Source organism: Micropterus salmoides, unplaced genomic scaffold, assembly GCF_014851395.1.
Source record: "Micropterus salmoides isolate LMB-PRFRI ecotype aquatic unplaced genomic scaffold, ASM1485139v1 Ms_hic_scaffold_18, whole genome shotgun sequence".
NCBI classification, from domain to species: Eukaryota; Metazoa; Chordata; class Actinopteri; order Centrarchiformes; family Centrarchidae; genus Micropterus; species Micropterus salmoides.
Window position 1 is genome coordinate 7,073,019 of NW_024040928.1, and position 144,179 is coordinate 7,217,197.

The following is a 144,179-nucleotide window of genomic DNA, read 5'->3' on the forward strand; positions in this document are numbered from 1 at the left end:
CCGTTCACAGAGCCCTCTGCTCCCGCCGTCACACAGACCGCCGCAGCAACAACGGCAGAGGAAAACACAGCTGGAAGGTTTTCATACCGCTTATCTGTCTTTACATTCTGAGGAATGTTGAAACGTTTTAACTTAAAAAAGAGAAAGCTGTGTGGGTCGCTGGTGTGTGCGTCGCATTGAACATTACGTCGCGGCAGTTGTGTGTGCCGTCGCTATGATGACAAGCTACGTACTATCTCTGGGTACTATCTGCAATGGAAAACGGAGCAGGGTCGAGTAGTCGAGTCTATTGATTTGCGCTATGGGAGCATTTTTCGGCAAGGCAGCATAGATTGTCAGAACACCGGCAACAGTTCAACGTTGTAAAAGACGATGCAACTCCAACTCTGTTTGGCCCTGGAAATTCACATGCTTTATTGGTTGTGAATTATATTTAAAATAAACACGGCTGTGTAAGTTACACACTGTAACTTAACAGACTGTTCAAGCGGGGAGTTGTTGTAGGCTAACACAGCTAAAGTTATAGCTATAACGTTACACCTGATGTGAAAGCTACTGAGCAAACGTTCAAATTGTTTGGCCAATTTTTTAGGAAAATTGAGTTGAAATATGATGATTTTTGTAGTAGTTTACATGGAACAATGATGTTGTGTGGTTGTGGACTTGTGAGTAACTTGTACCATCTACTAGGTCGCAGTCTGAAGCGGCTTTGATTTGGATCACACTACCTTGTTTCTTACGACCCGCCCGTCTCAGCTTCTGATTGGTTAGTAGTCCTTACCTGGGAACTGTGCATGTGCAACTGCGCAAGCATAATACCACCTCTTTAGTCTCCACTGATTGCTTGGAAACCTCATGGGGACAAGAACACTAAAGGAAATCACTGTTCCCGGCCAATAGTCACCACAACCTGTCCTTTAACACTTTTTCTACTGACTAAACAAACAAAATGCATCGTGTTATTCAGTGAGCTATAGAAGTGCTGGCCGTACTTTTTAAACTGTGGACAGAGCCAGGCTAGCTGTTTCACCCTGCTTTCCGGTTATTTGCTGAGCTAACTGTCTCCTTGATCCAGCTTCATATTTTAAGGGCGTGTGGTAAAATCTTCTCATCTAAGGGAATAAGCGTATTTCCCAAAATGGTGAGCAAAAAAGATTGGTCTCCCTGTCCCCCTTTTTACCCTACAGATACAGGATGAAGTAGAAGAGGAGAAATAAGCTAAAAGAGTGTCACCTGGACCTAACATGAATGTAAAGCAACAAACAATCGAGCTGCACGGCTTGAAATCACTCAGAATAGCTGAGAGAACCTTCACTGTGAATGCTGCTGCCTTTTTTTTGTCAGCCAGTCCATGATAACGCATTGGATTGAGGCAAGAACCGGAAGGGTGACTTTCTCCTTTTCAGGAATCAAAAAAAAAAAGGTCTTGGACCCTCACTACCTGAGCAGCTCCCCTTCAAAGAAACTCAATTTTCACTTTAAAAGGCAGACTGATCTGCCACCCTTCTCTCTCCTTCCTTTTCTCCTCTGCTCCCCTCCTGTGTCCACCGAGTTGTTCCCCCAGCCTGGACGAAGGACGATTACACAAATCTGTCACCCAGGAAATCCCGACACTTTATTTCCTCTCAGACAAAGAGCTAGTGATGGGTGATGAGTTTGTAGCTGCTGGGGGATTTGACAGACTCTGGAGGAATAATAAAGCAATTTCAGCCTGCCAGGAAAGTCAGAGAAAGGAGAGGGAAAAACACACACGAGGAAGATATAAATCACCTGTGTGATAGCTACAGTTTTTTGGTGGAGAAATGAGACAGTTAAATTATATGAGTGGCTTGACCAGAGTGAGGCTGTGGTGGAGAAATTAAACAGTGGCCAAATAAAGATTTAGAAGGGTGGACATGAGAAAATACAGGTAATATGTGAGTGGTGGTTTAGGGGGGCTTTGACAGCCAGTGCTGGTGTTATTTTTATGTCCACACGCTGACACATCATGAAGTGAAAAAAGAATTTGATAGACAGTACATACAAAAATATTAGAATAGACAACAAAATGATGTATTATATTTTTTATAATGCACAAAATAATTATATATGCAAGTTGGAAGGTTAAATAGATATAATGTATACCAAATGTAACGTAACGTGTAATAAAGTATATAGATACACTATGAACTATTTTATTGCATTTTCAAAAAGGGTTTTCAAAGTAAAATATTTGCTTTATATTAGGTGATATTGAAATGTCATTAAGCATTAAGAATACAGTAGTGATTCAATTTCAGAATCAGGCGTTCAGTTGCATAATTATATGGTTTTCTTTATGGCCACTTTTTGCATCCATACAGGTGACCATACAGCGTTGAAAATTCAGAAAGACGATACAGACCCAGGTAGCACCATTTTAGTAAAAAAATACCTTTGGAAGTGGCCTAAAAATGATCCATTGTTAACTACTGTTTGTGAGTCAGAGGGCATACCTTTCTGTGGTATTTCTGATTCAGTCTTTGAAAAAAGAATGAACACATTATTAGTGTAAAAGTACGATTTTTTTATATAAAATTGTATTTTATCAGCTTTGAATTGTAGTGTGTTGTACACATTTTTGTATTCGATCATGGACTGCATAATGAGATATTTATTGAATTGTCTGAGAGGGAGAGATATACACTACCATAACCAAACACAAAATAAATACTGAACATATATTGTTTTTTTTATATAGCGCTTTTATCCAAAGAACTTTTTGCCGCTCATTCACCCATTCACACACTCACACACTGATGACAGTGAGCTATCATGCAGGGTGTTAGCCAACCATCAGGAGCAATTTGGTGTTGAGTGACTTGCCCAAGGACACTTGGCAAGCCGCAGCTGATCCCAATATATGTTGCATGTAGAATATATAACAACTAATGTTAGAGTTAAATATATATTTCAATATGTACAATGATAGTCATATATTTATGATAAAAAACATTTTCAAGAAGTAAAGGAAATAAATTTTTCATATTCCATATTATTTTAAGCTAGTGCTCACTCTGGAATTGCGTCTTGGCATATATTTCATACAGTGGAGGCAGCAGATGCGGTACATTGCTTCGCTGAATAAAACAAGTGAATCATTATGTATTTTTGCAGTTAGACAGTGAAAAAATTTTTTTTTCAGAAACAACATTTCTGACTACATCGCAAACATGGGGTGATTATCATATATCACTGTTTACAAAACAAAACAACATATCTCATTATAGTGCAGCTCTCACCACAGTCTGGCTGTATGCTGTAGGCAGCATCTAGCAAATGTAATTCCTTCCGTCAAAGTAGACAACAGACAACATTCATATTGTAAACCCACAGATACAGAGGTTTTTTAGAGATTCACAGTCTCATAGCGATATTTCACAATGACAGCAGCAACTACTATCAACCGCCCCTAAGCTTTTCATGTCGTTTCTTTCATGACATCCCATCCATCATTAACTGTCATTTTACGAAGTTCCAGCAGAAGTAGAGTGTTTTTCTTTCCCACTCATCAATCGACGTTAGAGAATTTTCAAGTTGAGCTCAAACTGCCCAAATTACCTGCTGCGTCGTGTGAAGGGCTATGTGGTGACAGCAGGCATGTTTGATTATATAAATTGTGCGCTCTTTATTATGGTAATGGATGCCTTTCAAAAACAGCACCTTGTAACCTTTGCACTCCAAGTGCATTAAATTCTTTTGAGATGCTGTTTTAATGGCAAAGCTGACTGCATAATCAACTGCAGGTTGACATTTAAAACATGAAAATTGCAAATTGGAGTGCCGTGTGTCCACTGGGTAAATGGTAGAAGTGGTGTTTGGTGGTGGCGGATGGGGCCAGCATCTGCTGAGAAATGATCTAAAGCTGCATCCCGGAGGCAGGATGCTTAAAGTGGCTGTCCCTTTTTTTAGACAGAAGCACTTTGGCTTGATTTGACAGTTCACAGCAACGAGAGGCAGAAAATGGGGAGAAAATAGAGAGTCCAACCTCTTATATATAAATATTATCTATAAAGTGATGCAGCTTCATGGATGGAGAACAGGCTGTGTCTTGATTTCTATGCAATGCAGGTTTGTACTTACAAATTGGAGGACACAGGGGGATAGAGCTGGTTTGATTAAGAGTGGTGCAGTGAGAAATACTCACACACACACACACATAAACAAACCCAACCTACAATCCCCTTCACACACATAGTCTCACTCTCACGATTCCACTCTGCTGCGCCTCACCACACAGTGCAGCGCTCTGGTTCAACAACTCCCTCTGTGGGGAGCGAGGGAGGCTGCTTCAGCCCAGCCAACCATTGGAAACTCATTATTACAGTACTAAGTGATGGATCATTTCCAAATGATCTCCACGTACACCTCAACAATTAAGCCACCAGCAAGGCAATTACAGATTGGCAATATAGCGGTGGGACACTGATATATTGCTAGGCTTTAACCTTTGGGCTAGCGGACAGATTACACTTATTAAGCCACAGCATTATTGGACCAATAAAAATCGTTGTGCAGCCATATCAGCCCATAACTGCAGAGTGGACATTCTTCTTGCTGTGCTTGTAGTGGCGCTGTTAAAAGAGGTGTTTGAGGGGAAAGCAGAGGAGAGGTCAGGCAAATTTCTGCTTGCTGATAACACTGAATTCATCCTTTATAATTCTGGCTACATTTTGCTTTCATTCATTATTTGTCATGATCTCAGACACATAAACTCACAACAAAGATTCATCTCTCATAATACTCTCACCATCAGTCGGCCATCAGCCCACCCCTTTGACCGACTGAAATATCTCAACAACAATTGGATGGATTACCGTGACAATGTGTACACACATTTATGTTCTCCACCGGATGAAATATAATTTAAGAGGTGGTATTATGGTTTTTGGCTTTTTCCCTCTCCTTTATTGAGTTATATATTTTTTTGTGCATGTACTAGGTTTGCAAAGTGAAAAAGCCAAAGTCCAGCCCAAAGAGAGTTCCCATCTCCCACAGAAAACTCTGCTCTGAACTGCCTGAAAAAACCCTTTCTTGTGATGTCACAAGTAAATACGTGTCATGAGCTGCACAGCTCTCCTCTCCCTTCCAAACACTAGCTACCCTCCAGGCAGTCAATGGACATAAAGTTGTTACTGTGATGTAGAGACAGAGCTCAGTTAAAACTTTACAGATGAAAGATACTTTTGTTACAGATTAATAACTCACCACTCTGAAACTCTTTCGCCAGTCTATGTTGCCAAGCTGGTCGGCAACATGTAGCCTACAGCTGAATCGAAGCTGTATACCATCTTTTTGCTGACCTGCCCTTCTCTGCTTCTGATTGGCTTGTAGTCCTGACCTAGGAACATGTGCAACAAAGTAAGTAAGTAAGTAAGTAAAAGTTTATTTCTATAGCACCTTTCACAGGTATAGGGCCACAAAGTGCTTCACAACAAAAACATTAATATCATAAAATACACACAATAAAAGCATAGACAGTACATGATCATATCAACCCACAAGTAGCTAATTGAAAGCCTGAACAAATAAATGTGTCTTTAGTCTGCATTTGAAGGCATCAACAGAATCAGAAGAGCGCATAGATGGTGGAAGGTCATTCCACAACCTAGGGGCAACAGCCTGAAAAGATCGGTCACCTCTAGTACGGTAGCGAGTGCGTGGAACCGTCAGCAGGTTCTGATCCACAGACCTCAGAGCACGCACAGGGGTATAACGCTGAATCAGGTCACTAATATAGGGTGGAGCCTGGCCATGTAAAGCTCTGAAAACTAAAACCAAAATTTTAAAATTTATCCTATAAGACACTGGTAGCCAATGAAGTTCTTTTAGGATTGGTGATATGTGAGACCTCCTATTAGTACGTGTTAAAATTCTGGCTGCAGAGTTTTGTACTAATTGCAGTCGAGACAGCTCCTTCTGGTTTAGGCATAAAAATAAACTATTACAATAGTCTAACCGCGACGACACAAAGGCGTGAATGATTAGCTCCAAATCATTTCTTGAAACTATATTTCTAAGTTTTGAGATTTTCCTTAATTGAAAGAAGCAGTTTCTCGTCAGCTGCTTGCAGTGCTGCACTAACGACATGTCTTTGTCCAGGACAACTCCCAAATTTCTAAGACTTTGCTTAGCAGACTGGCCTAAATCACCCAAGTATTGTTTAATTCCTGGAATTGCATCCTCAGGGGATCATTTAGAGACAAGATGTCTCACTCCATTGCTAAAACGAAGCCTTCAACACACAGGGTGAAAAGAGGAGCTGCAGCAAAGGGCAGTATGACAAAAAATAAGGTGTTTTTTGAAAATTAAACCATGTAAACCTGTTCTGGTACCACCCCTGAATAGGATTTGGAACCTGAAAATTAGCATAATACCACCTCTTTATGATCTTCTGGCTTTCCATCTAGCCTCATCTTCAGGTCAAAATTATAATTTGTCCAGTACTTTGTTGACATTCTCATCAGCCTCAGTGGTACTTTGTGTTTAGTACTCATTAGAAAGCATTAGCATGCTCACAAGCTAATCTAAGATAGTGAACATGATCATAAGAATGTTAGTCAAAAGGTACAAGACAGCGTACATACCAACTTTGGGGGAGGCATAAACTTCTCAAAGTCTCAAGGTGGATTTAAGCAACAAACATCCAATCACTGAGCTTAAAATTCTGTTACATGCACCGCTTATGGTGGAAGATGACATTGTTCAGAAAAATGAGTCAATATTGGATGAATTCAGCAACTTCTGTTCACAAATTCAGGTAAATTTTGAATTTGCTACAACTCTGAAAGTCTGGCTTCTTCTCCACGGCAACGGCAGCCGAGGCTCATTAGACCTGTCCGCCATGCCTGATTTCTTAGAAATAATAAAAATAAAACAGGTTTCTACAGGTAATTTTTCAGATTGTATGTTTAAAAAACTTCCCTTTGTGCTCATATTCAGCTTGAATCTCTTTTCTTGGATTTTAAAATTTGGTTCAGCCAGATTCTCTTGCCCCTTCCTAATGGTTACGAAATCCGCAAGACTGCGAGGTCCAGGGTTCCTACAGTTTTTCCATTTCAGAATTTCCAGACTATAAGATAATTCACTTTCTTCTTTCTTCAGGGTTAGGATTAGTTGTCGGTACATTTTTCAGACCCTATTTCTCATCTGAGTACAAATAGCTGGATGTTTATTATGTAAATAAATTGTTTTAAAATTCAACTGTTAACATATATGTTACGTTCTGACTATGCAATAATGTTGTCGAATAATTGCCAGAAGATTGTTGAATAAATACAACTATTTTATTGTTCCTCCCATATTTAAGAAAAGACAAAAAAATATGATAGTCTGTTTCTGATGACTACTGCACAGCTCATAAATGTTCAAACAACCTTAATATTTGGTTATATGTGATGCTATGTATATATGCAATTCACAGATATTGCCACATTTTCTTTTGACTTAATTTTGATGTTAGAATTTGGTACAGTTATAAGGCACTTGCGACAAAGTTGTTTTGCAGGCTGTCGCACCCCATACTGCTTGCCTTGCTTTCCATAATGCTTGCACTAGCCCAAGCTTTGTTGCACAGTGGTAAACTTTTTGGCTGTGCCACGAAAAATACTGCTTGTATGATCAATTTATTTTTGTGAAATTCTTCTTCTTCTCAATTGAATTTTATATATTAGAAAACAATGTAGGGGCAAATATTTTTCTATACTTTCTTTTCTTTTTTCCAGACTTATCCAGACCTGGAAATTTGTCAAATTAAATTCCATACTGCGTAGGAACCCTGGAGGTTTATGACTTACATTGATATATTATGCTGTCCATGCTACACTGAGCGGTGATCAGTCAGTCGTCCCCATGTCCCCTGACCCACCACATCACACACTATGTAGACACAAGGCCATGCCTCCCACAGTCATTGCTACCTCACTCCTCTGTTGCATTTTTTAAATGTGCTGGGTTGTAGGCATGGCTTCTCTTCTACTCTCCCTCTCCTGGCTCCCTGCACCGCTGCATCTACACGCTGGATCTCCATTAAGTAAAAATCCCGCCCTATCCACTCACCGGCCTCTCATCACGCCATCAACCTGCAGTATATCTCCTCTGGCTCTTCATCCACTCATCATCAGATTGCTGTTTCAACCTCCGTGTCAGTTACTCTCTACCAAAGCAACTCCCCCCAACTCTACTGTGAGCATTTTAGCATGCTGACATTAGCATTAGGCGGACTGCATCACTGTGCAAGTATAGAGCCGGTAACATGGCTGTGGCTTGCAACAAACTCTGCAAGCTGTTTACTTTCTTCCTTTTCTGAGAATGATCTTCTTCTAAACAATCAAAAGTCAGATTCATTTTACGTCTCCGCAGAAACAAATGTAGGCTGCCAAACCATTACTTGCAGTTTATCTACTGTGACACTAACTTGTGGGCTAGCTCACATAAAGCTATCGGCTGAAACTCGAGGTGACAAGATGATGGGAGAGAAATCAGTTTAAATTGGGTGGATGAGCAATGAATAGATGCACACACTGGAGGAAAAAAACAAAAGAACAGTGAGTGAGCAAGTTACGCGCTGCTGATAAAATGAAGAGAAACAGATTGAAAGAGAAAAGATGGAAATAAGTGAACAACTTTTTCCACAGTAATGAGGACAGATTAATTCAAAGCCACGTGCTGCCTCTAAGGTCCTTAATTAACTGTCTCTGTGTTGAGGCGAAGTTATGAGTTTGACAGCAGCTCCTTTCTCTTTCTTCTTTGTGGCCCTCCTCTTTTTCTTCCTACTGATATTTCATTAAAACACCCACATATGCCTGAAACATCTAGGAATATATAAAGAATGTAATATCTGAAATAGCTAGGGAAAAGGTGGGAATGTCAGTTCGTTACACTGAAAAAAAAAAAGACTATCTCTTGTTCTTAGTTGCATCATTGTGCAAAGTGTGTTTTACTTAGATAACATTCCAAGGTCTTTTATAGACTGGTAAGACTTTGTTCACAGCCAGAGGGAGAGATAATTTAAATATTTTTGCCATTTTGAAAGATAAGACATGCATTTGCTTGTAAAATTGTACATGTCTGAATTTTTAGGCATGCATTAACAATTTCTATATAATTATTCCAATCAATTTCTTCAGGCTGATCATTACAGTGTCCGTATGTTTAATATTCTGAAATTCAGGAATATGAATGCAGGAGAGCCGTATCTAAAGTGAAGAATAGACAAAATGAAACGTCTTTTTCAACAAAAATAGAACAGAAACAGAAAGGTCTTTTTATTGCAGGAATAGTTGAGGCCATGTAAAACCTTCCAAGACTAGATGTAGGCTCTTGTAGTTTCGATGCCATTCAGTTTTCTTCGCTTCTTCACTTACTCATGCAAGCTATCTTAAAATACTGTTCATTCAATCCCAATTTATAAACAGACATGTGGCTTCTTTTTGACGAGATAATTGCAGATTCTGATGTTTGAAAAGGGCCTATAAAAAAATGCAACAAAAGAACGGTACTTAATGTTTCATTTAAGAGAGACAATAATAAAGATGTATTTTTTTATACAATTTTTTTTTTTTTTACTCAAGTACAAGTAATGTTAACATCCATCACAGTGAGTTTGTTGTTCTACTCACCTTTCTGAATGGCATTCTGTGAATGGTATTATACTTCTGATGTGTATTGATTATTGAAGAACTGATTATAAGCATTATTAAGGCATGTTTTGAATAATGACGTGGAGACAGGACCAAGAAGAGGCGTCTTGTACAGAAATGATTCGGGGCTTATTACTGTGGGATCGCTGTGACAGTTTTTAACAGACTGACTTTAATGAACTGCCAAAGTTTTTTTTAACTGCTTTTGACATTGTATTTGTGGAAAATGCACACTGATATGCACACATGGTTACCAAATGATTTGCATAAATATATACATGGCTTATACAGATCAATTATGGGATTGCTTCTTACACAGATTTTGTGATTGACAGATTATATATTATAGATTGCTATAATAAAATCCTGCGGTTGGTTTGTTCACTACACTAGACCACCCTTTTGTTCTCGCTGCAATGGTTTGGTCTGCACCACAGTGAAGCAGCTTTCACATCAACGCAAATGAACGACACTAACTGGGCAAGAGTGGCAGTGGCCCTATTAAGGGGGTACTAAAGAAGTGGAATCAATGACAATACAAAAAGGCCACAGAGTCCATGCTGGTGCTGTTTGCTGAGATGAGAACCTCTTGGCAGTGGTGGGGGCCGCAATCAAGACACACAAACACACTTTATTCAAAATATTCAACTAAACAAAAAAAAATGCATGTTCAGTCAGGCAGATTGGGTCCAAAGTGTGCTCCTTCAAACTGTGGGCCAACTGTCCATTAGCTGTAAGCAAGCTAGCAACAGACACACGGACCGTATAAGGGCCTGTATGTTTGTTCAACTCTGACTGAGCTCAGAACTCTCCAGATATTCCAGTTCTTCCACTCTGTATGCGTCTACCCGAGTCTTTCCATTGGCTCTGTGAGCAATTGCTATCTAAAATTTGCATTGTGTTCTGTCTGAACACAGTCATTTACCAGACCTCTCACCAAACTAAGCTGGCTTTTGCATTGTATAGACGTGACAGCTAACAGGAGATTGTCACTTACTTATGCCTACAACAAGAAGGCAACTACATAGTTGTTATCAGTAAATGCACTTTAAAATGTCATGTTCATTGTTTTTGTAATGTTAAGGATATAAACAATTTGACATGCGTGACCTAAATTTGTAAATTTTACACAACAAAACCTACCTGGCTTTATATCAAGTTTGAATAGTAGCAGAGAATTCACTACCTACCCAAGGTCCTGCTCTAAGTAAGTCCACATATACTGAAAAGGCTTTTAAGCTTACCAGAATGACTAATGTTTTTCTTATGGTTTAGAAAACTTCAGAAACAGAAATGTGAAACGCACTGAGGAGGCTGTATTTTGTATCTCTTGTTGTTTCCATTATGTCTGTGTTAGTCATGCAGGACTGCTCCAACAGAAAGAAATCAGGTGGCAGCAGGAAAGATAAAGCACAGGAAGTACAATACAGGTGAATAATCAGGAATGGCTGTGTATGTGTGCACTAACTAACTACATCATACGTGCACACATGCAATACAGGAAGCTTTTTATTCACGTAGCATTGCAGACACATCTGTAACATCAGTGTGCAGATGAGAGGAGATGATTATTTTAATTCCGATTTTTAGCTATGCTAACAGCATGGCCCCAGGGATTGCAAAAATGTTCGTCGCTTGATCGTCCGGTGTGGTCCAGACTGCATTATCTCAACAAATACTTTACTGGATACTGGCATTAGCCTCAGCTGTACTTTGTGTTTAGTGCTAATTAGCAAATGTTAGCATGCAACATGCGAAACTAACACACCACTATTCCTAAGTAAAGACTGGTCAACTTTCCATAGGCTATGTAACAGAAGAATTAAATGCACTCTTACTAGATTAATGCTTCACAAACTTGTACTGTGCGTAGCTTTCAGGCAACTTCAAGCAGGTCCTTCCACTTCAGTGTGTGAGTGTAGAACGCCTGGCAGGTGCAGCTACTGTTTACCTTCACCAAAGGTTCCCTCTTGATTACGTCCACATGGCTCGATTCCTTTGGTCTGGCTGGGCAGCTGTCATCAACAAAATTACCCTTGACCACAACCTTATTAGTCACAGGGATGCTCAAAGCACAAGATACAAGGGTTGTCATGTTGAGGGCACTGGTATGCATCAACAAAACTGCCCACTTTGCGACAGGATCACTTGTAGTTGTATTTCCATCACGTATAACAATATTACATTGATGATCCAAAGTGCTAATAGACAGCACTCTTAAGTGGCTAATGGGAGCCACAAACTCAGCCACTGTGTTAGCACGTACTTGTAAACAGCTATGTACTCCTTTTCCACAAAATCAAAAACATCTTTTAATTCTTGAACACATTTAGCTGAGGACGAAAAGTGGCAGAATAAACTACGTTATTAATGTCACAGTTAAAATATGGACCATGCATTTGGCTTTGACTATTGCAGCATTTTGTCCTTTAGCTTTTAAAGTATTCAGAGATTTGTTCTAGACCCAGCTTGCTCTCCTAGAGCCTCAAAAGTCCAGCAATTAGCTGATCCCACCCAGCCTGCGTGTGTAACTCTCAGTCTTGGTGAAAAATAACTTTGTGGTTCCATGGTTTGATGCTGCAGAAGCAATAGAGAAACATGGGAGAGAATCTGGTCTTTCTTCAACCGCTTCATATTTAACTGTTTCAAACATGTCTCCAAAGATGCCTGTGCAAACATGTCTGTAAGATGTGCTCTTTGTTCTTCCGCAGGCAAGTTACTTTGCTGACTCAGAATAGGGGAACATGACAGGAGAAAATTTAGAGCCACAGACGGCTGACCTGTATGATAAGCCATGCTGCATGTTATGGTAGACCCTGGTCTCCTCAGACACTTTGATTTTGTCCCTTTTGGCATCGTGCTGACATTTTAATGCAGGACATTTGCTATGATAACATTCCAGTTTGGGGACTGGTGGTCACCCTAGCTCAAAGCTCCGCTGTGCAGCCTCACAGTGCTGCCAGCATGCAAAGGTCTTCACACAGCTCACAATTAGTGAGAGCGTTGGTATTGTCGGACACTGTAGTTGCTGAATATCATTGCAAATACAAAAACAAAACACTAAACATTCTACAAACCTATGTAGTGGTAAAATAGAAATAAAAAGAATGAAGCATGGCTAATTTAGTTATATTATATTATATTAGTTATATTATATCATTCAACCATTACACTGAAATGGAGCTATTTAAAAGCTGTATTTTACTCTGATGCGAACACAGTAAATTCATATCAAGCTGTAATCACATAGTATTTAGTAGTAGTTTGTCGTTTCCCAAAATTGTGTTGCTTTTAAATCTGAGCCAGCACTACAGAACAAAACCAGCTTAACTATTTATTTAACGCCCCAGCTGAGCTGGAAATTACGGTAATAGTTTTGGTTAATCAAGATGTACAGCCATCACAGAAAAAGAACTGTTGCAAACACAGATAATGAGAGCTCCCTGTAGCCCTCTCTAGCTCCGTAGTGGAAGCCAAGCTATTGATTGCAGCTCGGTGGGAGAGCATTGATTTTTATCTCAGGGTGAGTGAGTGAGAGGACTGAATCCACTCAGCAGGGGGAGGGTTCAGCTTCAACAGCAAAGGGACAGTGGATGGGAAATAGGGTCAGGCTTGACTAAGTGAGTGAGTAAGCCACTTGCTTCCTGAATCATGTTGACCATAACACTACCTTTTAGACTCCTATAATCCTTGTCTAACGTATAATGATAATGGCAGCACCTCTTCCTGCAAACATTTTTATTATTCCAAGCGGCTTAGTTATATTTTTTTTACACATCGACATCCAGTCTCGTTGTGAATGGAATTTGATTATTCTTTGAGTCTGAGCATGAGTATTCTCCATGTTTGGGTTCAAATGTACTGATTTCCAAACTACCCTTACCAAATAGTGTTTATTTTTTGACTTTTCAAAAAAATATTCACATATGATTTGCATAGATGTATTTCACATGTCACATATTATCAAATGTAATACAACATAATATACAGTATTACATAGAAAAGAGCATATGGCTTATGATGTGAAAGCATTTCACATATAATGTCTGTAGTCAGATGTGGTTTTCAGGCATTTTACCTGTGAATATGATAAACAGTTTACAGATATATAAAATGCTGTAAATGTTTACTTAGATACATCACTGTATTAAGTGATGTTGTGACCTAAATGCTTAAATCGGCAAGTGTTCACAATTGAATTGTTAGCACACTGATCCAAGTAAAATGTTCACCATGTTTGGTATCTTATTTTTACAACAGCATATAAGGGCCATTGTAGGTAAAAAAAATTACAAAGCCGAAAGGAGAGGAATAATAGAGTCATTAAATTTGTCATAAAGTGGTAAATTCTTTCCCCATTCATTTATAATATTATATTTGACTGATGAAGACTGGACTATTGGGCGTGTTGGAGGTCAACGCTCTCTGAGTGGCCTCCTTGTTTTTGATGAAATGCCTATGCACAAGGTGTCATTTATATTTTGGAATGACACCCTATCAAAAGTTAAATGCTCTGTTTTGCTGTAATGCCGCTACAGGAGGGTCAGAGGTCAGGGAGGTCAGGGATAGTGTTTTTTTACATCTGAAGAGCCTCTTCCAGATCTTCTTACAACGCAGACATTTTTTTCTGTATGATGGGATTGTTCTTCTTGGCTGCACATATCTGACCCTTGTACTTGTCTAGTGGCAAAGTGAAAGGAGTCAGTCACCTATTTTTAGCTGGTTTACCTAGGGTGACCATATTCTTGTTTTCAAAAAAGGACAGTTGGGGCAGGAGACAGGTTGGGGCTGTGGGGGATTCAAGTAATTGGTGGCACCGTAGCAATGTGTACTGCAGAGGCTCTATTCACCTGGAGGTGTATAAATTTGTGTATTAGTATAATATTATAACATTAAGTAAAAAGTGTAATGTAGGTATAATACTAATATATTTATAGGTTAAACTTTATTTGCCTAATGTCTGCCTATAGATTGTTTATAGAAGGCCTATTTGTAACATTTCAACAGCTTATTGTGATTCAACAATTGATTCACAAATATGTGTTATGGTTGGATTTGGGCTAATGTTAGTGTATTCATTATAATTTCAGATAATAATATCCTATATAGCTTACCACTAGTATAATATTAATTTCAGTTTACAGCAGTGTCATTATGGTACTTTGTTCTCATTCATTAAATCTCTCCATGGTGGTTAGTCTCTGATATGTTAATGCTAAGTACTAACTTGTCAATAATCATAACCATTCATGCACAAGAAGGTCAACATTTCTAAAGTTTGCTGTAGCACCACATCAATGTTTTTTTAATGTTTTTGTTCCATCAAGGCGGTGATTGTTCAGTTACCGAAAAGTGACATTGATAAGCAACTTTAAGCACAGGCTTGGATAAAAAAAGCATGTGATCTTCTTCCTACTCTGTCTCCGCCGAGCAGAGGAATACTGGAAGCTCGTGAGAAGAGCCGGTGAGTACCGGCCTACTACAAGCATTGCGTATGGGCATTTTTCACACTGTTCAGGTGCCACGTGCCACTGTTGAAAAGCAATCTGCTGGTCTGTCTCTTGGCTGTTGCTGTGGTGCAGAAGGTAATGATTGAAATGTAGTTTAGACCAAGGGTGGCGTGCGAGAAGGTAGAATGGTAGGATCTAAAGAGAAAGGTAAAAGCAATGCAAAAACACACACAATGAATGCCGACTGTAGAAGGCAAAGGCCAAATCCTGGACATTTTGGGCGATTTAGAAATCCCAGCCGGACGCATTTTTTAGGTCTTAAATAGGACATCTACGGGAAAAAAAGACGTATTGTCACCAAGCGGGAAGCTTCTGTTCAGAAACCTGAGGCGAATGCGGTTAAACTTGCATTCTATAGAACGGCCAGCAGGCGGCGACTCTTCTGAAGTCCGATTCCATTAGAAATAATGGTAAACTGACCCTTCTTCTCAGCTGATTTATTACTTAGCGAACACTTTGAGTGAATGAGTTTATGGTCTCAATGGCTAGTTTCAAGTCTTCTTCAGTACAACATGATGTTCATTTAATATATTATTGTACCATTTAGAGGAAAATAGAAGATAAAGTAGAGTATGCTTCAAGGCGGGATTATCTGACGTTGACAAGTCGTTACCATGGCGACCTGTCAATCAGGCTAGAGGTACTCATACCCACGGCACTGTGTAAATTGAAATGAAAAAGCATATTAGGAGTCGGCTGTTCATTTTCTCTGGTGAGTATTAGGGCTGACCCCGAATAGTCGAAGATTCGATGCTTTGATGGGCGGAGCCTGATTCGACTGTCAATCTCACAGTCGAAGTTTCGCAGTGAAACAAGGATCATGCCATTTTAAGTTAATATACAGCTTATTACAATACACATTTCAACGTTTAATGCTGTAAATAAATATGTAAAAAGAATAAAAGTTTCAATAAATGTTTTTGAAGTGTGTGAATTAATCCAAAATTGTAACCTTAACTCTGGGGCGTCAGTGCTCATGTGTAAGTAATAATAATAATAATCCTTATTTGTAGAGCACTTTTCAAAAACAAGTTACAAAGTGCTTTAACAAGTCAGACAATAATACCCAAGAGACAATAATACAAAAAACAATACAAGATAAAAGCATGAAAACATTGAGACGAGACTAAAATACAGATAAATATAAAATTAGTATTATACAATAAAATAAAAGGGATAAAATAAAGTCAAATAAGATTGGGAAAGGCTCTCCTATAAAAGTATGTTTTAAGAAGGGACTTAAAAGAGTTCACTGACTCAGCCGAACTGATTTCCTCGGGCAGGCTGTTCCAGAGCCTCGGGGCCCTGACAGCAAACGCTCTGTCCCCTTTAGTTTTCAGTCGAGACTCTGGAACAGACAACAGACCTCTGCCCGAGGATCTCAAGGTACGTGCTGGTGCGTATGGGACTAAAAGTTCAGAAATATAACAAGGCGAGAGGCCATGAAGAGCTTTAAAAGTGATCAATAGAATTTTAAAGTCAATTCTAAAACATACTGGGAGCCAGTGTAATGAAGCTAAAATAGGAGTAATGTGGTCATATTTCTTTGTTCTGGTTAAAAGCCTGGCAGCTGAGTTCTGGACAGTCTGGAGTCGATCAGTAGATTTTTGGGTTAAACAGGTGAAAAGGCTGTTGCAATAATCCAGGCGTGATGAGATGAAAGCGTGTAAAATGGTCTCGGTGTCCTTAAAAGTTAACATAGATCGAATTTTAGCTATATTTCTAAGTTGATAAAAACATGATTGAACAAGCTTTGTGGTGTGCTGCTCGAAATTTAAATTACTATCAAACCAAACACCAAGGTTCTTTGACACAGGCTTAATGTGATTTACTAGGGAACCAGCAGATGGCAGTATTTGTTTTACCATCTGCTGGGACCCAATGACCAGAATTTCTGTTTTGTCTGAGTTCAGCTGGAGGAAATTATTTGACATCCATTTTTTAACTTCACAAAGGCAGTTGTTAAGTGAACTCAGCATTCCAGGGTCTGTGGATCTGACGGGCAAGTACATTTGTGTGTCATCAGCATAAATATGAAAAGAAATGCCATGTTTATGGATAATATGTCCAAGCGGAAGCAGATACAAGGAAAACAAAATGGGTCCTAAGACCGACCCCTGAGGCACACCATATTTAACTGGACAGAACGAAGAGACATAGTTGTTTACAGACACGCAAAACTTCCTATTTGACAGGTAGGATGAAAACCATTCTAGGGCAGTACCAGAGATCCCCACCCAGTGCCTCAGTCTGTCTAACATGATGTTGTGATCAATGGTGTCAAAAGCAGCGCTAAGGTCCAGGAGTACAAGGACTGAGCGCATGCCTTCATCAGCAGACAATTAAAGGTCATTGGTGACTTTAAGCAGGGCAGTCTCAGTGCTGTGGTACTTCCTGAAACCAGATTGAAACTTTTCAAATATTTTGTTATTTTCCAGTACAATGAGCAGCTGTTTGGACACAATTCTTTCTAGAATCTTTGCAATAAAAGGCAGTTTTGAAATTGGTCTAAAATTATGTGGGAGGGAGGGATCTAAACCAGGTTTCTTTAAAAGTGGGTTTACGCAAGCTGTTTTAAAATAATCAGGGACACAACCAGTAGATAGGGAGCTTTTGAAAACAGAGATCAAATGGGGCCCAACAGAATCTATTACTTTCAGTAAAGATTTTGTAGGTATTACATCAAGTGGGCTGGAGGACACTCTCATTTGTGTTACTGTTTTCAAAAGCTCAGACAAGTCGATGGGATAAAACTGGTTAAAACTCTCTTGTTGCTGGTGAGGAACCTCTGAGTAAGAGGCCGCTGGGGTAATAGAGGCTCTGATTGACACCACCTTATTGGTAAAATAAGATAAAAACAATTCACAGTCATCATTACTTCCAGCTGAGGCACAAGGAGGGGTTGGGTTTACCAGCTGATCCACAGTCTTAAACAGAAACCTGGGATTGTGTTTATGTGTAGTAATGAGTTCAGAAAAATAGTGTGTTCTCTCATCCTTAACCATGTTATTGTAGTTCATTAATAAATCCTTCAGACTGAGGTAATGGACTTGGAGACTGGATTTTTTCCATCTGCGCTCTGCTTTCCTGCATTCCCTTTTTAGGCTGCGAATGCTGTCATTTATCCAGGGTTGCTTACTAGCTTTAGACGTAGGCCTAACCTTTAGAGGAGCAGTAATATTTAGTGACGACAAGCAGATATGATTGAAGTGATTGACCAGATTATTGGTGTTGTAATCAGATCTTGGCTTTGGCTCTGAAAGAATGCGCAAAACTTTGAAACACTTTGTTCATTAAAGAAGCGAGAACACACGGAGCTTGGTGAGGCGGCATGAGTAACAGGCGAATCGCAGCTGAAAACAATACATCTGTGGTCAGATATGGTCATGTCCACTAATTCCACCAAGGAAATGCTGACACCCAGGGTAAAAACCAAGTCCAGTGTATGACCACGGTTATGTGTTTGCCCTTTGACATGTTGTTTGAAGTTAAAAGAAGTGGCCATATTTAAAAAGTTAGTTGCATTAACATTGTTGGGGTCATCAACATGAATATTAAAATCGCCACAAAGAACAATTCTGTCATAATTTAAAACCAGAGTAGATAAAAATTCAGGAAGTTCTGATAAAAATCCTCCAGGCAGTTTTGGGGGGCGATAAATTATAACAAATATGATAGGTTGCAGCCCTCCAACTTTAAGAGTGAGAACTTCAAAGGAGTTAAATTCATCACAGCGTACTTGATGACATTTAAAATGAGGAACCGTGACGTGCATGCAGTTGTCCGCCGCAGTAATGCACGGAAATTTATAGTGTAAGTTGAATGAAAAGAGAGCTTCTCAAGATTAAAGCGGAGCTAACGTGTGTAACACCCCCCCACCCTTGCTCGCAATCGCCGCTCGCAAAAAAACACACATGATTCGACAATCAGTCGAATATAGGCAGGACTTGATGATTCTGATTAGACTATGTAAATCCTTAGTCGGGGACAGCCCTAGTGAGTACATTTAGTTTTAAGCCTGTTGTTTGCTAGACAAAATTGTCAGCCCTTTTAAAATGTCAGTTAAGGTGAATTACAGATGCACCTAGCTAAGCAAGCTAACTAGCTCCACAAACGACCATTAGCTCCACTGTCTTATCCAAATATGTGAAAGCTAACCACTTCACTCACTGGAACATGCTTTGTCCATTAGGCACTGTGTTTGTATTTTTTCGGCGCTGTGTCCGCAATTTTCATAGCTTCCTTACACTCTATTATTCTCCCAGGAATATCCCAAGCACAGCAAAATAAGAAAATACAGGAAGAGGGCAGAGTCTCTACAGATATAGACACCGCCACACACTTCTAATGGGTCATAAGGAATGACTGAAGAGGATTTTTTTGTTTGAGTCTATATATTGATTTTTGGGAAAATCCTACTCATTCTCCCTATCTGTACACTTTCTGGCCTACTGCTCTTAATCAACACAAACAAGATAAAAAATAATAATGTACAATATATCATAAAGTAACATTGTTTTGGACCACATTTTCCTCTGAGAGATTGCCTATTTTCAATGTATCATCCAGAGTAAGAGATACATTTGTGAGTGAGCTGCCTCGATGGATGGATTGATGGAGGGAGTGAAGATAACCAAGAGAAATATTGTCTGATGACCCTGGAGTAGATAAGCCCAGCCCAGAGGCTATCAAATGATGACTTTCTGAGCTCCAAACCAACAGCCTGCATGCTGAAGTGTAGCTGGAGAGAGAGAGAGAGAGAGAGAGAGTAGGTAAATCATGAAGCAAAAAGAGAGGGCGGATGTCGATGGCAGCCAGCTAACTGGATTAGCATGTGTAATATTACCAGCAAAGGTTAATGTTTACAGATGCAGAGAGGCTAATGGAGGGCAGTTCTCCATAATAGAAAGAACAGGTCAATGGGACTGGTTAATTGTCAACCTAAATGGATTTAGATTTCAGACTGAGATATTTTGTAATGGATGTGACAGTCTCTCAAAGAGCATGACTAGTGAATATTAACATTAACAGCTGAAATAAACTAAAACTATATGCTTAATAGAAATCTGGACATGCCAAAGATAATGGTTCACCACCACCACTCCTGAGTATTTAAGTATTAAACAAACATTTAAAAAAACTTGCCAAATGATGTAGCGTAAACTAATAAAACTGTAACAAGTAACAAAGAGTTAATGTCTACTATGGTTGAAAGATATTGTGATTGCTGTTGTTTCTGTGGAAGAAATGGATGATGTGGCTAGGAAGCTACTACAGGCTACCTATTTTCCTCTTGGTGTGACTTATATTTGATGTCTCACGCACTGATGTAATGCTGCACTGCAACAAGTCGGATATTTAATTATTGAAGAACGATCAATATACTAGGGTCCATACAAGTTCATCACATATACAGGGTGGGCACTAAGCCAGGTCACAAGATCAGAACAAAACAAAGGGAAAAAAGAAAACCACCGAGGCAGTGGCTCACTACCTTCAACCCAAACAAAACATAATTAAGTCTATACAATTCCACGAGAAACTAGACAATTGTATCTGAAAACATATTCAAAGCTAACGACAAGCATGCTCCCCAAAAGCTCTACAAATATACATATGTGGCATTAGCATTTATTATGTTGCATTAATTGTACAGCACACAGAATCAACAATGACCCCCCCCCCACACACCAAATAAAAGCAAACATGTACCTTGTAACAGTGGTCCGCCAACTGATACACTACAGCCAGACGCCTCTCTGACACTGGCTCTCCGAAAGGAACAAAGAGAGAATGTGAATTCCGATTCAAGTCCATTTCACTCAAATCGTGGCATGAACAAGAAAAGAGATAAGGTATTGGATTCAGTCATGTCGTGGCATGATAGCAACCCGACGTGCAGTGTGCCAGCTCTTCATGTGGAGGACAAAGCATAACACCCAGCAGGTGCCTCTTATTTGCTAATCACTGTACTACCGGTCTGGCAAGACCAACTGCCGCGCAATGTCATTTCCACCCGGCTACACTAATAAGGTCTGTTACTTTTTACCACCGCCTGTTGTGTTCTGTGTCCGCTTTTGGATCTGCCAACAACCAACTGTAACAGAACAGTCTGGCCACAATGGAGGAAGCAGACACAGACAGAATATGCCAGGCTCTTGTCAACCAAGGCCTTCGTCATGGACAGAATGAGGGGATTCTGCATGAGGTAACAGAGACTGTACTCTCACTTTCTAGCCTGTTAATCAGTTTGGAGGACATTTGGACCAAATAGCCTCACATATGTCCTCAGCTACACCCATTGCCACTTCGCTAGAGTCTCCCTTACAACCCTTGCTAGCCCGTGAGCCTTACTTTCCCATTCCAGAGTGTTACGCTGGCAATTTAGGCTCCTGCGGTCAGTTGAAGTTGTTTGTAGTTGAATTGCTATGGGTCTTCGCTACACTTTTGTTTTTCATCAGTTTTCCGGCTTTACTGCCAAAACACGTGTTACCTATGACGGAAATACATTCATTGGAAAAGGAAGCTGTGGTTTTGGATTAAAGAGCAGTGGCCCTTAGACGGCCAGATCAGCCACACGAGGCAATGCGGCGGGTGCGGTGATCGCTCAGAGGAGAGGAAAGACAGCCAGGATAGGAGCCATGTTGGCGCAGCTTTGACTTAATTCTGCTCCTAAAGCTCTGGTCTGGACAAAATGGGACACATGTTGGCCAAGCAACGGAAATCAGAGACAGTTTTTACGGTCTTACAGTCTTTACAGAGACCTGCTCATCAACATCCCGGATCAAATACTTGGCGGGTGGGGCGTGTTCTGAGCTGTCAGAACACAAGTCTTCGACACGATTAGAGGAGATGGACTCTGTTTTCCCAAATGACATTTTATGTGAAGATGGAACCATATTATCATCTTTTTGCTGCTGTTTACATTACTTATTACATTTATTACATTGTTACATATTTACGTTATCTGGTGAATTCCTTTCCCTCCCTGCCAAAAGCTTCGGCTCATCAGTGAGTAAAGGGGTCCTGATGAACCATTCTCCCATTTCTACTTTCACCCCTTCCAAACGCATGATACTCAAGGCTTCTGTACTGTGTGCTAAAATCTCTGTTCCCATGCTAGCGCTGGTGGATTCAGGCCCAGATGATAACTTTATTGATTCCTCTGTGGTCAGTCAGCTGGGTCTCACGGTGGAGCTGTTACCATTGGCAAAGGATGTGAACAACTTGGATTGTAAACTTCTGGCACATATAACTCCTGAGACTGTTCCATTGGAACCCATCATCTCTGGTAATCACTGTGAGTCCATCAGGTTTCCTCACTCCCCTAGTTTGACCTGGCTTAAAGGTTCAGTGTGTAATTTTTCTGAGGATTTATTGACAGAAATGCAAGATCCATAACTACAGTGGGTACGGAAAGTATTCAGACCCCTTTAATTTTTTCACTCTTTGTTTCATTGCAGCCATTTTCCAAAAATCAAAAAAGTTCATTTTATTTCTCAGTAATGTACACTCAGCACCCCATCTTGACAGAAAAAAACAGAAATGTAGAAATTTTTGCAAATTTATTAAAAAAGAAAAACTGAAATATCACATGGTCATAAGTATTCAGACCCTTTGCCGTGACACTCATATTTAACTCAGGTGCTGTCTATTTCTTCTGATCATCCTTGAGATGGTGCTACACCTTCATTTGAGTCCAGCTGTGTTTGATTATACTGATTGGACTTGATCAGGAAAGCCACACACCTGTCTATATAAGACCTTACAGCTCACAGTGCATGTCAGAGCAAATGAGAATCATGAGGTCAAAGGAACTGCCTGAAGAGCTCAGAGACAGAATTGTGGCAAGGCACAGATCTGGCCAAGGTTACAAAAAAAATTTCTGCTGCACTTAAGGTTCCTAAGAGCACAGTGGCCTCCATAATCCTCAAATGGAAGACGTTTGGGACGACCAGAACCCTTCCTAGAGCTGGCCGTCCGGCCAAACTGAGCTATCGGGGGAGAAGAGCCTTGGTGAGAGAGGTAAAGAAGAACCCAAAGGTCACTGTGGCTGAGCTCCAGAGATGCAGTCGGGAGATGGGAGAAAGTTGTAGTAAGTCAACCATCACTGCAGCAATCCACCAGTCGGGGCTTTATGGCAGAGTGGCCCGACGGAAGCCTCTCCTCAGTGCAAGACACATGAAAGCCCGCATGGAGTTTGCTAAAAAACACCTGAAGGACTCTAAGATGGTGATAAATAAGATCCTCTGGTCTGATGAGACCAAGATAGAACTTTTTGGCCTTAATTCTAAGCGGTATGTGTGGAGAAAACCAGGCACTGCTCATCACCTGTCCAATACAGTCTCAACAGTGAAGCATGGTGGTGGCAGCATCATGCTGTGGGGGTGTTTTTCAGCTGCAGGGACAGGACGACTGGTTGCAATCGAGGGAAAGATGAATGCGGCCAAGTACAGGGATATCCTGGACGAAAACCTTTTCCAGAGTGCTCTGGACCTCAGACTGGGCCGAAGGTTGACCTTCCAACAAGACAATGACCCTAAGCACACCGCTAAAATAACGAAGGAGTGGCTTCACAACAACTCCGTGGCTGTTCTTGAATGGCCCAGCCAGAGCCCTGACTTAAACCCAATTGAGCATCTCTGGAGAGACCTGAAAATGGCTGTCCACCAACGTTTACCATCCAACCTGACAGAACTGGAGAGGATCTGCAAGGAGGAATGGCAGAGGATACCCAAATCCAGATGTGAAAAACTTGTTGCATCTTTCCCAAAACGACTCGTGGCTGTATTAGATCAAAAGGGTGCTTCTACTAAATACTGAGCAAAGGGTCTGAATACTTATGACCATGTGATATTTCAGTTTTTCTTTTTTAATAAATTTGCAAAAATTTCTACATTTCTGTTTTTTTCTGTCAAGATGGGGTGCTGAGTGTACATTACTGAGAAATAAAATGAACTTTTTAGATTTTTGGAAAATGGCTGCAATGAAACAAAGAGTGGAAAATTTAAAGGGGTCTGAATACTTTCCGTACCCACTGTATGTTTTCGGTGGTGTATAAAAGACCTTACATTATGAACCATTATATATAACCATAAACCATTAGGTTTTTTATTACCTTAGAATGAGCCATTTCTAGCTACATAACCGCAGGTGCCCCCTTCCATGGACGTCGCCATGTTGCGCCTCCATGTTGCGCCTCCATGTTTCTACAGTAACAACAACAACATTCTTCTTTTTCTTGTAGAATTCTGTCAGTATAGACGCTTATCACTATGTTGAATACATATGTTCGTAGAAAAAGAAGAAGTAATAATATACAGGGGGTTAAAAAATTTGCATTGAAGCAATTTTCTTTATCCATCAGATGGTGGGTGAGAAAATAAGGCATAATATGTAGATTACATATAATGGTGTTTAGTTAGCTCAATTGGTAAAGGGCAAGTCTTTCACCCAGAAGGTTGTGTATTCGATCCCAGAATTTTTTGCCCCCCTCTTCAACAAATTGATTATTATGGACTGTTTCACATGCTCACAATAAAGCATGTGCAACCTATGGACGCTTTTTCATTTCCCCAGTACCTCCAGGCAGAGGACATTTAGAGGAATCACATTTTCAGACAGCTCTTTCAGAGGTGTGTTAAGCAGGCTACAAACTTTTTTTAATGTCGTTCAGAATCAGGAGCGATAGATTAGACAGCTGGTTGCAATTTGCAACACTTAACCTTTAAACGTCATAACCCCCATACTGACTGGTCCAGTAATGCTATTAAGCTGAAGTATTTTTTGCCAGTTCCATGGTCTATTGTCTGCATTTAATCCCAGCCCTGGTACCCGAACCCTTCTGACTTGTCTCTAGTTCCCTCTGTTTATCATGACATAGTAGAGGTTTTCAGATAACAGAGAGGCCTGTCTCTACAACCTCACAACTGTTCCATAGATTTACTCCCTAGAGCCCCGTTACCATCCAGTACACTGCATAACAACTTGCGGCCTGAAAAAGATGCTATGAAGATGTACATACATGACTCCCCTGCACGAGGTTTGATCCATCCCTCTTCTTCCCCTGTGGTAGCAGGATTTCTTTGCTAAGAAAAAAGACACCACTCTACAACCATTTATAGAATTCGAGGCTCTACGACATAACTGTAAAAAACAAGTATTCAATCCCTCTGACTGACCCTTCCTTTGAACCATTACACCAAGCCACATATTTTTCTATTTTTCTATACTCTATTATTAGATACTTTTTTTGTTTCAGACCCTTGTAGATTGAGAGTTGCACCATCTACAGCATCACTGCATCCAATACAACGTTGCCAAAGCATATTAACACAAACTATACAATCACAATAAACAAAATAAACAGTAAACAATTATCAATAATATTCTCTCCAATGGACCTTTTTTTTTTTTTTTTTTTTACAGCCATTACAGCCCAGGGTGGGAATCTAGGAGGTGGGAACTCTTGTAGACTTAGAGTACAGAGAGATGTAACTAGTGAAAGGGTTAATCAGCATGAACTCGTTTGGCAAGAGCTAGAATGTAACACACTTTCATGAAAAATGACCCATTGGACCAAAAGTCCATTTGTCGGACAGCCCATTATCCCAAAAACAAACACCCATTGCGCTGAAGGACAAATACTACAAAAATACACACTCCCCCCTGCAGTTGTTTGTTCAGTGACTGCCAGCCCTGTTCATGGTGCTGAATCTGTTGGGGTTTTTGCTGACGCCAAAGTCCTTCTAGGCAAGTCCTGCTACTCGGCAGCCATCTTGGTAACTCCTCCTGGCAGCTATTCCAGACTAACAAGACCCCTATCTGACTGAACGGGGAGAGAGCCATAACTGCACTTCCACTGGTCACCTGCACATTAAAACCACATGTATAGAATCATCATTAAAATCTCATAAACATTGCTGAAAATGTTTGATGACTTTGCCCCAAAATAAGGTTTAAAAAGCGTTTTAAGCAGTTTTATTTGGTTGTCCATGTGTGTTCCCAGTATGCTACGCAGCCTGTGCAATCCACGGCTGAGGGTTAGTTGGTGTCGGTGAAGACTCGTCTGCTCCAGCCTACAAGACCGTCCACCAATCTGAAAGCTGTGTTTGGGGCCTGCTGCTTTAAAAGCCGTCATACTGCCACAAGAGAGCGCTGTCTCTCATTTAGTATTCTGCCTCTGTGCCGACCACTGTGTGTATTAAGCCTGTCTGGAAGTATATCGTGTGCTCGTTCCAGCAGCTATCACTTCCATTGATAGGCTTGCTTGTGTATGATCTGCTGCTAGCATCTTTTGTGTTAGCTGTGTTAGCTTAAGACCCTGTAACCTTGCTGCAGTAGTTATTACCTTACTGAAAGTCAGTAAGTGTTAATTTTTGTTAAGTGGCACACTTGAATTGATTGTGTTTAACCGTGTGTCTGTAGAGTTGGGCTAGGGTTCAGAGTAAATACTGATACCACTCTACATGGACAGGATATTTTCTTTGTTTAGCACATGAGGTTTAGGGGAGCTGTGCTCTCTATGTTCTGTTCTGAATCACCCATGAAAAGAGAGGTTTTGTTTTCATTAGGTTTCGAGTTAGTTTGTAATCCCTGTTTTGGAGGGATCTCTTTTTGTTATCTTGTGTTTATGTTTTTGTAGCACCCACTTGCCCAACTTTTGTTGTTAAACCTTGTACTAAACCCTCTTGTGAATAAAAAATTTTTCCACCATACCAAAAACATCTGGTTTATGTGGACTTGCCCTATAAAATGCCTCTGGGGATCAACTGTGGTAAAACTCTCATGATTCAGATGGAAATTTATCTTTGACTTTACAACCACAGCGGGGTTTTGGAAAAACGGGCCAACAAAACAATGGCAAGTCCCCAAGTGGACATTGCAAGCTCCTAAGCCGACCGTGCTAGCGCTAGTCATTCACAGTAGCTCCTGGAGCATCTCTAAATTGATCGACGAGGTAAAATGAAGCTCTCTGAGCTAACAAGCTTGCTCATAACTGTCAGCTATTTTGTGGTTAGCAGCGAAAATTCAGGTTTACCAAAGATAACCTCTACACAAAAAATTAGCTTGATTGATTTAAAAAAATGAATTTAGCCTTGTTGAGCTGATTGGGGTGGATCCATTGGAATAAATTGATTTTTGCTGTTTTAAATCCTGGTGTGTCCTTAATATCCTCACAAACCAGAAAACAAAATAGTGAAAACGGACCCAAATCATTAGGCTTTGTCCTTTGTTAACCTTGAACGCCTTTACTGAATTTAATGTACTCCATTCAATAGCTGTTGATTTATTTCACCCAACAATCAAAGTATTAACCAAACTATTGGACCAGAAGACCGACTGACGGCCAGTGCCACCCAAACAGTCAAAAATACCTTACACTACCACTAGTAACACTAATTATTAGAACATTGTACAATAATAATGTTATAAAGTAATCCACAGTGCCTCCATCCTCTCATGCCACACTATCATGCTCAATTATTTTGTGAACAGCCATTAACGCTAAACTTATATATTTTTTCATTCTCATCAAAGTGAGTATTGGGTGTGTAGTTTTATTTATTCATAGACTAAATTTCTTGGTCAAAAGTCTCTTTACTTTGAATATATGCAATTACTTTGGCTCTGAGGAAGTCCCTCCATTTCTCAGGCTGTGTGTGAACCAGGCTATTGTTGAACTTAATCAATGTGGCTCGTTGCTTTCAGGAAATGATGGGAGGGCAGTCAAGATGAATAGGCCTGACACACTCAATTTAGACCCCATCAGCAAATCGTAAATGTTAAGCAGGGAGAGAATTATTTCAGAGAACTTTCAAATACAAGTTGTTCATTAGGTGTTTCCAGGACATTTAACCTAAATAAAGAAAAAAAAAAGTAATCAGTTTTTCAAGCAAATGATATTAGGTTTTGTGGTACATTAATTTTTTGATTTTGTTACATTTTGTCTCTAATCTGCAATTAATTTGATTTTTTTTTTAGCTTTTCTTTGGACTGTTTCTTGCCAGAAAGTGAAGGAGGACTCTTGCTTTATGACTGTTTGGCTTAATTGTTCGTGGTAAACAACACCCAGAGAAACACCCAGATGTCTGTTTTATATCTTTCCACTTGAAAATTGGCCCTTGAGCTGTTGCTCAGTGAAGCATTTGAGTCTAAGATTGTGCTCTTCATTGTTGCTGGGTGTTTTCTCACTAAATCATTTATTAACAGTTATTAGAGATAAAATATTCTCACTGCTAAGTGAAAAGGAAAAATTACTTATACAGTATTATGCAAGGCAGAAGTTTACAGGCTTGCTTTTGGGAGAGTGAGATTTTCATTTGGCCCTTTTGGGTTAAGAAGTAAAATTCATCATGACTACAGAAACATGTTTCTCTTTTTGTCTCACAAAGGTCATGTATCATTTAGATAAGTGGTAGCCTATACACCTCTACTTAATTAATGGTTTCATGGTTATCCAAGTTTGATTAAAGGCTAACACTAATCCTTAGTAGTTACCAACAAACCAATAGGGAAAAATCACTGCTAAGCTATTAATAAATAGCTAAGTGTTAGTCTTTCTTGTTATTTGCCCATATATAACTGTATTAATAGATTTTTTTGTGGGGGGCTACCTTGGAACGATGAGCGCGGTGAGATCAATGAGAGTGAAACAAAACAGTAAAGTTGTGGGATTCAAAAACAAAACAATAAGCTGAAAGATGCTAAAACGCTCAAAAGTTATTCCCTCTACACCAGGCGTCGGCAAATAAGTCTGCCATCATGCCAAATGTTTTTCAAGCTGTTACATGGCGGGCCAGAACACTGTCAAATTATTTTAAATTCTTGGATACTCGTGTATGTTTACGTTGATTGATCCCATACTACAGATATTTTTTCTCCCTTGTTAAACAAATTGATTATAAAGACACTTTTGCACATGCTCACAATAAAGCATGTTCTGGAGTGTGTGTGCGCGTCCCGGTGTTTGATCCGCAATCACATGGGCGCTTATTTTCATTTCCCTGGGGAAATACAAGGGAATCTAATCACACGTTTACTGATGGCTTTTTCAGAGGTGTGTCATGCAAGTCTCTTCTCAATGTCCTTCAGAACTTTTCTTAAGTAAAAGCTCTCAATTAACGTGACATAAAGCATTGCTGCAAAAAACATTCTTGCGTTTTTATTTTGGATATTTGGGACAATTACTTAAGAGGAAGTGATTATGTGAGTACTTGTAGCTGTCATGACCGGGACCTATTTCATCAATGCCGACCACTGCTCTACACCTTTCTTTCTTTGCGTCTGAATGAATACTAAGTTCTTCTGCAGCATTGGAAGGAGATTTACTTAGCAGTTATGATTGGTTTGAAGTGTATATTAATATTTGGGGGAAACTTCAGTGATTATATAATTTTTCACTAGTATTCATGCCTATGTAATGGTAGCCAGCTAGGCTGTGCAGTGAGTTAACCTCACTCCACAACACCTTAAGAGAGGCTAGCGCTTGTGGCTTTTAGCCTCCTCGTTAGCATTTCTGCCTCCCACACCCGAGGTCGCAAGTTCGAGTCCAGACTGTGCAGTACAACCACGGGGTCGGTTTCCCCTACATTAGTGATAATCTTAGTTGTCAGCCCAGTTTATTGTGGTTGGCTGAAGTTAACATAGTCATAACATAGAGAGGCCACAGGAAGAGAAAAAGAAAGGAGGAAGGCAGCCAAGGGAAAGCTGGTTTTAAAACAGAAGCCAGTCAACACTGAAATATCAGGAAACCATTTCACACTGAATCTCAAAATATTTTTTTACCTTTTTATCTAATGTTGGACTGAAATATAGTTTTATAGACTTATTTTAGGTTTTATTTAACCTGCATCATAACCTACAGTAATGCCTACAGGCATATTAGATGTAAAATAGAAAAACTAATAATGCTTTTCAATGTGGTGATAAGTATAATAATACATGTGGAACATAATTTAGTTTATTTTTTAGTTTTAGTTTTTATTCAACTACAGAGACCTACAGAGTACAGCTCACTAGTGTGTATGTGTGTGTGTGTTAGGACATACTATTTTTATAGTGTAGTGTGCCAACACCAGGATGAGGACAGGCAAGAGCTGGCAAGAACAATCCTAATCCTATTAGGGAAAAAGACAAACATGTGGATGCAACTTTTTATCAGCTCATTGTTATAGCTCAATTTTTTTTATTAAATACCTCCTAATATACAATACACTGTGGCTGCTGCAATTTCATATTTAGTTTTAAGACTATATTTGAGGTTCATATATTAAATACACTGCACCTTGTATATAGTTCGAAATTACACTTGAAACCAAACAATAGGAAATTGTGTACACGGAGCGTGACAGCACAGGAAGGATGAAATTGCTTTTAGAAGCCTGGCATGGTGACTTAGACAGAGACAGAAAAAAGAAAAAGAAAGAGAAAAAGACACTGAAAAAAAATAAATAAAAAGACACCCATGACAGTAAACTGGTGAGTGAGCGACAGTGTGTGTATTTCCCACTGAGGCTCGGCGTCAGACAGCCGGAGCTGCTTGACGGATGGAGCTTTTAATTGACTCCGTCGACGTGGGACAAACGTCGGCCAATCATCAGAGGAGCTGATGCAAAACAACCGAGGGCTTTTGTTTCTAACAGAAGGGCCTCCATTAGACCAGATAATAGGCCAAGCTGTTGATATCTCTCTGCCCTCTATTGTGTCTACTCAAGTTATAGACACACTATCTCTCACACAGATCCAGATGATTTTCATTTGGCTCCCCTATAATTCCTCTTGATATGTCTGCTGCCAGAGTACGTCCTTTAAATTTGTCCCTTTTTTCTCATGCATTTCTAGTCATTTATCTACTAAAGGTCAACTGTACATTCAGTCACACAAAACACATTGTCAGACAACTTTGCATTGAAGAACAAGGCAAACTTGCCAGTCAAGTTAAAATGTTTCAACACAAAAGACAACATCATGCTCACAGGCGGAGAGCGACAGCTGTTTAATAGCTCTGGTGCATGATGAACAGGCCAAGTACAGTCTCTCAATCAGTGGCACACTACATGAACAACAGACAGAGCGGTCAGCACTAGCCAATATCAGGCATAGCCTATTCACACAAACACCAAGTCTGTTTAAAACTCCACAGGAAGTGACATCTTCATAACCAAAATGTAAATTATTAAAGACAAAATTATGTCTTTCCAACTGTTGCCTGCTCTGTCCACTGGTTTGGTCCACTTAACAATCCTCCAGAACAAATGATCCAAACAAAACTATATACATATCATTGTCCCTTTTTAAATTTTCATCCTCCTCTCCTTCATGGTGGCAAACCTGCCAACCACTTTGTCCTTGTCAATATTTATTTCCCACTCCACACAGAGCAAGCAGAGATTTGATAGTCTGGCCTCATCCATGCACAAATGCAAACAGGTCTTACTGAGTCGCAGACGGCTGAAACTTTGTTCGGCAGTGGTGCTGCTGATGGGAATGATTTTACAAATCCTGAAGAGAATGCTCAGATGTGGGTATGCTTGATCCATGTTGTTGACAATGAGAAATGACAGGACTGCATTGATGGTAAGATCCACGTCTAACTCAGGACACAATACATGAAAAATACTAAAACTCGTCCACTGCGTCATCTGGTGTGGGTATGTCTTCTGGGAAGAAACGTGCCACCTCAAGCATTTTCTCCTTAGCATCTGGGTGCTCAAATCACGTTGGGCAGAGTATTGTGAAAAGTTTGTTAAATCAACTTTCAAACTGCCCCACAAAAACACAAAAGCGCCGTCTGCTGTCCTGGATCTGGTCATCCTCTGTGTCCTTGTTGAAATGCCTCCTTCTCTTGCGAAACTTGTGCTCCGCAAACTCTGTTGTTGCGTCGCTTTCTCTGGCCATATTTTTTGCTGTCTTCTCCATTCTGTCAAAGGCCTCATCTGTGATCTTAGCCACAGTACTGTCAATGAGATCCACAGTGTTGTTGACATCCACTGACTCTTTCTGAAAAACCAAAACACCTACATGAATATAAACTTAAATGTGCTGAGTTTTGACAGCAGGCCGTCAGCGTCAGAGGCCGTCTTGGGTGTGCTGTTGTTGTGTTGTTGGATACGGTCAGAAGAGCTTTGAGAATTGTGGGGAGGCTCTGTACTACTGCTTCTGTGGCCTGCTTCCTGGAGTCCCATCTTATGTCGGAAAGGCTTTTCAGTGTCAGTTTGTCAACAGTTTTTTCCAGTTGCATGTTATCTTGCTCCTCTAGAATTTTAAACCTGGGAAGTCTTGAAGTGCACCGAAAAATTAATCTAATAAGTCTCCAAACTACACGCAGCATCCATAAGAATGAGATTAAGGTTGCGTGCGTAGCAGTGGACATAAAATACCTTGTCTGTGCAATTTTGCTTGACCCTGGCTTGTAGCCCAGTTAACTGCCCTCGTTCTGGCCTGCCCCCTCATATCACTTACATTGAGACCAAGGTCCTTTGTCAGCGAATTATGCAGAAGATCATAAAAGGACTCTGCACTGCCATCAGGTAACTCCTCAAATTGAATAAAGTGCTCACTGCCGCTGCCTGTTTTGGAAACATATCTCAGTGAAAGAGAAAACTGATCGATTCTCGTTAAATCAATGGTGGAGTCTGCAGTAACTGAGAAAAACTTCGCTGACGTTACCTCATAGAACATTTTGCCCAGTGTCTCTTATTTTTGGGACTGGTGACTAAGCTATGTCACTCGGCTGACCGGGAACTCTATTCTTTTGCGTCTTACTTATCATGGAGTCATCAACAGAGATGTTAGCATATTCCAGTGATTTCTGTAAGTCTTAAGCTGACACTCAAGGATTTTTCTTAACCTCACTGAGCATTCTGCGCTGTGCTAGTGAAGACATCTTTGCAGGATGGCCACTTCCACTAGCAACAGTGCTGAACTTTTTCCATTTATAGACAATTTGTCTTACCGTGGAATTATGAACATCAAGGTTTTAGAGATACTTTTATAACCCTTTCCAGCTTTGTACAAGTCAACAATTCTTAATCTTACGTTTTTCCATTACCAGTACCAGCTCAGGTCACCTCGCCTCACCTCTACTCTACTCGACTCGGTTTGGCCATGCTCCATTTTCCATTGCAGATATCACCCAGAGATAGTACCCAGAGATGGTGCCGCCAGCCACACCTGTCACTTGATTATTCAACATCACTGAGAATGTAAAGACAGATAAGCGGTATGAAAACCTTCCAGCTGTGTTTTCCTCTGCCGCTGTTGCAGCAGCGGTCTTTCAATATCTACACAATTGATTTCTCACCTCAAACTTCTCAGAAGTGGATTTAGTGATGAAATAACTAATGAAAATTGTAAAATATAAAACTTTCTTCTGCTGGCCTCTGTCAATCGCGAGCAATGATGATGCAGTGAATAGTGATGATTCTCTCTGACCAATCAGTAGTCTGCTGTGTTTTCAAGGTGCAGGTACAGGTAAAACTTTTCCGCAATGGAGAACCAAAAAAGTCGAGTCGAGCTGGTACTGTGCAGTGAAAAAGGGCTAGCCTAGGGGTTCACATACTTTTTTCACCCTGCACTGTAAATGTTTTCGTTTTTAAATTTTTAATTATTATATATGCATTATCCCAAAATACCAAATAGCCCAAATAATATAACAAATAGTAATCCAACATTATTACCTTTAAACAGCATCTAGAGCACAAGAGGATGGCACCAGCTTAGTGTTTCCCCCAAGTTGACTACTTTGGGTAGCAAATGGGCCACTGAGGTGTCTCCAGGTGAATTGATGACAACTTGTTACATTACAGAACGCTGAAATACAACCATTGTATTCTGTCGGGAGATGCAGGACAGCGAGGTAGACCAACTATGTTTCACTCTTTGGTTGGGTTATAATGTAAATATCCTTCCCTTTGTTTGTTTGCCTGCTTTATTTGACCTATTAATGTGTTAGAGTGGACGGTAGTGTTGCAATATAGGGTCATATGCGAGGATACAGATTTGCGACTTAAAAAGAATGTGGGACAGGGACATCAAGTTTGTGGGGTGGCTTCCTAAATACTAAATCGGAGAAACCACCGAGGTGTGTGTGTGTCTACATTTGTCTCTCTCTTGATGTGAGGACCATTCCCCTGTCCTTCATGGCGGTTTAATAACCATTTCATATAATTTCCCAGTGGATGTCAGGGTTTACATAACAGAGGACTCTACATAATGAGTTGAGTAAGTCTCTCCTGTCCTCAAGAGCCCTGACTCCTTTTTCTTTTTCTGTCTTGTAACAGGTCTAGTTTAGAAGTTGCTAGGCCTCCTTCTAGATCCTGTTTTTGGTCCGTGGTTATGTTGTGCAATTGCTTTTCTACAAAACTCCATGTTTATCTTCTATCATTGCTACCTGGTCTTACAAAAGCATGGTAGCTGATGCCCGTAGCAACACACCGAAGCTAGCAAACGATTTCTATAGTGTTATTCTTTGTGCTGAGGCCAGAGTGCAGCTGGCTTTCAATAACGATTCCAGCACATACTGTACCCAGTAGTGGAAATTCTGTGTGGACGCATGGGTTCCTGCTGACATTTTCTATAGGGGGAAATGGCTGGAATCTGTATTACAAGTGTGTTCATGAAACAAATATAATTTAATGCGCTTGAACGCACCACACAGACATCCAGCCACTGCCCATACAGCCAATGTTAATGCATGACATTGCGGGTCCCCGGAACCAGTTCCCAAAGTAGCATTTCTGTGACAGAACTGTCCTCTGACCCCTAGTAGCTCCAGAGGCGTGCGACCTTTGACATATATAACAAAACAGTTGCTTTGGATAAAAGCATAGGCTAAATGTAATGAGAACTGTCATGGCTAATGGCTACAGGTGTCCGGAAAGCTACAGTGAAGTTGACAGTTAGGTGTCCTGTGTCTCTGACACATTAAAATCCGGAAGTACACTGCTCGCTATTGACGCACCTTATTTTCCGCTGTGATTATGCTAATGTTAGATTGTAAACAAGATTTTTGTGTGTAAATCATAGAAATGCTTCTCTCTGTGTTGCGGCTGTGCTTCTACACAACCACAAGGTGCAAAATCATCAAACAGCAAAGCAGAGAGGCCACTCTGGAGACAGGGAAGATAACTAGGGTTGATGACAACGAGCGAGTAAAGGCCAATACTTAATCAATACACCTGTTCAACAAGCATAAACATGTAAACTTGTACAAAGGGTCTATAACATATAAAGTAGTGACTTTGCTGTAGGGCTGTCCCCAACTAAGGATTTACATAGTCGAATCAGAATCGTCAAGTCCTGCCTATTGTCGACTGATTAGAATTATATGTGTTTTTGTGATCCGAAGCAAAACTGAGGCTTATTGTTGACCATTTTTTCTCTCTCTCGCCTGCCATTCACCGGTCTTGTGCAGAGTTTTGAATGCATTCTGTGCTGCAGACAACTGTATGCACGTCGCGCTTCCTCGCGGGGTCTATTTCAAGTAGCCGGCTATTTAAAAACGATAAAAGATTCTTTGTGTGGTTCATCAACAGTGATAAATTATCTAAAAGTCCCGCGAGGTGCAGACAACTCGGCACAACACCAGTGAAGCTGGGGCTCCATCTCTTTAGCAAGTGTTCCTCCACTGCGACTACACACATACACCCTTTGCCTACACATGAGCACTGACAACCCAGGGTTAGAGTTACAATTTTGGATTTATTTACGCACTTTAAAAACATTGAAAGCTTTTTTCTTTTTACATGTTTGTTTATAGCATTAAACGTTGAAATGTGTATTGCAATAGGCTGTATATTAACTTATTGTCAGAAAACTGGTAGTAAAAAATGCAAAAACAGACATTGAGCACCCCCATATCGTCAAAAATGGCATGATCCTCGTTTCGCTGCGAAGCTTCGACTGTGAGATTGACAGCTGAATCAGGCTTCAGCCATCAAAGCATCCAGTCTTTGACTATTCGGGGTCAGCCCTAATTTGCTGTTGTAAACATTACTGTTCCTGCTCTAGAAACAAAATTTAGCTATATTTAAAGTATTCACTTCTTATCCTCTTCTGAATTTATTGACAATTCATGCGTTTATTGTTGTTCTTGGACAGGAGAGGAAAGCAGGAGAGGAGACTGCAAGAGAGCAGCAGAGCAGAGAATAGTAGGATAACATGTTTTTGGAAGCTGAGCATGCAGCGCTATCAAGAAAATAATTAGTAGATCTTAGCAATCTTCGTTATTTTCAGTAACTTTAGTAAGATATGTTGTATGTAGCTCTCAAGCTGTCATGATAATGAGTACAATCAATGAGTACAAGAATTTGTTTATTAAATAAATCTGTGAATGTAAACCCTCCTGGATCGTACTTGGGGTATGGTTCCCCACAAAACATGGCCGTTTCCACCACTGACTGTTCCACATGCTGTAGATTTACATATAGTACAGTAAAAACTGATTAATTAAAGTGCAATGCATTAACTGGTAGAATACTGTGCTAAACAAGTTTGTTAAGGTGTTGTGTTTATTTTGGAACTGTTTGGTGCTGGTTGTACGTGATTAATTTCAGACAACCTGTCTCACAAAAGAAAAATCTATAGTACTTCCCCTTTTCTGCTATTTCCTCCCTGAAAATGAGCACAGTCACTTAAACTGTGTTTAACACTGGGTAATGGAGCAAGGACTTGTTAGCCATTGGTCGTTATCAGTCTTATTGTATAGGCACTGCAGTATTTAATTCACAGATCACAGAGTTTTAGCATGATTGAAATCACATGAGTATTTGTCCTCTGGTGTTTCAGTGTTAATTTTTATGTTAGCCTCTGATTACAACAATTTCAGAGTCTCCCTTACTGATAGTCTAATAAATCACTGGAACATGTACCGCTGGAGTGCTTCAAGTAAAGGTAAATCTGGGAAAGAACTGGACATATTGGATATGACATTTAAATCAACGGTACAGAAGACCTTCAGGGTTTTTTGAGGAGAAATTACCAAAGGAGCAGAGAGAATTATTCTGCTAATAATGTGTAAATGTGAGTGAAACACAAGACATAGAAAAAAGATGTTCCACATCAATTAAGAATGTGCTAGTGCCAAGTGACAGCCACTGAAATGACTCTGTACAGAACTTGGAATCTCGATAAATGTCCAGAGCTTGTCTCTCTTAGCACTGACTGGATCTCTGAAACTCACTGCCTTTATTATTCCCCAATCAGAAACACATCAAAACACAAAAAACATCATGTTTTCAGAGATCATGACTAATTTACTATAGATCAAAGGCAGTGATTTAGCTTTAGCTACATTGCCGTGATACTGCGTTTTTATTAGTCTAATTATTACAATAAAAAGTGGAATTATGTTTAGAGGTGACTGTAGCATAGTTTCCTACTTATGATAATAATCACTGCTGTTAAGTCACGTATGACAATTAAAGCTAAAGAAATCCGATATTACCTAAATTGATCTTGTTGACACCTCTGTCTCCCCATTTTTTTTTTTTAGCTTTAACTTTATAATTTCACAGACTGACGGGAAAAATTTATGCCAGATCCTGAATGTCCAAATATATTTATTAAGGTATAGCGATTAAGATATTAATGTGATGTCATAATTAGGCAGATTATAGTGATAGCTGTTGGCCAGCACTCAACATTCTCATCTGTTGGTATTTTTGAACGTTGAAAGGATGCAATCATCATTAAGTTTTCAATGCGGTTCTCTCTCAACCAAAGCATCTTTGGTGAGCACATATACAAGATAAAAGCCAACTGTTTCATCATGGAGTTTAAATACAGCTTATAAAATTGAAAAATTAGAAGCCTTACAATAGTATTGAACCTCACTTGTTGTTAAGGACCAATGGGTGCAGGGAGGTTGTATTGACAGTTATGTTTTAAGGGGATTATTTTCGCATGAATGATGCACTCACTCAGGTAAATCCTACATGCATACATTTCTTTTTAAATTACGTGGTTCATTGTTTTTTTGTTAAATGTGCTTAGAAATTCTGATTTTGTATGTGCTAATAAATGTAGCACACCGATACAGTAATAGCTTTTTGACATTGCCCGGTCATAAATCGAACACAACAGAGAACAGAGCAGAGCAGAGGGAACATTTAAGCCAGCATTATGCAATCACCCTCACACAAGAGATGGTGCACAGTCAAGGAATTAGTCTCTCAAATTTATTTATTCATTTCCTTCAAAGAGGCAATTTAACGCATGACTTAATCCATCTTTGTGATGTCGCTGAAATGCCTGCTGCCCTGCGTGACACGAGCTGCATATTTGGGCCACAGATAAATACAGAGAGCCAGAAATATTGGATTGCTGCAAAACAGAGAAGAGGAGCAGCAGAGAGAAGAGGAGGAGGTGGGTCACAGATGCTAAGCCTGGCAATCTCTCTTTTCAATCTGCAGCCATATATTGCCCACTTTAAAGACAGACACATTTTATTCGCTCATGACCCACGTGTTAGTAAAAATATAAGTGAGTTTAAAACTCGACAGAAGAAGGGGAGAGATTGTCTTGTGGGTGCTCAACCTGCACTGATCCACTGAAGGGGTCTGATGGGCCAGACGGGCCAATCAGGCTGCCAGGATCAGAGGAATGTTCATAGCTTATCAGGCCCTGTTGTCATTGGGCCCCGTGGCACGGCTTGCTGTGAGCTGACTGTAATGGGCTGCTAGGACAACTTTGCTGGAAGGAGATTAGCTTGTTGCGGCACCCACGGAGAGGAAAAAGTAGCTCGGTTCGCGCAGACTGTAATGTGAACTGGTGAACCGAGCATCTGCGGGGTATTACATGAAGGTTAAATAAAAAACAGAAAATGCACAGGAGCCATCCTCCTCAGTTCAGCGGCAGAAATCTTATGGCCGCACATGCATGCACATAGGATTACATTCATCTGATAAGGAAAATGGGGCCAATAATTTCAGTTGGACTAGTTCATGAGAGTGAAACACACAAAATCCTTTGCCGCGTCATTTGTCATAATCATCATTCATACAGTGACTATGTTCATACAGATGATAACAGAGGTGATGATGACGATAATGGCGAGGGCTGTGATTGAAGTGATAAAACATTTCAGACTCCTGCTGGCTCATTAGCACATTCCATCAATCCTCCTCCTCCTCCAGTTGATCCAGGCAAAGTAAAAAACCTGATCTGGTGGATGACAGTGACAGCAGCTGCAACATTAAGTCAACAACAGCGAATGCGCTATGTGTTTACTAGCCGTCCCAAATTAAAACTCCCCACTGCCTCTGATCTCCCCTCCTCTCTCTCTGCTAACCATCGTTAGACAAGAGGGACAGTGTTGTTTTGCGAAAGTTTTGTCTGAACATCCTCCCTGTTAATGGGCAAATAAAATGTTTGTGCACTTCAAGCTCCCTGGGACTGCTTGTCTGATAAAGCCTGTTTCAAGACGCTGTTCGACTGCTTAGGTGACCCAATTATGCGCAGAGAACGTCTTGTGAATTAACTCAAGCACCATCTGCGACGACAGAACCAGTTTTATGAGTGCATGTAGGGAAAAGCCTCCATACTTTGTGTTTAATTATTTTCTGTGACATCCCCATTTTTACTACACCTACAGGAATGAGCTGTAAAGTTTTCATTGCTCTTTATTAGTAGATTTTTGTAGAGAATAAAAGTAGACATTGTCTTCAATTAGATGAGGCTATTAAAAGTCGTTACCTGACTCGCCAGATTCACTCAGCTTCACATCTCTCACTTCCATTACGCCACGAATGGTGCAATCTTGAAAGAAACAGGGCCTTTTGACAGTTGTGCGAGTCAAATGGGTTTTGAAAAGAATGAAATCATGTCAAATAAGAGAGGAGCATCAGTGAAGTTATCCTCCAGTTGTTTTAAATTCCAGCCGCATTACAAACGCTACAGTATAAAAAAGCACATTCATATCGACTGTCACAGAAATTTACATGCATCACAAATTGTGACAATTATTATAAAAACAACATTAAAAATCTGGAATGGCTCTCATGAAAATGTTATTAGTCATGCCTTTGCCCTAGAAAGCACTAAATCCTTTGGGATTTGGCATATTTTGCAAATTATATAATGTCCTAATAATAATGATGCTAATGCCCTCATTATGTTCTTATCATCTGCTTATGATGTGTTATAATCCCTTATCACCTCAAGCCAAGTGTTACTGATGTGTTCATTAGTTCCTCGCTTAATTCGACCTCGCAGACCAGACAGAATGAGGATCCATGAACTAAAATCACTGTATTAATAACTGATTGATCTGCTGCAGGTTTTTTTTTTTCTCCTGAGCCTCAAGGACAGTAGCAGCAGACAGCTTGTTTCTTTTTAACAGCTCTCTTTTCCTTAGATCTCTAATGAATTCTTGAGCTCTTTGTCATTGCTGCAGCCCTCTGTGAAAACCCCCTCACCACATCTTCCCAGCGGACCTGTAAAGTCAGCGGTGAGGAATGTGCACGGCAGCCAGGTTGCTTTCCTTTTCTCACTGCACAGTAAAAATTTAATGGAACCAAACATGCCATCCATCCATTTCAGCAACTGAGGAGCAAGCAAATTGCAATCACCCTGTCTGTGCCTGCTCTCTGAAGACACTGGAAGCTACAGCAAAACACACTTTCATCTTACCGTCATGACGCACAAAACAACACACAGGCTTCATAAAAACTGCGCTCCCTCATACACAACAGCTAACTATAACCTGATTTAATGTAGCTTGTGGTACATTGCCACCTGCCTCCTCTAAAATGTTGTACACATTGGACTGGATCACTCAGAGTTTCGATTCAAAAGACAGGAAAAACACATAATAGCGAGTCCTAATGCTTATGTAGCTGCTGTGAGCTGTGAAAGAAGGATTCAGTGCTCAGAAAAGAACACGCATTTTGACAGAAAACTTTGAGGCAATTTCATGTAACTCGTAGTAGACATGACTCAGGGGTCTGCAGTGAAATGTTAACGCCTCAGCTCACTCTGCATCCCATCTCCTGGTGCCTCCCTGTTCCACTGGAAAGACACACAGATGTTCATTTAGGATCACAGAGTTACATCTAGCTCTGTGCATGGAGAATATCACAGGAATCGGACACTGGCTTTTATAGCATGTGGACGGGTGGATTGATGCATTCTTCCGAAGCAACATTACACTCATGACTCTCCAAAGACTGATGGAAGTTTGTAATATATATTTCCTTCCACTAATGTCTCCCTTGACTGACTAAATGTCACAGGAGGAGAAGAATGAGGCTAGAACTACACTGAAGCACTTCCACAGGCACTCTTTCTTCAATTCTCTTCCAGCTGTATTAACAGCAGCACAGTTCAGTAACAGTGATGGGCTAAGTAAGCAGTTCTTAGAGTCGGCTGATTGCTTGTCGATCTATAGTGCTCCACGGGGGGGACTGGGTTCTCTCCCGGGAGAAAGATGGTTGTTTATGAAAATGTACGCAGAGCTTCTCCTTTGTTAGAATGTGCATTTAGTTGTCAGCTGCCAAAAGGAGAATGGTCAAACCCCATTAAAATGCAAAATATAGACATACACTGTGTCGTGAGAGTGGGTCAAGGGGAAAGCATTAGCGGTGAATGTAAAGCATTTTCCACAGTCCTCATCCATCATGTTCCACAAAGAGGGGATTCTCTGAGTGCATTCATTGCAAAAACTGTCGGGCAGACGGGTGAGCGGCACCCGGCAGGGCCGAACAAAGGCAGGGGGTAATACAAAAATAGAAGAATAAAAAAAAAATAATACACTATCTAAGCATTCCACCAACCACCAGGCTGCCTGCTAAGTCACATCATCTCTGATGCCTTTTCAATGTCACACTTCATGCTTTCACACATTCCTCACATTCTACAACCAGCGTTATGTCTGTCAAACATGCACGAGGTGGTGATTCAGTCGCTATGCACATCTGCTCACTTACATTGGCATCTACTGCATTGTTGTGAAAAAGCAATGTAATAAAAGGGGATCTTTGTAAATCACAGGTGATGCATTTAGCATCAAGTGTGAATATGAATGAAGCTGGAGAAGAGAACACCAAAGATTTATTATGCATCTATCCTGTGTCACTGTAGCTAACATGCACCTCCTCAAAAATGTAACTACATGTTCAGCTGCATGGTTAATCTGTAAAAAGTGTGATGGAGCAGCTTTTACTATATGTGTTTTAGTAATGTTCTCCTTTCTCCTCCATGTATTGTACAGTGTCAATGTACTTCAGTATTTTCATTGTACGCTACTTGAAACTCATACTCCACTACATTTCAGGGGGAAATATTGTACTTTTTCTTGTTTGAGAGTTACATTTAGGCTACTAGCAATTGCAGATCACCATTTTAAATACAAAACATACTGTTTGAAATATGATACACTTTTCACATTACAGCATACTTTTATCCATTGTAAATATAAGAATATTGATTACATCAGCTTTAAGCACATTGCACTGCCAATGCCTATGTACTTTTCTGAATGCAGGGGTATTTTTACTCTTAGGTACTGCTTCTGCGTAAGTAAAAGCTCTTTCACCATTGATTACCCAACATACGTGATCGATAAACATGACTGTATGAAGTGTATGTTGTAAAGATGATAATTTTAGCTTTTGAAAATTACAGCTGTGGTTTTGTTTTCAGTAGTTAGCTGTGGATCACAAAGTGCATTAAAGCACGTAAACACAATTACTGTGGGGTATAATCAAAGCACTGTATGCCCTGATGTATGACATGTGGATACTATAAAGGGAGGAAAACAGGGTAGAAATAAATTCACCTACGCCATCCACTGCGATTCAGAACTACTGTATAATACCAGTGCCACTGGAATGAGTGATGGAAATTGCATTTATTGTTCTTCAAACTTGTACAATGAGCCTTGGGAGAGCAGGAAATGGTGTTGGGTTTTGTCTCAGCTTGAAATATGTTTGCTCTTAGTTAACAATACTCTACAGAATCAGTCTTGAGTTCTATCAGAAAAGAAAAACCCATCTACATTATTTCTGACAACTGGCAACTTTGTAATAGCTTGATTGAATGGCACAACGCTGTTCATCTGATATCCCGCTGATCACAAGTGCTCATATGACCCCTGCTGCTATGATGGACTCCTGAGTTGGAGACCTTAAAACAGCCGGATTATTTAATATTCATGCGAGGGTTCAGATTTTAGACTTTATTGAAAATTGAAAGAGCTTGTGGAGCAGGAACCCATATTACATGGACTGTTATGGACGTGTGATATTGAGAGTATTATACTTACAGTAGCCATGATGTATGATTATGTCACACGTGCCAGAGCCTACTTTTGCTGTTTATGTGTTGATTTGAAGGGAAAGGCTCATCTCCATTTTGTTTGTGTCCTCACATCTGCTGCAGTCTCGAGCAGTCTCACTGTCTGCTCTTTCCCTCTCGCTGTTTTACTGTCTCTCTCAGAACACCTCAGAGGACTCGGTTGTTCCAATCAGAGAGTGAAGGAGTGCTGGATCCTAAAGCCCCAAACCTGATGGGATTTACAGTCTCAACACAATCACACTGTGCTGGGCCTGCTGCCTTAATAACACTCTTATTTTCCTCCCTTTCTGCTGTCTCTCTGCAACATCGGCTAATTCCAAAATATGTTCGGCCAGGATGAAGTATATTTGCGACAACAGCACGAATACCTCTGTAGGTATTGACTTTAAAGACAACATCAAATGCATGGATAGTCGGGCAAGCACAGCTCACACTCAACACATACATACTGCGTATCACACGCTCACACATTTCCTCCAATCCTCATCAGCCTCACAGCTGTGTGATTTGATAAAATTCTTGGCAGGACCCCGTGGCTGCCCTTTCCATCCGTGCTTAACACGGCGACCTACCGCACGTAACCAGGCAACGCTGCCTCTGATGAGATCTGAGGTCTGGACGTTGAGTTTCTCACAAGCTTAGAGATGAGGTGAACGTCACATCACGGATGTTTCTGTTTTGGTAATTGTAGAAGGTGCCCGCTGGGGATTGAGGCCCTTTGAGGTTCCAGAAACTGCCTGCATGGGCCCAATTGATTTTATCTCCTGTCCTTGTATTAGCACAGATGCACTTTTTTTACAGTTTTTGTCAAGTTTTTCAGAACTAAAGGGACGGTGTTGTTGCAGCTTTAAATGAATCCATGTGTTTGATTGTTTCTTTTGATTCTCTGTCTTTGATGTTGCGCAAACAGTCTGATTGGCCAAATGAATTCAGGTCCCAGTGATTCCCTTTTTCAAGCTGAACTTTCCACTCCTCTGATACTTCTGCCAAGTTTTCTTTCACCCATGGACAACAAGCTCCGCCCTCTCGTAATCTATATATTTTAAGAGCTTTACAGTTTTCCCATGTCGGTAAAGACGGAAAGGATTAGAAAGGAGATGGCAAGAGGGAAAATCCAGAAGAAAAAGATGGAGATTCAGACTGTTGGACAGAGGCAGATCATGCCAATTCCCCCTTAAATTTTAATACCTTTAAGCAATACATACACAGGGACGATGCAGGCAACATTTTTCAGTTTTAAAACTCTTACAATGAATTCAGCTAGATAGCAATGCCGTGCCAGCTGGAAGCATTAATCTTCTTTAGCTCAAGAATATTACTTCCGTATTAAAACATGAGTACATTTGAAATGTCAGCCTGTGGGAATTTGTCATATTTATAACTTTTTGCTTTTAAAAATTCTTTATTACTATTTTGTTATTTCATGCAAACGGTCCGAAGCCATAACTGACAATCCCTAAAGGAGATGTATTACAATGATAGGACAAATCAGCACAGTCATCTACAGTGGGCCCAGACAATCACAGTCCGTGACAGCATGTGGGTGGATGATCAGGCCGTGATGCGTTGTCTGCAGTGTGGGATGTGCTGTTATGACACCAGGGCATTACGGAGAGACACAAATTGCGAGTGACAAACTCTGCTCTCGACCTGGTGATGACTATGAGTGTGATGTCACATGCAGAGGTATTATTTGTTCTGCAGGACACTTCATTCTGAGTGTGTGTTTGTGTATGTGTGAGTTACTGCAAATACATGTTCATTCATATATAGAAGGAGGTCATTCACAGTGATCCAAACCTCAAATTTTCCAATTGCTTTGATTGCAAACTGACATTAAAACACACATCTGCTAAGAACAACACATAATGCAGGCATCTGTCAACACGCTGCTGTATTCACTTTTTAAAATTCATCAATTATATTAGTAGCTAAAGGGACATTTTGCACAAAAGAGTGGTCAACTCAGGACGCAGTGACGTTTGCTGCTGAATGCTCCACTGTTTTCACTGGCTAGTTGCTAACATTGTCAAAGAAACTTTAAACATTCAAGTTGCGGACTGTAAAACCACTGAGCTTAAAGACGCTTAAACACTCCATCCTACTAAGGGTGATAATTCTCTGTGGGTTATCACTACAGGCAACCCCTGTCATTTCCCCCCATTTCGCTACTTTTAAATCTAAAAGTAGATTTAAAACACTCCTTATAAGCAATTCCTGCTCTGGCTGGCATCCATCTTGAATACCATGGCTGTGCACAGGGAGCTCCCTCATTAACTTCTCTGGCTCATACTCTATTTTGGAAACAAACCCTCAACTTATTGCATTTCCCGCTGCTCAAACATGGATAATTGTGCTCTGAGTAAATGGCCTTAATTAATTCCCATTTAAATAATGCCACATTATAACAGTAGTTTGCAAAGTAACAGTAATATGATAATGTGTATTTTAAGAAGCCAAAAAGTTGGACAAAAATGTTATTCATTATGCATGCATTGTTAGGGTTGCCCAACAAATTGGCTCTGAATGCAAATGGACTTGCCTTGTCTGGTTTTTGTATGCCAACCAGAAATCGATGTTTCTCATGCTGTGATAGAGCAGCAAGTGCTGTTGAGGAGAGGCCAGACTAGTTAAGACTTGTTTCTGTGGCAAATTTCCCCATGATGCTATAAGACACAGTAGCTGTACAATAATCAGCACGTCCTTAATCCTGTGGCAATAGTAGGAGGGAGCTTAGGTGTGAAAAAAAAAAAAATAGTAGGAGAAATTTTAGGTGTGTAATTTTCCAACATCAGACCAGTATCTCCATGAATTCTACCAATGTTGAACAGTCATTTACACCCACACTTAGTGCCAATGTTCAGTCCCAGTGCCAGAAGTAGTGTAGTCAGTAGGGGTGCAAGACGGAAGGTAAGGCCGTGTAAATGTTGGGTATTGGACTTTCATGCAGGAGGCCACAGTTAATGGCACATCACTTCAATAAACATTTTTATTAACTCCAGCCTTTCTTATCCATATGTTGCTACATGCAGACATTGTAGAAAGCAAGTCCCTGACAAAATATTGGCATTTTGACCTTCTTATTTGAAGATTGCAAAATAGTGCTTGAAGCTTGGTGATGTAATGTGGTGGTTTGCAGGCACTGTTGGTTGTGGCCAGTTTTGTTTGTCGCAAAATTGATGTGAAGAGGAAAGTTTATGGTGGTTCTCACTTGGCCATATAAAATTGGAAGGTGTGATGCAGCTTTCTCTGTCTCAGTTCCCTTAAAGGTCAACACTGTCATACCAGTATGGAATTTGTCCGCAGCCCAAATGTGTGGGTCAAAATAGACTACTTTTAAAAGCACCTTGTGAATTATCTGTGTGAGTGAGCATCACAGCTGCATGGATTGCCATTAAGATTTCCCTCAAGGCAAGAACACAATTGACTTGCAACATCCCTTGTCGCTAGTATCGTACACGTTGTTCTTTGACACCTCAATACTAAGGAAGAAGACATCCAGTCCACACATGTGCTGAAGCATTTGTCCTGAAGGTACCTGTAAAATCCAGGTAAACCACTTTTAAGCACCCCTCTTAATTTAACACAGTTTGTGTCTGTGATCTGCCACAGCACTCAGCCTCATCAACCTGTACGCGTACTTTTAACACCGTTCTCCTTTTTCCGTTTGCAGATGTCCTCTGGGTGAATTATAAAACCAAATGAGGGCCAGAGGAGCACTCATTGAAATTCTATCCTCTTGATTGCAGCAGCCTGATGCACGAACGGAGTGCCTTAGAAATGAATGGGACTCAACTGTGTATTTGGTAAAAGAACTACCTCTCACTTACCTTTCAAGGCACACAGACACTTCTCCGTGTTCAAGGATTTGCTGACCTACATCCTCAAAGTCAAATTTGCACTTAGAAGCGCTATCAGGGTATTTGACACTTCTTTAAAAATTTACAGGTTTTGCAAAAAACCTTTCACCCCAGCTTCCTCTGTAAAATGGTCTTGCTCCAGGTTTTTGGCCCTGCCTCGGAGAGAGCCTCTGCAGGGCACTGGTTTACAGGAAGGAGTGACACAATCAATTTGCAGAGCAACTGACACAATCAGCGCCTACATAAATCATATCAGCACAGCCAGGCCCCCAGACGCCTGCTGAGGTGACAGTTTTATGGCTCAACTCGAGAATGCTACCTGCCAATCAGCAGGGAGTGACAGATACCAGAGAGCAGGTACTCCACACTGTCACACTGATAGCTCGGGTTGTGGGGATTATTTTCAAAATGAAAACTGTATTGCTTACCTGCTTAAACCTGCAATCAGACCATTGGATTACTACTGTACACGATCAGAATGATAAGGTGATGTCTTGATGTTTTCACGAGATTTTTATGAAATCAAACTCTGTTTTTGATACCATTTATGGTCTGCATTCTTTCAGCAACAGCCATTAAATGTATCTACATGTAACTACCTGTTTATCAAGGTAGTCACTGTTAGTGGCGAGGTCCACCATTCAAATTTCCTTCCAATGCATAAGTAGTTAACAGAAATTGTGAGGAATGTAGGTAATCTAACAGTACTGTTTGCGTTTATCTAATTGATATCAGCCCCACTGTTTATTGGTCACCATCCTACAGCCATCCTACAGCTATATCACAACTGTATTCAAGCCCCTGAAAACTTGGTTTCATGTCTTAACTATCTCGCTGCAACATAAAAAACGTACTACTCGATAACCAACACTCAAAATTAAAGTTCTGAAAAAAATCCAGTTATTTGTTAAAAGTTAAACAATGTAAAACCAATCTGCTTCATTAGGACTGTGTGGTTGTGGTTTGATCAGGTTTGATTGACAGTGATGACAATATAAGCAGAGAACCCACAATTATCATCAGGGTTTGATTCAAATGTTGCTGAATTCTGATTGGTGCCCACTTCAAACCAGTGAGAAGACCTCAGACAAAACAGAAAATTATTGTAATGGTAAGACGTTGATTGAGAAAATAGGTTACCAGGGCCTTTAAATTACTGCCAGTGCACATTGAACATTTCCTACTGCTGCTAGTTAAAATTAAAAACATTTAACTGGCAAATCACGGGGTGGCTTTTTGTGAACTTAATAACTTTAAGTTAACCATATGTCTATATATTGTTTAATTCCTGCAGTGTAACTTCTTGCAGGATGCTATAACAAGTGAATTAATTAATTAATGAATCATAACCATAAATTTAATTTTATAGTGTGTGTTATTTATTTATATTAATTATATTGTTAATATTTAGATTGTGGTGGACATCCTGCACCTTAACCCACTTATTCTCCTTGACTCTAGTCATCTGCAGGCAATCTCAGAAATTTAAATAGGCTAATGAGGGTGGTGGAGGTGGACTTTAAAATACTTGCCTGTGAATGTCTACCACTATAGGCTCTGCCTGCTATTCTGAGTGAATAACTGCGACAAGCCTCAGCACCCACTGGAACGACACATTTATGGCTTGCTTTCAGAACACTAGCCTTCACTCAGTGCCTTCAGTTCTGAGGACCAACTTGGAAGCACAAACCCTGATATAGTAATTATACTTCTACCTTGTGGAATTGCAGAAAATGCCCTCTTTATATAACTTGCCTAGAAAAAGCGGATCAACCCTTCACACTGGCGTCATTGAATTGCTGTTTATAGACAGACACATAACTGACATTTGAAGAATAATCAAAATGATGTATGTTGTGTTATTTTTAAGATAATGTGCATGAGATTCAGTAGTGGAGCGAGTATGTGGATCTTCCACTAGAAATATTCCATTACAAGCCTCACAGTCAAAATTTTATTGAAGGAAAAACAACAGAAGAATTAGAATTAAAAATGTACTTAGAGTATCAAAAGTAGAAGCGCTCATTAGGCAGAACTACTGCCTCTATTGAATTATCTGATTGTTATTACTTATGTATTATGAAATATACGTTAATTTGTAGTTAAAGGTGTAGCTAATCTGAACTAATTTTGATACTGCTGGGTTTATTCCGTAAAGCATAATTTTAAAAATGCATCAGATGTATTCTGTGTAAAATCGTAATGAAAAAGTCACCAGTGACTACAGCTGTACAAAGTGCTATATTTCCCTCCGAGAATGAGTGCAGTGAAGTATAACGTAGCAAATACCTACAAACTGTACTCAGTTACATTACCTGAGTGAATTTGCTTAGTTATGTCTCAGCACTGTTGAGAGTTGATTTCAGTGATTGCAAATTGGCATATTTTGAAGGATACGATGTGGTACAATTGCAAGTATTTATTCCATGCCAGCGGCTAACCGTTACAGCATCTAGCAGTATGATTACAAAATTTGTGGCGTAAGTAGCTAATTCCCGTCCAATCAACTATACAGCCAACGCATCAACTGGAGTGACAATTCTGCAGCAGTCCTTTGAGACACTAGCCTGCCAATCAACCTGCCCAGGTAATGTAGCTTTCCACCCCACCCCCCACTCCCCCCCACCATCTCCCCTCCCACACACACACACATCCTGCCAATCTATCATGACAGACAGGTTTCAAACATACTCCCTGTCACAGCAGAGGCAGCAGCATGGGTTAGATAGCAGCAGGAGTGAGAAAGGACTCAAACAATTGGGACGATTTCTTTGTTCTGAGTAGCACCCCGTGATGATTACAGTGTCTTACAAAATGGCTGAGAACCAGAGAGAAGCTGACCGGTCTGTCACATCTGTTTCATGCTGTGCTGTCACTGTAGGACCTTACTGCCAGATACCCTATGGAGAACGTTGTTAGCATAAACAAAATGCATTATTTATGTTCAAGCAGCCTCTGGGACATGTTCTCTTTGCTGTAGACAATAGCTGCTTTCTCATCCAAGTACTTTATGCAAACTATGATGTAACAAAATCGAAAGGTAGAAGGGGACGTGAATACTTCAATAATAATTGTTTGTTTGATGTGCAACAAAAAGCCTTTTTTGTCGTAGTATTTACAGTAAAGAATCGGACCATTACTTCCTAAAAGTACAACACATACTGAAACATATGTACTTTTCTTCACTTTGATCTGTCAAGGTGCATTTACATAGGACAGCTGGTTGGAGCAGGTCTGGAGGGCAACCAGGAGGCCGGTGACTAAGGCGGAAAGCCTCTGGAGGTTGCCGGTGAAGGTGGAAACCCTCTGGAGGCCAGCGGCAAAGGCGGCACCACTCAAGAGGCCAGTGATGAAGCTAAAATGCTGAATCTGAAACCAGCAGCTGGAGTACAGAGAAGAAGACCAGCAGCGGAAAAACAGAACTCCAAACCACGACAACTAGGGAACAGCCAGGTGAGCTGGTGGAGCCAAGGAAACAGGAGATTGCTGCAGCTCAGCAGGAACAAGAGATTGCCGCAGCTGAGCAGGAACAGGAAATTGCAGCAGCTGAGCAGGAACAAGAGATTGCCGCAGTTTAGCAGGAACAAGAGATTGCCGCAGCTGAGCAGGAACAGGAGATTGCTGCAGCTCAGCAGGAACAAGAGATTGCTGCAGCTGAGCAGGAACAGGAGATTGCCGCAGCTCAGCAGGAACAAGAGATTGCTGCAGCTCAGCAGGAACAAGAGATTGCTGCAGCTCAGCAGGAACAAGAGATTGCCGCAGCTGAGCAGGAACAGGAGATTGCTGCAGCTCAGCAGGAACAAGAGATTGCCGCAGCTGAGCAGGAACAAGAGATTGCCGCAGCTGAGCAGGAACAAGAGATTGCCGCAGCTGAGCAGGAACAGGAGATTGCCGCAGCCGAGCAGGAACAGGAGATTGCTGCAGCTCAGCAGGAACAAGAGATTGCTGCAGCTCAGCAGGAGCAGGAGATTGCCGCAGCTGAGCAGGAGCAGGAGATTGCCGCAGCTGAGCAGGAGCAGGAGATTGCCGCAGCTGAGCAGGAAAAGATGTGGCCTGAGGCTTGTGTTGGTAGACTGGCAAGTACAGGTAGGCCGTTTCTAATCACGTTATGTATGTGCATTTTTCAGTATCGCATAAGAAAAGGTTGAGGGAAACGGCAAAATTCAGAAAACAATCCTTAATTTTGCAGAAATGTTTTTACACTCACTTGAGGTGATTTTTGCCTTTCTCGAAAAAGAGTAAATGTGCTAAATGGGAGATGGAAACACTTTTGCCGAAAGAAGTTGTGATGTAGCAAACATGATCAGCTGTCGGTGTTTTGCCGGACATTCCCATAACGTACAAAGAGATGGCTACTAGCAACTTGCTAGCTTGAAACACATTTCAGAGGACCTCTCCGTTTGTCTAAGATCAATGGCCCTCAGTTCCATGTGACTGGTTTTGTTTCTGGTTTTGAATCCATACGTCTTGTTTATTACAGAAATGTGTAACGTCAACTACTGACGTAACTATGCTTGCCGTAGCCTGGTTAATTAGCTCCAAATCCGCTGATGGAAACGCACCTATTTTGCATTTACTTTTTCTTGTTTGCGACATTTAAAAAGTCCGCTTAAAATTTGCATGACACTTAGATGGAAACATGGCTACTGTGGTTGAAGAGAAAGACTCAGGAACAAACTGTGATATGATCTTTACACAATTTCTTTTATTACCTATATTAACACTAAATAAAATAGTTTATTTACTATTTTTGCAGAATTATGCAAGAAACATATATCTATGTGCTAATAAGTACGTTTAAAAACTGAAAAAAGTCAAAGGCAAATATAAATTAACTGTAAAATGTGCTCATTAACTTGATGTTATCTCCCTGCTTTAAAGCACAGAATAAATGAATGAATGAATTTAAAAAAGGCTTTAAAATTATGTTTTAGTAATGGCTTTACTAATGTCTTTATTTAATTTAATTTGTCTGCTCCTATACTACTGCACCTTTTATAAATGATCAATTAGTAAACCTGGCCAAACTTACATAATGCAGGAGTAAATAAATCCAGAGCTAGCATTAACTGATGACCAACATTTGAGGTTAAATTTAGCCTCTTACTAATTAATTTACAACCTATTAAGGTACAACTATTTAGTTATATAGTGCTGGAGAAATCCCAGTTTATACGTCTTTGGCAGACATATCAATTAAGGCCACTGTATGTCTGTAGGGTGCAATGATGTTAAACTGGCCCTGCAGGACTGTCTTTAATTGGAAAAGTAGCACGACTGTGTGAGCTTACTGGTGCACAGACAAAAGAGCAGTATTGGATGTGCACTAACATGAACATATTTGTTGTTCAGACAAGCAATGAAATACCATTTCATAACAATGAGATTTCAACAGGAATGTAATTTAACTGCAGGAATCGTAATATTATCAGGTGCAACGGGTGGAGAGAAGCATATACTTTCAGCAGAAAATGTAATTGTGACATCAGACATATACTTCAGAGCTTGTCTTCACCGGAAGCTTGATGGAAATATGGCATTTCTGTCTGTTTAATGTAATAATTTGAAGAATGTTACAGTCTCTTCATCTCTCCACATATATCTGATGTTTTTGGCAGCCACTATTTTTCAATATATAAAATTGCATGCTTCATGCTTTATTCGCTAAGCCTGTTTCTATCGCGCTTTGTTGCATTTTACTTTTATCGTTCCAATACCTATATCAGATAAGGAAATGCAGGTTGTTTTGGAAGCCAATGGTAGGAGTGAGGACTTCTGCTATACTGCACATGCTGTTGTATCTCCAGGTGTTTGAAGTGGAGAAGGACACATATGTGGTCTAATCTGAAGGTTAAGTATAAATATTTCTGTGCTATTTCTAATGCTAACATATGGCATGTCAGACATCTGGTGTGATTAGGACATCATAATAGGAAACACATTCTTGGAATAGATACTGTGATGCCTTACAATGCATCTTACTATAACTTTAAAGTGTTACAGAAACCTTTAAGAACACATTAATACTGCCCTATTTCGAAAACATCCCCAGAGAATAAACTCTATTAGCATAATAAATATGCTGATGACAAACGCTGCATGCCCATTTAAATGAATATCAGTATCTGACCCTACGACTGGACAGCAGGCTCTTCTGCCATTTCTTATCAGCATACTTCCACCCACCTCTCTTTCTATCTCATTGCCTTATCTTCCACTCTGAATGTGTCCTGACAGGAAGCAGGGCTGAGGTTAATACCTATAAATTGCTTTGCAGACACACTCAGGGGCCCATGGCTCTGTAATTAAAGCTTGTCCTGCATCAGATGAAGATATGAAAATATCATTATTACTTCTCAGATGAAAAGATATTAAAAAGCAGCGTCTTGCTTCCTTTTGGGCAGGAGCTCATTCGTCAGCAAGGGGAGGAAATAAACAGAGCCTAAATACATCTAAATAAGTCTTCAGATACTTTGATGGCTTGGGGAGTGCTTGGTTTATTTGGCAAACTAGATTTTAAAAATAATTATCAACATTAGTCTTTGCTGAAAAGTTCCAGATCTTCATATGAAGTGTCATTGTCGGATTATTCATGCCTCCAAAAACCAAAAATCCTTCACATTTGAGGTACATTTTAAATGTGACCAATGCTAACAAATAGAAAAGAAGGAGAATTTCTGTCACCGCTTTGGGACAGACAATAAAGCTATCTATCTATCTATCTATCTATCTATCTATTGCTTGCTAGTGTAGGCTAACATCACATCAGATTTATCCAGAATTAGTGTCCTAAAGGGTGGACCCTACTTAATGAGGTGTTCCAAAATCAGGCAGATTGTTTTAGTTAGATGTCTAAATTATATTTTACCTAATGGAGGCCATACAACCATCACTGTGCCAGCTAAATGGCTGATGAGTATTATCAGTTAACAACTAACAGCAAGTTAGATTGAGTAGATAAATACACTGCTCAAAAAAAGGGAACACTTCAGGAATATCAGCCTGTCCAGGAAGCATAAGCGATTGTGAATCAGTGTCACCTGTTTTGGTACAAATGAAAGAGAATTGGTGCACTTGGGAGGCAACAGCAAGACCCAACACCCCAAAAGGTAATGGTTTTGCAAGTGATGGCCACAGACAGTTGCTCTCTCATTATTCTTCCCGACTGATTACTTTCCAGTTTTGCATTTTGCTAGTGCCCTTATTGTCACTACTGGTAACCTGAGGCAGTGCCTGCAGCCCATTCAGGATGCACAGGTAGTCCAGATCCTCCAGGATGGCACATCCATACGACGACATTGCGAGCTGTTAGCTGATGAACACAGAGCATGCAGCAAGTGAATAGCCAGATTATTCCCCAGGAGTTAGTGGCAACCAGAACAGCTAAATGGAGAGTGAATGTTGGAGTTATGTTTATCAAGTGGCCAGAAGACAAAAAATAAACACTGTTAATCAGTGTCTGCTGAATATGTCAGTCTATTTTTGCTAACAATTTTTTTGCTAACATTGCTAACACGTTTTATCAGTTTAACAGATGATAATATATCATTGGGTTTACAGCTTGTTTCTGCAGCCCCAAGTGGACATTTTGGCAAGTTTGCATGCTCTTGAAATTGCTTAAATTGTGTAATCCATCACAGTGAACATCAAGTCTGAATCACATTTCCTCAGTTACATTATAGCTATGCAGTAATTTGGTGCAGATTTTTCAAATTAATCTGCATTAAACGTTAATTTTATATTGCCAAACTTATATACATACGTGTTCATGATAGATTACACATTTCTCTAGCAAGTCTCAAGAGTGTGACAGTTTATTACATTACAAAAGTGAATGGAAATCAATGGCTGTCTGGAACAGGAGGAAAAAACACATGAAAAACACAGCAAAATTCTATGCAAGTGTGTAGTTCTAACACTGGTATAGTCATTTTAACCTGAGCTATATCCTGTTACCAAAGAGGTGAGACTTGTTCCTGAAACATATTTTACTTGGACTTTTAACTCAGAGTGTGACTGACTCAGTTTTCTTCCTCCCCCTTGTACCAGACCTGACAGAAGACAAATGACGGCCCAATCGAAACCCATCCATCAGAAAATAGCAAACAACTGTTAACAGAAATGGTACATCTTTTAAATATGAATACCTTTGATTTATGCGCCTGTACTCCATGGATTAATATGATTACAGTTATTAAACCTGCAGGATAATGAGTTATGGAAATTCCCGCTCATGAAAGCTTCTGCAGACTGCCTATTAAACATCATTCATAATCAGCTCCTTAGTATACTGATAGGATAGATTGTACCCCCACACGCTGCCATACCAGATGGCTAATATTTGGCATGCAGCAATGGAGTGACAAGAGCTAAATTAGAGCACTGACATATTGACATTAATATTGGCATGAATAATTGCTAGAAAACCTATGGCTTAAAAAGATAATCAGAATAATCATATCGTACATGACACATGTTAAACAAGTCCATTTTTTCCCTGAAGCTTATATCATATGATCTACACCAGTTGTAAAACAAGCAAACAAAAAAACCTTACTGGATTATGTTTATGAAGTGCCACTGATTCTTGGCTTACCCATAAAAAGAGCCTGCAATGTATTTGCTAAATGGCTTGAACAGGCAAGAACACAATAACATTTCTAAGTAATTCAGAGTATGACAATATAACTGAAAATCACTATCTTCACACAAGACATGCAATTAAGTTATCAACGTTTTTTAGAATCATGGAGTATGGCCTAATGAGTTATTACAACCTCTTTTGTGTCTCATTTTAAGCCTCGGTAGCTGCACAGCTCTCTCTAGATTGCAAAATTGGTCAGTTGGGACACAACTGTGGTACAGACTGAGATGTCTCAACAACTATTGCATAGATTGCAATAGTTGTTTTTGTACCGAAATCCTTGTTCCCTACAAGATCAATTCTAATGAGTTTGGTGAACCCGTGACTTTTCACCACCACAACCAGGTTAAAATTTCAGTTTGCCCAACTCTTTAGTTTATGACTATGTACCTGCAAAGCTTAGTACATTATCATCAGCCTCAGCTGTACTTTGCGTTTCGCGCTAATTAGCAAACGCTAACAGCCATGCTGATGTTAACATCTGAAAGCACCACTGCAGACTAATATAACCACTAATGTGGCTTAGAGAATTTGTCGATATTAATCATACACACTTCAGACCAACTTTACAATCATCTGGGCATCTTACTATAATACATACAACCTTTTCTTTTCAGAAAAATACAAACCATGCTTTTTTATTTGAGTTTTAAATGTTATTGGTGACTGAAAATAGAAAACATCTGGTATAAATCAGAATACAGATATTTTTTGTAAAATAAAGGGATACAGGTACAGATAGTAGCTATGCCTAAGGATGCATGTATAGTGGAATGAATGCAGTAAATGGAGATCAATTTTTCTCAGTATTACTTGTGTGAACAGATCAACAATCCCTGTGTAAATGTGTAATCTGCAACAAGTCCTCCAACCTAAACCACAACATAGGTTGTTTATCCATGCCTCCCAATACCACACATACAGTATGAGTGTTTCCTGAGTGTTTTATATTTACAGATTAACACATGGATTTGCTGATCTGTTTATACAAATTATGTCATACTGATCTCCACAGCTATACATCACCTGATGCATTATTGTTATGAAATGTTAAACAACGACGCTCACATGTATACAACAGCCGACTATTTCTCATCATCTGAAAGATGAAAAATCTTTGTTATAACAGTTCTGTTTCCTCATCTGCATAGAGAAAGAAATAATGTTTGTTATTTTTAACTTGACATGCACAAAAATAGAGATGTTCTTGAAGACAAAACAATCATTTTGAACATCTACAGCTGCGCAAAAAGTGTGTCTCCATGTGGTGTCAGTGTGTATGCAAATACAACTTCATTAGTTTTGGAGATCAGGAGATTGAGGTGAGGGTACAATGTGTTATAATAGAATGGAAGGCAGATGACAGTCCTATTTCCTTTGAGACTTTCCTGTTCAGTGTCTTCTATTATATTAAACCAAATCAATTATCCCAATGGCAGCATGCTATAAAAGGAAGCTGGGTGGGCATTTTTAAACAGAGTAGGCTGGCTGCTCAAATCCAAACACGCCGTGTGCGATTACAGTGATGAGGGCATTGAAATCCTGTAATTGAGACATGCAACATTATGATTGCAAACTGATTGAATATAATTAGCCGTGGCTTTTACTTTGTTTGCTTGCTTCCTTTAATTAAAAGAATTTTCTTTTCCCTTCATCAGTGTAGATTCACATTATGCTGGGATGTTTGATAAGTGATTAGCCTGGTAAGACCCACTAAGATAATTAACCGTCCAATCGTCCAAAAGTGTGCTGCGCTTGCCAAGTGGCCTCCCCCCTTATAGCATCAGTGGCTATAGGCTGTAAATAACTCAGCAGTGTCCATGTTTAATCCATGACTAGTCAAGAATAATGCTGCAGTGTTCAGTCATCGTCACTCCAGGCTAATGTTAGTCCCTGATAAGCAGGTGTGAGATGAGCTCATCCAGGTTTATATTTCTCTGACAGGTTTATGATGAGCCATACCATAAATAGATGCTGTAGTTATTACACCTTTATGTGTGATTACAGTATATACTTCCTTCTAAACTGGGCTACAGAGCCGTGCCTTGACACATATCCTGCATTTCCACAGCTAGCTCCCTGCTTACCTGCTGTGAATATTAAGTCCATTCTCCTCTAGTGTCTCCGTGGGTGTGAGGCCTTGTCCTTGCAGAGCAGAGCACACTCCATCCCTGACAAGGGTTCCGCTTTTATCACCTGATGCTGTGAGAGCCAAATGAGAGTTTGGCCATGTTCAGCCATTTATCATCCGTGATCAGCGAGCAGCCACAGGGGCAGAAAGGACCTTGGCTGCGTGTACGCGCTCTCCTCCTGCCATTTGTTCTTAAAGTCGACCAGGGTTTAGTGTCACTGTGGTCTACTGCATACTCTGCAGGAAAAACAAACATCAACGTGGTGGCTTTGTTTATACACAGCGGGGCTTGTGTCTGGGGCTTCTGTGTCTGCACATATTGTATCTTGCACAAAATACTCGCTTCAAGGTAAAATAGATGATGGTGATGAATGTGGCAAATATGGTTAGAGGAGCAATAAACGGGGTGCTTATTTATTCATCCGTTCTGTTTGCCAGCTTTAGCACAAGGCGCTCAGCTGAGAAATGTCTGCAACTTATAATGAATTGAGGAATTTGTATACAGCAGAAAAAGTTATTAGCTGGTATGATTTGACAAACAACAGTGCTGTTGTGTAAGATGTTCAATAGCCGTAAATTAACCAGTTGAATCCACAGAGCACCAGTAACATTAGTTTTATTTGGAGTTTGATGAATGTGTGCAGAAAACCACCTCAAGCAGGCAGTGGTTGGTTTGTTGAGCTCGAACAAAGGGGAGGGAGGGAAGGTAAATTGGTTGCTTTCCCTCAAATTTTCCTAAAAATAAGAGGGTGTGTACCTATCTCCTTATTTGTGTTAACAAGAGGGTCGGTATTTCATTTTCCTTTCATCCACCTCGTTTTGCACTACCACCCAACTCCCTTTGTAATTGCTTGTTTGGATTCAGACATACTCTCAAACTGTATATTTTCACTGGCCTGGCTGGTCAAGGCGCCAGGGCAGGAGTAATTCTATATTCACTTATTCACAAGGGTCACACTTAATGCCCACTTTCACTGTTTCCTGAGTGTGCTCTGGAGGATATGCTGCTGTAGGTAAACAAGAAATGGTATGGAGAAATAGCATCTAAAATACAGCAATATTTTTAGCCATGCTAGTGGCTCTAGGGATGGCAATCTGAAATATCTCAACAACTATTAGATTTATTAGGTGCTAAATGCTCCACTGTGCTCGCCAGCTAGTTGCTAACTGTTTCTGTCTTCTGTTTGGTGCTGAGCAGGTAGCATACAGTGGGTTTTTAGGGCTGTGCGGCAGAACACAGCCGCATCTTGCAGAAAAAACGTCACTAGACAAAGTTGTGGGACGGACAGCTACACAACGAGCTGAAACTCAATATAAAGCTCTGTAAAGACGAGGGGAGTTGCAGATTACAGTAACAATTCTCTGAAGGTTCATGAATACGAGCGACCCCTTTCACATGGTCAGACTGTTTTCACGTTGTTGTTTGATATATTGTTATTAAACAAATATATATTATAATCTATCTAAAATGTATTGACATTTTGCTGTGAGACGCAATATGTTTAGCTTTTGCCATGTTGCACTGCATACTTATTTGAGATTAGTGCCATAAACTATAGACCTATTCTGAAGTGACCTTTTTCAAAGTCACGTTTTTCAACTTATTATTGTCTGTTTTCCTCCTGTCTGTAGAACTGGTGGAAATTGTATTATTTCTTAGTTTCTATCTCTCATAATTTAATTTGTATTTCTATTAGCAAAGCAAATTTCACTGAGAAATATGACACAGGCCTACATGATTATAAATTAGTAAATTAAATTTCCAACAGTAACATTTGTTCTCCGCGCAATAAATCTTGCAAAACTTGTTTTCCTAACTTTTAAATTGAATACCTACACCGGAGTCAACATGAAATCATTTATAAAAACTCTTTTCCCATGTACTATTTTAGCAGCTTACCCCTCTGCCTGTACCCTTTCAAATAAAAACAAAAGTCAGGTGATTTATTCCTGCTCCTTTTGTAATGCTTTCTTTTCTCCTACCTGTCTCGAGGAGAAAGGAGTGATGCAATAATCTGATATCAATATCTGTGCCACTGCGAAGACAGTGCTGCCCAGATAAGATGCTCACAAGTGTACAGAGGAGGGCTGTACTTTGGGGTAAGATATGCAGTACCGACAGATAAAGAGAAAAGCTGAATTGAAGTGGCTATTGCAAAAACATTGTATAGGTAGTAACTTCAGGATGACCTCAACTGATATAACGCTCTTTGTGTATGCATTATACATTATATAGAAAGACCATGGGAGTATTTTTGGTTGGCTTTGACTTATTATGTTTGTTGGTGTAAATAGCAATAGACCCCTTTTCATGAACGTCTGTCACACATATGTTGTGTAATTCCCACTCCCCTAAAACTGGCATAAAAAATGCCGTTTCTGTGTATATTCTTGGACTAGAGTGTGGAAGAATATACTTTGGACCAAATTTGCAATTAATTTCAGATGACATAGCCTTTTTATTCATGGGATGTTTCTATAATATACATTGTTATTATTACATGGGTTATAAGAAGAAGAAAAAAAAGCAGCAATGGCCAGCTCCATCATCTTTAATCTTTAATGAATGCAGGTAGGTATGTCAGTGCATAAAGCCAAAATAACCAGTCCTATATCATAGAAAGATTCCTCACACAATAACAAAAAAATAGAAGAAAGAAGCAAATTGATCCAATATGGAAAAACTGGCCTAACCCACAGACATGATAAAAATGAAAGTGTGAATGCTATACTGTATATTCAACCCAAATCATATGTAGCTTTTTTTGTATTTTCTTTCCCACCGCTCTCTTTCTCGTCCCTTCAGTTAATATGTAAATATTAAAGTGTGTTAATACAGTATGTTCTGTTTTGCTCCCCCGGCTCTGTGGGCCTTAGCTTTAGGTCCTCTCTCATGCTATTGGCTGGTATCTGTGTGTATCTGTGGACTGCAGCCAACCTCAGACCATCTGAGGGTTTATAAGGAGTGTGTATAAAGAGAATCTGTATTGTGAGATATCTGTGTCATGACTTATGCTGTGTTTACACTGAAAGCGAATCCAGCGTTTTGGGTGGCTTAATTACATACAAAGTCAATGCAAATTATTGCGAATTCGCTCCTGGCGGTGCAGAAGATGCGTTTCTTGCGGCATTTGCAGGTTGGCTCCAGTTCAAATAGTTCAACTTGAGCGAGAAATTCACATGACACTATGTTGCAAAAGCCTATCAGCGGTGAGACTGTCTGGACGTCCCAGACGGCTTCAGAGCATTGTTTGGAGAGGACCAGGCCGAGTGGGGGAGTGACCTGCCGCTGGCCGACGGAGAGCTGCTAAACTACTTGGCACCCAGAGTTCTGTTGGACCATGTCCCCATACATACAAATGCTTGTTTTCCAAATGGAGTTCAGATCGATCAGGGCTATGCTATGCTAATTTATTTCATAGTGAAATGAATAAACCTTGAATCAAGAAATGGACACATATTTTCTGAGCTCACCCGGTAAATCAACTTCCTTGCTTATTTTTCTCAATTAAATCAATGTTATCCTTACTCCAAAATTACAAGTAAAAAGTTTATTTAATTTTTAGCAGTTAACTCTGACCTCCTGCTACCGTTAAATGGCTCTATTATCAGAACAGAATCCAACTGCCAGTGTTTATTTGTCCAAAAGCGCAGGCACTGCCCCCGGCTCTCTCCTTCACAGCTTCCTGTAGCTCAGCAGCTGTTTGTCGGCGAGCAGAGGCTCTTTCTCTCCACTCTACCCTGATAGGTTATCGCAACACAGTGTCATGCAAATTTTATGCTCAAGTTGAAAAATTTCAACTCTGTTGGTCATGCACTGTGTATCGCCTCCATCGTGTCCAGCCCGCCACCTGGCAGGAAATCGCGGCTTTGTATGCGTTTGCACCACACCCAACGCTCGCATCGCGTTGTGTGTGAAACTGGTATAACTCATACCTTCCTTCTCTTTTCTCGTGTTTTTTTTTTGTTGTTAGATGTCAGGTTGATCATTGTGGTTTTATAACTTTCAAGTGCTTGTTTATTCATTCTTTTGGCCTAGGCTCTCCCTGAACTTCAACTTCAGCTTCCATATTTGGCAGTAAAAAAATGTTTTACTTAAATACACTGACTACCCTTACATACACCTAAATTATTCATATCAGTTCCAGACTCACACACCTTCATCCATTTAGCCAGGAGACAATATACACAGAAAACAGTATGAAGGGAGTAGTTCTCGTGATCAGAACTGAGGCACTTTAGAAAACACATAAGATCCTCTCACCATGGGAAAGAACGACACTATAAACAATGTTATTGACAATGTACAGAACTGAATAAAAGGTCAATTGTATTTACACAGCTCCAGAGGGAGTTGCTGTCAAATGGAATAGCTTAAGGGAAGTGTCTGTTGTCCATATAACTTGACAAATGAGAGGAAAGATCTAGTCATTATACATTTCTTTTTGCCTTATTTTTGTCTTGCGTGTAATTGTCTACTAATGGAGGGTGAAGGGATTTATTCTAGTAATAATTACAACTAAATTAAGCCTATTTTAAGTGGGAAGGAGTCCAAAACAAACCCACAAAAGTGTAGCTATGATTCATTCTAAATTGACTTGCTGCTGCAGTGTCTGAGCAACAAAGAAGTTTGTTTCAGAGTCTGGTCACAGGAGGGGCCCAGAATACCTTACAGGTTTCTTGTCTTGCCCATAATTGTCCTACAGGAGGCGTGCTGCGGCACAAGGCATACTTGTCATAGCTCGTGGCGGCTCATCAATAAGGTTGCAGAGCAGAAACACAGATGCTGGCTGAGGTCTCTGTCCTGGAGAGACTAGCTAATCACAGTCTCTGTGGGGAACAGCAGGGGAGCAGTCTGTCTTGTAATACTCTATCTGCATACTCACACACAAACACAGACACGTGCATATACACACCTGCACAGTCAGGCAAGTACACAGCAAACAAAAGTCAGACACCCCTCCACAGGCGCATGCATAAACATGTCATGAAGTGCAGGATGTAATGCAGAAACATGCGTGTTATTGCCCTCCCTGCTGTGTCACTTTTGTTTTCTTGCTACTGTGTTTTTTCCCAAATCTAAAAGAGGCAGCCTTAGTTAATGAATACAAATACATTTGGATTTGTGGGCGCATTGCCTTTGTAGTGGTGTAACATAGATGCAAGCATGTGTAAATCTTTCAGAAGATGAACTTTCAGAAGTTGAAGAAAAATATGAGGGAATTTGTTGGTGCGTCATGGTAATCTTCTTTGGTATTGAAGCAGGTTTTAAATCTTTAATGGAAGTGAGCATTACATGTCTGTAAGTTAAATATGCAACAAGACCAGAGTTAAGCGAACTTGTGCCTTTATAATGGTAACAGGACATTTTGATGCGCCTCAAGCACATGACAAAATATTTTTATGAAACATTCTATACATCTTTTTTTATTTGTAACATGTAATTAGACTTCAGATAGTCATGCATGGGAATGCTACATAAAAAAAAACAACAACAAAAAGGAAATGCATATAAAAACGGGCTGTGTGCTAGAATGTCATTTTAGATTTAGAGTGTCTGTGGCTCAGGAGGTAGAGTATGTCATCCACTAATCACAGGGTTCAGAGATTCGATCCACAACTGTCCTTGGGCAAGACACTGAACTCCAAATTGCTCTTGATTTGTGGAGTGTGAATGAAATGCAATAACCACTTTGTGAATTTACTCAGTAACATTTAGCAGCTGTAAATTCTTCACAAAGGGGAGTTGTTCTATCATTGTCAGAACAGTTCTGCATATACCAACCTGTGTCACCTGTCGGAAGGTATTTTAGTCCTTCAAGGGTTTTGGGATTGTTTGACTCAGCCACAGTGTTGGTAGGTGATTACTAGTGTCTATCCATGTCATTGCCAACAAGGCATTTTTTTTAAGGTGTAGTGATTTTTGGGTGGTTGCTAGGTTGTTCCTGAAGGTAGCTAGGGCATCAATGGGTAGTGATTACATGGTTGCTGTAGTGTTCATGGATGTTGTGTATCGTAATAACAGACACTTTCATTTAAAGCCTTATTAAAAAAGACTGCAGAGGCCAGTTAGGTGACAGTATTATAGAGCAACAAAGTCCACACAGGGAGGAGGTCAGGGTGGATTGCTAGATCAATGAACCATCATTGGAGCTCAACACTGGGGACCTCGGTTTGCTCCCCATTTTTTTTGGAATCTCTGTGGGTCACAGGATTCTTGTGGGAAAAACTTAATCATACAATAAAGCTGTAACCTGTTTTTAACTTACAGAGCACAACCATGCAGCCTAATGTATAATGTGTCTACAATTAATGACTTATTATAAGCTTACAAACTACTGTAAGTCAACAAACTCTGTTGACTCTCAAACCCAGAGTAAAGTTAACTAAATAAAACTGTAAAGTTACATGGTCAACAATAAAGCTGTAACCTGTTTTTAACTTAGAGAGCACAACCATGTAATGTGCAATCTTTCAATGCAATAAATGACAACTTAAACTACTGAAAGTCAACACATCCCCCACTCTCAAACCAGTGTAATGTTACAACTAAATAAAACTGTAAGGTTACGTGATCAACAATAAACCTGCAACCTCTTTCTAGTCAACGGTAATAATTAACTTGATGGCAGCCAGCGGGACATAAATGATTACGTTAATTGACCACCACAAGTTTAGCAAACAAACAAAGGCTCATTCATCTTTTCATAAAGAATGACAGTTGGAGTTAACCTCTCATGCGTCGTAGCTGAAGCAAGAAGCAAGCTAACGTTAGATGGCCAATGCTAAACATGCTAAACATGTTTACTTACCTCAGGTTACTAACCTATTTATGTTCTTGTTGTATGAAGTTTTAAAGCCAAAGTTTATGATGAATGGCACAGCAGCTGCGGTGTTTGTTTTCCTCTCGCCACGCGCAGCAGATGCTATGTGTTACGTAGGCAGGTTATAATAATAAATAATAATAATAATCTTTATTTGTAGAGCACTTTTCAAAAATAAGTTACAAAGTGCTTTAACAAGTGTAAAGACAATAATACCCAAAAGACAATAACACAAAAATAATAAAAGATAAAAGCAAGAAAACATTGAAAAGACTAAAATACACGTTTAAGATAAATATAAAATAAGTAAAATATAATAAAATATAATAAAATAAAGGGGATAAAACAAGTCAAATAAGAACAGGCTAAGATAAGGCTCTCCTATAAAAGTATGTTTTAAGGAGGGACTTAAAAGAGCTCACTGACTCAGCTGACCTGATTTCCTCGGGCAGGCTGTTCCAGAGCCTCGGGGCCCTGACAGCTCTGTCCCCTTTAGTTTTCAGTCGAGACTCTGGAACAGACAACAGATCTCTGCCCGAGGATCTCAAGGTACGTGCTGGTGCGAATGGGACTAAAAGGTCAGAAATATAACAAGGGGAGAGGCCATGAAGAGCTTTAAAAGTGATCAATAAAACTTTAAAGTCCTGTAATGAAGCTAAAATAGGAGTGATGTGGTCATATTTCTTTGTTCTGGTTAAAAGCCTGGCAGCTGAGTTCTGGACAGTCTGGAGTCGATCAGTAGATTTTTGGGTGAAACAAGTGAAAAGGCTGTTGCAATAATCCAGGCGTGATGAGATGAAGGCGTGTAAAATGGTTTCGGTGTCCTTAAAAGTTAACATAGATCGAATTTTTGATATATTTCTAAGTTGATAAAAACATGATTGAACAAGCTTTGTGGTGTGCAAACACCAAGGTTCTTTGCAACAGGCTTAATGTGATTTACTAGGGAACCAGCAGATGGCAGTATTTGTTTTACCATCTGCTGGGACCCAATGACCAGGATTTCTGTTTTGTCTGAGTTCAGCTGGAGGAAATTCATTAATTTTTTAACTTCACAAAGGCAGTTGCTAAGTGAATTCAGCATTCCAGGGTCTGTGGATCTGACGGGCAAGTACATTTGTGTGTCATCAGCATACATATGAAAAGAAATACCATGTTTATGGATAATATGTCCAAGGGGAAGCAGATACAAGGAAAACAAATATGGGTCCTAAGATCGAACCCTGAGGCACACCATATTTAACTGGACAGAACGAAGAGACATAGTTGTTTACAGACACGCAAAACTTCCTATTTGACAGGTAGGATGAAAACCATTCTAGGGCAGTACCAGAGATCCCCACCCAGTACCTCAGTCTGTCTAACATGATGTTGTGATCAATGGTGTCAAAAGCAGCGCTAAGGTCCAAGAGTACCAGGACTGAGCACATACCTTCATCAGCAGACATTAAAAGGTCATTGGTGACTTTAAGCAGGGCAGTCTCAGTGCTGTGGTACTTCCTGAAACCAGACTGAAACTTTTCAAATAATTTGTTTTTTTCCGGTACAATGAGCAGCTGTTTGGACACAATTCTTTCTAAAATCTTTGCAATAAAAGGCAGTTTTGAAATTGGTCTAAAATTTTGTGGGAGGGAGGGATCTAAAGCAGGGACACAAACAGTAGATATGGAGCTGTTAAAAACAGAGATCAAATGGGGCCCAACAGAATCCATTACTTTCAGTAAAAACTTTGTAGGTATTACATCAAGTGGGCTGGAGGACACTTTCATTTGTGATACTGTTTTTAAAAGCTCAGACAAGTTGATGGGATAAAACTGGTTAAAACTCTCTTGTTGCTGGTGAGGAACCTCTGAGTAAGAGGCCGTGGAGGTAATAGAGGCTCTGATTGACACCACCTTATTGGTAAAATAAGATAAAAACAATTCACAGTCATCATTACTTCCAGCTGAGGCACAAGGAGGGGTTGGGTTTACCAGCTGATCCACAGTCTTAAACAGAAACCTGGGATTGTGTTTATGTGTAGTATTGAGTTCAGAAAAATAGTGTGTTCTCGTATTCTTAACCATGTTATTGTAGTTAATTAATAAATCCTTCAGACTGAGGTAATGGACTTGGAGACTGGATTTTTTCCATCTGCGCTCTGCTTTCCTGCATTCCCTTTTTAGGCTGCGAATGCTGTCATTTATCCAGGGTTGCTTACTAGCTTTAGACGTAGGCCTAACCTTTAGAGGAGCAGTAATATTTAGTGACGACAAGCAGATATGATTGAAGTGATTGACCAGATTGTTGGTGTTGGAATCAGACAGGTGTTGGCTTTGGCTCTGAAAGAATGTGCAAAACTTTGAAACACTTTGTTCATTAAAGATGCAAGAACACACGGAGCTTGGTGAGGCGGCATGAGTAACAGGCGAATCGCAGCTAAAAACAATACATCTGTGGTCAGATATGGTCATGTCCACTGATTCCACCAAGGAAATGCTGACACCCAGGGTAAAAACCAAGTCCAGTGTATGACCACGGTTATGTGTTTGCCCTTTGACATATTGTTTGAAGTTAAAAGAAGTGGCCATATTTAAAAAGTCAGTTGCATTAACATTGGTGGGGTCATCAACATGAATATTAAAATCGCCACAAAGAACAATTCTGTCTTAATTTAAAACCAGAGTAGATAAAAATTCAGGAAGTTCTGATAAAAATCCTCCAGGCGGTTTCGGGGGGCCATAAATTACAACAAATATGATAGGTTGCAGCCCTCCAACTTTAAGAGTGAGAACTTCAAAGGAGTTAAATTCATCACAGCGTACTTGATGACATTTAACATTTTTCCTATACACGCTCACTAGCCCACCACCACGACCACTGACCCTCGGTTGACTAAAACAATCATATTGAGGCGGACACAGTTCAGCTAGCTGGCTATAGTCATTCATTTGCAACTAAGATTCAGTTAAAAACATACAATCTAGATTTGCAGACAAGATAAAATCATTTAAGATAAAAGTCTTACTTGACAGTGATCTCACATTGAAGAGAGCCATTTTAAATATTAAGTTTGTTTTGGGTGCTGGACTTGGTGCAGTTGTCCTAATCCTTACAAGATTACTATGATTTCTGTGTGGGATGTGCACATTTCGGGTTTACTGGTCTATGCGTGATGATGACAGGAATAGAAGTCTTTGGAAAAGTGCTGGGAGCAGACGGCTTTACATGCCAGCAGGAGACAGGTTATAGGTAACGGAGGGAGGGAATAAGAATAAGAAGTCTTTTGAGGACACTCACTTTGTGTGCGACTTAAGTCGTACTCGAGTCCGAGTCTCAAACTCAAGTCCCCATCTCTGTTGTAACTTGACCTGGTACCATCTCCACCAAATAGCAGACCTTTTTGTTTTGGCAAAAACTACTCTATGTTAAATTTGAGGTTACTTTTACCAGCAGTTTGAGTGATGACAATATCCCGTTCCTGGTGGGCACCACTTTAATTCCAGTTTCTCTTTCAAATTAAGGGTTTCAAACCTGTGCTCAAGTGTCAAATCCACTTAATTTATTTTCTCAAATAAGCTGGTGTAAGTAAAGCTAAGACGGTCTTCCCTTGCTCTTCTTGCCGACTAATGTTGGCACTGGACAGACAGAGAGCAACAATCAACTCTGAAATATGAAACGAGGCTGTTATTTAATGGCAAGCCCCACTTGCCATTAAAGTCATGTAATCTACAGTGAATACAATAGCACTCAGAGCATGTGTATTAAAGTGGTCATATTATGCTCATTTTCAGATTCATAATTTTATTTAGGGGTTGTACCAGAACAGGTTTACATGGTTTCATTTTCAAAAATTTTTGTCATACTGCACATTGCTGCAGCTCCTCTTTTCACCCAATGTGTTGACCGCACTGTTGTAGCTATGGAGTGATACATCTCACTTCTAAAAGATCTTTTTTTGGGAGCACATGCGTAGTACCTAGTTAAGGACTACTAGCCAATCAGAAGCAGAGTAGGGCGGGTCCTAACAAACCAGTAAACACTGCTTCACTTCAGCTGTACATGTTGCCGGACCAGCTTAGCAGCTGGAGCAAGAGTTTTAGAGTGGTAAATTATTCATCTAGAACACACTGATCTTTCATATGTAACGTTTTAACTGTGCACTGTCTCTACATCACAGTAACAGCTGTATGTTCATTGACTGTATAACGTTTGGTAGGGAGAGTGGGGATGAGGGAAGGCAGGGGGTAGACGTCTTGACACGGTGTGTGCTGCAGCTCAGTGTGTTTTTCCACCGGTGTTTTTGAGGGCGTGTCTGACTAGCCGCTGAGTTTATGACGCGTGTTACCATGTGACGTCACATTTACATTCGGAAGAAAATGCTGGACTACAATCGAGCTGTTTTCAGGCAGTGTTTTCTTTGGGAGATAGGAACTCCCTTTGAGGTGGAAGATACATAACACAATAAAGGAAATGGAAAAAGCATTAAGCATAATATGACCTCTTTAATATTTTCCCACATACAATGGACATTGCATTGTGAGAGAAGGGCTAGCCCCACAGTCATGCTACCATAGCCTGCGGACACCAATCAGGAGAATGCATTCTGAAGCAGCAAGGCAGGGAGGGACCAATGAACATGAAATAAAATCTTAAAACAAACAAAATTCAATTTAGGAAGATTTTATATAAGATAATAAATTATAGCACATAATCTTTTTTTAATAAAAATAACATAATTTGTTTGCACAGTTCTTTCTGTTGACAATCGGTGGGGCCAGGGATGTACTGGGACTGAAATTCAGCCCGAGACTTTGAGACAGAGAGGCCTTTTATGTGAGCACCGCGTGGGGGAGCGGAGAAAGATTTTTGCAGTTATTTTAATAAATAATGTTGTACTTGTATACAGTTAATTTCATTATGATAAAGACCTTAAAGAGACCTTTGACACTCGCCTCTTAAGTTTGTTTAAGCAAGACACCACTGCAATGAACAATAACAGGTCAGGCAAGCCTGAGTCAGTCAGAGTGCTAAAATAGTTAAATTTAATCAAAAACTACAATGCAGTCCCATAAAGTAGAGCAATGTGTATGTGTGGGCATACAAATCAAATCCCTCACCTTCAGCTCTGAGTTGGCCTCTCCCTGGCTCAGATTCCCCTGTGCTGGACTTGTACTGATTGTACAGCTACATATGCATGAGAAGAACATCAGTGATAAATATAACTAACAATAATCCATTTTCTTATTCTATCTATGGATAATTGCCTTCCCAACCCTGCACAGGCCCCTGTACCTGTCACTGTTTCTGGCTTTTCCTTCTGCTGATTCTTTTCCTCGTCCTTCTGCTGCAGCTCCTCCTGTTCCTCCTCTTCTTCCTTCTTCTTTCAACTGTTGTTTACAATATATATAAACAGATAAGATAGCCTATATGCCTATACATGAATGCATATATAAACAATCTCAGGTTATAATAATTGCATTACTTAGCCTATTAGTGCCTGTGCTGGGGCCTGCCTCCTCTGCCTCTGCCACAACACCTTTCCACCACAGAAGAGGTTGGTTAATTTGGCGCATTTATCTGCCTCTTGTGCCAACATTTGGACTTCACATCACATTTTTCTTTCCTCTTTCTTTCTTTCTTTTTTTTTTTTTTTTTTACATATTTACCTTCTCTGTTGTGCTTGTCACACAACTCAGAGCTGAGTTCAGTCCCAACAAAACGTATTGAGATGAAACGCCTTTGATCTGCGCCACTGAGCCAATCAAATTTCAGCAAAAACAAGGTTCGGTCCAAGTTGGGAGGGGCCGCCCGTATCCCCCCACAAAGTTGAAAGTATGGGTTTGGCCCAGTCTGACAGACACAGACAGTGTTCATTGCAGCTGACCAGCCGGCCGCGCGGTTGTGGATCACTGAAAGTTGAACATAAGAAACTGAAAAATAAAAACTCTAGAACACTGGCCGGTTCGGCCAGAAATGGACCAGCTGTTCAGGACTATTCCCAAAAATCCCAATTGCCAGTCCGCCCCTGGGTGGGGCTATGCTCATCCCTAATTCATACCGACAGCAGGAAAGCGATCATGCCAAACTGCGACAGAAAGGCCAGAAAATAAATTTCACACAGCATGAAATCAAAGTTCTTGTTGGGGAGGTTGACATAAGAAATATATGTTGTTTGGTGAACACAGTGAGGGCATTTTAAATGCCAAAAAGACATTAGACCGGCAGCATGTGGTGGACACTTTGAATGCTGCTGCCTCAGAAGGTCGGACTGTGGCCAAAAAAAAGAAGAAAAACAAAAGTAGTCAGACATAACCATAGTCTCACTAAGGCAGGGTGTTTGTGCCATGGGTGGCAGAAAGGGGAAATCACAGCTATCCCCCGTTGACAAGAAGCTGGCTGTATTATTTGGAGATGGATGGACACACACACACACACACACACACACACACACACACACGTAAGATGCAACAGATGACTCATATAGCCTACGTAATTAGTTGTGTTCAGATATTTACGTACAAAAGTAATCGAGACTTTATTCACAAAAACAATTTATATTTCTTGTAGTTGCTGTGTTCCAGAAAGTTCCATGGTGCTGCAGCTGTAGCCGTGTCCTCACAAATGCAGTGCTGTGGAAGGGACACAATCGATGCCATCACCAAGGCAAACAAACTGTGTTATTTGCTTCCTTACCTCGTGATTTTACAAGTGACGGATGACATCAGCACGGCAGCAGCGTTTCTCTAACATGCTTGGGGATAGGGGTCAGGCTTTGGTCCCTCAGCATCACTGGGTATAGCCACTTTCTTTAGCTGTGCCACATTATGTAGGACAGCACACACCCTCAGAGACAACACCATCTGCCCTTCAGAAGCCCAATGGTGTGCTCCACAACAGTTTGTACCTGGCTGTAGCGCACATTGTAGTTCCTCTCCTCTGCGCACTGTGGGTTAGGGAAAGGAGTGAGCAGCCACTGCTTGAGAGGATATCCATTGTGGCCTGCAAGTGAATGGGTTAGATATTTCTAAAGAAAATGTAATTGTTTCCCCTTTGATTTCTACATTAACCAACCATACCTTAAGCCAGCCAACACTGCTGTATCTCAATATATACGAGACATGGACTGATGATTTGTCAGTAGCAATTCCGCATCTCACACGATTTGGACATTCAATCAAATGAATGAATTAGTGAAAACAACTTCATTTTCACTTGTAGCAATGTAAATGCAGTCAATACTATCAATTACATGGGAAACTGGACATTGCTGCAAATTGCGCTTTTATTTACCTGTTCTATTAGGAAACGTTGGGTCACATCAGTTATACCTCCTAAGATGGCTGACATAACTTGGCTAAAGATATGTTTGACATGTCCCTGACCTTAAGACGACGTCTTGATTGCAGTGATGTGATGCAGCTTGGTGGTTCCACCCAGACTTTGGTGACTGACACCTGTAAGATTGGCCAGAAGATCTTCCTGATCTTTGTAGATTCGCTCCCTCTGTAGGAATTACCTCATTGTAAAAAGGTTCTGTACAATCAACATGTTATAATAATAATAATAAAAATATGTAGAGCACATTTTAGTTAGACGGTGAGGGGAAACTTCCAGCGAATCAGTAACATAATGCAGTATAGGGCATGTAGTAAAATATTATGAATTCTCTTTGAATAGGCTAATGACGTTGGTCTCCCATTATGACTTTTTTTATGTACATGTCAGAGAACTCAGATATGTGGGAGAGATTCTGAATGTGCAGAAAGTTTTGAACATGAGCAGATAAGTTACAGTGTTTCCCATACGTTCATTTATTTGTGGCGGCCTGCCACAATATCAAGGCTTTTTTTTACTAGGCCTATTTAAGATCGTATTTGACTTCAGCGCTGCAGGCAGCGCGCAGCACATCCTCTCGCTCATCTCTCTCATCCGTCCCTCGATCTCTCGCTCTCTCTCCCTCGTTAACACAGCTATAAAAAACAGTCCAACACAACGCTGTCAATGTCGGAGACCCAGCTATTAAAAAATTATTAGCAAGCATATAAGGAGCCTAGCTAATAAGGAGCGCTAAGTTAACGTTAAAATGCAGCTGGGTTTTCGAGGCTAGCATGCTGTATCTGCGCCACAGTTACGTTGTCATTCTGCAGGAAACACTGAGTTATGATATGTTATTAACAGATGAGCTAATAAAGTCCAGTCAATAACTGAACTGAATTTATTACTGAGATGAAAAGGGGCCACAAACACAGTTAAATAGGTTACTTCCCCACAATAGAGGTGGTAAGACTTAATCATGTGTGTTGACTCAGCAGGGATGATATTAAATAAGTTGATCTACAGGAGAAAAATATTTAAAAACAATAAGAATGCCTGAGAGCCTCACTACATTATATTCTATTATAATTATATATTTTGAATTGTCACCTGCCACCTTTATTTTTTGACATTTCCACCATAAATTAGTGCAGAAAAGCCAGAAATTGGAGGAGAAATTTTCACCAGAATGCAGGAAATTAAGTGTTTAATGCTCAAAATCTTCTGGGGGAGGACCCCCATAACCCCACTTAAGTGCCCCATCGAAGAAAACAGTCTCTGGCTTCACACACAGGAACATTCACTTATTAGTTAAATATAATTACTTTTCACATGGCTTTTTTGTTACCTTTTCCATGTTTTTAATAACAATTAAAAAACAATCAATATTCAGGGAAAATAGCAAACATCTTTTTTGATGGGGGGCCTGGATAATGCATAGGGGGGCACTGGCCCAAAAAAGGTTGAGAACCAGTGCCTTATAGACTTGAAAGCAGATAATGCAGAGAATTTTGCTTTCTTGGAGGTGAGTTGTTGATTGTGTGAGAGTTGAAGTGTTTTCTGGGGTTCTTTTGACATCACCCACCATGGGGCCACAGCGGTGCAGTCACAAGTCTAGTTCAACTAAACACCTTAAGCACTATTAGTTGCTCAAAGTTTCAGAGAGTTTAACGTGACTGTCGCTGTTTTCTGGGGTTTTTCATTTAACATTGCCTGTCATAGGGGCCACAGCACTGCAATAACAAGTCTAGTTCAGCACAATATCTATAACCCCATAGATTCAACTGAGTTTCCAAGATTTTATCCACAGCCCGTACTTGCTAACAGTGTAATGATTGCACTTTAAGGAGCAGCTGAATGATCAGCCATAAGAGTTGTAGCAGTAGCTTGTCAGTGCGTTGTCCGGTCACCAGCCCCATCAAATAAAACAGTCCCTTCACTCATGGTTTCAATAGTAAACTGTCATAGGAACGATAATTACTGACAAAAAATATTATATTCTAACCAGAAACATTTAAGAAAACGTAAAGTTTTTTCTGTAATTTTTAACAAAGCTCCGTAGTCGAAATGCATCACGAGATGTCTGAGGGACGGCCTTTAAAGCTGATAGGCTGTACTACATTGCGGGTGTGTGAGCCTCTGTCTCTTACATGCAGTGGCATCTAGTTGCGAGATTGTGATGTAGAGGCAGTATGGTGTACTGAGATTCAGTGTGGATTTATGTATGCTTTCTCTTAACTGTGGCTAAACTGTCTTATACCAGACAATTAAACTTTCACAGTAACAAAATGAGTAACAAAGTGTTTCAAATGCATGCATGGCTATCTTTTATTTCTTGATTTAAACTCTCAGTAACAAATGTTTCAAATGCATGCGTGGTTATTTTTCGTTCTTGATTTAAACTCTCAGTAACAAATGTTTCAAATGCATGCGTGGTTATTTTTCGTTCGCATTCCTCCTGAGTAGTGACGTCGAAGGGGGACCCACACACTCAATAGGCCTACGGGGTGGCCCCTGGATTCCCCCGTTTGAAAAAGTAAAGTAAAGTAAACCAAATGCATTTCCTCCTGTGTTTAAACATGTATTTAGGTTACACAATCAGTCCGTGCACTTAACAACGATGGCAATGAGTTAAAAGAAATAGCCCGTGACTTGTTGTAAACAACAATGAAATAGATATGAAATATGTTATTTTTCGTTCTTGTTTTAAACTCCACCTGTATGGCAGTAGGGGGCTGTAAAGACCTGTGGGAGATGCAGAACAGAGGTCTCAATTATAAAAACGTGCCCAGAAACCTCACTAAAAGTGTACGTGGGTCCAAAAGACAAAATGGCTTATGCCAAAAAAAAAAAAATATTCAGACTTATAAAACCGTGCATATGCACCCTTGTAACCTTGTTCCCTTTATAAATCACAATCAACTTGAAATGTGGCCTATGTGAGGAAGCGCCATATCCGATCCCTTCAAATGCTTAACAACTGTCTATAAATGGTCAGTGGATTTAATATTAATAAGTACTGACTACGGGAGGAAAAAGAGGCATACTCTGACAGAGGAGCTACACAACGAGATTTAACTCAGTGGTTATACTGTCATATAACACAAAACAGATGCCTCTCACATAATGTTTACAAATGCGTGCGCGAGTGTTTATTTATCGTTGTTGTTTCTCTCAGTAACAAATATTTCAAATGCATGCGCTTGTGCACCATAGGAAAAGGGGCGCCGTGGCTCTCCTCTCTTTATAACCGACCTGCAAGAACAGGGCATTCCTCCTACATAGTGACGTCACTGACCGAAGGGGGGACACCACACCCACACACATACACCCACAAGATGGGATTAATATGGATTCCCCCGTTTGAATAGAGAGTAAACCAAATGCATTACATCTGTGTTTAAACATGTATTCAGGTTACACAAACACTCACTTAACAACGATGGTGAGGTGTTAAAAGAAATAGCTTGTGACTTGTTGTAAACTACAATGAAATAGTGTTATTTTCCAGAACAAACAGCGCAGCACATCCACACGCTGTCGCACAGCGTTTGGCTCGATTAGGAAGCGAACATGTGATAACAATATAGTATGAAACTGCACTAGTATTTGCGCGACTGACGCATTGAAAACGGCTTCAGTTTAAATGTAATTTGTCCTCCTGTTCATCTTGAGAATAAATTGTACTGCATAAAAGTAATTAATATGATTCCTGGTCAAACTGTGATTGAGGTGTTCTTTTGCAGAAACAGAATCTCCGCTTGTGTTTATTATCTTCAGTCATGGTTCTTTTTGTGAGCCGCAAATAATGTTAAATAATGTTTGTTTTTGTTTTTTTGTTTTAATTTTTTATAGCGAACTTCGAGGTGAATCAATCAAACAAGTGTCTGATTATTTATAATGGCTTTAGGCTTTAAGCTATACTACTCAGAGGTAATATTTCGATATATTTTACACAGATGTAGGACTATTCATTTCAAACAGTTTCATCCTTCTGCCATGTGAGTCGCCATTTCTCATTTCTCCTCTTTATGTGCGTACATATGGTTCAGAGTTTACTTACAGGTGTGCATTTTCAATGTCTTCAACGAGTTTGTTTTATATAGATCACAACCTTTGCTAGGGAAGTGGCATTAGTTGTTGTCACCTATTATAGTAATATTACTTTCTACTTACTGTATTGTCGTCTTCTGTGTTACTTTCTTAGACCGATCGTTAGCTAGTAAACAAATTACGTCAGGGCCAAAGTCTTTTTTCCCTGGTTTTATACTGCAATACATGAGCGTCTTACATTAGGATGTGATTTAAGCTGACATAGATGTCACCCTATCTACTATCCTAAAAATAGGAGATAATTTTAAGTATCTGAGAAATAAAAAGGCTTTCGAACTAAAAAATAAAACATTTGCCGCAAGACTTCAAGTCGTGTTCACGAAGACTTTTTCCTGATCTGAGAACTTTATCATGCCTTTTAGTCTAATTGTATCAGGTCCTTCAAACAGTGGTAAAACATATTTTGTGAAAATGTTGATTGAAGATGCCATTAAGCTCATTTTAAAACAGATTTTTTGTGTTGGCAACCACTGTATGACCAGTTATTGAAAATTAGAAATGTGAATTTTGTTGAAGGCTTGCCATATTCTTTATGTGATGATACATTGTTGCCTTTAGATAAAAACAATTTGTTGATTATTGATGATTTAATGAATGATACTAGCAATAACATTGAGGTCCAATATGTGCATCATAGAAATTTAAGTTGTTTATACCTAGTTCAGAATTAGTTATTTCAAGGCAAAGTTAGCTGTACTATTAATTTGAATACCAATTTTCTTGTTTTGTTTAAAAATCCCAGAGATAAATACCAAGTCATGCTAATGGCTAGACAAACGCCACGAGTGTTCCTTACGGTTACTTGATGATTGATTTTAAAGCTAAGACACCTGATGATTTCAGACTCAGAACCGACTTGCTTTCAGACCTGCCTGTTGTGTATGTGCCTAAGAGAAAGTAAATAAACATGTCTGATTGCATTAAAAGAAACCTGTCTTTACTGCGAACTATGCACGGAGCATCTCCATCTCAGAGAGTGAATCTGCATCTGCACAGAAACGGAGATACAGTGACTTTCTTTACAAATAGGCTTGCTGACATAATGTTAACCCGAAAGTCATCTACAGTGTTGCGCATTAAGCAAAATTCGTTTTTAGATCTTTCGAATTTTATCTTGAGGTCTACGCCATTTATCATTAACTTGTCTTGAAAAAACAAGTCAGAATGTAAAGGGGTTATAAGCTCCACTACGTGGCCGCCTTGTGTGTACTCCATTCTTTTAACTAGTACTTCATTGCGTCCTCCAGCCGTTGCGTCGTATGACCTGCTGTATCCATGCGAAATAGTCCGGATCCAAACTGTGTCTGCAGAGCGTGCTTTCTGTAGTTCAAAAGGCACTCTATTATACCCCTGTAAGGATATGTTATGAGTCGGTCCCCCAACGATATGTCAACCTGTGAAAATATTGTACATCCAGGGTAGTTGATAAAGGTGATTTTTAAGCTCGTGTACAGAAACGTATTGTTTAGTTCCAGGTAGTCCTCTGTACTAGCTGGAATGAAAAATGCAAGGGGTGCAGAGTCTGATACCGCTGCTAGAGGAGGGAATTCGACGTAGTTGCATTTGTTTGTGTAAATGACACCATAAACAGGTCTAGCTCCGACTTAACGCGCTCTTGTGACAGGCTATGTACCAACGACATTCTTGTTAGAAAATGTCTCTTGTCTTCTGACATTTTGTCGACTTGCTTCTCCTTGCTTGTTTATTTTTTCTAGTCTTAGTATGGGTCTTCTTATTTGTTTTCGGCTACGCCTCTTTGGTGGGGATTTTTAGCGGCTGTCTTTAAATGAGGGGCAACGAATGTAAATCCTCTCTTGAGTAAGGGGAATGCTAATCTAAACAAACCCCTAAAGATACCCCCCTAACCCTGCACCATACTGAGCACCGAGCCCACTGTATCCTGGTAAATCACCACCCGCTTGGGCTGTATAATATGCGACCTACTTGTCTGCATTGTGAGCATATGGATGGTACATGTTTGCTCCTTGTCTAATATTGATATTTTACGGGTCTAAAGTGTAGCTTTATTATCACTTTGACGTACGTAAAAGGGATATGTTGATTCTGATCTGTCTTGAGAGAAATCCCGATACTATCAATGTGTGTTTTGCAGAGCCTCAGATAGTGTGGTCTGTCATAAGTATTTGTGATCATATGGTTGTTTGGCCACGATATATGTACTATTCTTAAAAGAGGGACGTAACTATCCCCTACTGTTTGATGATCAACAATATCGGTATAAAGAAATATATTATACATCCCTACGTTAACATCGGCAGGATGTGGCCCCAAATACGGCATCTGTGTCAACACTGTGTTAGTTCGTTGCTGAGATTTAAATGTTGCAATTCCCTGGTGAGTTTTAACCCTTGTGTTTTCTTCCCGTCAACCATGCACTTTTTTTCCTCCCGGGTCAAAGTTGACCCGGTCCGGTTTGCCTGGTTTTAAAGCATCCAGTTTAACTTATCACCCAATTCTGTATTACACCTTCTTAGCCAACTCCATTCTAACTCATTACCACTAGTTCTACACTTCTTCTTGGAATTCATGGTCAATCAATCTCATTTATCTTATTTTTTAGTTAAAAAATGCAGAAACTCTAAGTTATCTTGACTAATAGTATAAATCAGAGGACTATAAGTTGATGGACTATCACAGACTGGTATTTGTCAAAGTTGAGTCAGGATACTGTTTTAGAAGCATTGCATTATTTTTAATGGTAGCACATATACACACCTGTTGTCCTTATGGGTCAAAACTGACCCGGTCTGGTTTGCTTGTTTCTAAAGCATAATGTAAAAAATGATCACCCAATTCTGTGTTACACAATGTCAGCAAACTTTATTCCAGCTCATCACCAATTCATTTTACACTTCAATAAACCTCATTTACATTAAATTTTAAATTTTTTTAGGAAACCAGCAGAAATTATTATTATATATATTTTGGATAATCACAGACTGATATATATTCCTAGGTCAACATTTGATGGAATTTTATTCACAAATACCAGAGTAAATAAAGAGCTAAATAAATTCATTTACATAGAACAGTCAACATTTATTTCTAAAACTTAAAACTTCAACATTTCAAAACTTGTATAATATACATGTTTATTACTTACATGTGTAAGTGCAGGTGTGTGTCTCTGTGTGAATGTGCTATCATTTGCATGATAGGCAGTGTGTGGTGGTAATGGCATGTTTTTTGCAAATGTTTGCCATGCAATTTTGGCACCTGATGCAGGTTTTGAGATCACTCTTGCCAGTGCAGAATCGGCACACCTCTTCCTTGTGGCTGCAGCTGGGTTAGTAGAAGCTGCTGCGGAGGTAGAGGGTCCATCTGTCTGGATTTCTTGGCTGTGGCTCAGGAGGTAGAGCGGGTTGGCCGTTAATCGGAAGGTCGGTGGTACCATCCCCGGCTCCCCCTGGTTGCGTGTCGAAGTGTCCTTGGGCAAGATACTGAACCCCGAATTTCCCCTGGTGGCTGTTCCGCCAGTGTATGAATGTGTGTGAATGTTAGTTTCCGTTTCAGCACTTAGGCTCAGTGTATGAATGTGAGTGACTGGTGAATGCAGATGTAGTGTAAAAGCGCTTTGAGTGGTCGAAAAGACTAGAAAGGCGCTATACAACTACGGAGCATTTACATGTAAAAAAAATTTCCACGGAGACCTTCTGCCATCTCAAGAACCACACACTTGCCCTGTTTTTTTTCTGGCTGTCCATCAGCAGGTTTGCCAGTGTACACTTGCATGTTGAATGCATAGCTGGTCCTGGCATTGCACGCTGTCCAGATCTTCACACTCTTCCACAGTCACATCAGCTCCCGGGTTGTACATCTGCTGCAGGAGACACACCCACTTGTCCCATACATCACGAATGGCAGCGAGTTTGTCACGTGCACGGTGTGCTGTTCTTCTATCTCGATCGTCAAACCGAATGAGATAATGTGGAACATTTTGAGGGACATTGTGGCCCCAAAAATTGCTTGACCAGAGGATTCCAGTGGATTCTTTATTGGATGGATATACTCCAGCGAGAATCAACAGACCTAAGTATGCCTGGAGAGCTATCCCATCCATCTCTCTCCACTTATTGCCATAAACACGACGCCCCTCCTTGTTGGTCATGTTCAGCACAATGTTTTCAACTTGGTTTGGCAGAAACAGTTGAAAAGCAGACATTATACTATCAACGCGAGCCACTGCGTACCTTGTTGGACCCCTGGGGCTCCTCTCTCTCTCTCTGCTACCAACATGTGACGTCTGTCACTAGGAGGGATGGAAGACCACAGCAAACTTCCATCTTTTGACTGGAAACACTCAACCATCTGAGGTTCCTCTTCCTCATCACTTGATTCTTCCTCATCTGTTGAAGCATTATTCTCATCTTCTTCGCAACTGTCCTCTTCCTCTGATACATCCTCTTCTTCTTCTTCAGATTTCTCCTGGTCTCTCAACTCTCATCAGGGTTCCAAAGTAATTCAGGAGCCTCTGTCAAATTATAGCGTCTCTTCATTGTGCTTCCCCCGTCTGCATGTCAGACTAAAATGGGTAAAAGGCTGCAAAGCTCAGACTTTATAAGCTGTTTTGTTTTGAAAGGCATTTCAAAGGTGTGAAAAGAACAAGTTTACATGTACTGTAGCTTTGAAGTTTTGTATCTTTGAAGTTTTGTGTGTGGGGGCGCGTGTGTGGGTGTGTGGGGTGGGTGTGGGTGGTGGGTGGGTGGGGGATGTGGGTGTGTGGGTGGGTGAGGGATGTGGGGGTGGGTGGGTGTGTGGGTGGGTGTGGGATGTGGGTGTGTGTATGTGTGTATGTGTGTGTGTGGGGGGGGGGGGGGGATTTCATCTGCTGAAAACCAAAACACCGTGACTTATTGACCCTTTTGCAACACCGGGTCAAATCTGACCCGGGAAGACCAAATATGGAACACATTTGAATAAAATACCCACAATTCAGTGAAAGTAGTGATCATTTTGTTTGTTTGTTTAGAGCGTAGTGTGGAAGCATCCATGTTATTTTGGTGTAATTTTATGAAATAAAACCATATTTTTCATACAAAAGAATTTCAAAACGGGTCAAATTTGACCCGAAGATAACACAAGGGTTAAAAGCTGCTCCGGGGATAAATCCCAACATTTGTGCTAGTTTTCCTTGAAACGTTAATTCTACGTCTCTCGTTGGTAAAATGCTTACTCTTTTGGTAATGTTGTTGTAATCAAGCTCAATGTGACCCATGTCGTTTTCAGATAAACAACTGTTTAGTTCAGCTATTATCTGTGACATTGTTGTATAGAATCCCTGTGTCGCTGATAGAACTACACCTCGTTGGATTTTTTTTATCAAACACGACAAATTTTGAGTCTTCTGATGAAAAAGATTTCCATGTTTTTGAATATTGTATTTCTATCAATCCCACCTCGTATGCTGATTTAAAGTGTAAAGGCTTGGATAGTTTTGTTCTAAAGTTTGCTATTGTATTGCTCGGGTAAAATAATGCAGACGAGTTGCTGGGCAGGGTGACAAAAAAAATCCTCTGTATCCATTTATACGTGTGTTTGTAATCTGCTAAAGTAGCTGAATGACCTGTTTTTCCAAAATCCACGAGTTAAATTTATCCGGCCATCCGACCCATTTGACTAACACCATGTCCCAGCCTTGTCTTTTCTTTCTAGATAAAATCTTTTCTATTTTAAATGTTTTGTTTTTATCTATAATAACTTTTTGCATCTCTTGCTCATAAAAGGTTCCCTGTAATATTTCGCCGTCATAGTCTTTTAACCTGTAAACAGGTGGGTCCCTTGACACGCATTCCTTTACAGTGAAACATTCATCAGTATAATTTTGCTCATAACATTTTTTAAAAGCGTCGCGTAGTTTTGAAATTCTTACAGTATCACCTACATTATATTTAAAACGAATTACTCTTTTATCTTGTTAAATATGATATCTTCATTGTCTTTTGTTACTCTTTTCCCTCGTCAGTTTGAATTTTATGCGGTATTCTACCTTCAGCTAAGATATCTTTAAAGGATTCTGTGACGCATTTACCACTCTTATTTTTGAAACAACGCATCCCATACGTGTTTTTGAAAACAAATCTATTATTTCTCATCACCTCCTCCATGATCTTTGTTACAAAGACTGACGCTTCAACGTCTGTGTTCAAGTATTTTATTTCCAACGACATACGCAACATATGCAGCAATGATTACAAGTATACACTTTTCAGAAAATCAGTACAAACACCTATGTTTTTACAAACCAAAGATTCAGTTAAGCAATACATCACATCAGCAACATCGACATGTTGTTTTCTGGATAGTGTTAAAATGCACAAATCAATGCTAAAAGTCCAAAAACAACACATGACCCATCTTTTTGACATGTTTAGTAGACTAGACACATTCCCCATTGTTTTTTAGTGTTGTTCCCCCTTCCAGATGACCAGAGATTCCTTAACTACTGTGCTCACACTGTCCTTCACTCTAACTACCCGTTTAAGCGAAGCAATGAGATAAGGGTTCCTCAGCCAAATCTGTAGAGCAGCTGCTGCAATGTCTCGAATACTGCATTCACACGTTGGCACCAACCCAAGACCACGTAGGATGTACTTAGCGAAATTTTTGTTAAAAAGCTTCTGCGTAATTTCTCTCTTATGTCCTTTGATATAAAAGAAGGGTAGCGTGTCAATGCATGTGTGAGGTTGTTTTCTGCTCCATTTGTCTGTATATGCACAATACACACGTTTGTATAGCTTTTTGCTGCAGTATATCATATAAATAATAAGCTACGGTTACCTGTATAATACTGCTAGTAGTTGTGTTAGGAGATGTGTTGTTGTCGCAACAGTCCAGAGCGTCCAAACAGGTACCCTTAAATGGCTTGACCCTGCTCTTGTCCTCTTCTATTTTTTCTTCAGGAACGAGAAATGTTACATTTCTTTTCCCCAGTTCTTTGCCATAGTCATCCAACCATGAGTTATCATCATCCTGTAGTAATGGAAAATATTTAGGGCTGCTCGATAGATCCTCGCCCGATGCACATGTTCTCGTACCTGCACAAAACATTTTAATTAGAACAATGTCACCGTCAGCCCCGTCGTGGAGGTCTTTGAGGTTGTCTGCGGTGTTGTTTGTTAGTCATCTTGCTTGTCCTCAGGACCAAAAAGTTTTCTTTTGATCCCTACATAGCTAACAAAAGGTTTATACCATCTGAATAATTTATCAATGTTTGTGAAGATTTCAAGGGTTCTATCCCATTCTTTCCACTGGACACAAAGCCAGTGCTGAACCACGTCTCCCACTCTTTAGACGTGATGGGGTAGCCTTTTTGTTGCTCTGGGATCCCCGTCCTTGCACGATCTAAAAAAGATGTAGGATTCTGGGTCGTAGACTTCAAGGTCTGTCTCTGCACGGTAGAGCTCTCCAGGCACAGACCCGCACCATTGTGTGGTATAGACTCCTTTTGAAGCACTCATATCTTTACAGACTTTCTGAAGTAATTCCAGTCTTTGGCTGAAAAACTAATGTGCGGTGTGCTTTCATGAAGAAAAATTTCATCAAGCTCTCTTGTATAAAGATGAACTGATCTGTGCTCAAACAAGAATCCCAACATTCCAAAATCTTCCACCGCCCATTCAAACTGAGGCACCCAAGCCTTTCGGTCCAGAAAATCAGCCAATGTTGCTGGGACACACCCCATGTCTTTGTTGTTCAACCTTGCTTTGGAGCCCAATCTATTGTCTTCCCCCCCCCCCCATTATTATAAGAAAAATTTTAGTTATTAATTTTTTTAATAAATTTTTATATAATTTTTTATTAATTAGTTTTTGATTAATTAGCAAAGCTAACCTTTATTTACTACTAATGTAGACAAGGAAAAGCTTGCCTAAATGACACCGAAAGCTGCTATAGGCACTAAGAGTACTACATTCACTCTGAGCTACACTCACCTAAAGGATTATTAGGAACACCTGTTCAATTTCTCATTAATGCAATTATCTAATCAACCAATCACATGGCAGTTGCTTCAATGCATTTAGGGGTGTGGTCCTGGTCAAGAAAATCTCCTGAACTCCAAACTGAATGTCGGAATGGGAAAAAAAGGTGATTTAAGCAATTTTGAGCGTGGCATGGTTGTTGGTGCCAGACGGGCGGGTCTGAGTATTTCACAACCTGCTCAGTTACTGGGATTTTCACGCACAACCATTTCTAGGGTTTACAAAGAATGGTGTGAAAAGGGAAAAACATCCAGTATGCGGCAGTCCTGTGGGCGAAAATGCCTTGTTGATGCTAGAGGTCAGAGGAGAATGGGCCGACTGATTCAAGCTGATAGAAGAGCAACTTTGACTGAAATAACCACTCGTTACAACCGAGGTATGCAGCAAAGCATTTGTGAAGCCACAACACGCACAACCTTGAGGCGGATGGGCTACAACAGCAGAAAACCCCACCGGGTACCACTCATCTCCACTACCAATAGGAAAAAGAGGCTACAATTTGCAAGAGCTCACCAAAATTGGACAGTTGAAGACTGGAAAAATGTTGCCTGGTCTGATGAGTCTCGATTTCTGTTGAGACATTCAGATGGTAGAGTCAGAATTTGGCGTAAACAGAATGAGAACATGGATCCATCATGCCTTGTTACCATTGTGCAGGCTGGTGGTGGTGGTGTAATGGTGTGGGGGGATGTTTTCTTGGCACACTTTAGGCCCCTAAGTGCCAATTGGGCATCGTTTAAATGCCACGGCCTACCTGAGCATTGTTTCTGACCATGTCCATCCCTTTATGGCCACCATGTACCCATCCTCTGATGGCTACTTCCAGCAGGATAATGCACCATGTCACAAAGCTCGAATCATTTCAAATTAGTTTCTTGAACATGACAATGAGTTCACTGTACTAAAATGGCCCCCACAGTCACCAGATCTCAACCCAATAGAGCATCTTTGGGATGTGGTGGAACGGGAGCTTTGTGCCCTGGATGTGCATCCCACAAATCTCCATCAACTGCAAGATGCTATCCATCAATATGGGCCAACATTTCTAAAGAATGCTTTCAGCACCTTGTTGAATCAATGCCACGTAGGCATTATTAAGGCAGTTCTGAAGGCGAAAGGGGGTCAAGCACAGTATTAGTATGGTGTTCCTAATAATCCTTTAGGTGAGTGTAGAATCCAGAATACTCATTTGCTTTCTAAGGTCGACAAGAGAGACAAGTCTCAGAAGGTCCTAAAGGACAGAGCTTCAGGTTGACTATGTCTAGAAAAGGGACTTCTGCACCACTTAGAGGAAGGTTCAGAATGCATCAGAGCGCCTGATGTGTGGGTCCGCACCACTTCTTTTGACTTCAAGAATGGGCATCGTCACACCCTGATTGGCCATGAGGGAATCCCCAACCTGTTCTACAGCAGTCAGTCCCCACACCCTGTGCCACAGGTGCTCTGAATTATCCTCAACTCATCCCAGAGTATTGTTAATATTGAGCCAAACTTAATGGGAGAAAAAGGAAATTAAAATAGATAGACAGAGATATGGCCAAGCGGCAGCCTCTGGGGCTGAAAAATGAAGCCAACATGTTAAGTTCCATAAACAGCAGTTCCTCGAATGGCCACTTGAGGCTGACACTATGCACTCAGTCTGCCTGACCGAAGCACTGAAAACAGCATCAGTGTAAACATCATTTGTCCTACTGTTTACCTTATTTATAAAAATACATATCATAGCATGCAAGTATTTAAGTTGTGATTAAACTGTACAACATATTTGCGTTTGTGTTTATTATCTTAAATCATGGTTCTTTTTGTGTGCTCTCCAGGGAGTATCAATCAGGTGTTGGATTATTCTGATATCTCATTTAAAATGATGTTAAATCATGTTTTTACTTTGCGAAGTACGTAATATCAATCAAATGAATGTTATTCATTTAAAAATAGCTTTTATCTTTTTTTGCAAAGTAACACATAATATTATATTAGTAAGTAGTATATAATGTCAGAGGTAACATTTTGATTCATATGGTATCCATTTCAAACCTTTTCATCCTTCTGAGTCACAGTTTCTTAATTTCTCCAGTTTATTGCTTAGAACGTAACGTGTGCCTTCTTTAGTGCAAACGTAACTGTCGTGTAATTTTGTATTCATTTTATGTGAGGTCAGATTCAGTTGATTGTAAGGATGTACTCGTCTACAACTTGTCTGTTGTATCAGAGTGGGTAAACCAAGTCAGAGGGGGTATAAAAGGAAAAAAACACACTCTCAATCAGCAGTAAAACACTCCCAACCATGAACAAGCTGTTAAGACAACACTCAAAGAAAATACAGTCTTCATAAAAACAGGAGAATGTTAGACGGTTGAGTAATAATACACACACAAACACTTTTGAGAAAGTCTCACCATCTTCAACAAAATATAATAGAGAGAGGATTATTTTTAGAGCACTGGGGCAAATGACGTTCAGAAATGTATTTTAGCCTTGGATATACAGAATGAGTCATTTTGTAAGTTAAAGTTTCATTAAACAGACACAACTTTAACCTGGACCAGCAATTCTCATATTTCAGCCCTGACTTATGGGAAAATGATGCAAGTTCATTAGACTTCCCTTATGATAAATGTCTGGCCAGGGAGCTACACTTAGTAATTGAATACTTTACCTGCTCTCTGTGATCAATACTTAATTACACCAGCTTTTCCTGGTTTGGAGGATTAAGGGTTAGAAAAGGGGACTTGTTGAACCCAGCAAGCTTATAAAGACAAAAACTGGAGTGATCAGTAAACATGCATCATTACGCCACAGTCGATTGTAACAAAGTGTTTTGAAACAGGCTTAATGACATTAGAGGCAGAGAATAGGGAGGGACAGCAGATGCTTAGTTTGTTAGCCAGCTCAGTACTGATGTAAATGTGTCAGCCAGGCCACCATAGCGCTATAATGTGCCTGGCAAAAAGGGGACAAGACGATTAATAATCCTGGTTCAAAACATATGCTTCTGTTTACAGCTTCAAATATGCTTTTAGGTAATTGATCAAAATAATTGATGTGTCATCTTATTGACCTTAGGGTGTATGATGAAAAAACAAAGAAGAGCAATGTTCCATTAGAGTTTCATTTAAGTTTACTGACAGGCATCATACATTCATAATGTGTGTCATCTGGATAAATGCGCAATTAATTTTTCATTTAATTTGCTTGAATCAAATATGTTGGGAATTAGGGTTTATATGGCACCATTTAAGAGGTCATATTATGCTTTTTGGCTATTTATTTTGTTATATATTGTGTTATATATCTTTTTTGTGCATGTAGTCGCACCCCGAATGAAGTCACCATCTCCCACAGAAAACACTGTTCCATTCCAATAACAGCCTTTACTGCCATAACCTAACTATGTCACTATGTAACACACGTCAAAATGCTCGCCAAGCAGCTACTCTGCCACAGCCTTAAAAACACTAGTGAAGAAAAAACACACTGAGCTGCAGCACACACACAGTGACCAGGCTAAATACAAGGTACAAAGCACAAGGTTATTTATTTGTATCATCACAAGGCTGCATAATGAAAGGAAACTTTTTTTGAAAAGTATGTATTATAAATATTATATAATATTTAGCTTAATTTGACCTCTTTAATAATATATTATTACTATTATTAATAATACTAAAATTAATAATACTATTATTTAATAATTAATAATAGAATTTAACTGTGTTAAATTCACCTCGGGGCACCACTCTTAAAGAAGGCAAATTGACAGCCAATTACCTAATCTAGTCAAAATATACTACAAATTACTATTAATACTATCAATAGCTAGAAGGTTGAAGCATTTGGAGTTTTACACATATGAGGTTGTACAGTCTGTAAAGGAAGAAAAGTTGCTTTGGCATGCTAAATGTTGGCAGATTTGATCTAGATTAGCCAGGCGGGGAAGAACTGCGGTTCCGTTGCAGTCTTTTTCTGTGTCATGTTCTTATTGTGCAGATGAAGGACCCGGTTGCTACATCTGTTCTAATCAGACTTAGTCACTCGGTGCTAAGCAACTTGCTTCAGTAGCATGTGAAGTTAACTGACAGACTTTGTGTAGTAGCTGACTAACTGAGCTGGTTTGCAAGGGTCCTTTAGACAGGCACTCGCGTCCTGCCATAAGAAAGAGGTATGCTGTGTGTCTGCTCCAAGCAGAACATGCTGGGAGACAGCGGCTGCTTTTTGCAGCTTCTCCGGCCGTGTCAAGATAAAAGAGAGAGAGCAGAAGTTGTATGGGGGTTTTGTTGATCAGGTGACATCATGGGTCAGAGGTTACCAGTCGTAGCGGAAAGCTGGGTCCAGGGACTGGATTCTTAGTCCAATCACTCAAATGGTTAATTCAGATTAGATCACACAAATGAATGAATTCAGCTGTGAAGTCCCTGTGGTCCCAACAAATACATTATACCATGTCCAGTGATGGCCAGTCTCTCTCATTTTAAGCCAGGCTAGCGGCTTGGCAATGTCGGTCTGACCTTTTGTAAGTCTACCAATCCGGTCTTGACTGACATATCTCGACAATTATTGGATAGAATACTATGAAATTTTGTACAAATAGAAGATGAAGCCTGCTGATTTTGGTATTCCCCCAGCCTTATGTTGGTACTAGACCTTTCCTCAAGTGTCAACATAAGGTTGGTATTTGTAGTCTTAAGTGAAATGTCTTTCCAACTGTTAGAAGTATTGCCATGAAATGTGTACCAGATATAGGATAAATCCTCAAAAAATTTGGTGATCCCTGACTTTTGATCTTTAGGTCAAAGTTTTCTTTTAACCAATTTAATATCTCAGTATCTGCTTGATGTATTGACACACAGTGTATTTATTTTTTATTTATTTATATAGACACCACTGGAGATACCTCCTCTAGTGCCACCATGATGTTGAAATTTGTGGTTGTGACTGAAATATTCATTGTATTGCCATGAAATTCAGATATCCTAATGATTAATATGCCTTTTCAAGCAAAAATGTAATTTTATCCATCTTCTCAAATGTGACAATTTGGGAGTGTTGGGTTGGACTAAAAAAGCTATTTAAAGACACTACTTTGGCCTCTAGGAAATTGTGAGTGGGCATGTTTCACATTTTTGTAATGCTTTGCATTCTTCAACTTTGAAACTACTGCCATTCCCATGAGCCTCAGCTGCGTTTAATGTTAAAATGCTATGGTGGTGATCAAGGTAAACAACATGGCCTGCTAAACATCAGCATGTTGTTATGTTGAGTTGTCATTGTGAGCACATTAGCATATAGCTCAAAGTACAGCCTCACAGAGCTGCAGACTCTTAGTCTTCTTACTCTGCATGTCATATCAATAAATCAAAAATGCTTTGTGACATGGATGCTCCCTCTGCATAAAAATGATGTGCTATGAGACTTTAATTAACTCCACAGTTACCTCAAGATGTATTCAACCTTGAGAATCTGTCACATTCTGATTTTATATACTGACCTCTACACAGACAGTAATGTACTTGATATGAAAAAGCCTCCACACTCCCTGTGAATAACATCCCTGGTAAATTTGAACAAATCACCACTTAAAGTCAAGCTGCAGTGGAGATTATCCCTCCCATCAACCTGTCCTTTCTTTCTCTCTTTTCTCAAGGACAGAGGCAGGTGTTAATAAGACTCATTTAGCACAATGCAGCAAACGAAGCCTCACCAGAATGCAAAGATAATGAGATAATGAGATAATAAGATGGCTTTGAAGTAGATAAACATCCAGTAAATATCGCTGGCTGTCACAGGTGTTTTTGCATAGAGCGTGTTTAATCAGCACTCATCAACATTCACAATGCAAATGGTTCGTCCTTTGGAATTTAAACAAGGGTAAAAGATATGGCTGATGGTTCAAAACAGTCTACTGTATATCCAGAAAAGCATTTCAGGAAATGAAATAAGTGTTTAGAAAGAAAGAAAGGTCCATCTACAAAATCATATCAGCAGTTGCTGAACATACTAGGAAGCTAATTTCTCAGATGTGTTCTGCTGAATGTCTACATGAGGCATGTGGTGCTGAAGCAGTTCATCAAAGGGAATAAATAAAGAGCCTTTTGGTCTTGGCAAATGGATTGGCTGATGGTAGGAACATGATTTGGTTATTAGCCAAGAGCTAAACATCTAAGTTTCTACCAGATCATTTATAGATTAAAGACTTGTTGTTTTTTATTTTATTTCCCTGACTTGTGTTCAAACATTTAGTGATGTGACTGATTTATATATATATATATATACACACACGCCTGGGTCACACACAACACGCACACCCACTAGTCAGCTCAGGCAACATCTTCAAACCAAACTCACCAGCAGTCTATCCTGAGCAAGGATGTATAAAGACAACTGGATACAGCGTTGGAGGCGGGGTGCCGTTAATTCCTATAAAGTAGAAAAAAGGTCAGCTTCTGGGTAAAATTTTTTGCCAGATCTTCCAGACCAACTGCACTAGAGACTTCCGTCACTGAGTGGCTAACTTCCAGTTTAGCTCTTCGTTAATCTGAAAGAAGATAAAATGATTTAATCAATGGATCAAATTGTGTTTGTGTGCATTTCCGGGGGACTTGGGTTTAAGATGTGTGGTGTAGATTTTTTATTTTTTTTTTACTGTAATCCTGCTGACAGACAAACAAACAGCACTGAAAACATCACCTCCATGGCAGGTAAAAAGTGCAGAGTTAAAAAAATACATATTGTTTGCATGTGTTTATTTGTGTGGTCTTGCAGCAGCTCGTTGGCAGGTATAGATAGTCTATACGTCTCAGTGTTTGGAAATTGCAGCAATATGAGGATAACTGCAAAGATTGGGGGTTGATAAGTTTACCTTTTATGCTGCTTTGCACATTGACTACTGAAATTTAGATTCATTACTCAACCGACGCAAATAACACTGGATTGACTGCACTACCCCCACCTCACTGAGCACTCCATATCAAGCAGTCAGCCCCTATCGGGTCAATAGATTTTTAGCAACCAAGGCTACGCTTGTCAGCTTTAGCTGATTGCCTGACATATTTCCTCAGTGTCTCTTGGCTCATCTACAGTTGTCAGTTCTCCAGACGTGGCTGTTGAAGCCATGCCCCTGGCCGTTCAGTTAATTCTCTGTACAGCCTGTCTTTTTTTTTTTTCTTACCTGGACTCTAGCCAGTTCTGTCAGTCCTGATGTCTCCATTGCCCAGAGTGGCTCTGCCTATCTGGCTCTGGCCTTGGCGCATTAGATTTTCCCTTTTTCTCTCTCTGTCCCTCTATTTCCCTTCTGGGTTCCTGACCTCCCTTTATTTCTCTCTCACTCCCCCTCTATTCAACCCCCTCTATCATCCCACTCTATTTTGCCACTCAACTGCTCTTGCACAGCCTTCATTTCCCTCTCTGAACTTTTGCAGCAGTCCCAGAGGTGCTGTAGCTGAACAGCCAGCAGTGCCATATCAGACACTGTCAGACGTATGGAGGAATGGCCAAAAGCTGGGTGACTCCACCTCAGCAGCAAAGAACCAACGACGCATAACTGATAAAGACATTATTTGGTGAAGGTAACAGGTGACATAAAACACTCTCTATGGCAGCTTGGACAGAAGAGGTTGTTTAGTCACATTGGGCCTCAGCCTCTCTGTATTCTCTCTCAGAGTAGCTGGCCTGATGCAAATCGATAAAGTAATTTTCCCCCGGACTTGTCGTAATTAACAATCTGCCATGTGTGCTCAGGGGAACCGCGCCATTTGAATAGAAGCGACTTCCAGCTGCTACTGAGATGCCTGTGATTTAAGAAGTTTAAGCCAGGAAGATGAGAGGAGCTCTATATGAGTAAGCACTTAACACGGCCCACACACTCTTTGGCAATGGTTGTTACATAGTCTGTATCTAAACTGATTCAAGCTGACGTAAAGTGCTAACATCTGTATTTAAGTTGAGTGTGGGTTGTTTTTTTGTTGTTTTTTTTTGGATAAAAACACTATCCCTTCAAGAAACAAATGACCTTATTAAATTAGTCAAACATTACTCATGACCTGAAGCTCACCGTTCAGTTTCTAAAGTACAGAAGGTTATGTTTGTTACGCTCATGTAGTCACCCATTTAATAGGAAGGGAATGTCAATTTTGATATAAGGTATTTAGACATTTCTATGCAATACAGCATCAGTAGCCTAAGCCATACAAATAACAGTTTAAGCTTCAAGGAATTTCACAGGATCTGGGGAGATGTTATGTAATTGACGGATCAATAAACCACAGAGAAACGAGTTTTCAATATCCAGAACAACATCAAGAGCTTCCTATCATATTTTTACTGAACTTGACATGCATGCATCTCTGCATCTTCTTGTCATCCAACATAGAGTAAGCAATATTATTTGGCATGATAATACAGGGCAGGGTGAAAATTCAATATTATTGATTGTCTTTTTGTGGAATTGTATTTGTTGCATGACCAGAGTTGCCCAGTAACACATACTTAATGCATTCCAGTAATGTGATTGTTGCTTTTTTTAAGTGATTACATTTTGGAATTCAGTAATGATACAGTAATATAGTTACAAATTCCAGTACTGTTCATTGATTGATAGACAATCTGGGAGACTATTCACCAAGCTCACAGATCGGCTCACGCTGCCTAGCCCCTTTTATATAATTTTTTTTTTTTTTTTACAATAAACTGTGTTGCACTGCAACCAACCTGTGTTGAGACTCGCATTTGGGTCCAGATATCTGTGTAAGGGTAACAGCAACTAGCTTGGTGCAGGGACGGGAGTTGTATGGAGACTGCTATCTGCAGCAGTAACTGAAAAGCTGTCTTATTTAGTCAGTTGGTTGGTAAGCAGTCTGTTTCTGGCGCTTCTCAGAAAATGCTGCATGCGGTCAGTCAAAAAAGCTAATGTGAGCTGTTGCATCATAATATCTTTTGTTGTATTTTTACATGTGTTAAATACAGAAGATGTGAGGCTTTGGAGTTTAAAGGCACCATTGACAGAGCTATAAAAGTAATAAATAATGTAACTAATTGCTTAAGCTGGATTTGCTCCACAAAATGTTGAAGTCTTTAATGATTTTGACATTAGCACAACATTAGCACATTTTTTAAAAAAAAGTGTTATTTAGTTTTTTTTTGACACATGAAGACTTTTGGCTTATGTAATGTAAAACAGTAGAACACAGTTCATAGAACATCTCTTTGAATGTTTCATAAAAAAAAAAAGCTCTATTTTGCAAAGCCATTTCCACTCAAGGTCCATCCATCCATCGTCAACTGCTTATCCTGTGTACAGGGTCGCAGGGGGGCTGGAGCCAATCCCAGCTTGGGCGACAGGCGGGGTACACCCTGGACAGGTCGCCAGGGCCACACATAGACAGACGACCACCACACCTAAGGACAATTTAGGGTTACCAATTAACCTAGTCCACATGAACCCGTGACCTTCTTGCTGTGAGGCAACAGTGCTAACCACTCAAAGTCAATTTACTTAATTGTTCTGAAGCTTTCAACCGTATTACACGGATGTTCAATTAAAATTGAGTAGGTAGGTAGGTTTATTGTCACAATATAACTCGTTATAGAGTGAAATTGAGTTTTGTAACTCCCTTCTGCTACATAGCAGACAATATACATTAATAAAGAATCAATTATGAAAAATGGTAATCAGAAATAAACTATAATCAATGGAGCAGTGCTGAGGATGAATTGGAGTTTAAGAGCCTGATATCTTGGGGGGGCTCCTCTGCTGTCTGGTGGTGTGGCAACAGAAACTTCTATATCTCTTCCCAGAAGGCAGCAGGGTGAACAGGCTGTGGCTGGGTGGGTACTGTCCTTTAGTATCCTTTGGGCTCTGCGTAGTCACCTCACCGATATCACTGATGCTCAGGAGATGGGTACAATTAAAATTCCATTAAAAGTTGTGCTTTGCAGTTAATTTTTGACCTTGAAAAGAGCAGATGACAAATCTGTTCCAGACTCCTTATGATGAAGACTGTGTGATTGAAAGTTCAATTCAATTGAAGAACTGGGCCTTATGTGGTGACTGCATGAACTGTCAAGCTGAAATTGTTAAAATGTATGTTTCAATAAAGAAAAAATATTAATATTGTGATTGTATCCATCTTATATCATTAGCAACATGGATGATTAATACTTTTAATATCTCTCCATAAGTATTTTATCTTCTTTTACAATCATGACAATCATTTTTGAAGCAGTCTTAGCACCCTGCTGTTAAATGCCGCTTCAGAGGCTTTTCAAGTGTTCCAGGGAGATACACTCATGAACATAAAAAGCAGCACAATCAAACATGTGCAAGTTTTGGAATTAATGAAGGCAATGTTTATTGACGTGTAATCAGCGTAATTATCCAGAAGAAGGCAAAGGTGAATTCTAATCGCTGTCAGCATAACTTTTCCAGATGATCATCTTCATGTCTCTCTTTACAGACTCATTGTCCCAGAAAGACAGCTCTCCATTGATGAGGAATAAGTAGCCGTCAAATGCAGCATGCAGCCACAGCAGTGGCATTAGTCATGTGCCAAATATATACAGCCCACTTAACGTGCATTAAATATGCTCTTTGCTTCGAATGCACTGATGAGGTGAATCTAGGTAAAAGCCATTATCTCTCGCTGATTTGCCTTATTAAAGCCATGCCATGAGGAGACAGAAATGAAGCGAAGCAACGGGAAGGATTTTGAAGCTTAGAGGTGATTTGTGTAAACAGGAGTTGATTCAATAACAGGAAGAAGTGCTCAATACTTACACAGTAGCAATTGTGGGGGTTTAAACAAAAAAAAAAGTATCATCATCAATAAAAGACTAAAATAATATATCACTCACTGTCATATATATACTGCACTACAGTATTATTTTGGGGTGGCCAATCGTTTTTTTGGGGTGGCATTGGGAACCCTGGCAGTAATTCTGTCTCCAGCTCTGCTTGTACATTCAGTGCAGGTCCTCTAAATAACTGGATGTGTGTTCAGTTGAGCGTTTATGGGAGATTTTGAGATGATGTGTGAAATAGAGGTTTTCACTGCCACCATAAAAGAGGAGAGTCCAGGTGATCAGTCAAATTTATGTCAGTGTTGAATTGCATATTTCTTTCCCTCTGTGAAATGAACTGACCACAACAACACTGCAATACGCCCTGCTGTTAAAACTGCAGTGTTATTAAGCATACAAGGTTTAATTTGTTTGTAGGTAATAATGGGCTGCATGGAGAAGCGTGACACTAATAAGTCTATGAAGTTATTTGTGAAGCCACAACTTGAGAAATAAATAACAGCAGCTGCAAAGACCTGGTTTCATATGGTCCCATTTGGAGTTATATGGCTATGAAATGTGAACTATTGACTCCAGAAACAGGCTGAGAGTGTGACTATATTGCCTTTGTTGGCATTTGTGTGTGGTGTGTGTGTGTGTGTGTGTAGGTTTACCTTTTATCGCTGACATGAGGGATTGTGTGGTCTACAGACAAGAAACAACAACCTGTTCCACCTGACAGCGTGGCGGAAAGGAGAAAAGATACACCTTCTTTCAGTCTTAACCTTACTGTACATATACTGAAGGGCATCTCCTTCCTTTTCTTCACCTTCTCTCTCTCTCTCATTGTGTTTTTATATCTCAGGTTGACTGCTGATTGGCAGTTTGATGGAGTGAAATACAACAGCGAGAAGAAATGAGATCTGACCATGCCCACGTTCGATGCTTCACTGTCCGTGATTTTTGCTAGGGGAAGCAACAAACAACAGACAGTTTCACCAAGCCAAGGCAACCGGGCCAACATATAAACAAGATAAACAATGTCTCCAGGGGTAAGTGAGAGGAGCAGAGGAGGCAGGGAAGTGCTGTGTTTGTTCTCTGATCGATGCCATACATAGTGCATGAGTTCCCCAAGAACTAGGTGTAGAAGTTGTTCATTTCTTGACAAGAAAGTTCAGATAAAGGGAGAGATGCACTATTGAGATGAGGTCGAATAAAGGTAAAAAAATAAGAAGCACCGTGTGTGTGTGTGTGTGTGAGAGAGGCAGAGAGGGTTTCTCGTCGAAGATAATAAAATGTGACATTAGCTCAGATCGATCCACAGGTCCAGCCAACCAAAGGCCAGGGACAGGCCTGCTTTAAGTAGGAAAATAAAGAGTGAAAACCAAAACATTCAAATTACACTGTCATATCCCTCCACAGAGGTTTGATTCCCTCCAATCAACACCCATAAACCCTGGCTATTGCCGAGCTCTCAGAGAAAATTAAAAGACAAAATTGCCTTCATAAATATTAATCTGTGTAAGGCAGAGGTTGTGCCCTTCACAATTATTCATGCTCTCTGGAGCGCATTTGTCAAGAGTAAACAGTATCCTCCTGTTTACCTAATGCAGAACATTCGGTAGGTGAGTGGTCATAATTGATGCCTTCATATTCTATTCCTAAGGATGTAATTAAACACAGTCTGCTATAGAACACATTCATCTCTTTCCTCCCGCTTCCATACCGCTCACACAAATGTGCAGAAGTACGCTTCCTCACAATTGCACTCTTATCCGTTTCTTCAACAGCAGTACCTCGGTTCAGAGTTAATTTCACAGCATTTGGCGTGTTATTAACATCCTTGGGCCTGCAAGTATGCTGGAGATGGCCTCTGCCTTAGTGTTTCTGTGTTTTTTTTTCTGGTGTAATTTATTATTAGCTGCTTGCTTAAGTGTGACGGAATCATTAATGAGCAGAAAATATGTCAATAATACTTTTCTCTACGCCTTTATGTGCTGTTATTGTACATGAAGTATGGATTACAATTGTCTGCCCAATATATCTTCTGTTTCCATGCTCATATATTTCACTCAAGGGGTGTGCAATATGGATATATATCTTAATCTGAAATTTTATATATACTGAACAAAATTATAAACGCAACACTTTTGTTTTTGCCCCCATTCATCATGAGCTTTCTCTATGTACACATAAGGCCTGTTTCTCTCAAACATTGTTCACAAATCTGTCAAAAGCTGTGTTAGTGAGCACTTCTCCTTTGCCGAGATAATCCATCCACCTCACAGGTGTGGCATATCAAGATTCTGATCAGACAGCGTGCGGATTGCACAGGTGTGCCTTAGGCTGGCCACAATAAAAGGCCACTTGTGAACAATATTTGAGAGACATAAGCCTTTTGTGTACATAGAGAAAGTCTTAGATCTTTGAGTTCAGCTCATGATGAATGGGGGCAAAAACAAAAGTGTTGCATTTATAATTTTGTAGTATAATGCAGTGTAGTATACAGGTGCATCTTAAAAAAATCATAAATGTGGAAAAGTTCATTGTTAGCACCAGAACCAGACTGCGAGATTAAAGGCTCAGGATAAGAGCTCTTCTCAGGTCGACACTTCTGTATTATAATTATCTTTATTTTAAAATTGTATTAGTTTTGAGATATTAGAGTTTTGATTTCCATGAGCTGTAATGAGTAATCATAAAGATTTAAAGAAAAAAAGATTTAAATATTCCACTTTTGTGTAATAAATCTAGAATATATGAAGGTTTAAAAAAAATGGAAAAACAAGCTTTTTCCACGATATTCAGATTTTTTAAGATGTACCTGCATATTAGATACTGACTTTTTAAAACAGTAATCTCTCCTAACAATTTTTCCCACCATCCTCCCAAGTCTTTACTCTCTTACTACTGCCCCAATCACACCACTCCACTCCAGCATGTGGAGATATCCAAAGCCTGCTAACGACTGCTAAGCTATCATTAGACAATTGCTATTGCTATCACTTCATTATTCAGACACTATTCAGACACTGATTATTCTTAAACTCAGACATTGAGTTCACATAATACTTACCTGCCAAGGCTCCAATTTTTTCTCCTGGATTTCAAGGCCATCTCCCGGCACCCTCCCGTTTTGTTGTTGTCCAGTGAAACTCCTGTAATTTGCATGGCCTCAAACTTTATTAACAATAATCATCATTCACGGGTGGATATTTTGGATATTTGTCTGACGTCACCCAATTTGCCAGATCGTTTATGAAACACAATATACACAATACACACACTCAACAATTTCAACCCATCTGTCACCGCAATCTGGCAACCCACAACCCGATCCCAGAGGCGTGTGCACAGAGAGGACACGCATTATTACGGGAGCAGAGAGACCACTGTTTGTTTCTCGCCATAAAACAGTTAGAATAATGGTTTTGAAAGGCAGAGACAAATTATTTTGTCCTGCCAATAGGGGCAGCAGATCAGATAATGCTTCTGTGTGTCATTTACGAGGGCTTTTTGCACCTATATGAATTGCTGAAACAACAGTTTAGAGGTCTGAAACCAGGGAACAATGACACAAGGCTGTGGCTCAGGAGGTAAAGCGGTTTGTCCACTAATCTTTGAGCCCCTCCTCGAAGTGTTCTTCTGCAAAGCATTGAACCTAAGTTGCTCCCGATAGATAGGCCAGCTCCTCACATGGCAGCTCCATCGCCATCGGTGTGAGAGTGTGTGTGTGAATGTGTGAATGACGAGAGCCAATTGTGAAGAGCTTTATTCGTTAATGTAAAAAAGTGCTAAGTGTCTATTATCCATTTACCATTTCCCCTTACTTCCACACTGCTGCCAGCGAAGCATGCACATACTTCACTATGTCTCAGAGCATTATGAAAAATAAGTCGTGATGACATTTTGTTGTGATGATTTTTGAGTATGTGTTCATGGATGACTCAGTCCAAATGTTAGACATCTGTGCATTATATTTATCTCTGTGTCTGTCTTTGTCTGTGTGTTATATTTATCCCTGTCATTGTTTGTCTGTCCATCTGTGTCATGCTGTTACTGTCTCAGAGATATGGTCTAGGCTCACACACATCGCTCGCTCCTCCCCTCTTCCTGTCCATTCGATGTTAGGAATCAGGGGCTAAGCTTTGCTCCTGTGGCTGGACTCTGGGGAGTTGCTGGTCTACCTGTAGACAGCCACATCAGATCTTATTCCCTGCACAGGAACACAATAATACGGGGAGAGGGAAAGTGAGCTTCATCTGTGGAATACTGATGCAGGAATTGGGCATCGACAAGACAAGCTCTGAGAGGCTCGAGGAACATGGAGGCCAGGGAATTAATTCTTAAACATACAGTCTGCAGGACTTAGCAATTTTTTTTTTGGAGGAATCAGAAGAATAAGCAAGAGGCTGCTATGAGTTTGTGGGAGCTGCACAAGAAAAGGTTAAAGGGGAAATGAATTGATAATGACCTTTAGGTTGTTGTTGTTTGCAAAAGTTCTATTTTCCAAAAGAAAAATCAGTTGTTTCTCAAAGAAAACTTTAGAACTCAGTGCTTTCATTTCAATTTTAATTCTGTGACGTTAAAATTTATTTCTTGACATTGCTGAAGGAATTTTCTGTGGACACTTTTTCCCATGCTAGCGGTGTGGATCTGTTTTGTTTACATCTAGCACCAATATCTACATTTTAATTTTCACTTTAGTTTATGACCAAATGACATTCCCATCAGCCTGAGCTACTTTGTGTGTAGTGCTAATTAGCTAACGTTAGCTAATTAGCACTACACACAAAGTAGCTCCACACACTTAAGCACAATGGTAAACATGATAAATCTTACTTGTTAAACAGCAGCATTTTATATAGCATTGTCACTTTGACCATGTTGGCACACTGAAGTTTGCATTTAGCTCAGTGCAAAGTACAAATGTGCCTAACTACAGCCTCATAGACTCTTAGCCTTGTTGTGTCTAGAAATTGTACACAATAACCATAAAACAACGTGTTCTTTGAAACGCAAACAGCGGCTCATTAAAAATACGCCTTTATATTTAGGATAAACAATTATTTCAACATAATGTATAGAACTAGACGGAAAGTCAATGGACCGTTTCCTATCACTGAAATACGAGAGTTTAATATGAAATATGAAGTTAGACTTTTCCTTCTGCTGGGTCGATGCAGCCACTGTCAAATCCTGTATGGAGGTAGCATTAGCCTAAAGGATAGTAGGGGAAGACTTGTGGCCGGAAAGAAGCCAGTTCAGATTGGGACCATCTGGTAGCCTGAGAAGAGAAACTCTCTCCTCTTTCTACAGCTGGCATTAATAAGCCCCATTTGCTCCTGAGGAGCCAAAAGTAGAAGCCTAGTTGTACTGAGTAAGTCCCCAAAATTTAACTACGTAGTAGTACGCAACGGAGAATCGGGTTAACGCTGAAAAAAGGTAAGTCATGCTAGAAAATTTTTCCAGACTAAATAAACATTGTAAAAGACTGTAGTTTATTTTTGCTTGTATTACTCCACTAGGATTTCTCCAAGAGTCTGTTTATGTCTCCCGTTTCAGGTTAGTGGCATAGTTAATGCAGACTACGGAGCAGTCAAAACACTGCAAGCCATTTTAGGTGAATTACAGTATTATTCTCATCTAATAGCTGGCTTAAAACGCTAATCATGCATGCAAATTCCTGGCTCAGTGTGCCTATGGATTAGAAGCCCATGTAATTTACAGTTAATCCCATATGCACCGCACTGAAAATCCGCCTAAAAGAATTTCTCATCATCAAAAATGTTCCCTCTAATTACGTCTCCTGAGAGAAGCTCCACTCCCGCTTGAGATGAAGCCATACAGTTTTCTCAGGTTCAAATGCACGTGGAATACAGAATACAAGCCCTTGATCAAGCTCTGAACTATTGCCTTTTTATCCAGATCTATAGATTGGAACCGATGGACACATTATTGCATATTATGCAGCTGGCAAAAGAATCTTTTCCCACCATGAGGCAGAATATCTCTTTCTTCCTATTCCCTCTAATATCTTTAATCAGTCCTGTCTCCTGCCCCTGTACGGTCACAATAAACAGTCAGTCTCTTTAAAGTTCAGTAGATATTCAAAAGCAATTTCCAAAACTTTGCCATCACTGAACTCGCAAACAATAGCTGAAATCAAATGTAATGTGACTTCTTTCAGTGAGTGTGTTCTTCTGCGCTATGCTGAAATATTAATAGCCTATTAATTATAGGAAAAGTTGGATAAAAAGTGGGGAGGGAGAGACAGAGGGATTGAGGCCACACAGATCTGAAAGAATACAAAGAGAAGTGGAAAAACAAGGCTGGAATTGGCTTCATACTCTCCAACCCTGCAGATTCTCCTCAGAGACTTGTGGTTGTTCTGCCCCTTTGAAAGCACCCGCCTGTGGTCTCATTTATCTCATATTTTGATAAAATCTAGAACTAAGACCACTATATTGCTGTTTCTGTTATTATTATTATTATTGTTATTATTCTGTATTGTGATTTAGCAGGCTTTATAAAATGACATTTTTTCCTTCATTGTAAACCTGAGAGATATAAAGTTGTACTTCACTCCAACCCAACTGCAAGACAAGAACGTCAATATAGGATGGTTCTGTGAAACCTCTGATTACTTTCAACTTTAACATTTGCTAGAGGTGTGGCTGCTGACACACTAAATAAAGATAGTGAACATCGTTATACCTGCTAAAAATGAGAGTGTTAGCATTGTGATTGTGAGCGTGTTAGCATGTCTGCCTATTTAGACCAAAGCTGTCAATCCATATAAAAGAGAATTGGTCTATTTATTGTACCATTTTTATCTGACTCCTGTAGATAGTAGTAGGTAGGTCTGCAGCAGTGGTGTAGTCTAGTTTTTGTAGTGTTTTGTACTGTGATTTTTCCGTCCCAGAGCGACGTCCCATAAGCACCACTGCAATCACTAATACATATAGTACGCATGTACATGTGATAGAGAGCATTCAGAAGGACTGCTTAAGCTATGTGTTATTAACACTGCAAAGACTAACAGCCAATGACGGTCACAGGTGGGCAAGAGCGTCACTTTGTGTTGAAAAGTGGTGGAGACATTTTAGGGCTCAGATTAGAGTTGTGACAAAACACTTAGCATACGAGACGTGACAATCCAGAATATTGGGGTCACGAGAACAAGACTAGAAGATTTTAATGCTACTTAAAGAAATATTTATTGATGAAAATATATGATTGGGGGGCTTGAGGGTCCTCCCCCAGAAGATTTTGTGCTGTAAACACTTAAGTTCTTGCATTCTGGAGATGTAATTTTTTGGTATAAATCAGATCTGGTTTTCTATATTTACATTGCATTACATGTTTTCTTATTGTGCCAAAAAAAACTTTGTCATAGTACTCACATTTGTTATTTAACATTTCTTGTTACCAGCTATTTCAGAACATTTGGGAGAAAATGTAAATGTAAAATCTATGCAGGTGGGGGAAATAGACTGATTTTCTAATGTTTAGTGTTAATCACCATCTAACTCAGCTCCAGTTAGGAGCTGCATGAAGCCTTTGATTTTATATGAATCTGGTCCCTGGAGCAAGTTTTATCAGCTGGCAATTTTCAATGCACATTTAAGAATGTAAGTTACAACTATTATTAACAATAATGGAAAGCTGAGGCTCAGTATCAGTAAGAACAATGAACATAGGCATATGTGCACTTTTATCACCAAAACTCATTCATTACAGAATATTATTAACAGTAAGGAAAGTGGTCCACATCATCTCAAGCACACTTATCTTCCAAAACCATTGTCAAACTTAGCTAACGTAGCTTCTGTATCAGCTGAAATGCATGATTAAGCATCCAGGAACTGCTTCTACTACACACACACACACACAAACACACACACACACAGTATCCCGCATTGATCCAACACATTAACGTTAGGTCAGTTAACTAGTAATAGATGCAACTTCTGTTAATGATAACGTTAATGATAACATTTGACTCACCAGGTAACGTTACGATAGTATCAGCCTCATCTGGCTCGTTTCCTGTACTTTCAGTAACCTTAACATTCATGTTATCTGCGGCATGAGATTCAGTTGCAGGCTTACAAAAACACAGAAAGAGTGTAGTTTGAGTTTGCTCGCGTTTCACATCTCCTTCAGTGGTTCAAATTAGTTCATTTCAAACCTGCGCAGAGTGACCGCCATGCAGCTGTGTTTTTGTTTGGTGGCAGCCGAAAATGTCGGTTCAGTGAATTTATTCAATTCAATTCAATTCAATTTTATTTATATAGCGCCAAATCACAACAACAGTTATCTCACAGCGCTTCTCATAAAAGAGCAGGTCTAGACCGTACTCTGTGATGTTATTTACAGAAGCCCAACAGTTCCCACCAAGAGCAAGCACTAGGCGACAGAGGCAAGGAAAAACTTCCTTTACTTTCCAATTTATGAAAGAACGTGTGAAAGTTCTGCCACAAAACAATATTGTTACGTATCATCTCGCTATTTTAAGTGGGTATACGGAAATCTTTGACCGTTCCCAGTGGGTATACGGCATATACCTGCGTATCGCGTAGACTACACCACTGGTCTGCAGAATAATGGGGTGTGAAAAATCCCTTGAAGTCCAACAAAACAGAAGCTGAGCATTTAAAACATGATCTTACACCCGGATACAGTGAGGATACAGACGTTTCGTAGAGGAGATGAGTGTATACCAGTATAATGCAGATCTGTCCGTCTATCTGTCTGTTACTGTGTTGGCTTTACAATAAAAGAAAGTTTTTATGTCACGTCAACACTTCTGTCATACTGACCACATTGCCATATGCATTTCTGGATACCATGCAACTGTTAAAACTATGTCTTTGCTTTCTGGAAAAACTGTATTTGCTGTATGTACTTCTGGATTTGCAATTTTAAGATGTCAGAGGGAATTTTTATGAACCGTTATGGTGCAGCGGGAGAATTACTGTATGCAGATTTGTGGTAAAAGCGGAGTTTTGGTGATGGTATTGTGTTTTTTTTTTTAAATACAAGCTTTGTCTTCCAAATTTATGGTGGCATGGAAAGCGGTTATGCAAATTTGTGGTGACAAGTACATAGTTTGGAAAGAAAAAACTGATTTGGGTTTTAAATCAGTGAGAAGCAATGTTGCCAATCAGGTGCTTCTGCTTGCACATGCAGGGTATGAAAATAATGAAACTGTCAGAATACATAGCAAGATAAATTCATGCTGCCTTTCTTAACTTTGTTAGTCAGTGACAGCTGAAGCCAAATATGCAAATATTATACATTTTATAGGTTGCTACAGTATATGTAGAACTTGATTATCTCTTGTCCACCTTTGGCCTTTAGTTATATCTAATACATTTAAATTATCTAAGCATATTTCATGAGATGTACAGTATAACAGACTGATTTATATTCCAGCAGTTGCTTTCAACCCGTGGATATCCACAGTGTCCTGTTCCTACCTTGTATTCCCTGAAGTCAATGTTTGAGGGCCAGAGAAGAATGTGTTGACTTCACCACTAATGCATATGCATTTTCTGACATTTCACAACAATTCACAACCACTGTGGTGGTTTTGGTTAGTCCCAGGCTCCCGTTTCTATAGAGACACCCTCACAAATCAAACAAGTCCCCCCTGCATACACGCACACTATTTCATAACACACAAGTTTACTTATCTCATCTTTTCTATATTTTTGATCTAGACTGATGATAAGCATGGACACATTATCATATTAGATCATTTACATCATAGAAAAATATTCCATTTGATATCTATTATATCCGATATAGCTTCAAAATATATGCATATGAAGAGGGTCCTCATAAAAGATTCTCTCAGAGTCAGAGAGACGTTGCTCTTAATCTCCTGCTTCGCTTCTTGTCTGTGAAGCTGCAAATGGGTGGAACAAAACACTCTGTCTTCTCCTCAGGATATTGCTGCTTGTAGAGCTAATCAGGTTGGAAATGATGGCTGTGTCTATGTGTGTGCAGGCAAACCTACACAGGGACATGCTCGTTATAAGGGCCCTTATCTCCTGTCCTCATTCAACCGCATCCATACAAGACATTAACCCTGCTTGTCTTTCTTTAACTTGTACATACATCCCCATTTAAAATTGGCTTAGCGTATAAAAATGCATTATGTGTACGCATCTTATCTTAAAGAGGAGCCCGCTTCATTATTGTACACTGACAAGTTTAACATAATGTATGTACATCTCCATGGGTTATCCCAGATGTTTGTTGGGTTCTTTTAGACCAACAGGCATCATAATCTGGTCCTTGTTGACCACATTGCCTCAGTTTTTTCAGATTATAAAGGCATCGCTGCCCATCATGAAGGTCATGTAAAGCTGTAAACTCAGCAGGAGTCCACATCAAAAGGCAGAAGGCATGCAAAATATTAGCCTTATTGCTCAGAAACTCTTGCCCAGAATAATACAGCATGTTCCCATATGTTCAGGACCTTGCATTTTAATTAACATGTTTAATCATTTAGGCTCCCATTAGGCATGCATTGGTTAACTTTTTCTTTTCTGATTCCAGCATCCACACTCAGATCACTTCTATTCTATAAGCAAAGATGTTCAAACACCAACATTTATGTATGTGTGTAACATAGCACTTTGTTTGCCCTTGCTTTATTCTGAGCCCAAATGCATTCCATCCTTTCTGAGATGCTTAACCTCAACCCAACCTTCATTGTCCTAACCCCAACCATGGAGGGCAACGGTAGGTGAAACAGTATTTGAAGAGGAAGGAATAAAAACTTTGAGGGAAACTTGTATCTGTGCCGCACTCACTGTCTGTTGGTGTCCACATGGAAAAGGCTTCCTACACGCTTCTACCGACTGAAACTGACTTGCTAAACAACGTAGCCTCCTACGTAGGGTGAAGTAGCTAAAAGTTAATTGATAACATCTAACTCCAGTCTATGTGTCATGTACATATACATCAAAGATGAAATAAAACATATTCCATATCTGAAAATGTTTCTAAATCTACTGTAAAAAACTATATGGAGTAAAAATTTGGTAATGTTAGCTAACTTTAAAAGTCAACACTGGCTTTACAGAAAAGGCCTGCCATTGCCTTCATTGAAGTACATGCAGAAGGTGGCAAGTATCACTGTGAAAAAAATTGCTTCAAGTGATGAAACTTGAGTCAGGTTGGGGCTGAGGCCTACAATTTAGAACATAAAAACGCTGGCTGAGTTACAAAAGTGGGTTTACCAGACCTAGTTCTGTCGTTATCTCCTCATCCCCTGCATTAGCCACTACTAGCATAACACACCTGAAACTCCTAATGGCCTGTTGCAGTTGAGTTGCATTGTGGGTAATCTAGGCACCAGGTTTTGACAAGTAAGAAGAATGCGTGGGACCACTTTAAAGAAATGTCCATTGTGAGTTTGACAATGTTACAGAAGTGCAATGCTAAATCACTGGAGTGCTGATTTGAGTCGTTTCAGAAGTTTTGGAGGATGTCAACACGAGCCCCAAAGCGCCAAAAAGGCTGCAGCTTAACACCATCTCACCCATTTCTTGGTGGTCTCACTGGTGGTCTTTTTTCATCACTATCACTTACAGCCACCAGTCACTCTTCAAAAGAATGTTAAAACAGCCTCTGTCTGTGGTGATACTATTTTAAAGCTCACGTTGTGACTGGGGAACGGACATCTCTTACAAGCTGATGCACATTTATAGACTGCTCCTCTGGGTGCCTGTGAGAATGAGACTGACCGGAGACATTTGCCAGAGCGCCATTCGATGTCAGATGCATGTATGCTAAGTGAGAACAACTTGACTAGCTGTCGTGGGTCATTTCCCAGTCTCTGAGTCAGCGATATGTTCTCTCCCACGTTCTCTCTCCTTCTCACAGCCCCCTTACTTTCACAGTTGGCCATAAGGAAACAGCAGGACAGATCTGTGATCAGAGCTTCATGACATGGTGGCCAGGAAGTATTTAGTACGCATTATTCACAAAAGATGGTGAGCACTTTCTTTGTAAGTAGTAAAAATATAAATTGAGATTTATAGAGAAGATGATAGATCAGGCACACAAGAGGCTCATCCAGACTACTTTGTTCTAGCTGTTTTGTGATTCTTACATTTATAATGAAACATAGTCCTGGCAGTATTTTAATTTGATACATTTCCCAAGATCATGGTAAAATGGATTGAGATATGAAATCATGTAAGAAGGAAAGCAATTGGATATTTAGATGTTACCAATGGGAGGTAGCCATTAAAAAAAGAAAGTAAAAGCCTAATATAAAAAAAGTTAAAAGCATTTTGACATATATTGTTAAATAGGCACTGTATAATGCACAACATGCTGAGTTAGTTAACATGCTGAAAAAGCAAGTGCCATTGTGAGTAACAGCAGTCGGTTGGAGGTGTGAAATGAGAGGGACAGGATTTGGAAGGCAGACTCACTGAAAAGGTGTTGCCTTCATGGAACATGAATTCTCAGTGAGACGGAGTTAGTAGCATGTCAAAGAATTACATTATTTCCAAGGTGTTATTCACAAATGAATTAGTTAGTCATACTCACCTACAGTTTTATGTCCTACAGTACATGTCACACAGAAATCACAGTCTGGTAAATCATTTGAACACTTAGCCCAAAATATATCAGTATACTTGTTAATGGGTTCTATAGTGTATGCAGAGACAGTATGCATGTAGTGTAATGAAATGATATTGATGGCAGAGATTCCCAGTGTTTTATAACACACTCCTCCAAATTAGTTTCCATTTGAGGGTGCATCAGTGATCCACAGAAAATGTTAGGGCGCATCTGTCCAGGAACCACTGAGTGACAGTGTAGCTTCAAGTATCTTAGAGTTAGAAATCAGTCCAAAAAATCAGGCCAAATAATCTCTACGTTTTACTCTTAGGCCTAACTTAGGAAATTAAACTTCTTCTGATATTTATGAACCTGTCAGCGGTTGTCATCTGATGGCGCTCAGGCAGACACACTGTAGGAGGAGAGATGCCTCATGGTAATGAGCTGAGGAAGAGATTGTTTTGACAAAAACTGAGTAAGTTTTGTGACGGACCATGAGACCAATATTGTGTTTCCCCTGCAGAAATCAGGATTCTTGCAGCCTTCCAGCCTTTGTGGCAAAAAAAAAAAATATCTGCCTCGGAACAGTTTTGGCACAGAGTAAATCAATTTTTGATCTCTCGTAGATCTCCTGAGATAATTTGGAAAAACAGACTAGATTAGGGGGTAAATATTTCAGAGATGTTCATATTGTATACACGTGTTTCCCAAACTAGGGTGGCATTGCAGAAATGATTTAACCAAATTGTACAGGGTCCAGGTTAAAGATTATGGTATGTTGTAAGTTGTGTACTTTATTATCCCAAATGTTTCCAAAAATTTTCAAGCCCTTCCAAATCCGTAATTTCAATGAAGGTAACTGTCCATTTCACTTGGTCATCTGTCAATTGCGTCATATCCCCTTTGCGCATGTGTCTGCATTGTGGTTTTCTTCCAGAAGCTGCCATGAACTGAGTCTTTATCCAATGTTAAACCACATTTTAACAATACAATTGGTCGTTTTTAACAATATATGTTAACCTAATGAAGGATTTTGGTCATGTCAAGGTGTGGATCGTCAGATATCAGAGATACAAGCACAGCAAACGCTAGCTGTAGCTATGGGGTCCGGGGTCCGTTTGTTCAGGAGACAAGGAGACCTCTGTGCGTAATTAGGCTACCGGTAAAAACCTCCTGAACATCTGGATCTTAAGTTATTAGAGAAACAATCTGAACAAACCTCAGCAGCAAGCTCAGCTCGCAGCAAACTTCCTGAACGATGAACACTGCAGAAATCCTAACTGGGAGAAGCTGACTGCTATAGAGGCATGATCCCATGTTTGAAAGGGGAACTGGACAATGGAAGAAACAATTCCTTGTTCTCCATGGAGAGGTGCTCCACAGCACACAGAGGGTTTGCAATATAATTGCTGTGTGTGTGACACTCGAGGATAGATTACCAATCAGGCAACAGCCTTGGGGCCCCAGAACTCCAGGGGCACAGAGAAGCTCCAATGTTACCGTGTGTACTGGTACTGGTATCTGCTAAATGAATGAAAATTTCCTTGGCAATATGCCTCACTAAAGCACAACCTCAACATGATAAGAGCCTTTGCATGGATCCTGCTTTATAACCTCAAGGCACTGCCTTGAAGAGGGGCCCTGTATCAAAATCTAGTTTCGAGACCTTAGGGGCCCAATATTCCCCCGAGGCACCCTACTGTGGCAGGATAAGCTTGCCATTGCAACATTGCATAATATATGCCATAGCCATTGTGAAATGATTAGATGGTGCCAATTTGGATGATTTCACCCACCTGATATGTATTTTTAAGTCTTTAAATCTTCACCCAAAGATTTTTTACTTAACAGCTGGCATTAGATATATCTAAAATACTGTATATTAAATGTGGCATTATAGTCTACTTAACTAGATGATTTGCCTGCACGCATGAACTGTACGATTAAAGAGTTGCCCTATTTCCTGCATTTAATTGTTTCCATTTACACTACAAACCACAGTGGTCAGAAAAATACAATATATAATTATAGTTTCTACACTGCGACTGAAAGTGTCAAAACATCCTTCAGACGCAGAAGGCTTCATTAATCGCTGTCAAACCCTACTTTTACTAAATATATGTAAATAAATTGCAGGTAAATAGTGACTTCTAAGAGTTTCTTTTGAGTGTATTTACCTCGCTAGATGTTATGAAGAGTGTGAGACTCACACATTCCCCCCCTAAAAAAGACTTCAAATGGTGCACTGATTCCTGTTTGGATCATAAGTGATGTAATTCTTAGTGTATCCTTACACGCATGCTGTTCATTATGCCACATATATAAGTGTGAGATGTCGTGTGATAAGTCGTTAGATGTGTAGTACCACTCATGATATCGAGCACTTGCAGTTGTAAAATAGGTTGAATAAGGAGGAATAAATTATCCGTAGGTGCAGTGTGGTCTTGCGCCAGTCATGGCCAATCACATCAGCCCATATGTATGAGGAGCATGGCTGTGTCACAGCGAGAAGAAAAGGATGTCCCTATCCAGGAGGCGCAGAGTTGAAAGGTGCGTATTTGCAGTCTCATATCAGCTTTTAGTATCAGTTAATATAATAAAGCACAATCATGTACAACACAGCTCAGAGAGGCCTTAATGTTGCAAAACTTTACTGTCTCATCGCGGATAACACATCCAGACCCTCAAATCCTTTTACCCCATGGAAGATCAGCCTCGTTTGTTTACCTTTAGGGCTGAGTTATATCTAACAATCATTCGTCACAGGACAGAGCGCCCTGTCGCTCCCTTTCATCTCGCTCCAGTTTGGCCTCGAAGTACGACCTGAATGTGATGCACACACACCCCTTGCCTCTCTCCAATCCTCCGTAGACAAAATGCACAACAAACAGGCTTTTATTTTAACTCATCCTACCTTAGAGACACAAAGCATAAACATTTGGCTGCTGTGCCTTTTCATCGGTTTGGTATGCATGAGGTGACGGAGCTCGGGTAACCGCACTCCAAGAGCAGAGAACAAATCAGGAGAGGATGATTGTTCCCACTCACCTTTCGGCAGTGCAATTTTAGGGACATTAAATGAAGTGCCAATGCAGAATTCAAAGGAGATAATAGGGAATTTTAAAGCATTTGGCTGTTGTTGTTGTTTTTTGCTTGTTCTTTTGTTGCACCCTACCCCCTCCTTTCCTTTTTGTTAAGTGCAGCCAGAGTAAAGTTTGGCTAATATGTGATGTCCCTAATGCGGACATAATGGGAGAGCAGCGCTAATGTTGCTACGCCAACAGTGGAAATGTCACAGTTGACACACTCGGGCTTAGTAGAACTGTAATTAGCCTAAACACAGGAAGACTGCGCAACAGAGAGACATAAAGCTTGAGAGAGAGGGAGTGTGTTGCGATGTGAAAGAAAAAAAGAGTGACAGAATGACAAATTTATGCTGAGACTGTTCCGTCTCCTCTAACGCTAATGCTGCCCAGCTCTTCTGTCAATCAAAGACTCCGAAACAAAAGATGACTCATCAATTTTGCCACACCAAATTACCCCTGCTTTTTTGTAACCTCTCCCCTCCTCCTCATTCCACATTAACCTAAATTGCCTCTGCTTTGCAGTTCAACATGAACCAAATGACAAGCAGCACACGCGGCGCTTTGCCTCTTTTTCCGACTCATTTCACATTCAGCCATGGAAATTAAATCAGGACAGTGGTTTTTTGACATTTTTGTACCCTGGTAATGAACGCAGCAATTAGGTGGTGGAAATTAATTTAGAGGAAAAAAGGGCCTCCATTCAGATTTAAGACCCTCGAGCAGATTGTGGTTGTGGTGGAATTCTAACCAACTGGGTGTTATGAAACATGTCACCACTGGGAGGTGCTCTTTCACACAGTCTACCTCACGCACGGGGGCGGTGGAGTAATGCTGATTGATGTGCAGAGGCTTGGCCCTCTCTCAGCTCCTGGCGCTGGTAATTGCCTCCATCCTCCTCCCGATACGAAGTTGTACAGTGAGAGAAAGAGAACATGTTTCCATACTCAGCCCTTCCAGCAGTAAAGCACACTTCCCTGAGTCCCTCCAGAAACACTCACAAAAATATTCAGCTGCTATCCAGGCAGGAGTTTTGACATTTACTCCCAAATCTGACAAGACTCGACGGGAATTGATGAGAGGAGTCAGGCTGGGCTAAATATCCCACTTTTCTTGCCTGGGTAAGGTGCAGGACCTGGTGAGCCTACTGGAGAGTGTGGAGAAGATTTGAACTGATTATTGGTTGGTAAAACCAGAATCTTCAAGCCAGTGTTTGGCTTTAGTCTGTCTGAATGAAGCAGTTTTTATGAGCATCCTCAAATATGTTGACCCTGAGAGAGACAGGAGTAACGTTGTCCAACTGTCGCAGAGAGTCAATCCTCAGTGAGCCAGAGATGGAGAGAGAGAAGTGAAGAGTACTGAGAGAAAGAAATACTCAAGCAACAATTTCAGATTTCCTGGAAATAAGTTTATGCCAGAGATTCACACAAGTTCCCACCACAGGGGTGAATGATTATTCAGAAAATGCTGTTGCAGTGTAGTAATTATTTTGTTATTTTCATTCTTTAAAAGTCTCCAGAATGCAGGAACCAAAGTCGCTGAAACTCAAATTTTTCACACACAAACGGTGAACAAATATTCTGAGGTCCTGGTACTAGAGTATTTCCACATTTTTCTATTTCATAGTATCTAATCCACTACTTTTCAGAGGATTGTTTTGGGAATTTTATCTCTACTACGTTGTTCATTTTCAGATTCAGATCGTACTGCTCCCACTCCACAGTTGATGTAAATTTAGCTCCACCTCACTCTGCTACAACATTAAAATGCTACTTATATTTATTCATCAGTTTCATTATTTACAATGAACCTTACAATACTTTACAGTGTGGTATTGCTGCCTTTTGGAGTACTTCCACCACAGGATTGTTGTATACATCAGACATTATGAAAATCGATATTATGCATTCCTGAAAATAGATTTTAGCAAGAGAATTGATCCCGACCTCTAAACTGTTGGAAAGCTTGTACTATGCTGCATGAAGTGGTGAGGATGTGGGACTGGGAAACAGCGAGTCTTTTAAACTGTTTGATGAACAGTAAGAAGAGGAGTGTAGGAGTGGAACACAACTCCAAATGACAGTGAATCCTTTGTGTTTGGAGGAGCTATCAGTTGCTCATGAATGCAAACACTTTCCTGAAATCTATTCCTTGTGAGCAGTCAAATAGTGAGCACAGTGCAAGTGGTTTTCAACATACTTTGCACCGCAAATGAAACCGTACCCCCTTTTCACACCTAAGTCATGGTTCTTAATCCCTAATTAAGGTCCAAGTCTTAATTAGCGGGGGGTTTGACCCCCCTAATTAAGACTTGGACCCCCCTAAAAGAGGCAAAAACAACAGTTCTGGGGGGTATTTCTTTCTCATTATAAATATTAAAATTTATTTCCCGTACTCATGCCATATATTTAAGAATCTTGAAATATGATTTCAGACACCCCTAAAATGGATCATATTATTTCCTAACTTTGACGTCTGTCTGCCCACATCACTTGGAAGAGCAACTGTTCCAGTCCAGTCCACAACATGCTGGTAGAAACACAGATTTGTTTTCACTGTGGAATTCAGGAGTTTTACCTGGCTAGGTATTTCAAATGTATTCAGTTTTATTTATATAGCACCAATTCATAACAAAAGATCTGCATCTCATTGCACTTTTTATACAGAGCAGGTCTAGACAGTAGCATACTCTGTTTAGACCCAAATGTTCCCAATTCTCCAACAGTGTATGACAACTCTGTTTTTGAACGCAGATTACATTTCATTCACAGTCAACATGAGCAAGAGGAAAGGAGATATTTGCTAAAAAAGTTTAAACTTAAAATTTGAAATTATAAGAATTAGGAATAAGATATGATAATCCAGACTGTATTTTATGATAGTGTCCTTGGTTCCGGTTCAACATTGTGTGGGTCTGTTTTGGGCGGTCATCATGGTCTGATGTTGTGTGTGTGACTTTCTGTCAGTTTTGCAGTAGAATAGTGACCTCTAACTACAAAAGTTGTCGTGTGGTATGGGACCCCCATCAACTGGTGTAATGAATTTGATTTATCATCATCTACAGACTGCACACATCAGTTAAATAAGCAAGGATATTGTAAGCATTGTAAGATTTTAGTTTACTGAAGCCCGCGAGTGCGCTGGCTGTACTGGGTTTTCTTATCGACCTGGAAAAAAAGTTGACCCCCCATGATTGTCATTGTATAATTGACCCTGACCTAAGTACATATGGCCGACCAATTTAAAGAGTCGGATTGTTGGTTTGGGAAATTTACAAAAGTGGTCAGACACACCCCTGCGATGGACTGGCGACCTGTCCAGGGTTTACCACGCCTTTCGCCCGATGTCAGCTGGGATTGGCTCCAGCCCCCCGCGACCCTGTACACAGGATAAGCGGTTGACGATGGATGGGTCAGACACACCACCTCCAGTCTGATTGCTGGAAAGCAGCTTTCTGACACTGTTTGATGTTTCAAACAACACGTCATTTTAATCATGTAGTATCTTTAAATCAGGAGCGTGGCACCGCTAGTCACATGCCACTCCGCTTGAGTTACAAACAATGGTTTTACTGCCCAGCACTCGTTGTCATTATACAAGCACTGGAACAGATACCCCCCCCCCCCACACACACACAGACACAAACACACATACACAAACGCAGCCCTGGGAGTCCACAAGGCCCCCTGCCAAACAGAGCTGAAACCAACAAAAGAAGCATGCACAGAATTTCAGACAGAAGAGGAAGAAGGACAAAGAGGGAGGAGGAGGAGGAGGAAGAGGAGGAAGGAGTCGATGGTGGTAACATCATCATCATGCTATTCTCTGCCTCACAGATTTTTCTAGGAATGCATGGAGGGATTGTGGCAAAGTGGACAGCTGACCTCCTTATTCAAATAAGTCAACTTGATACATTACGTAAGATAAAATATGTCACCCGTAACATTTTGTTCCAGACGCAACATGAACAGCAGTTCTACGTAAGCAATAGTAATAAGCTGCTTGCACAGACAACTTATACAATACATTCTCACTCCCAAGTCGTCACGTGTTGACGCATGGCCAAGGGCACTTGACGTCACTTTTTAACACACTGGGTACCCCTTTAGCATCATTTCTAGACCCGAAGGGCTCCCAGGTCAAGTTAGCAATTATAATTATGCTACGTCTGGTCAGGTTAGCAACATTAGCACATGGTTAATGTTGTGAAATACCCACAGATTGGTTAGATTTAGGCAGCATAACTACTGGGTTAGGTTTAGGAAAAGGCTGTGATTTGGTTACGTATGTCATATAAATGATGTATGTACATAGCTTAACTTAGGTAAAGTTAAAGAACACAATGTTGACTATAGGTTACACACTGGTCTTGACCAAGCGGCCATATGTGACGACTTAGGAGGGAGAAAGGGTTGACCTATGTGGCCATATTTCTGGGGAGGACGGTTTGTAAACAAACGCACACAAGATCCCCCAGTTTGCGAGTATGATTTGATATTTAAAGGTTTCTAAAATTGCCAGGAGATTTCTGACCACAGAAGGCAGGGTTAGCTTATTAGTGTGCCTACCTAACTTTAATGCTATACATACCGTTCGAATATCAAAAAGTGCATAATTGTATACAGTTTCCTGTGTTTTCATAAAATGTGAATACATTTGCAGATATTTTGAGATGTTCCTTAAAAACAACATTTAAAAACTTACTCTGTTTAATGTAATTCTTTGTAGATGTCTGCTATGACTTTTCTTATTTATATTTTATATGCATCATATCAATATGACTGGAGAAAGTGTATCCCAGACTGCCTGTTTTTCATCTGTGAAACATCTCCAGACTATGCTCTGCTCTAACCAGACACTCCACAGTGGTCTTAGTAAATGCTTTGGTCACATCATGCATTGACTACTGCGATGCGATCCTGGCAGATATTCTCAAGTAACTATTCACCGACTTTACCTCATCCACAACTCTGCAGCACGGATCATATCATCCTCAAAGTCCACGGAATATGTCACTTCTCAGCTGATTCAATCACTGGATTGGTGTATCACAACAGATTAACTTTAAAACAGTGCTGGGCTATGATTTGATGATGATTCGATTAATCGCATTGTTATGCGCAAAATTGTATAATAAATTCTAAAGTAGTGTATTGCGCACCTTTAATTTAAATATACTGCTATATACACAAAAGTGCAATAACATGTGGTTTGCAAACGCTTTAAACAAATAAGGTGCTTTTTACCAGCAGTATTCCCTTTACACAGTAGCAATAAAATAATTCTTGTAAATCTCAACTTAAACATTAATGTAATCAAATCAAATATTAAACCAAATCTATTTGCCACTGCCAGAGCATAACCTCTTATCCAGCTTGCAAAACAAGCTGCCATCAGAGTCTAGAACACGATCATAACACCATAACAGGCACCTTCTGAACAACAGGGTAATATATATAAATCTGTTTTCTTCATGTTTCTTTTTCTGAACAGGTATCAGCAGAAACATTTTCTTTTATCAGGGAGCAGCATAAACAGTCTAAGTTCAGTAGCAAATATCCCTGTTAGAGTTAGGTGAAGTGGTTGAGCACAAGGCGTAGCCACAAGCCAGCGCGTTCCTGTGAAACTGTCGCGGTTGTGCTCACTTCACTATGTCATTTGATCGCTTTTGTTTATCTGCTTCTCCCACACGCTGCACGTGGTCTCCCGAAGCCTCCACCCACTGCTTGTTTGGGTGGGTGATTTGCAGGCTGATCAACATCCCACCCCTCCTGTTACCTGTATGGTTTGACTGTATGTGTATTCAGAGCCAGAGAGCAACAGCCCTTCAAAATAATAATAATAATAGGGGAGAGCAGGGTGAGTTGAGCCAGTTTTTACTTGAGGTGTCATTAAAGTGAGGACATGACAGTAATATCTCCAACTAAACATATGCATACATATATTTTAGGATGGGGTGCGTCCCTGGGAATAATCAATTTGGATCTAAAATAAACTGTTTTCAAAATATGGCTTTCCAAGTTGAGCTACGGGAGAGGATAGGTTGAGCCACATGGGGGTCTGGGACATCAATGTTATTTCATTGTGCAAACTCAAACACCAGGTCCCAACATTCAATTGCACTTAGTGAAACATTGCAGCTATGTCTCCTTTTTCATATCAATGTGTCGCTTTAAAGTTATCCTGTTTATCGTCATGTCCCGTGCCACCTGATGAATGGACTTCCCATTTTTGAACCTCTCCCACTACTCTGTCTGAAGCCTGTCTGTCTTCCATTTATAGGAGCATGACATGATGGTTTCTGGTCTAAAATGCAAAGTAAAAGTACAGTAAAATAGCTGGCTCAACTTCCCCCAGGACTTTTGGCTAAAATTACCCCATCCACTACCATTTTAGCAAAATTGTGCTAACACATACTTAAGATTTACTCAAACCTGTCGGTAGGACTCCTTGAACATAAAAAAATCAGTTTGAACGGCAAAAAACAGTTTTTTTTTATCTTAAATGTGCTTATCACTTATTCAATGGGCCTCTCTCCATCTCAGGGTGAGTAAAATGGATGACTCTTCAAATATGTGTGGTCACATGACCAATTTCGTCTATGGTTGCCAAGAAACAAGGGGTGGCTCAACTTCCCCACAGGCTCAAATAACCCCGCTCTCCCCTTATAAAAACGGCATTAAAATGAGATTAAATTATTGTCGGCTTTAATTAATTAATGCATTAATGCGATAATAACGCTTTAACTTGCCCAGCCCTACTTACTTATCTTACTATTAACATTCAAAGCCCTCCACAATATATCCCCTGCTTATCTCAATGACCTCCTTCAGACTTACACTCACACCATCATCACCACCATCACACTACACGCCATCTCCATCTCTGTGGTCATCTACTGGAACTATTAGCCATCAACCTCAGCACAATGGATACTAGGGCTTTCTCCTACGCTGCACCCAAACTTTGGAACTCTCTTCTCCCTCAAATCCTCATACTAGACTGCTCTAAAAAATAAAATGTCTTTTGAAACTAGCATACTCATAGTATTAACATGCAACATTGATTTTTACTTGATTGCTGATGTTTTATTATTGTTGTTTTACTACTATAATACCATGTTTTCTTATGATGGAAGGTTTTCTTATTACTGCTTCTTTTTTATTCTATACTTAGTATATGTTTTTGTTTATCTGATTACGGTGATCTTGAGGGCCAGTGAAGCTGCCAGTATAAATAAAATGTAATATTAATATGTTATTATTAGATAGTTCATCTGCCAAAGCCCTAAATAAACAAATACATCCAAAACTCTGCTGACCGCCTCCTCACCCACATCCGCACCCGTGACCACATCACCCTCATCCTCCAGAATCCCCGCTGGCTCCCTGTTCCCCAACACATTCAGTATAAAATCCTCCTCCTCACCCACAAAGCCCTCCATAACCAGGCTCCTTCCTACCAGACAGCCCAGCGCCACAATACAATGAAAAGCGCTATGGAAATAAAATGTATTATTATTATTATTATTATTATTATTATTATTATTATCATTATTATTATAACACACATTAAGATCCATAAGTCTTCATATGATCATTAGTTGTCCAAAAAATTCCAACCAGCAGCAATGCACATAGTAATCCCACACATTTTAATTCTATTAATTTTTGTTTTGTTTTCCCAAAAAATGTTTTCAGTATACTAATAGTGGCATTGTAAACAAAAGCATTTTAGAGTTTTGGCTGCTTAAATCAACTAAATTAATACCTAAAGTGATTGCGGCAGTGCGATATTTTCAATCATCTTGGTCCTGATTATGGAAATGGTTCATTATTCATTGAAATGTTTTAAATGTGTGTGTATGCTGAATAGCTATTGAAATGCTAATCTTCCTGTTAAATCCAGTTGACTCATACAGTACGTTACTGCATTCCCAGAGACGTGGGAAGCTTTCATCTGAGAAAAAAGGGAGAAAAGATTCATGAAAATCGATATCTGACTCTGATAATGTCGCTTTGGTCCGCATTGTCAATTCTACAAAAAACTTTGCGAACATTCACTGTAATGAGTGTCCCCTGGATTTTTGCATTTAATACATCTCACACAATAGATCACACCACAACAAATCTCACTGAATACGTTTACTTGATTTCTTGTCTCTCTGCAAACAGTAAAAGCACATTATGAGCCATTCCTGTCAGCTCTTTTCAGGACTCACTAAAGTGGTCATTATAATCAGTCCCGCAGTTTTCCAAAGGTGACCTCTGAACATGGTGCCGGTGGACAATATGCTATTTCATCTGACAATGCTGTTAATTTACACTACACCCCGTCTAATCTGACAGTACCTTTTAAACCTTTGTCACAACATGTCAGCCGAGCCATGAATAATAATACACCACAAAGAGTTTAGAAAATGAAATAAAGGAAGAGAATCTGGCCTTGGACGCTATTACACTGTCAGATATCATCTGTTTGAGTGAATTAAAAGAGTTAGTGTTGACTGCTGATTACTTTTTTACACACTAAATTTTTTGTGTGTGTAATAAAACACTCTAACATCTCTACACTCTAAAAGAACTAACATCTAGCTCTGCAGTTTTCCCCAGCTACTTTTAGTGTCATTTCCCAGCGCCAAACATCGGAAGAACAAAGTTTGCGACTAACTGGTCATAGAATAGAGCCATACTATTCAGCAACCCTCCACTGACTCCCATGGCATGGCTCGGCCCATTCTCTCCTGATCACACTCACTCCTAATCAATGGTCTACTCAATGGGTGCTTCTCAAGTCTCTTAATTGCATCCACGTTTCTCTCACTTGCGTCTTTTCCCTGGGTCTAAATCCCCATGGAGAGATACAAGGAAACCATGCCAGGAGAGAAGGAAATATGTTTCTAGAGACATGAGAAGTCCTTTCCTCCGAAGCATCACATGAAGAGACGTCCCTTTCTTTTTATTTACTTTTTAGGGAGTTTGTGTCACACATGTGCATTGTGCTGGTATTAATAAAGTCTCTCAGTTATCGGCGCAGAGCAGCATGAGTCTCTCTGTAGCTGTTACCTGTTTAACAAACACCTGCATAATCATAGGTTTCTGTATGTCCTGCTCAGAGGCACAGGATCATTTCTACTGGCACAATGCTTATATTCAGCATTCAGTAGCTAACAAACTGTTATTTAGTGGTGGTGGTGGGGGGTATTACACTTATCTCCCACAACTACCTAAACCTCATTAAACCTCAGGCCCCACCTTAACTGCCACAGTACAGATAATCCATCACAGAAATTTTGGGTACCTGATTTAAAAATGTATCCGGAAAGGAATCTGTTCTTGTCTTTGTGTTTACACCTGGTATTTTTAATGCGTTCTTCTTATCCTGCATATACCTGCAAGTGAGGAATGTTAAGGTGGAGGGCAAACCTGCCCCGAACTTCCTTTAAGAATTAAAAAAATCATATATTTATGAGTTGTTGAGATAATGGAAACTTTATATACTTTGTTAAACGCTGTCTACGACAAATTCTTATTTGTCCCCTCTTGTAATTTCAGCAACTGTAATAGCCTACATGAAGTTCTATCTTCTTTGTATTAAAAATATTGTGTCGGTTTGTCCCAGCGTGTTGCAGTACTGACTCGAGTAATGATATGCCTTGTTAACAGCAGATCAGCACACCGCAAACTGTCACACACAGTTTACTTACTGTATATCATTCATTTCCCATCTTGTTTTAATTTTTTTAAGCGGTTCTACTGAATAACAGATCTTTTTGTGTTTTCATGGCACAGAATAGACACATAATTCTCATTAGAGTTGACATCTTTTTCAGTGTTCTCGCTTGCTCTGTTTTATATTGGCTAAAGACAAATATCTGTAATGTGTTGTGCATGGATGTCAGCACGTTGTAGGCTAGGGATTGTGTTACTTACCTCCAGATGCAGTCAGGCAGATCCCATCACATTCCAAAGCATTACACCCTCAGGGCTTGTTATTTTCTTCTAATTTTCTAACAGTTCTAATTTTATTTTTCCTCTATTATTTGGTATATTTTATTCTGGCTGCTGCTGCCACTACTGTGTCATACATTAATATGCACATGTCACTAATGGTTTGGCTGTGGGCACGCTGTGATATGTAGGCTTGTTAAATTTTGTTGATCTTGTGTGGTAGGAGGGGTGGCTGTCATCCACCCACTTTCTGCTGAAACGCACACAGCTTGTGTTATGATGCGATTACTTGTTAGAAGGATTTGCAATTTGCTTAATAAATTTGCTGGTTGTTTTGGTGATAACTCTCCCATCCTCTGTGCTGTTGGCTCATTGCATCGGCTGGATTAAGTTAGCATATTTTTGTTTCAGAGCTGGAATTGTCATAATCATTTTTTCACTACTATAGGAGAGGATAAAACTAACAAAAGTTGGGCTGGTAAGCTGATGATACACAGGACAACTTTTTCAGCAATGTTGCTGGGCAATCTTGCTAGTAGCAAGTCTGACTATGTTTTGCACGGATAGCGGCGGTGCGGGGCGGGTGGCGGAGTGGTAGGGGAAGGGGATTACGGTAGTAATCTTTACTCATTACCAGTGACGACAACGTTGCGCTGCACGATTGCTCTAAAAGTTGCTCTGGAAGAAGCCAAAACTTCCTCCTTGGCTGCGGTCTGAGAACATTTTCTTGTTAAGTAGGCCTGATGTAGTAGCCTATGTAGATGGATTTAGACCTGTCTGTTCACACTGATATAGGCTAAGGTAATAAAAACGTATTTCATTCATATTAAACAGTGATATGGCAATTATTTTTGAAAGTCCGGCCCCCATTTTGTCTGGTTAAAACAATTTGTGCCCTTGAACAAATGTTGGTTGGCATTAGCATCTTGCTGGTAACTATAGTTATTTATCCCATTAAAGTGACCACCTGTTTGAATGTAAATAGGGATATGACTTCATATACAGTCCAGTTTTTCCCACTTTCCCAGTCCAGTGAGGCCTGCCAGAGTCTTATCTTTTCCACCACAGTTTCCTAATGAAGCAAAACATTCTCAAACTTCTCATTTGAGAATGACATAAAATGTCAATGTCGCCATTGATTTGGCAAAGTATCTGTCAAACAAACGAAAGCACAATATGACTTTGTTCCCTTATCTAATCGCAAAAGACTGCAATTTAATTAAATAAGTATAACAATATATTATAATATATATAAGATATTAAATCAATACAAATAAGTTATTTTAGGAGGTTAAAAAAGTAATAAGTAATGTTTACTCTGAGTAAATTTTAAATGAGCTACTTTTTACTTCTTCTTGAGTTGATTTTTATACTAATTTTACTTGTACTTAAGTAAAAGTTCATCAAAATAATAGTACTTTTAATTAAGTAGAATATTTTTGTACTCTTTCCACCTCTGCATGTTTACTGCTTGTTTTGCTGCCCCCAAATGGCCAAGAAAATCAGTGAGACCATTTTAAAATTGAACTTTGATTATATTGGTAAATGAAAAACATTAGTCACAAACTAGCAAACTATAGAAAACTACAGTTTTAACCACCTCCTACCTGACACCTATTTCTAGGAAAAACGGAACCCACAAACTTTGTTTTTCAAAGTCAAACGACCCTAATCTGAGTCCTTATGCCCTTACATTAGTCTCAAGGCAAATATGTACACAGCAACTGTACATGGATTTTTATTTTAAAACTTAATTAACAAAAAGTATCAGTTACCCAGGCCTCTTGATATGGCTCCTGCTTGCACTAAAACTTCCTTCCTTCATCCTCCCTCTCATCCTCCCTGTCAGGTTTTGAGCTATGTTCCATTGTAACAATATAATCCTGTAATGTGATCAGAGGCTGTTCATTTTTAATTACAATTTAGGAGAGCTCTGGTTCAAGCCATGACATCACCTTGCTTCAAAGTGCTCTCTGAAGACTTCACAGAGGAGGGGAACTGGGTCTCCCCAAACTAGCTAAACAAAAACCCTCAGAATGGATTAGATGACACCAAGAAGCAATCTGGCGTTGATCAAGTGAATTCCATCAAAAGTTTGCAACGATGGACACACACACACACACACACACACACACACTTGGAGACTTGCTGTGTGTTTTTAAACCCAGACCCAAAAAGCAAACCTGGCTTTGTGAAAGGTTGTGCGACAGGAAACACTTGATCACAGACCTTTCTTTCATTTTTCCTCTCTTCTTTTCTTCTTCCCTTCAAATAAACAATGGCGGTAGGGTAATGAGGCCCCTGGGTTTTCTGAGGACATGAGATGAGAAGGAGACCTGGCCACACAGAACGTATAAAACAGCGAGAGATGAGGAGAAGCAAGGGGCCCAGCCGCCTCATTAGGGAACCATGAACGATGGTGGCAACTATTCATTTCGCCTGCTAACGACTGCCCCCTGCCACACACACACACGCACACACACGCGCACACACGCGCACACACGCGCACACACGCGCACACACGCACACACACGCGCACACACGTGAGCACATAAATACAGACACACTTATAGCATGGGCTAGTAGACACATACAAACATGTCAAAACTCAGAGGAGACATTCAAGCACAGTGTGACACAGTTAGAGATTATAATTCTTTTTTAATGGTCCGCAAAGAGAGAAAGAGACAGAGAGAGGGACAAATTAAGAAAGTAAGAGGTGCCTGGGGGCCCACAGTGCCACAAAGTATACTTTATAGCTTAAATGAATAATGTGGTTTTCAAAGAGACAATTATAATACACTCTACACTACAACATAAATTACATAATTTTTTTTTAATATTTAAAAATAAAGGCCTTTTATTACTGGTACATAATATGTGTACTTTAGCCAAAATGAACTGATTATGACATGGCACCATGACAAAGCTTGTCAGCTTTAAACACAAGCTTGTACCCATTGTTGGTTCCACGTTTACTGAATATTCATGCAATTAAGAATTAAATCCCCTACTTAAATCCCTACTAAATTCTGACTAAAATACAAACTATTTAACTATTTTCATACACTGAATGATCCATAAATGCGATAGTATGTGTTCATAGACCATCCTTGCCTGGTACATGCCCATTTCTTTCAAACTGAATGTCTTTAGTTTATAATGGAGGCTTGCTGTAAAAGAAATATTATAAGTTTGAAGCCCAAACCAAGATCATCAGGGTTACTTTCAAAACTAAACAAAGCACACCCAGAGCACAGAAGACATTATACAACTGTCTTCACACACTAAGTACTCCTCAAGATGTATAAAACCAACAGTGCATTACTTTGTCTCTCAATACACTGTGACTTCTCTACACAGTCTGTGTATCTCAGCCCTTACCCCACTGGTTCCTAGTGAAGCCATCCATTTTAGAACGGCTAAATAATGTCCTAAAACAGCTCGCCACTGAGGTTTTTAGCAAACCTTACTCAAACAAGAGGAACATGCATTTGTTCAGGAACTATTGTCAGTGGTGTATTATTTTACACATATGGTATGTGGGATAGACTCAAAATAAACTACTGTGTGTGTGTGTGTGTGTGTGTGTGTGTGTGTGTGCGTTTTCACGTAAACAAAGGAACATGTCACCCAGTGGAACAGTTTGACTCACTGATGTGTTTTAATAGTTTTTGGACAACAATGTCTACAGCACAGAGGAATAAGATTTATCATGCACTGGATACTTGTTAGTAGGACCAGTTCATTGTTTTTTTTTAATGGGATTTATTGGCAATAACATAAAACAACATCAACAGACAAATCATATAAAGTGTGTGTGTGTAGGATCTTTATATGTCTAACTTTGCCACCCCCCGTAGGTGTACACAGCGCTACTGTGAATGGGCAGAAAACAACACACAGACTGCAAACTTTTTCACCAGGATTGCCTCATTTTAAGTACAAATGTACATGTCAAAATAATTTAAAAGATACTTCAAACACATAAAAAATATACATAAGGAGTATGTAAACTTGCACATGAAAAAACTATACATGGTTACAGTAACTTGAACAGATGTGTTGCATATAGGGTTTCTAGCTGAAGCATATTTGCAACCCTTGTCCCTGGCTTTAAACACTCTTTAGAGTGTAAGTCTTGAGAGATCAATTTTCAAAAATGTGGACCTTTGCAGTAACTTTACTCATCTCTGACAAATCCAATATCAGGGCATGTTCGCTGCTGTGAATGAGGGTTCTGATTTGCCCCACTTAAAGGTGGGAGTGCCTTTTGTGCAACTGTTAAAATGACCGAGCGCATGGACTGCAGATACATTCATAAAACAATAAGCAGATTATTGGGATAAACCTGTGCGAGACAGAAATGGATTGGGAGCTTGGCAACAGGCGGCAGAAGGCTTTTTTGTGTTTGCCTACTGACCTTAACCACTTACACACACATAAAGACACACACCCCACATACCTGTTCAAACTGGGTGTTTGAACAGGGAGTATTAGCCTTGGTAAACAGGGGTGTGCATTCATCAAACGGCAGTCTTGTTTCATTTCCCCCGTCTTGAGGAGGACCAGAACAGGTCAGGAGGAGTGATACCATTTCACCTGAGCTCCTGCATGTTTAATCTCCTGCTTTCCATCCCTCCGTCTCCTCTCCCGCACCTCCAGCTCTCTCCTCCTTGCATTGTTCGTTGACATATTGTGCACCTCCTACCTCTCTCCAGTCATTCTTCCTGCCTCTTCACCTCAAATTCTTACCTTCACTTCATCGATCCATCCCTCTAAAACTCCCCGGCCCCTCCCTCTTCCTCCATCAATCCATCTGCCCCTCTCTCTTCTTCTGCCTCCATCTCTCCTAAAGACAAACACTCCACAGGTCGGACTCTCTCCTCCCTCCATATCCTCCTCCCTCTCCCCACAGACGGTGTGTTTGCTCAGGGATTAGGCTGGGCTTTGTGCCGTTGAGGAAGGAAGGAACTAATCAGACTCTTATTTGTCGTTGCATTCTGTGTCTTATGGTGAGACAGGAACCTGACCCGCTGGAGTCTGTCTCACACACACATGCACACATGGCGAGCGGGCTGAGCAGAGTGAAAACTGAGAACTGGCCAGAGGGAAACACACATATGTCCTCTCACACACGCCAGCCAGACGCAACCCGACACTCCGCCTGACTGCTGGGGAGTGAGCGTGGGCGTACATTCGCCCCTGGACTGCTCTGTTCGCTGCTGTTTGTGTGTGCACACGCGTGTTCAGCACTGCCTCGTCGCTCTGTTTCTGTCTTTGTTCCCAGGGCAGGCCTGTTTTCTGATTGGCTGGCTGATGTGTGTGATTTGGGTCTGTGTCTTTGCTCATCAGTGGCGGCTCTGATTTGAAAAATTCTGTTTTCCCTGCTGTCGGCAGGCGCGCGAGGTCACGACACGCCGATGGGAGGCAGCTGCACAGCCGAGCCCGCTCGTACAGCCCGCCCTGTCTGCGCACGTGTGTTTGCCCAGAAGTCGTCGTGTTTCCAGACGTTTGTACAGCAACTGAAGTTTATATGCATACGAACCAGGACTTCAGACACACACAAACACACTCTCACCACCTTCAGCAATCAGCAGGCTGATTAGTCATTGCTCACATCTCACCACTTGTCTGCTCCATAATTCATGGATGTACCAGATGGGCTTGGCTTGGATCAAGTTCTCTCAAGGTCTTCATGTTAGACGAGCCAGCTCTTTTTTCAGGTAAATCAGGTATGGTAGCATGAAACCAGGCTACAACAGGTGTCTCGACGACCTATTCTTTTTTCCAGACACATGCCCTAGTGTGTTTGAGAGTGTATGAAGAGCAGATGCCCCTGTCGTTGTTAACACAAATTATTAATGCATTTTCTAAACAGGCGACGGTGTGAGGGGAAAGAATTAATCGTAGCTCCATTGATCCAGATTGTACAAAATGTTTACAAGCTGCACTGCGTCTCTGAAGAGTCCCACACTACTCTCATCGTAACTCTGTTTTGTGTCTCTCTCCCACCCTCTGATTGTGCCTAAATACAGGGTAGGTTTGGATGTGTGTTTGTTTTATCCCTGCTCTAAATTAAAAACTTGCATGGACTTGAAATTCATCTATTGCAGTTACGCATTACACTTCCATAAGGTTTTAGGGCCTCACAAGGGACAGGTTAAATGAGAAAAAGTCCAAATTCATGGATCGAAAAACAAGATATGCAGGTTTAAAAGTCTGTAGTCTCCAAGGCCAAGCCAAGATGACCCTGATGACATCACTATGACATCATCAGGTCTATTTTCTCAGACTTGACAAAGCCCCTCAACAACCACAGAAGACATCCAACTGTTTTCCTAACCTAGTACTCCCCATGATGGATAAACTGTGTAGTGCCATTTTATAGAAAGACTGCTGGATTCACAAAAAGCACAGTGGATTCCAACGGCAGCTGAGTTTCAAGGTGAATCAAAGTAAAAAGCTCTCACTTCTGTACTGCAGGTCTTAACTTTCCATCCTTATGCTCAGTATGTTATTTATGTGTCGCTTGTTTGCATTTTTGTTATATATAACCAAGCGTACTTGAGCGTGACAAAAGTGAGCTAGCAACACACAGAAGCTGTAGCCATATTTGGCTTTAGCCTAGTGGTTTAAAGGCGCTGATCAGTGCTTTGCTCAGTTTGGGTCCGATTGGGGCTCTTGTTACATGTCATCCGTCATCTCTCACTTCCCTCATTTCATGTCACCTCTCCGCTGTCAAACATCAGTTGTTGTCGCCAGGCCTTCGAATATGACCGTTCTTTAGATGTTGGAGAACATTGCTTTACACTGTATGGATCCCTCCAGTTGGGTAAGGTCATTTCAAGAACAATACTAATGCATCCACATATACCGATATACTGACTTCTGACTAGTAGTAAAACTAATTCTTCCTCTGTTAATATGTGCACTATGTACAAGAATAACAATTCACGGTAGATTATGAAAAGTAGTTCGGGAAACGATTACTTGGTCAAACACAAAGCTCCCATTTCATGCTTCTCACCCTACACTGTTGTGCTCAGGCTGCGGGGAGCGTGTAGGTCCCACCAGCTGGCTCTTTTTCTCTCGGGCAAACTCGCCATTTCTCATGTTGAGTTTTTGTCATGGATGGAGTAAGGCTGAGTTGGCCCGTGGCGCTCCTAATGAGAGCAAAACTCCCTGGGCTGCTGCCACCCAAACGGACCCAGAGAAGCAGCTCACACACACACAACACACACACACTGACACAAACACACACTGGCAACCGCACAGTACTGTACACACATCCATTTAGTTTCTCCTGACAATCATGTGCTGTAATGATTTTCTCAGGGATGATCAATGCTCAAGGGTGGGATCTAATCATGGAGAGCAATGGGACCAGACTGCATCAGCTGATCATCGCCTCGGGACACGGAGTCACTTCCACTGAATAAATGGAATACATAGAAAAGCTTTATTAAAAGGAATACATGCTGTATGATGCATTGGTTGCTGGATGTCTGCCTTGCCTTGCCCATGCATTCAGCAAGTAACTCAAAAAAAAGTATCTTGATTTAAAATATCTATGACAGAAGTATTTTTGAAAAATCCAACTTCCCTAATTAATACGTGACATAGAGGCATGCAACGGCCAACAGTAAGCCAGAGTGAGAGCACAGCTTGAGTTTGCCCATGGAAAGAGTGGCATCATCCCATTGGTCCTAATATAAAGTAGAGACAGCATGGCGATGTGGCCGAGTGGCTGCAGGGACCAGATGGAGGGTTGGAGACAAAAATGCGAAACCTTCCAAAATTGATCGTCACGGGGCAACTAATCTGTGTATCCAAGGGAAGTGGGGTGTTAACATGGCGTGTATGTCCAAATCCAACACATGGGGTTATACAGAGCCTTTAATAAACAGCTAATAAAAGGAGGAGCTAATGTGTCCAGCTGCCCCCTCACCGGTCCACTTCCCGTCATCATTAGCGAACAAACTTCGACGTTTCCTTGCCAGACTGAACTTGCCATTCTTTTGAAATACAGCTTTCAAAGCTAACTAAATCAAACACAACTCCTTTTTGCCAAATATGTCACACACATATTGGCCCAGGTTTGATCATTTGCGGAGAGCTGCGTGCCTCTGAGGACATGCGGGTACCAAAAATGCTATAGAATATGACATTTGGCAATCCTGAGCCAGTGAAGGCATGTTGTGACTCATAGTTCCCATTCCTGACAGCTTTTTCTGCTTGATTTATGACCTTGAGGTGAAACAGAGTTCCCCGGTCCACCTCAGAGTGAACGAACTAATGAACCAGATGCATTATTTATTATTGAAAAGGCAAAGCTCAGAACAAAAGCTGAGTCTGGGGTAAAAAACACTGAAACATTCCAAAAGCAGAAAGAAGGAATGCTTTTTCTTCCTTCCCTTGATATTTTGCACGTCAACCTGAAGCTTGTGCCAAGTATAATATTTGTTGGATAAAAGATTGCTGCAGTGTACTTGGTAATGTGAGTAGATGGGGACTGCATTTCTTATGCTCTAATTCAGGAATCAAAGCGATTGTTGCTTATCTTGATCAGTGGTGGGCTGCCATGCTAGCTGTGAGAGCCAGTGGGAAAGATTAGATCTTAATTGTCAGATATTACAGTGAGATGGTAACCAGAGAGACAGGAAAAGACACTACTGTGCCTTGTAATAATCCTTCGTGGTGTTGACGCTGAGATCCAAGTTAAAAAAAAAATAAATCAAGCACTGGGGCTTGTGTCATTCCTTCTCGAGTTTCGTTAATGAGAAAGGACTTACTCCTGTACTATTATCTTACTTCTGCCAAGACATTCACCAAGCTTTGGCACAAATATTTCAACCCTTCTTTCCGCTGTTTGAAAGTTAAGAATCTGAGGCTTTAAAGGGAAATGTGTGCATCAGTGAGCCGAGGTTTGACTGATAATCCATGGAGTGCACAATAAAAAAAAGAGATGTCAGTTTAACTCGAAAGAAATTTAGGTGAGACCAGAGTCTGACTTTTCTTGCATCTGTTTTATATAACAATTGTGCATAATTCTTGTGACAAGAGCATGTAAAATTTGTACAAAACAAATCTAGTAACTTACTGCACTTGTTTGGTTATCTGTGGGCTGAGAAGTAGCTATAGGCAGCAAGCTATCCAGTAAAGCTAGCTGATGAAGGCTAGCCTTAGCTAAGACTAAATGCTGATTGTTATGTTGTTATGCTGTTATCTGTAGCTAAAAGTATCCATTTTAATGATATTAGTGAGTCAGTTTATTATTCCTCACAACTAAATCAGACAGCAGCTAAAGCTTCATGATGGAAAAGAAACCTAAGCTAATCCTGTTAAAACTAGCTTTTCAGAGTAATGTTAGCCATTGTAAGTGAACAGACACCTACCTAAAAAAACTGAGATACATTCCTACAATCTATAGACTAAAAATATTCACAATAAAGTTTATTTTCTTAACAAGTTGGACAAGAAAGGTAAAATAACACAGTCTTATCTTATCTTTAGCTTTAATCGGCCCATTACAACCTTTTTTAATCTGACAATGCAATTTTTTGGCCAACCTGAATATTTCTCAACGGGTGCCCCAGTAGTGTTCTTTTCCTTTGTAGTTAAGTACTGTGGCTCCCAAAGTTCTTGGCTTTTGAACTTTTCAAACGATCAAAATTTAACTCAAGTGTGGATTTCTGTGACATGGTTTTATAAGAAAAGACCGATTTTTGCAAGTCCTCCAAACTAAATGACAAAATAGGTTGTTTGTCCATGCCTACCAAAACAACACATATGAGCGTCAGCCACAGGCGACCAGACCTTAACTACGTTATTTAAGTCACGTGATGCAAGTCGCATGACATTAAACGCATTGTTAACATTGTGAAATGGTCGCAGTTTGGTTAGGTTTAGGCAGCATTACTACTTGGTTAGGTTTAGGGAAATGTCGTGGTTTGGGTTAAAATGGGTGGGTTACGTTAATCGCGTGACGTGTATCACGTGAATTCACAGATGTGACTGAACTCACATTAGTTATGTTACGAAGTCTTGTAAGTCAGGTGACAAAAGTCAGTAACGCTATTTAACTTAAAGCACAAAATAACTAACCATTTACTTGGTTTCAACTGGGACTCAAACGCTTTTCTCCTGTGTAAAATACCTAGGTTTGACCCATCCATCCACCCCTCCACCTCCTTACGCGGACTTTCTTGCTATATCATACGTCACCCTACTTCCTCCTTTGCTACCATTATATGGCAACTAGAGGCCGCTGCCACAATTAAAGTAAATATGGATCATATAGCTGGACAAACAACCTATTTGGTCATTTTTCTGTGGAGGACAGGCTGCCATGACATACACTAATTACGTTTCAAATGAATGACAGCATGGATGGAGCTGGCAGAATGACAAGAACTTATCTGTTTTTGCGAAGATATACAATAGAAATCAAGATAGAAACAAGGAAAAGAAGGACACATAAGCAAACCCTAAATTAAAGACAATATTACAGTTTTACTAAGATACATACTGTAGTAAACACAGGAAATAAGGAATAAGTTAACACAGCCAAGGGTCTCACCCTTGATATTTTTGCTTATCTTTGTTTTTCTTTCATGTGATAAGTCAGTTCCTCTGGCCTACAAGCTGTTGTTCTTGCGATAAATGGCATCAATCATAGCAGCATTTAGCACTCCCTTCACATTAATAACGTTTTTAGTTATTTAAACTCTTTATTGGTTTGACAGCAGTTATGAAAACATGTAGATGTCCATATATATGTGTGGGTGTGAGACAAACCACACACAAAAACCAGTATGGATGCCCTTTTCTGCCAGGAAAAGAACAGAGATAAAATTATTATTATTATGATTATTATTATTATTATTATTATTATTATTATTATTATTATTAAAAATAAAAGTAAACACAATAAGTCTTTTTTTATTTTAATCTTGCCTAACTTTAATGTAAATGTTTTTATTTTCTTTGTGGAAATGGGATTCCATAACTGAGAAATATTCTTGAATAAAAAAATATATTTTAATTTGACTTAAAAATAAAATGAAGAAATGGTAAGTAAAAAATATTTTAATTTATATATTTATATTAATATTCTTGAATTAATAGAAATTAGCTTCCCGCCAATTAAGAGATATTCTGGAATGTATTATTTAGTACTTTAATTTGAATTTATAAATCAAGATTATGTGATAGTGAGATAAAATTAGTATGAATATTTTTATTTCCCTTGTGCTCCACTTTTTATGTTAATTTTTTCATTTTATTGGCAGAAATGGGCTTCTCTAACAGAGAGACATTCTTCAATTAATACAATTATTTTGCTAACCTTTGTTATTTACAATGACCAATAGGGACTTGTGAGCTGCACATAATTCAAGCATCGTGGCATTAGATATTTTTTTCCTATATTTTTTTTTAACTCGTAAGAATTTGCATATATGGGAGACTTTAGACAGCATCATGTCTATAATGGAACCAAATTTAGAACCAAAAGTTTAATGAGAGATGCAGATATACAAGGATTTACACATATCCCGAAGTCGCATGCAAGGGAATTTCACTGTGATATTATCAGTCCTTTTAGCCAGTAGGCCCAAACAAGCATGCTATAAGCACAAACACTGTCACAAATATTTCTTCATTCGTATTTACCCTGGCAGAGGTCCACGACAGTTTTTTTCATAACACAAGTAAACAGGACATACCTCCGGCATGCTCAAATTTTATCTCAACATCAGCACACAGCCATTTATTCTGCACTGATAGAAATACACACTTGAGTCCATATGTGACCTCAACAGGACTAAATCTTGGCAAACGTGGCAGTGAAGCAACAAGACAATGACAATGTACATTATATTTTATTTTCCTGATACAACATTGAGACAGAAGATGAGACAGGGATGTCTCTGACTGCTAACCTTGCTAATCTACTTCGACAGCTGTGCAATGACATCAGGAATTAGTCGTTGCTCATGCAAATAGAGTGCATATGCTAATACTGGAGCTAATTGGTGGAAAGGGGGGGGAGGGGGCTTGTCAGTTGGAAGTTAGCTGGATGGAGACGCGTGCCCGCACTGCTCTCAGCACCACGCTGAAAGGCTTCCAGCAGCCCTCATTACACATGTGGAGTAGACTGAGCACTGAGATAACACCATTCATTTTTGACTAATACAGATGGCAAATGTGTTGAGTCCTTACATCACTGCCACTTTGAGCAGATTTGAATCTCTCTCGCTTCACATACAGGATGAGATGAATACATTGACATTTTGATGCCAATACACTCAGTGAATACCATGGTTATGAATAAACCGGTGAGGCAATAGCTACCATTAGCACCACTGAACTACCTTTATTACAGTAAGGAGCATGTCCTTGGTATTAAGGCCTTTCTTACAACAACAGGCTGCATTCTGTGCAAACGATGATGTATGCACATAAAAAAACAAGACTAAACTAGCTTATATAATTAGCTCAATAGTGGCCACTGTGGCTGCAAATCATACAAGTAGCAAAGACTCAGCAAGGCTCCTCAGTAATGACCTTTATACAGTAGCCTAGCCTACGTTTTTTCCTGCTTTACGTGACCATCACATAATGTCAGCATGCATTCAGATCTTTAATTTTATTTTACTGTTGTGTGGTAGATCCTCACCTCAATTTAGGCAAAAGTTAAATATAAATTATAATATAACGATTCTCTCACATGCTGCCTTTGTTCCTCGTGTTGAATTTCAGCTTTTTCCTCGTCTCCGTCACACAAATTCCTACCTCATATGGCCAACCATCTTTCTGTCCGTGTTCCTTGAACTAATCGGTTGTTAAATACCACTCTTTAAATACCACTGGGGTCAACCCACCTTCTCTTCTTCACCACCATGATCTTCTGATTGTTCCACCAGTGTCTAGACTCTGAGGTGACCCTGTCCTTCACAGACCTATATTTTTAACAAACACGCTACATGTTCATAGTATCCAATTATTAACTCCTCACTGAACTAATATCTCGGGTAAAACAATGACAGTCAAAGGTATCGCAGCCCCCAAACCTGCTGTACTGCAGACTGCTCAAAGGACAAGCCTTCCTGGCACTGTGTTGCTTCCTGGGTTCACATTTCCAGTTAAGCAAACTGGTTGTAATTAAGATGTCTGCCTGAGAACAAAGAGAACAAAGCGAGAACTTAATGTAGGAAGAAAATATCTGATCCTGGTTGGAGTTCAGTTTGTATACGACCACACACACTCATAAACACACATATATATGCATACTTGTTTTATTATTCTCTCACTGACGCACTTGAGTGCACACACACAGAAAATCCACTATAGCCTCTCCGCTACGAAGGTCTCCACCCAGACCACACCGACCTGGATCCTCTGGAGGCTTGGCCTCTGGCAGCTCTGACCGGCTGGTCGGACGGTGGCAGACCTGCATCAGGGGTCACAGTTGAAGTGGGAGCTGTATTCCTGGCAGTTAAGGCGGAGTTGATTGGCAGGGAGGTAACACCAATAGGCCAGGCTCTAACCCTCGCCCCTCAGGGATTGTTGGGGTCAAGGACTACATCTAGTCTGGCTCCATTAGACATCAGTGAATGCACACTGTCTGCACGGTGTGCCAGAGCTCATGTGCATTTCTCTGTGTATCACAATTTCATCAGTAAATACAGTATGTTGATGCATTTTGTCATACTTTATGATTAGAGCAATAAAGAAATAAAAACACACACTATAACTTTTACTGATTTAGTTTACATCAAACAAACCACATTTGGGGCATAACTTCTGTTTGTCACATTTTAAAGACACACTTCTCATCTTCTCATTTTGTACTTTTACTTGAGCATTTGATGGACTCAACCTAGAATCCACTGATTCACTGATTGTAGCTAAACCTGCCACCTCTCTTCAGGAGTGTTGTGCTGTGTAGGTCTTAAAAATGAGTTGTTGTGGTACAGTCTGTACTGAGTGTGCTTAAGTTTTCTATAATCACAAAATCTTCTGTGACATCCAATGAGTCCCTGCTTTTTCCTCTTCATTTTCAGATGTACTTCCAAATGCTTTCTGACTAGCCAATCATATCCTGCACCCATTCTAAATAACTTTAAGTAATCTTTGTCAATTTCTAATTGTGGCCATTGAAACCCTCTTGTGGTCCAAACAATCATTTAGCAATTTGAAATCTCTGAAATTGTAGCAAATGTAAGTGATTTTACAGTACAGACAGTGAAAGAAGAACAAAGAACAAGAGTGAAGAGAGAATTCAAACTTTCTACCCATACATAGTCAAACTATGACAAAAAATAGCTATGTCTAAACTCTTTAATTTACGGGTCCTATTGATTCCCATCATTTCCTAGAAAACTACAGGTGATTTTAAATTCAAAGGAAACTTTCTGTAATGTGGTACTACTGTAGGAAGAAATTATGGTCAAAAGCTTAACCGAAATGTCTGCTAAAGAAAGATTGTCTGATACATTCGCACTTCTAAATGCACCTTGTGGTGAGATAGTCAACCACTGTTTCCAAGGTCAGGAATGAACATGATCGTTACTTTTATCCTTATGTGAAGCATTTCAAATCAAACACAAAAACGATTAGATGTCTTAGCAGTTCTTCATTTACATTTATTCAGTTAGCTGATGCTTTTATCCAAAGTGACTTACAACTGCTATATATGTCAGACGTTGCACGCCTCTGGGGCAACTAAGGGTTCAGTGTCCTGCTCAGGGACACATTGGTGAATGTGTTGCAGTGGCTATGGAACCCAGGTGTCCCACACCAAAGGCATGTGTCTTATTTACTGCGCCATCGCCACTCAGATCTAATTAATAATCATAGCACTAATCATAAACAACATGGTATATAAATTGGTAGGACAGTAATAGGAAATGGTGCAGTGCATTCATAACTTTCTTATGGCACACATGATATGATGCTTTATGAGCAATATATGTGGCATATGGGCCAGTTACTTAAAAAAACAGTATTATTGCCCTGCAGTATCTCTATTCAAGCAATGATTTACTTTTCTGTCAGACCTGCTGTCCTATTTTTGCAAAATACCAGCTGATCAATGAAGTGTTGTATGGTGTTTATTTTTTTTAATGCTGAAAAAAACCCCACAGCATTGAGATTTATTGACATCCCTGTGACACTGCTGATTTACCACTCCAAAGTGAATGAAGAGAGCCTTGAGAGGACCCCTGTAAATCCCAATTTTCATAATGACTAACACACTGTGTATCCACACATTTTAAATGGCTCAACCAGGAATAATAATGTCACACTAAATCCCACAAGGTACTGTGTCATCACACATCCATAAATTGACTATGATGTATAAATATTTCAGTGATTAAAGGGGGACGGCAATTGAATTTTCTTAAAGAAACTTAAATAAAAAACAAGGGGAAAAAATCATATTCACAAATCCTCTAAGTGGGAACACACATATTTGATTATAAGCCCAGTCCATATTCAAATGAGCTCATTATGGCGTCTCAGTCACGTACGGCCTTTGCATATCACAGATTATAATAGGTGGTTGCTAAAACTGGGATGTAAATCTCATTATTGGAGTGTATTTGAGAATATATCAGTGTTCCTTCCCTGCTGCAGAAACCACGCTCGCAGTAGCACTCTGGGACGGCCTGATCATGTAAATCGCTGAGTGTTTTTAGTATGTACATATTTTAACATGTTAATCTATCTGACAGACCAAACATAATGCTGACAAGGCCTTCTCCCCTTGGTGCTCTGCAGGCCAAGCTTGAAAGCATGTACGCTTTGCTCTGTCAAAGAAAAAATATAAATAAATCATTTAATTCGTTAATATTCACACAAGACCTCGTCTATTTAACACAACATTGTCTAAACAGTTACAAATCTGCGTTACACCCACCTCCCCGTTTCTGTCTCATTTCAGTTTTGTCAGTGCTCCAGCTGCTATAAGTGGCAAAACTCTGTACAAAAACTTAGCAAATGTGTCTTTATTCTGCTTCTCTGATCTCAGTGGCTCTCCTGGGGGAGGCAAAAGTAGTTTCTGGCTAAACAACACTTGTTTTTTTGTGCTTCTCACTTCCAGCCTCAGAAAGTGTTCCATCTGCACTGGTTGTCAGGTAACTGTGCCGACACATCTGCGGCTGGTTTAGGAGCGGTGCAGCTGTGACCTCTGGTTTGATGTGCAAAAAGAAAACATCTAAAATGGCATTCGCCATCTGCAGATGAGTAGGGAGAGGGGAAAAGGGAAAGAGGGAGAGGGTGGAGGAGTGGAAGACAGTGGGAAAGAGACAGGGAGCATTTAGAAATCCCTGCCATTTGTTCTATCTGTCAGTAGCTGCAATGGGTGGGAAAACACTGTATTTGTTTTGCACTCATGCATTGGCTGCCTCCTCTTTCTCTTCACTGAAATGGAAACTTAGACAAAATAAACAAAATCCTGTGGCTGTTTCACTGATAGCAAATGACAGATACTGTATTTGTTTTCTTTCATACAGGAACACTCTTTAATACGCAGCTGTTGCATATGAATTTTAGTTAAAACAATCTACTGTATCATTGATTTGCCAGAGTCAGATTCCATTTCATTATAAATTGAGCGACCAGAGATTGTTGATAACACAATCGATTTTTTTTGCTCACATAATGTATGAGATGTTGAACAAACAGAAATGACATGTCAGTGGTTTTTTGCAACTGTTATCTCCAAAGGAATGTATCTAAAGCATGTGAACCCACTGCACTGAACGTACGTACATGTGGAATGTCCGCATTTGTTTTGGGAATGCCAAATGACGCCGCAGAGACAGGGTCTGAGCAGTCGGCCCTTTGGATCCCTGCGGGGCCTCCTGCATTTAGCCGTTTGAGAGCTGATCTGGAGGGGGCTGACCGATAGGTACTGCCTCTTACATAGCAATGGGATTAACATAGCAGCAGAAACGTGTGTGAGAGTTTGTGTGTGTTGTTCTGTGAGCCTGTGTTTTAGATGGAAGGTAGGACGGAGGGCGGGGTTTAGGGGGTTGAGCCGAGACCAGACACCCTGTGGTGCTGGCGTCTGACTGGTACTGAGTTTCTAATACACTCATTCACACACACACACACACACACACACACACACACACAAGGTGAAAGCTAAATACAAGTCGTCATCTCTCCCCAGTGTTGGTCAACAGCAGACAGCCATGTGTTCAGGCTCTACATATTTCAGTATAAATTAAGTGTAGAACAGAAATCCAGATTTTTGGGAATACAGTAAAAGCTCATTTGTCCAAACCACAATTTTCAACCTGGGCAAGCTAATGACCAGCGGAATTGCTTTTGCAGATGTGCAAAAATAATATTATATTGACAGCATATGTTGGAAACTCCTTGTATTTCAGCTCTAAATTAGCTGTAAGGACATTATACTTTATAAGGACTTTTTTTCTAACAAAGTAAGATCAGTGACTTCAATAGTGGGTCTAGATTAAAAATGTTTGACAGAAAACAATAAATTCTGTGTATACTGTAATTTGATTGGTATTTGATTCAATATATGTGTAGGCAGGCACTAAAAATGTTTTGCTATATCACTTAAATTCCAACGGCCACACAGGCAGTTATGCAGCTGGGGACCAACGTTGTTATTAGTTGTTCCTGTGTGTGATATAACCACTTCCTATGTTACTACGTTCTTCTGTACGTTTTGTTAAATTTGTGAGTTTTGACAGTCTGGTTCTTTGCCGTCACCACAACTGTGCCAATGAAAGAGAGACGGCTAATGCTAGCACCCCCCCCCCCACACACACACACACACACACATGCACACATGCACACACACACACACACACACACACACACACACATCTGCATAGTTGCTAAATTTATCCAAAATTGAATGTAGCTTCAGATTTTGTAACCACCCATAGCATAACTTTTATGTTCAATGACTGGATGCTTTCTTTGCCAAAATGCACCTTGGGAGTGGTAGTTAACTTTTTTAGACACAGTCTTGAACCTTTTACTTTTTAACAAAGAGCCAGATATTTAACATAGTTGTTCATCTTTTGTACTGCTGATTCAACAAGGAGAGTTTCACTGCCATGCAAACTGTAAAATTGCATCCAAGTGTTGAAAAGGCAGGAAGCTTAGATTTAGATTTCTTTAGATTCCACAAAGTTTTATCTTCTTTTGAAAAAAAGGGCAATTATGCACAATGGCTGCAGTATTATTAGTAGTTTACATTTTCTTATTCCCTAAAAAGTAAGGAGAATTCAAATTATTCTTTTTAAGTAGGGAAACACACACACAGACTGAAAGAAAAAGACAAAACTTACTACCTTAATAGTTTTTTGAATATGGCATGCAAATGTGTTCTATGTGACACTGTTGATATCCACTACTGGGACACAGTGTCTCTCCACTGTGTAGTTGAGTCGTGGTATTCTCTCGGCTGAGTAACTGTTATGACACTTTGTGTGGGTGTTGACATTAGGAAATGAAGCTCCGTGACTCAACATTAAATATTCAGCACAGATAGGAGGAAAGAAATGAGATAACCTGAACCTGAGAAAATGTTGCTCAAATCTGATGAACATTTGAGTCATGATGGCTCTTTGTGTGTCAGCTAAGAGGAGGAGGCGTTGATTATAGCTGTTCAAAGTGAGGATAACTTCTCACAATATCCAATAATTTGACAGTAGCCCTATTTTCTGTTCTGTTCTGTTCTATTGTATTCTATGCCCCTCTAACCCCTCTCAATCAAGAAACCATTTTTATCAATAGGAATGATATGTAAAGTAAATGTGCTAAATTATTGTCTGACATGAGTAATCATAATATCCTCAGAGGCACTTTGATCACAGGTTTTGTTTCTTCTAATAATGAGTTGATCACTAACTGAACCTTTTGAACTTGTCCGCATGCTTTATATAAAAAGCCTCCACATTGTGACTCACTGTCTGCAGGAGGGAACTGTTTGCGTAAATGGGAAAGTATACTTAATGAAATGGGATAAAACCGGGCTGCATTCTGAAGTCAGTGTTGGCACTTGCCCAGTGGTGACGTACAGTATATGAGACTTTTGACTTCTCTGTCTTGGACTAGGATTAAAGGTAGCCCATTAATAGAAAAAGGCTCAGGCCAGCCTCCCGCCGAAGCTTCCCAGTTTCCACAGCGAGGGCAGGGCATTGAAGTCTCCACTCTGAGGATAAGGCAGTTAATTAACAAAACTGTCCGAACTCCAGATTCCCTTCAGCTAGACCACACCACATGCATCTGGTTCTCCAAGTTTAATAGAGAATGACCACTGAACATCTATCTGAATTTGTGAGGTCACGCTGTGAATTTCATAGAGAAAGAGGTGAAATGTACGTCTTTTCACAGCTTGGCAGTGGACTGGAAACCTTTCTATTGTTACATGCATTCTCCCAGTAGTAGTAACCTTCGGGGCTTACCCAATTATTCACAAATGTTCCCTACCATTTTAATTATTTTATATAACTGGCTTGATCTGATGTTGTGATGCCATGGAAACAGAGACTAATGTCCAAATTGTGAAAACTGGGTTAGGGTAGGCAGAGCACATGTAAAACTATCTTGTCCAGGTGCTGACTCCAAAAAAAGGGCGAGATGGACCTGTGCCAGAGCTGAGAATAAAACCTGAGGCCCTGTTTCTGAAACGTGATGTCTAAACACGTGCTCATATAGAACATGAAGCAAATCTTTGCCTTGCATTTTTTATGCCACAGGATTGGTTTGACTGTACAAGCTCATTCTGCAGTGTGCGTGCTGGCCGTGTGTTTGGAGGTCTTGTCTTCGGGAGTTCACAAATTTGGAATCATAAAACTTTGGGGTAAGGGTGAAGCATTTAAACCTTGATTTGCGCTGTCCAGGGTGAACCCGGGTTTTTTCGTTGCCTTCATATGGAATCACCCTCCTAAATTCACTTCACACTGCACTACACTTAAGAGGTCACTGTTTTGCCCTCATCAATACCTAACCATCAAGGTAAACAATATTATCATTGAGGAATTTGAAAGTGTCATTCTGCACTAATTTCCCATATTATCATATTGATGGTATTTTTTCTGGGTATTACACTTGAAAAACTGCGGGTTGTTATTACGCCCCATTCATTACAATGAAAGTTACTTACATACTCAATTGCGACTTTCAGGCTTTCACAGGCTTCTGTGTTCTTTGGTTCTTTGCTGGGGTTTTGTAATTTTTTTATGCTTAGAAAAAAAATATTCATTGTTTTATTGTTGCTCCTTGTACTGATTGTGTACAGGAAGTGTTTTACATAAGTAAGTATTTTTGAGATAGTGTGCGTCACACAATCTTGCAATACCACGTGTGGCTATTATGCCAAAATCGCCTCAGAGCCCACTTCTGTTCCATGGGGCTTGGTTACTAGTAATTTCATTCCAGTCTATTTCTGTGTCTTTTGAAGTAATTCAGTCCTGAACGTCTTAAGGAAGCCTCATTTCTGACGGCTGGTGTAAGTTTTCTTGCTGAAATCATCTCCCGATGTCTGTATACTGCAGAAATAGACCAGTGTCTAGCACCCCAATGTCACACAACTTCGTAACAAGGAGCTGAAAAAGACGCTACTTGGCAGAGAAAATAATTCTGGCCACTTCCAATTTGACAGGAGAGTGACTATGTGACTGATAAACAAGTGGAAGAATTGATGTCAACCGCACATTGTTTGACAAGCTACACAAATGTGGGATTTACATTCTGCTTATATGGAAGTCATTTCATGCCTCAGAGATTTGGACTCATCTAATCTCTGTACAACATTTATCACTTGGAAACTTTTCCAACAGTAGTATCCTTATTCTGGTAGTGTAAGTGGTTGTGTAATCATGGTTGTCTCATATTCAGGTCAAAAAGGTAAATATATTATAAGCTTTCAGTAGTAGAGCATTGTAGATTATGCTATGAGGCTCAACTGACTGCTAAACTTTCTAACTATACCTTCTAGCTCCTGTGTTTTCAGTCTTGTCAACCATATTACTTTGAGTCACAGTATGAGTCATGTCTTGGTCAACCAGAGGAACCTCCTTGATGGATTAGGAAACATTCTGCCTGTTGCACCACCAAGGTGAGAAATCTCACCTCTGATAAAGGGTGATAACTCACAGGATTACTGTAGAATGAAGACAGGCATGTTGGAGTGGAGAACCATGACGCTTGGGAAGGTGTGCTCTTTGCTGAGGATGGTTTCAATCCATTGCCATCTGGGTTATATATGAGACTATGTGAGTAATCCCTGTCTGAGGAGGCCAGCACATTATTACTACTGAGGCAATAACAAAATCTTTTTGCAGCTAAACCTGTGTTCTGGGTCAAAGATAAAGTCCAAGGAAAATGATTCTGTATATCATAGGCTTTGTTGTGTTGAGCTCCTGTGACACCGTTACTTGTGGGGCAACACTTTTTAATCACGGCATCAACTGAACCTACTGACAAAATCTAATCTCACTGAAGAAACACGGACAGTAAGTCCTACTGAAATCTTTGACGTTTTCAAGATCTTGAACAGCAACTGAATGTAAATATGTTTAGTACACTGAATATATTTAGAACTGTAGCGTATACTTTCATCATACATTGTGTTATGTTTCACCCCACCTTATGGACAAGACAATTTAAAGTAGCACTAGGTAATTAATTAATTTGTATAAAAAGGATAAGTGACAGTCATAGGTTCCCACAAGAATGTAATGTAAATAAAAGGGTAAAATAAATCATTCAAATTTTGTTAAATATGTGCTCAGAAAAAAGGAAACATATTTAATTTAAATAGACCTTGTGGTGAGATGAAATTGTTTTCTCAACTACTGTTTCCAAGGTCAATAATAAATTTCATTTTTAATTGAAATAGTATTTTTAATCTTGAAAATGAAGAATATGTGCTGAAACACAGAAACACCTTGTTTACGTCCACTTATACACTGTGATTAATGGTGTGTTTTTTTATTCATAGTGATAACAGACAAATGTAGACGAGGCAGAATTGCAGTAAAATGTTGACAGCTACAATCAATCAAAGCTACACTACAAAAGGTTTCAGCTATCTAAAACAGCAGTAAACATACTGTAATGTAGTGTCATCTGTTTAGGATCAAAAGGAGAGGGCTTCTTTAGAGTTCCTTATTTGCAGTGACATTGTCTGCATTTTAAAAACAAATCTTAAAAAGGTGATATTTACAGAACCAAACTCCTTTCAAATGCAGCCAGTCTTGGCAAGAAAAGCTATTTTCCCTCTCACAGTCAAGGTCCCGTTCATTTTCCCCTAGTGTCCAGTTTTCACTGTAAACTCTGTTCAAAGATTTAGTGTTCTGCACACCATGACAGAGAGCTACACACTCCTTCCATAGCTAGGTCCATTGGGCTAATATTTTAGCATGCTAACATCTTTGTCAGAACCAGAGAGGTTTGAAACAAATGTAGAAAAACAATATTGCATGTATTGTTATGGAGGTTTACTAAAAGTTTAAGAAGACTGTCCCTTGATGTTTTTTCACAAATCAACTTTCCTTTAGCAATTCCTCATTAGCAATTCCCCTTGCTAATGCCTTGGTGACCTTGTTTGACAAAGGATAAAATGGTTGTTTTCATCTGTCATAATGTAGAATTGTTACTGACACGAATGAATTACAGGTTTATATTTCCGTTAACTGCTTTGCCATGCGTCATTTATTCTCTAGTTGTATATCTTTGAAAGTTCTCTACTAACAGATTTAAATTTCCATGTAATTGACTGAATAAATTAAGTTATGATGTTATTTATAACATTTTCTATCTTGGTAGCAGACTGGACCGACTGGAACATTCAGACAGACAAATACATACATTATTCTGTGTTTTCCAAATACGCTGCACGTAATGCAATGGACGCATGACAAATATACTTTGAGAGTAAGAGAGAGACTTCATCTGAGTGAAGAAGAATAATTTATTGACGTGTATAGTGACTATGAGAAATGTGAAAAGGTCTGTGGTGGTTATACCCCATCGGGATGGAGTCTAGACACTAGCAGTGGGGGTGAAGGGATGAAGAAATACTGAAGATCTGGATGTGATAAGGAGCGCACTTCTGCAGAGCTTAAACTGAGCCTGGATCTGATGAGGTGAATGGGATGAAGGAGAGCCACAGGGATTTCTGACTGAGGAGAGAGCTGGGAGAAGCAGAGAGGAGAACATATTTTAAAGTTTGACAATGACTATATGATTGGCTGTGATGATCGTGGCAAAGTCTGATTGGTAAACTAAATTGCCAATAGGTAGCATAAAGATAGTCTTAATGGTTGAACTTAGGCTGAGCTTCATGAGTAGTTACAGTGTATGTCGTTGCCACATTAGCCTTCCTGGGCTTCATGCGTGTATTGCTTTGAGAGGAGAATTGTGTGGTCTTGCCAGAGAGACTGAAAGT

At 40.0% G+C, this 144,179-nt stretch overlaps 1 protein-coding gene and 1 long non-coding RNA gene across 3 annotated transcripts; both read left to right on the top strand.

Moving 5' to 3' along the window:
• The first annotated feature begins 22,332 nt into the window (after positions 1-22,332).
• On the top strand, positions 22,333-26,886 carry LOC119909177. Its single transcript, XR_005445393.1, has 2 exons — positions 22,333-22,469; positions 26,178-26,886. It is a non-coding gene; the product is annotated as an uncharacterized LOC119909177 (long non-coding RNA).
• Positions 26,887-49,765: 22,879 nt separating this feature from the next.
• On the top strand, positions 49,766-107,431 carry LOC119909565. Of its 2 annotated transcripts, XR_005445479.1 has the most exons (3): positions 49,766-51,411; positions 95,969-96,155; positions 99,172-107,431. XR_005445479.1 is itself a non-coding variant. In XM_038727819.1 (2 exons), the coding sequence occupies exons 1-2, from the start codon at positions 50,686-50,688 to the stop codon at positions 95,978-95,980; spliced, it is 738 nt and encodes a 245-aa protein (XP_038583747.1). In that variant the 5' UTR covers positions 49,766-50,685; the 3' UTR covers positions 95,981-97,291. The 2 variants fall into 2 exon arrangements, 1 of the variants encoding a protein (XP_038583747.1); XM_038727819.1 differs by lacking the exon at positions 99,172-107,431 and having other exon boundaries at positions 95,969-97,291.
• The last annotated feature ends 36,748 nt before the right edge of the window (positions 107,432-144,179 follow it).

Bases quoted from the DNA above. Each gene is read 5' to 3' on its own strand.
- LOC119909565 (XM_038727819.1), top strand. From the start codon at position 50,686: ATGCTGAATCTGAAACCAGCAGCTGGAGTACAGAGAAGAAGACCAGCA.